Raw genomic sequence first — 143,543 nt, forward strand, 5'->3', positions numbered from 1 at the left:
GTATGCCTTAACCCAATTAGAAAACACATCAGTGCACACAAATACATACTTGAGATTCCTGCAAGGTGGTAATTGGATAAAATCAATTTGTATTACCTGAAGAGGTCAGTCAGTCGGAGGAATGTGGGATGGTTCAGTAGGGATCGTTTTCCCAATGTTTTTCCTCAAGCAGGTGAGACAGGACATTGCTCTCTTTTCCGCTTGAGAAGAAAAAGCCGGTGCACACCAGAATGCTCTCACCAATCTGCACATACCTTGCTTTCCCAAGTGAGTCAGACTGTGTGCTGCCTCAGCCAGGCTTGGGTAGTACGTCTTCGGAGCCACTAGCTTACCTTGTCCATCTCTCCAGAGTCCAGAAGACTCTTGCCCACATCCCTTAGAGCTCCAGACTGCCTTTTACTGGATGGAATACAAATTTTGCATCTCAATTAATTTCAGAATGTCAATCGTTTGAAACATCATTTGGTTAATTTGCACATTTCTTTTTAACCCTGCTGCCCATTTGGCAGCTTCATCTGCCCTGTTGTTGCCCAGTGACACCAGATCATCCTCACATGTATGGGCTTTACTCTTAATTACCGCCGCAATTGGATTGCTGTCAATAGTCCTTTTATATGTCTGGAGTGTGCAATTGGTGTGCCTGCTGCTGTCATACAATTTTTCAGACGCCATAGAGCCCCGAAATTGTGTACCACCCACGAAGGCGTACATAGGGTCAGTGTGGATAATATCAGATTTACCTTCCGCTAATTCACACGCTCTCCAGTTCCACCACTTGGGCCGAGTGTGGTGGACCTAAAGGTTCGGCCTCTATGACATCTTCGTCATTTACCACAGCATAACCTGTACATAATTCTCCAGTGTCAGTTTGTCTATGACAACTCCCATCCGTGTAAAATGTCACATCTACATTTTCTAAAGGTGTATCCCGTATGTCAGGTCTTGCAGTAAAGGTTTGATTCAGATATTCCATACAATCATGTGCATTAATATACCTGCAGAACTCACCTTTCGCCAGCGACTCACCTCTCTCCACTCTTTGTGCATCATGTTGCACATATGGTAAATACACTGCTGGATTTAACGTACTGCGCCGTTTGATGGTGATGTTTGCAGGTGCTATTAGGGCTAGTTCCCATTTTTTGAATCTAGCTGAGGAGACATGTCTGGTTTGGGCAGAGTTTAGCAAAGCAGATACAGCATGGGGAGTATAGACAATCATATCATGGCCTAATACCACATCCTCACTCTTACTGACCAATAGAGCAGTTGCTGATAAACTTCTTAAACACGTTAGGAGTGATCTTGCCACAGTGTCCAATTGTGCACTGTAGTATGCTACGGGCCTACTGGCATCACCATGTTTTTGTGTGAGGACACCTCCTGCACAACCATTAGCTTCCGTACAATACAAATCAAAAGGTTTTTCATAATCAGGTATTCCCAACGCAGGTGCTCTTATCAGACTATCCTTAAGGATAAGGAAAGCCTGCTCTGATTCCTCTGTGTGTATAACACGATCGGGCTTTGAGGAAGAGACTAAGGGTCTCATTCAGACCTGGTCGCAAGCGCCGAGCGCTCGCAACCGGGTTGATGTTAAGGCCCTGTGCACGTGCAGCAGCCGCACTGCGCGTGCACAAGCCCTGGAGCGAGAGAGACTCTCTTGCTCCAGAGCTCATTACAAAAAGGGCGGCTGTCGATGTTGATCGACAGCACGCCCCATTTTGTAGGTGGGGTGGGGGGGTGGCTACACAAATGGAGGCGTTCCTGACAGAATGCCTGCCATTTTCTGGGTGGCCACACTGACATCAGCAGTGATGTCAGTGGGGAGCTTCCTGCTCGATCAGAGCAGGAAGCTCCCTGGGACTTGCGGTTGCCGAGACCCAACCTTAGGGTCTCGTCGCAATCCCCGATGGTCGCAATGGTCTTGACCATCACTACCATCACCCTGGTCGGTCGCTAAAGCTGTCGGTGGTAACCCACAGCTTAGCTAGCGACCAGGAGGCAGCACTTAAGAAATCAAGCGGCCGCCCTCATTCAGAGAGAGCGATCGCTTCTTGCAACCAACTCTGAATGAAGGCCTAAGTCCAGTAATGGCAAGGCCAAAATAGAAAAACCTGGGATCCACATTCTGCAGTATCCACACATTCCCAAGAAGGTACGAATTTGCTGTTGGCTCTGCGGCAGTGTCATGGTCTGTATGGTTTGGATTCTGTCATTTGCTAGATGTCGTAACCCCTGGGTTAGGCAATGTCCCAAGTATTTAACCCTGGACTGGCATGGCTGTAGTTTGTCCTTCGCAACCTTGTGTCCTGTTTGCGAGAGATGAAGCAATAAAAGTTTAGTCCACATATTGTATTAGAACAGATCCATTGGCAGGTTGAAAAGATTGTAAATAGTCATGTAAGGACTGGGAGAAGATACTGGGGCTGTCTATGAAGCCCTGGGGCAATCGTGTCCATGTGTATTGTACACCCCTGTATGTAAAAGTGAATAGGTACTGACAGTCAGGATGAAGAGGTACAGAGAAGAAAGCAGAACAGAGGTCTATGACAGTGAAATGGGTTGCATTTGGTGGGATCTGCATAAGAATGAAAGCTGGATTTGGCACTACGGGAAATTGGCTCTCTACTACCTTCTTAACCCCTCTAAGGTCTTGTACCAGGCTGTAACCCCTCCCACCACTTTTCTTCACAGGGAAGATTGGACTGTTAGCTACACTTGCTGTATGGACTAAAATTCCCTGCTGTAATAACTGCTAAATTATGGGATAAACCCCTAAGTTTACCTCCTGTTTTAATGGGTACTGGGGAATTTTTGGAGCTTGCCTACCGCTTTTTAGATTCACCATTACGGGAGCTACATTTGCCATTAATCCAGTGTCCTGTCCATCTTTGGTCCAAAGTGAATCTGGTATTTGGGATACTATTTGATCTACCTGAGATGGATTTTTACCTGAACCGGTAGAGTGATACATTAACCTTTGGAGAGTGTCCAACATATCCCTCACCTCATGTGCAACTCTCCCTGAGATATCTAGAAATATACCATCAGGGGTACAATATATGACACATCCCATCTTACATAACAAATCCCAGTAGGTTAGTAGGAGCTGCTGCTGCCAGGAGAAAAGAATGCCTGGTATGTAATGGCCCAATAGTAACCTCTGTGGATTTGGTTAAAGGATAATGTTGCACTTTACCCGTTACACCCATTGCTGGTACTGTCTCACTGGTCACCTGTAAATTAGCTGGAGATTTTATCACTGACCTGGTCGCCCCTGTGTCTACAAGAAAATTATGTTTAGTACCAGCTACATCAACCATCATCACCGGTTCTTCCCTAGTACTTCCGCTTAACCTATCTGTAGACTAGAGGTATGACCTGACCCCTAGCTTTGACTCTCACACTCCAATACAGCATTTAAGGACACATTTGGAGCTGGTGACTGTTGGAAATTTCCTGCACTTTGTGTATGTCCCTTATGTGGATATCCAGGTACTCCCTGATTAGGGGGTCCTACCTTCTTCACCTTACAGTTCCTACTTACATGTCCCACTTGGTTGTAGTTAAATCACCTTCATGAGTGGGGTGGGTGAAAGGGTTGCTGTGTGGGTTGAGTGGTAGAGAAAGTTTGTGGGTGTGGATAGGGATTTTGAGGGTAATATGGTGGCTGTGGATAGTATGGGTTTTGTGGCTGTGTGTGATAAGTGGGGTAGGGCTGTGGTGGTGCAGGATTGGTGAGGGTATGTAGCGGTGCAAGTGCATGTGTGCCTGGTGGCTGTGATGTTACATTCATTCCTTCTAGAGCTTGAATGCTAACATCCATTAGCTTCTCGCTCTGAGTCTCTCTCTTCTTGAGGATGTTTTTATCATGTTCAATAGCAGACTCCCTAAGTGTGTCTACAGTAACTCCTCTCCAGCCAGGTAATAAGGTCTGGACTTGGGTTTTTAGATTGTCTATAAGACCATGCATAAGCACCATGATGACCATTTCCCTGTGATGGGTGCTATCTTTAATATCTTCTATCCCAGTGTACTGGGTGATAGCCTGCAGAGCTCGGGTACAGTAATCCTCTGCAGATTCACTCTCCTTTTGTTTTATGGTGAAAATTTTACTCCAGTTAACTACTACTGGAAAATATACACCCAATTGAGTTATTATTAGGGGTGAGCGGGTTCGGATTTCTGAAATCCGAACCCCCCCGAGCCCCCCCGATCCGAGTCCGATCCGAGTCAGGCTCGACTTTTCCCGCCTGACTCGGATCTGACATCGAGGCAAAACGTCATCATCCCGCCTTCCGAGTCTCGCGGGTTTTGGATCCTATATAAGGTACCCGCGTCGGCGCCATTTTCTCACTCGGCTGTGGACAGTGAAGAGGGAGGGTGGGAGTTAGTGCTGTGTAGTGTAGTGTAGTGTAGTGCTGCTGTTGTCCACTACTTCAAAGTCCATAGGGGCTGGCTGTGTTGTGCTGTGCTGCTGTTGTTAATAGGGGCTGTGTCCACTACTTCAAAGTCCATAGGGGCTGGCTGGACTGTGTTGTGCAGTCAGTTCTCCATAGGGGCTGTGTCCACTCCAAAGTCCTGTGCAGTGTCCCAGTCCTAAAGGGGTGCTGTAGTGTTGTCCAGGGGGTGCTCTGTCCATCAGGGGTGCTCCCCCCAAGTGCTAAAAAAATAATATATTTTCTGTGTTTGTGAATTGTGTGCGCAGTAGCCGCACGTGCATCAACAAAGTAGTGCCAAGCGTGCGCCTGTGTCATAAGTAAAGGGCCGGCTGGCTTGACCGTTAAGGGTGCTGTAACCCCCGAAAGTACACTCCAGTCCAAACCAAAAAAAAAATTATTTTCTGTGTTTGTGAATTGTGTGCGCAGTAGCCGCACGTGCATCAACAAAGTAGTGCCAAGCGTGCGCCTGTGTCATAAGTAAAGGGCCGGCTGGCTTGACCGTTAAGGGTGCTGTAACCCCCGAAAGTACACTCCAGTCCAAACCAAAAAAAAAATTATTTTCTGTGTTTGTGAATTGTGTGCGCAGTAGCCGCACGTGCATCAACAAAGTAGTGCCAAACGTGCGCCTGTGTCATAAGTAAAGGGCCGGCTGGCTTGACCGTTAAGGGTGCTGTAACCCCCGAAAGTACACTCCAGTCCAAACCAAAAAAAAAATTATTTTCTGTGTTTGTGAATTGTGTGCGCAGTAGCCGCACGTGCATCAACAAAGTAGTGCCAAACGTGCGCCTGTGTCATAAGTAAAGGGCCGGCTGGCTTGACCGTTAAGGGTGCTGTAACCCCCGAAAGTACACTCCAGTCCAAACCAAAAAAAAAATTATTTTCTGTGTTTGTGAATTGTGTGCGCAGTAGCCGCACGTGCATCAACAAAGTAGTGCCAAGCGTGCGCCTGTGTCATAAGTAAAGGGCCGGCTGGCTTGACCGTTAAGGGTGCTGTAACCCCCGAAAGTACACTCCAGTCCAAACCAAAAAAAAAATTATTTTCTGTGTTTGTGAATTGTGTGCGCAGTAGCCGCACGTGCATCAACAAAGTAGTGCCAAGCGTGCGCCTGTGTCATAAGTAAAGGGCCGGCTGGCTTGACCGTTAAGGGTGCTGTAACCCCCGAAAGTACACTCCAGTCCAAACCTAAAAAAAAATTATTTTCTGTGTTTGTGAATTGTGTGCGCAGTAGCCGCACGTGCATCAACAAAGTAGTGCCAAGCGTGCGCCTGTGTCATAAGTAAAGGGCCGGCTGGCTTGACCGTTAAAGGGTGCTGTAACCCCTGAAAGTACACTCCAGTCCAAACCAAAAAAAAATTATTTTCTGTGTTTGTGAATTGTGTGCGCAGTAGCCGCACGTGCATCAACAAAGTAGTGTCAAGCGTTCGCCTGTGTCATAAGTAAAGGGCCGGCTGGCTTGACCGTTAAGGGTGCTGTAACCCCCGAAAGTACACTCCAGTCCAAACCAAAAAAAAAATTATTTTCTGTGTTTGTGAATTGTGTGCGCAGTAGCCGCACGTGCATCAACAAAGTAGTGCCAAGCGTGCGCCTGTGTCATAAGTAAAGGGCCGGCTGGCTTGACCGTTAAGGGTGCTGTAACCCCCGAAAGTACACTCCAGTCCAAACCAAAAAAAAAATTATTTTCTGTGTTTGTGAATTGTGTGCGCAGTAGCCGCACGTGCATCAACAAAGTAGTGCCAAGCGTGCGCCTGTGTCATAAGTAAAGGGCCGGCTGGCTTGACCGTTAAGGGTGCTGTAACCCCCGAAAGTACACTCCAGTCCAAACCTAAAAAAAAATTATTTTCTGTGTTTGTGAATTGTGTGCGCAGTAGCCGCACGTGCATCAACAAAGTAGTGCCAAGCGTGCGCCTGTGTCATAAGTAAAGGGCCGGCTGGCTTGACCGTTAAAGGGTGCTGTAACCCCCGAAAGTACACTCCAGTCCAAACCAAAAAAAAATTATTTTCTGTGTTTGTGAATTGTGTGCGCAGTAGCCGCACGTGCATCAACAAAGTAGTGCCAAGCGTGCGCCTGTGTCATAAGTAAAGGGCCGGCTGGCTTGACCGTTAAAGGGTGCTGTAACCCCTGAAAGTACACTCCAGTCCAAACCAAAAAAAAATTATTTTCTGTGTTTGTGAATTGTGTGCGCAGTAGCCGCACGTGCATCAACAAAGTAGTGCCAAGCGTGCGCCTGTGTCATAAGTAAAGGGCCGGCTGGCTTGACCGTTAAGGGTGCTGTAACTCCCGAAAGTACACTCCAGTCCAAACCAAAAAAAAAATTATTTTCTGTGTTTGTGAATTGTGTGCGCAGTAGCCGCACGTGCATCAACAAAGTAGTGCCAAGCGTGCGCCTGTGTCATAAGTAAAGGGCCGGCTGGCTTGACCGTTAAGGGTGCTGTAACCCCCGAAAGTACACTCCAGTCCAAACCAAAAAAAAAATTATTTTCTGTGTTTGTGAATTGTGTGCGCAGTAGCCGCACGTGCATCAACAAAGTAGTGCCAAGCGTGCGCCTGTGTCATAAGTAAAGGGCCGGCTGGCTTGACCGTTAAGGATGCTGTAACCCCCGAAAGTACACTCCAGTCCAAACCTAAAAAAAAATTATTTTCTGTGTTTGTGAATTGTGTGCGCAGTAGCCGCACGTGCATCAACAAAGTAGTGCCAAGCGTGCGCCTGTGTCATAAGTAAAGGGCCGGCTGGCTTGACCGTTAAAGGGTGCTGTAACCCACAAAGTACACTCCAGTCCGAACCAAAAAAAAATTTATTTTCTGTGTTTAGCCGCACGTATATATCAAATCGATATAACATAAATGGAGGACCAAACTTTCTCCGATAAAAATAAAATAGAGAAAGATCAAGAACCACTTCCTCCTAGTGCTGAAGCTGCTGCCACTAGTCATGACATAGACGATAACATGCCATCAACGTCGTCTGCCAAGGCCGATGCCCAATGTCATAGTAGAGGGCACATACAATCCCAAATGGCAAAGTTCAGGAAAATGACCTTGAAAAAGACATTTAAATCAGCTGAAGAGAAACGTAAACTTGCCAATATGCCATTTACGACACGGAGTGGCAAGGAACGGCTAAGGTCGATCCCTAGTATGTTCATGACTAGTGGTTCAGCTTCACATGACGATGGAAGCACTCCTCCCACTAAAAAAATCAAAAGAGTTAAGCTGGCAAAAGCACAGCGAAGAACTGTGCTTTCTAAGAAGATATCACAAATCCCCAAAGAGAGTCCAAGTGTGGTGGTGGTTGCGATGCCTGACCTTCCCAGCACTGGACGGGAAGAGGTGGCTCTTTCCACCATTTGCACGCCCCCTGCAAGTGCTGAAAGGAGCACCCACAGTCCACTTGCTGATATGCAAATTGAAGATGTCACTGTTGAAGTACAACAGGATGAGGATACTGGTGTAGCTGGCGCTGAGGAGGAAGTTGGCGAGGAGGATTCTGATGGTGATGTGGTTTGTTTAAATCAGGCTCCGGGGGAGACAGTTGTTGTCCGTGGGATGAAAAAGCCCATCACGGTCATGCCTGGGCAGAAGACCAAACATTCCACCTCTTTGGTCTGGCAATATTTCTATCCAAATCCGGACAACAACTGTCTTGCCATATGTACCATATGTAAAGGTGAAATAAGTAGGGGTAGGGACGTCAACCACCTAGGAACATCCTCCCTTATACGGCACCTGCAGCGCGTTCATAAAAAGTTACTGTCAAGTTCAGAAACTTTGGCTCAGACCGTAAGCAGTCCAGGGACACCTAAATCCCGTTGTCCTGTTGTATCCAAGCGCCTGCAAACCACACCGTCAACTCCCTCCTCGTCAATTTCCTCCTTAGTCAGGATCGGAAGTAGTCCTGCAGGCCATATCACTGGCATGACTGACTCTCCTATCCGGGATTCCTCCGGAGGATCCTGCATTGCTACGCCTACTGCTGCCGCTGCTGCTGTTGCTGCTGCTGCTGGGAGTCATTCATCATCCCAGAGAGGAAGTAGGAACACCACTACTTTTACTAAACAATTGACCCTCCAACAGTCCTTAGCGAGGAGGATGAAGTACGACAGCAGTCATCCTGAAGCAAAACGTATAACTGAGGCCTTGACTGCTATGTTGGTGTTAGACGTGCGTCCGGTATCCGCCATTAGTGCAGTGGGATTTAGACAATTGATGGAGGTAGTGTGTCCCCGGTTCCAAATCCCGTCTAGATTCCACTTCACTAGGCAGGCGATACCGAGACTGTACAGAAACGTCAGAAAAAGTGTCCTCAGTGTCCTGAAAAATGCCGTTGTACACAATGTCCACTTAACCACGGACATGTGGACAAGTGGAACAGGGCAGACTAAGGACTATATGACTGTGACAGCCCACTGGGTAGATGTATCACCTTACGCAGCAACAGCAGCAGCGTCACCAGTAGCAGCATCTCAGAAACGCCAGCTCGTTACAAGGCAGGCTACGCTGTGTATCACCGGTTTCAGTAAGAGGCACACCGCCGACAACCTCTTAGAGAAACTGAGGGAAATCATCGCCCAGTGGCTTACCCCACTTAGACTCTCCTGGGGATTTGTGATATCTGACAACGCCACCAATATTGTGCGGGCATTACATCTGGGCAAATTCCAGCACGTCCCATGTTTTGCTCACACAATAAACTTGGTGGTGCAGAATTTTCTGAAAAGCGACAGGGGCGTGCAGGAGACGCTTTGGGTGGCCCGAAAAATTTCTGGCCACTTTCGCCATTCAGCGACTGCGTGCCGAAGACTGGAGCGCCAGCAAACACTCTTGAACCTGCCCCGCCATCACCTGAAGCAAGAGGTTGTGACGCGGTGGAACTCAACCCTCTATATGCTTCAGAGGATGGAGGAGCAGCAAAAGGCCATACAAGCCTATACATCCACCTATGACATAGGCAAAGGAGGGGGTATGCACCTGACTCAAGCGCAGTGGAGAATGATTTCCGTGTTGTGCAAGGTTCTTCAGCCCTTCGAACTTGCCACACGTGAAGTCAGTTCAGACACTGCCAGCTTGAGTCAGGTCATTCCCCTCATCAGGCTTTTGCAGAAGCAGCTGGAGAAAGTGAAGGAGGAGCTAAGACGGAGCGATTCCGCTCGGCATGTGGGACTTGTGGATGAAGCCCTTCATTCGCTTTGCCAGGATTCCAGGGTGGTCAATCTGTTGAAATCAGACCACTACATTTTGGCCACCGTGCTCGATCCTAGGCTTAAAGCCTATGTGGTGTCTCTCTTTCCGGCCGACACAAGCCTGCAGAGGTGCAAAGACCTGCTGGTGAACACACTGTCAGTTGAAGCGGAACGTGACACGTCAACGGCTCCTTCTTCATTTTCTCCCGCAACTGGGGCTGCCAGGAAAAAACTTAGGTATCCTAAGCAACCCGCTGGCGGTGATGCAGGGCAGGCAGGACCAAGTTTGGACATCTGGTCCGGACTGAAGGACCTGGCAACAATTTCTGACATGTCTACTGTCACTGCATATGATACTGTCACCATTGACAGAATGGTGGAGGATTACATCGGTGACAGCATCCAAGTAGGCATGTCAGACAGTCCATACCTGTACTGGCAGGAAAAAGAGGCAATTTGGAGGCCCCTGTACAAACTGGCTCTATTTTACCTGAGTTGCCCCCCCTCCAGTGTGTACTCCGAAAGAGTGTTTAGTGCAGCCGGGAACCTTGTCAGCGAAAGGCGTAGGAGGTTGCTTCCACAGAATGTGGAGAAGATGATGTTCATCAAAATGAATTATCAGCTCTTCCAGGGAGACCAGCCTCCAGAAGGTACAGAGGGACCTGTGGTGGTGGATTCAAGTGGGGACGAGTTAATACTTTGTGAGGATGAGGATGTACACACTGAAGAGGGTGAGGAATCAGTGGATGAGGAGGATGAGGATGACATCTTGCCTCCGTAGAGCCAGTTTGTGCAGGGACACATTAATTGCCAGCTTGTTTTGTGGGGGCCCAAACGAACCAATCATTTCAGCCACAGTTGTGTGGCAGACCCTGGCGCTGAAATGATTGATTTGTTAAAGTGTGCATGTCCTGTTTATACAACATAAGGGTGGGTGGGAGGGCCCAAGGACAATTCCATCTTGCACCTCTTTTTTTCTTTGCATTATGTACAGTTTGGGGCCTAGTTTTTCTAACTGCCATCCTGCCTGCCACTGCAGTGTCACTCCTAGATGGGTCACGTGTTTGTGCCGCCCACTCGTGTCGCTTAGCATAGTCATCCAGCTACCTCGGTGCAACCTTTTGGACATAAAAACACTATTGTGAGGTGTGAGGTGTTCAGAATAGACTGGAAATGAGTGGAAATTAAGGTTATTGAGGTTAATAATAGCATAGGAGCAGAAAAACCTACAAATTCTGTGATTTTAGCTGTTTTTATGCTTTTTTTCAAAAAAATACAGATCCAAAACACAAAACCCAGAACCCAAAACACGGAAGGGTGGTTTTGGCAAAACCAATCCAGATCCAAAACACGAAGAAAGATCCAGATCCAAAACCAAAACACAAAACACGAAAAGTGGCCGGTGCACACCCCTAGTTATTATGCAGGTAATGTTACCTTGGTTACCCTCGTCTGTTAAGGGACCATCTCCATCCAATATGCAATCCGTGATAAACTTTTTCACGTTGGTATTATGTGGAAGACACACCCTTAACACCACTCACCAATCTTTATTGGTTGGCTCATCAGCATTACCCAAATTTTTCAAAAATCTTTGGCATTTTGCTAATTCCTTCTTAGGGTAAGGGAAATCATTCATTATGGAATTTAGCTCAGCTCTTGTCCAAAGACAATGCATTGCTACTGTATATCCCTTGTGGGCACTACACCATTCGCATCCGCATTCCCATTTGGAACAGTTATTGTCCGGATGGGATGGATACCAGCCACACTGTTACTTTTGACCTTGTTACCTGGCTGGGGATTTAGCCTATTACTGCTACGTATAAAGTTAATAAATTCATCTGCGTGTGCAGTGGATGTTAACACTTCCTGTACTACCACTGATGAAGATGGGGCCACCACACATGCTTGTTGTGATTGAGCATCTAACATGTGTACAGCATGGGAAATGGCAGACATAACAACAGGTTCATCATCCGCATCATAAACATTTTCCTTGTGATTAGTCAAGAGAGGGTACAAGTAACCTGTTACATTTTAATGAGTTTTTACATCGACTGTACCTCCACCCCCATCCGCATAGGGCAGTGGTGGTGCACGTGAACCACTGGCAATTACTTACACAACGCTACCCTACTGTGCGTGCGTGTTATTTTTCCACGCGCGTGCACCGCAGTTTAGTGCTGTGTGCGCACTCCCCTGCATCGTGCACGCAACACTGGTTTGCGTCGCGTGCACACCCTTATGACACTTATCCCCCTCATGCTGCCACAATTTTAAACACTCGTTATACTTTATCTTTTTCATTTGAGAGTGCACCATACAGATACTATCTCGGACATTGTTCAATACTTCCTTATCAAAGCTGCCAATTCTGGGAAACTGTTTCACACTCTCCCTCGTCATTTTAAACCATACATCACAGTACCTAATTGCATACGCACGTACTCAGTATGCATAATATGCCGTGCTGACCCAAGCAGCACTTCCAACAGCAGCACATCATCTAACATCTCTACTGTTTGCTTGCCACCCATCTTTGGGAAAATAATGCTAAACTTTTCAATAGAGATTTAGACTGGTGAAAGAACGTCAAGGCTACTTTCACTTACCTGTGGACGATATTAACAGGATGCGCCCACACACCATTGGAAGAATAACCAGGCTGCTTCCACGCACCTAATCCCTTTTTGACTACCTTTCAACTGCTAGCATTTAGGCATTCCAATAACACCTACCCTTTTTGTGATTTCGTTCACCCTCTACTCAGTTCACAATTACAATTTGCAACAACTGTGCGGTTCAATTACAATGCCCAATAACCCTAACTGATCACTGAATGCTGCAATCACACTGAGAGCCGATACCTACAACAAAGACAACAACTACACCTGCTTATGTGTATAGACTGCGGTATCTACTACCGAGCCACTAGGCCAACACCAGGCACCTAGCACTTAAGGGTCCTACGATACCCTTAACTAGGGAACATGTTACCCCTACCAACAAATGTTCACTGTTACATACCCTTTTTCTGCGCAGAAAAATAAACGTTTTCCCAGATTATGGCAACACTGATCAAGATATTTACAACAATGCTATCTATCAATATCACAATGCAAACTCAACGGCTTTGTTTAAAACACGTGGCAGCAATATAGGAAATATGTATACACTATTGTGTGACTAGTCGCATACACAATAATGCGACTACTACACAAAACGTATTATTACCCTTACACTATTATGCGACTTCCCCTTTTAACATGAAATTCTATCAGCGAAGGAAAACAAACTTTTTACTCCCTTGTTCCTGGATTCTAATCAGCGCTCATTGAACTCACACAATAACGGGTAGCGGACTCTCAGCAACAAAGAGGTAGCAGGTATTTGAAGGCACAATGCGTTCTTTCCTGCTATGGCGCCTCCACCCTTTTGCTGAGAGATCGCTGACCAAATGTTACCACATGACCAGTAGCGTGATTTCACACTGCGAGCCCCCAACTATCGATTCCTACCTATCTATACACTCTAAAATTGTCGCTGTTTAGCGTTATGAGTTGCACAAGAAATAATTGCTTTCAGACTTTGATTGTGGTTCCAAAGCACAAAAAGTTATTATTCACCATAAAAACAGATAGTTACATGCTGTGATCTAAATACAATTAGCACAAAATAAATCATACAGTCACTAGGTACAGTCGTTACATACGCACGCGCTCTGGATCCAGATCCTGGCATCAAAGATGAAACCTCTGTCAACAGCAAAGCAAGAAGACTAGCATCTAGTTTCAGAGAGCCTGCATATATACTCTTACAGGGATAGGTAATACAATAGAACAGTTTGGCATGATTCCCTTCAGGGGCTGGCTGGCAACTTTTAGCCTGGGGGGCAAATGCATGCAGGCGGGCCTGGCAGAGGAGTAGCGTGTAGCCAGCGTGCTCGAAAGAACGTGCGTGCTACGGCGCCCCCCTCTCAAGTGTTCTAGGGAGGAGGCGGGTCCATATGGGATTAATGTAAGGTAAAAATCAAGATATGGGGCAGCCCCCTGTCGTAGTGCCCATATGCAGTGCTACCCTGTGCCACAGGAGGACACCCTTATGCAGGCCTCGAGTAGTGCCCCCAGTAGTGATCCCCCCTATGCAGTGCCCCTTGTGCCCCCAGTAGTAGGCCCCTTATATAGTGCCCCCAGTAGTGGTAACCCTTATGCAGTGCCCCTTAAATAGTGGCCCCAGTTGTAGTCTTCCCCCTATGCAGTACCCCCACTATTGCCCTTTATATAGAGCCCCCAGCAGTGGTCCCTCGATGCAGTGCCCCCAGTATTAGTCCCCTCCCCCCTATGTAGTGCCCCTAGTAGTAGTCCCCTCCCCCCTATGCAATGCCCCTAGTAGTAGTTCCCTCCCCTTGTAGTGCCCCTAGTAGTAGTCTTCCCCAGTATTAGTACCCCCCTCGTAGTGCCCCCAGTAGTAGTAGTCCTGCCCTTGTAGGGCCCCTAGTAGTATTCCCCCCCTGTAGTGCTCCCAGGAGTCCCCCCCTTGTAGTGCCCCCAGTAGTATTCCACCCCCTGTAGTGCTCCCAGTAGTCCCCCCCTTGTAGTGCCCCCAGTAATATTCCCCCCCCTGTAGTGCTCCCAGGAGTCCCCCCCTTGCAGTGCTCCCAGTAGTCCCCCCCTTGTAGTGCCCCCAGTAATATTCCCCCCCTGTAGTGCCCCCAGTAGTCCCCCCCTTGTAGTGCTCCCAGGAGTCCCCCCCTTGTAGTGCCCCCAGGAGTCCCCCCCTTGTAGTGCTCTGAGGAGTCCCCCCCTTGTAGTGCTCCCAGGAGTCCCCACCTTGTAGTGCTCCCAGTAGTCCCCCCCTTGTAGTGCCCCCAGGAGTCCCCCCCTTGTAGTGCTCCCAGGAGTCCCCCCCTTGTAGTGCTCCCAGGAGTCCCCCCCTTGTAGTGCTCCCAGTAGTCCGCCCCCCCCGCAGTAGAGACATTATAAAAAAAAAAAAAACATACACTTACCTGACACCCGCTCCTGCTCCTGGTCCCGCTGCCGACATCAGCTCCTCCGTCCACCGCTTTGCATTATGGGAGTGACGCGTCACTCCCATTTTACCCACTGCGGGAGCCGGAAGATGTCCGGCTCTGGCAGTGGGAGTAGCAGCCGATGATAGTCTGTCTGACTCTCATCAGCTGCTAAAGCAAACACACAGCTGCCTGCTCCACGGCTGTGTGTTTGTGCTGTGTAGTGCTGACCGAACTCCGTCCGGTCAGCGCTACACACGCGGTGCAGTCTGTGTCACAGTGACACAGTCTGCACCGCGGCCCGTGGCCCGCATGACGCTGCGGCCCGGGGGGCACATGGCAGCCTGCCCCCCGGCCCAGCCCGCCACTGATTCCATTGGTTCTTCTTCCTGGTTCTTCTGTTACAGTACAGTTCATAGGTCAATTCGTATGGTCACATTCCAGCCTCCAACAGCTCTTTGTGTCCATTTTCTTGATGCCTAACAAATTAGACTGGCTGCATTACAGGATACATTTCAATCCCTAACTCTCTATGAACCATAACTTGCAGACACGTTGTGATTTCTTCCCCAATGGAACCAGAAATCTGCAAAGACACAGTGGTTTAGAATGACACCAAACATAGTCTGCTTATCAGGCACTAAACCTTAGATATCAAATAACATGTATTTCAGAACATTACTGATAATGAATAAAACCTTAAATATTAACCTTAATGCTAGGGAACCTCTTTATGTAAGTATGTAGAGTGTAAGTATTGGGGTATTGGGAAAAGATGCTAGTTAGCGTTGTGCGACTACGTGTTTTGTGGAGTACACTGTGGTACGTGTTTTGCATAGTTGATCATATTATGTTTTAGTAACTGTCTGTCTTTATATTTAGTGGACTTTTAACATCTTTCTATTGTGTGGGAATCGCACGACGCTAAATAATAGCATCGCCGTATGTACTTATGTGTGAGATTCACTAAAATGGTGCTGGGCGGCCAGTCGCAAAATGGCGTTTTGTAGCCATTCGCAAAATGGCGTAGTGCAGATTTAATTTTAAACAGATTCTGTCTCAACCAATTATCCAGCTTCGACAGTGTGTATCTCTTTACAGCACTGGTAATAAGTAAGACCAATTGCATTTTAAATATTGTAGAACTTTTGTTTCTGTGAGCTGCATCTTTCTCTGTGTATTATCCACATTAACTTCTGGTAACAGGTTCCCTGCTTTCTCACTGTCAGCTGGTATATCAATAGGCCTATGTTGTAGTAAAACTGGGTTGTGAAGTAGACTGCAAACAACATTTATATAAGCCCTTTGCAGTGGCCTAAAGCAGCATAACAGCAGATTTGTCAATGTGATGGACCTGCTCTTCAAAAGGCCAATTGTCCATTATCACAGACCAAGTGCTAATATGTGCTAAACTGTGTGTGTATTCAGCAGATGTGCAATTAGCCAGGAGTAACAACCATATCTTAAATCACATGAAATGATGCACACAATACATATTACATTTAATAAACAAATGTATATTAAATTACAAAGCAATGATTGTTTTTAAATACCCAGTAGCCATCCCCATGGCATTCTCTACCTTGCTTAAACTTATTGAATAGAAATGACTGTCACAAGGGGTGTTGCCTGGAGTAGCTTGGTGTAGGCAGCATTTTACCAGCTCTCCCGCATATATCCTAATTATATCCTGGTCAGTTAACTATTCCTGCTTTATGGATGCTACCTGAGTGGGTTAATACCTCCTGCCTCCTTTGGTGCACCGTGATTGATTTCTGCTGTGGCACTTCACAGTGAGGCTCCCTGGAGTTTAAGTTGGCCTGTCCGTCCTGCATGTGGTCCGGTGCCTCTGTCCCTGCTCTCGGTCTCTGTTTCTGCTGATCGATCTAATACTTACCTGCTGGTCTCTCACTGGTTTCTGGATGCGATTCTGGAGCTCTGGGCCCTCCACTTCCGGCACTCTGCATGCTCTCTGCCTCTTGCTGCCTGTTTGTGATGTGCTGGATGTAGCTGCTGCCATTTGGATTTCTACCTGGACTGCCGATGCAAATCTGTGGTCTCCACAGGACTGCTGCTCCTGGACCAGCTCCTTCCCTTTCAGTGGGCATCTTGTAGTTGGCTGGGATATCATTCTCCTGTTGCCCATCATAGGATTCTCCTCCTGGCCTCGGCATACATAAGGGCTGGTGGCCATCTTTTCATCTGTCGAAGCTGGAAAATTGGCTGAGACAAGATCAGCTTAAAATTAGATCGTAACGATGCCATCTTGCGACTGGCCGCAAGACGCCATCTTGTAAATGAGTTCGCAAGACGCCATTTTGCGAATGGCCACCCAAGCGCCATTTTAGGTAAACTCACACTTAAGTACATATGGCGATATTACTATTAGCATCATGCGATTGCATCTTTCACCATTTCTCATACACATATTAATACGCACAATTGCGCTGTTAACTAGTCGCATATTAGCGAATGCATATGATCCTGTATGAAAATGCTGTTTATTAGCCTCATGCGCACGCATCTGCCCCACATTAACTAGCGTCTTTCTATCAAACCCCACATACTTATACATTACATATTTACATACAAGGTTCCATAAGCTTTAAAGTATAAGATTCAAGTTTGTTCATTTATTATAATTGCTGTGAAATAAAGGTTATTTAGTAGCTCAGGTTTAATACATGATAAATATGCCGTGCTTGGTATTATACTGATCTGCACCCTCTCCACAGCTTCCCGGTATCGTCGGTGTGAAGATCGCAACATGCATTCTTATATGACCAACTGTTAGGATGTGCATGAGGCAGGAAACCAGAGACATCCAGTTGTTAGAGGCTGGACTGTGTCTATTTGAATCAACCTGTTAAATGCTCTGCAACAGATGCATCCTCCTTGGGAACCAATGGCATCAGCGACAAGCCTCTCTATTGTGTTGTCTGTTTCTGTTAGAGTATAAACGTGTGTGTTGTGACCCCAGTCTGAGTCTTCTTGCTGAATGCTGATAGACGGGGGTTTCTTGCTGATGCCTACATCTGGTCCAGAAGCGCTGCGTATGTATAACTATACTTGGGTCTGTATAATTCTTTGCGCTAAATTGTACTTAGATCATAGCGTGTAACTGACTGTTCTTTTATACAGTCGTCCTTAGAGGTTTATAGGCAGGATATTAGAAGGTTTAGGCAGGATATTAGAAGGTATAGACAGGAGTGTACAGAGGTTCTAATTCAATATCCTTAGTTGGGGGCTCATAGTGAAGTCACGTACCTAATCACACGATACATACACGGATATCTATATCTCAGCAAAGGGTGGATAGTGGCCACAAGCAGTCTTACCTGCAACCATTCGATGCTGAGAGATCGCTACCCGTTTTCGTGTGAGCCAAGGAAGCTGACTAGAATCCAGGGACAAGAGAGGAAAAAGTTTGTTTTCCTTTGTTGATAGAACCTTATATTTAGAGGGGTTCCGCAGCATTGAGCACGCAGCTGAGTCGCAGTTGTGCACACAGTCAAGACGCACTTTTGTGTATGCAGCTAAAGGTTGTCATATGGTTGTGTGGTAGTCGCATTATTGTGTATGCGACTGGTCGTACAATAGCGTATACGTACTTCCAGTTGTGCTGCCACGTGTTTAAACAAAGCCGTTGAGGTTTACATTTTTCAATTGTTATCAATATCTAGGTTAACCTGTATTTTTCAGCGCAGGAAAAAAGTGTGTAACAGTGAGTTTTTGTTGGTAGGGGTAACTTGGGGTAGAGGGTGCGGAGGGTGCGCTCGCCCTATGGGTGTAATGCTGGAGTAATAGTGTGTTGTGGTCTTTTGTGTTCGATGTTGTTTGTGGAGTGATGGGGTGTAGGGAGGGAAGGGGGTCTAATGGACTGGAGGTGGTGGGTGAGGAAATGAAGACAGAGGCAGAAATGGGGGCCAAAGGGTTTATTGCAAAAAAACAGTACTAATCCTGTTTGGTCCCAGGCACCCAGGTGGGGTGAGCGATCCACCTGGGGGTGTGTGTGGGTGGAGACTGGGGAGGTGAGTGGACCCTTTTAGGGGGCTCCTTTCTGTGCAGTTCAATAGACCGGCACATTACCCCTGCTGGACCTTTGGTCAACAGTCTTAGGGTGTCTCGGGGGGAGGGGAGTGGTGGGTTGGCAGCGGGTCTGGCGGTTGTGGATGTACACCCTGGCGGCGTCCCGCGCAGGGGTATAAGTCTCGGAGTCACTTACCTACCGGTAGGATTTGTTGGTGAAAAAGGCTTGGGCTGCTGGTAGCTGGTGTTAGTTTCCTTTTGCAGATGCGGTGTTGGATGGCTGTTGCAGTGTCAGCGGTTGGAGGAAGCTCTGTGTGTGGTAGTGGCTTGCTGGTGCACTATGGGGCTTGGTGCACCGCGTTGCTGGCGTTCTGTTCCCGCTGCCTGGTGGGTGCCTGCTGGTGTGGATCGCTTAGGGATTGCTGCTGGACGAACAGCTGTGAGTGGAGCTGTTGGTTGCTCCCAGGGGGCGGTGCGTGGTCGCCTGGGTCTAGCAGGTGGAGTGGTGATCAAGAGGGGTTCGAAGGGCTTTGCTAGGTGTGATGCCCAGCGCGGCCCTGCGGGTGGTGGGTAGAGAGGGTTCAGGAAGCAGCAAGGCTCGACCGAGTTCTCAGCAGGAATGAAGAGCTCTGGTGTAAGCTGGCTGTGGTGTCAGAATGTAGGGGGTCTCCAACGCGTTTCGGCAGGGGCTCTGCCTTCTTCAAGGAGGTAAGAAGTGTGGCTATGCATGTGTGAGGTTTAAATGTGGAACTTCCGGGTTCTGTGTTTGTCAGGTGGTGGAGATGACCAATCAGGGCTAAGAGTGGGTGTGGCCCATGTATCTGATAGGTCGTGGGTGATTGTGCGAGGCTAAGCCTGTGGTTGGGTGATAACGTCACGTGGTTTGGGCAGCCAATGGTTTACTGTGCAGCTGTGGTTGTGTTAGCTGGAGCTCGTGTCTGGGTGCATATGTGGCTGCTATGGGGATTGTGACCGGCTGTGAATGGTCAGCGGCGGTCATGTGGTGTCGGCAGCCAATCGTGTGCTCTGCTGGTGTGGGTGTGTATGCTGGGGCTGGTGTGCTTTAATGCATTATGCAGCTGCTATGGGGATCGAGACCGGGTGCGGTTGGTTGGAGGTGGTCACGTGGTTCTGGCAGCCAATCTTGTGCTGTGTAGGGTTTCCGTATGTTTACATGGGTTAAGGTGACAGCTGGCTCTGGCGTGCGTTGGGCGGAGGAGGTATGCGGAGTGTTTTGTGCTGTGTGGAGGATTTAATGAGCGGGCAGGGGCATGTGGCGAGTAGGGTGGGGGTCAAGGGCACCGGGGTGTGTAAGGCAATTATTGTGGAGGTGGGGATGTGAAACAGCATTGTCGTGGTAGTTTAGTCCCGAGGTGCAGGCGGCCAAACGTGTGTGTGTGGGGGGGGGTGATTATGAGGGTGATGGTTGGTGGCTCAGGTGACCGCAGGGGTCCGGGGAGGTGTGGATGGGCATCTCTCCGGGGATGTTGGCTAGGTGATCGGGCAGGGGGAGATGGAATAAGACTGGTGCGTGTGGCATGTGTCAAGCTGGCAGTGCTGTAGTGGACATTCCTGTTATGTGTATAATGGTGTCTAGATGATGGCCGCGTGTAGTGGGAGGGTGGGAGTAGTGGTTAGTATCGCTAACCTGTATGATGTGTGGAATGCGAGGGTTGTGTAAGTATATATGTGGTGTGGCCAAGTGGTTAAATCGACTGACACGGAGAAGTGTGTGTCAACGTGTGGCGAGGAGGAGTAAGGTTGGTGTGTTGACTAATAGGTTCTTAGTGTGTGGAATGTGTTTGGTGCAGTAGTGTGTAAATGGTCTTGTTGTGGAGAGGGGGGAGGAAGGGGTGCCGTCTTGTGGTGGTGTGGTCACTATAGAGGCAGGAATGTGTGTGGGGGCTGGGATGAAATGTAGCGTGAGGGGGGTAGGGGGCAGGTGTGTGTTCATGTTACGGATCGGTGATGTGTGTCAGACAGGAGCCATAGCAGCATAGAGAAGCGGGTGGCGGGGTGTGTCTTAAATGTGTGTGGCAGTGGGGTGTAATGGGTGCTTAATGTGCTGGGCGATGAGGTGAGGGGGACGGGGGTGGCTCGGATGAGGTCGTGACTAGGTGTAGAAGTGCGAGGGCCGCTGTCTGTTGTGTCGGGGGGAGTCCGTTTGGGATGTGGGTGGGGGTGTTGGAATTGGTGGTGCGGGCGATATAAAGGGTATGGGGGTGGTAGTGATCAAGGTGTCAGGGTGTGTATGTGTTAATGCAGGGTTGGTTGGGGAAGGGGATGTCAAGGTAACGGTGATGCGGGGGGTGAATGGGGATCACTGATTCTGGGTGTCAGTATTTGAAGGTGAGTATGGCTTGATGGGGCGGTAGGGGGAGGTGGTAGATGATTTAGTGGAGGGGGGGTTTGGATGGTCAGAGGGTGGAAGGTCGGATTGTCTTGACATTTTAAGAGGTTGAGTACGCGGGGTTGTGTGGGGATCGGTGTTGTTAATGTGTCAAGTATATGGTGGCCGTGTTCATTTGGAGATGACTGATTTAATCTCGTTATCGATGTTTAGTCCTTTGGGTGCTAGTGTTTTGAGGGTGAAGATCCACCGGAGTTCTTCCTTGTTTAGGGTCTTGGTGTGGTCCCTCCCCTCCAGTTTTTCTTGATGTGTTTAATGCCTGTGAATCTGATGCCTGTCGTGTTGCTATGGTGGTGTTCTTGGAAGTGTATCGGTATGCTGTGGTTGTCTGTCTGTTTCGTGATGTTTCTGAGGTGTTCTTGGATCCTGGTTTTAAGTGGTCTGGTGGTTCTGCCGATGTATTGTTGGCTGCAGGGGCATTGTATAAGATATATGATGTTCGTGGTGTTGCATGTTATGTGTTCCTGTATTTTGTATGTTTCTCCTGTCTGTGTTGATGTGAATGATGTGGTGGGTCTGGTGCTGCGATATTTCAAGGTGGTACAGTTGGTGCACGTACCGCAGTGGAAAAAACCTTGTGTGGGTCTAGAGTTGTCCAGGGTAGTTTGTGAATGTTGCAGGGGTGGGATGTGATTGCGTACCAGTTGGTTCTGTATGTTGGGGGCTTTCCTGTAGATGACTTTTGGTTTGCTGGGTAAGATGTCGATGAGTTGTTCGTCTTGTAGTAGTAGGTGCCAATGTTTGTTCACGATGCGTTTTATGCTGTTTGCGTGTGTGTTGTATTGCATGATAAATGGGATGTTGTTCTGTATATCTTGTGGTTTTTGTTTGTAGTCAAGGAGTGGCTGTCTGTCTTCTTTACCTATTTGTATGAGGGTGCGTTCTAACTTGTCTGGTTTGTATGCTTTGTCCAAAAATTGTTTTTTGAGGGTGTTGGCTTGTTCCTTGTAGTCTGTGAGTCTTGTGCAGTTGCGTCTAATGTGTTTGAATTGTCCTGTGGGGATATTGTCAAGCCAGGTGGGGTGGTGACCACTGGTGGATAGGATGTAGCTGTTGACGTCCACTGGTTTTTGGTAGGTTCTGGTATGTATCTGTTGGGCTTCAATGAAGACTTCCAAGTCGAGGAAGTTGACTGATGTCTTGCTGTAGTGTGTCGTGAAATGGAGGTTTCTATCATTATCATTGATGTACTTGATGAAGTCAAGTAATGTGTTGAGGGGGCCTTTCCAGATGCAGAGGACGTCGTCGATGTACCTCGTCCATAGGACCAAGTTCGCATCCCAGCCATGGCCCGTCCATATGTGGGAGTCTTCCCAGCTACTCATGAACAGGTTTGCATAGCTGGGCGCGAACTTCGTCCCCATGGCGGTGCCCGTCCTCTGCAGGAAAAACTCCCCATTGAACCAGAAATAGTTATGTGAAAGGATGTAGTCAATGCCTTGTAGAATGAAGGATAATTGGTCTGGTTCCAGTGAATCATCGTGTTTGAGGTGTTCGTTGATGCTGTCGAGTCCTTGTGTGTGATTGATTACAGTGTAGAGTGATGTAACATCGCTGGTGACCAGCCAGTGGTCATCACCCCATGTTATGTTGTCGAGGATTTTGAGTACATGGGTGGTGTCCTGGAGGTGTGATCGTTGGCGTTTGACGTGTGGTTGCAGGAAATGGTCAATGTATTGTGAGAGGTTGCTTGATATGGAATTGATGCCGGATATGATTGGTCTGCCTGGTGGATTGGTGATGCTTTTGTGTATTTTCGGGAGATAGTAGAAAACTGGAATGATGGGGTTGGAGTTGTATATGAAGTTGTATTCGTGTTTGTTCAAGATACCTTTGTCTAGTCCGTTTTGGAGTATGTGTTTGAGTGTCATGTTAAAGTTATGTGTGGGATCTGTCCTAAGGGTCTCGTATGTGTTTGTGTCTTGTAGTATGCGTAGGGATTCTGTGATGTAATCGGTTTTGTTCAAGAGTACTATTCCCCCTCCCTTATCAGCTGGTTTAATTATGAGGTTGGTGTCAGTTTTGAGTTCTTTGAGTGCACTGCGTTCGCCTGCCGTGAGGTTAGGGTTGCGGTGTTTGATTCGGGTGTCAAGTTTGTTCATGTCTTCCGTTACCATGTGTTCGAAGGTGTTGATGAAATGTCCTTTAAGATGGCTGGGGAAGAATTTGGAAGGTGGTCTTAGTGTTGTGTGCTTTAATTTGTCAGGGTTGGTTTCTGAGGTGGTTTTGTTGGATAGGAAGTACTTTTTTAAGGTTAGTTTGCGGACAAATCTGTTGATGTCTAGGTAGGTTTCGAATTTGTTAAGGTGGTTGTTGGGTGCGAACTTGAGGCCTTTGTTGAGGAGAATGATGTCTTTTGGTGTGAGGATGCATGAGCTGAGGTTGAAGATGCCATTGTTGTCGGGTGTTCACATCAACACAGACAGGAGAAACATACAAAATACAGGAACACATAACATGCAACACCACGAACGTCATATATCTTATACAATGCCCCTGCAACCAACAATACATCAGCAGAACCACCAGACCACTTAAAACCAGGATCCAAGAACACCTCAGAAACATCACGAAACAGACAGACAACCACAGCATACTGATACACTTCCAAGAACACCACCATAGCAACACGACAGGCATCAGATTCACAGGCATTAAACACATCAAGAAAAACTGGAGGGGAGGGGACCACACCAAGACCCTAAACAAGGAAGAACTCCGGTGGATCTTCACCCTCAAAACACTAGCACCCAAAGGACTAAACATCGATAACGAGATTAAATCAGTCATCTCCAAATGAACACGGCCACCATATACTTGACACATTAACAACACCGATCCCCACGCAACCCCGCGTACTCAACCTCTTAAAATGTCAAGACAATCCGACCTTCCACCCTCTGACCATCCAAACCCCCCCTCCACTAAATCATCTACCACCTCCCCCTACCGCCCCCATCAAGCCATACTCACCTTCAAATGCTGACACCCAGAATCAGTGATCCCCATTCACCCCCCGCATCACCGTTACCTTGACATCCCCTTCCCCAACCAACCCTGCCCTAACACATACACACCCTGACACCTTGATCACTACCACCCCCATACCCTTTATATCGCCCGCACCACCAATTCCAACACCCCCACCCACATCCCAAACAGACTCCCCCCGACACAACAGACAGCGGCCCTCACACTTCTACACCTAGTCACGACCTCATCCAAGCCACCCCCGTCCCCCTCACCTCATCGCCCAGCACATTAAGCACCCATTACACCCCACTGCCACACACATTTAAGACACACCCCGCCACCCGCTTCTCTATGCTGCTATGGCTCCTGTCTGACACACATCACCGATCTGTAACATGAACTCACACCTTCCCCCTACCCCCCCTCACGCTACATTTCATCCCAGCCCCCACACACATTCCTGCCTCTATAGTGACCACACCACCCCAAGACGGCACCCCTCCCCCCCCCTCTCCACAACAAGACCATTTACACACTACTGCACCAAACACATTCCACACACTAAGAACCTATTAGTCAACACACCAACCTTACTCCTCCTCGCCACACGTTGACACACACTTCTCCGTGTCAGTCGATTTAACCACTTGGCCACACCACATATATACTTACACAACCCTGGCATTCCACACATCATACAGGTTAGCGATACTAACCACTACTCCCACCCTCCCACTACACGCGGCCATCATCTAGACACCATTATACACATAACAGGAATGTCCACTACAGCACTGCCAGCTTGACACATGCCACACGCACCAGTCTTATTCCATCTCCCCCTGCCCGATCACCTAGCCAACATCCCCGGAGAGATGCCCATCCACACCTCCCCGGACCCCTGCGGTCACCCGAGCCACCAACCATCACCCTCATAATCACCCCCCCCCACACACACACGTTTGGCCGCCTGCACCACGGGACTAAACTACCACGACAATGCTGTTTCACATCCCCACCTCCACAATAATTGCCTTACACACCCCGGTGCCCTTGACCCCCATCCTACTCGCCACATGCCCCTGCCCGCTCATTAAATCCTCCACACAGCACAAAACACTCCGCATACCTCCTCCGCCCAACGCACGCCAGAGCCAGCTGTCACCTTAACCCATGTAAACATACGGAAACCCTACACAGCACAAGATTGGCTGCCAGAACCACGTGACCACCTCTAACCAACCGCACCCGGTCTCGATCCCCATAGCAGCTGCATAATGCATTAAAGCACACCAGCCCCAGCATACACACCCACACCAGCAGAGCACACGATTGGCTGCCGACGCCACATGACTGCCGCTGACCATTCACAGCCGGTCACAATCCCCATAGCAGCCACATATGCACCCAGACACGAGCTCCAGCTAACACAACCACAGCTGCACAGTAAACCATTGGCTGCCCAAACCACGTGACGTTATCACCCAACCACAGGCTTAGCCTCGCACAATCACCCACGACCTATCAGATACATGGGCCACACCCACTCTTAGCCCTGATTGGTCATCTCCACCACCTGACAAACACAGAACCCGGAAGTTCCACATTTAAACCTCACACATGCATAGCCACACTTCTTACCTCCTTGAAGAAGGCAGAGCCCCTGCCGAAACGCGTTGGAGACCCCCTACATTCTGACACCACAGCCAGCTTACACCAGAGCTCTTCATTCCTGCGGAGAACTCGGTCGAGCCTTGCTGCTTCCAGAACCCTCTCTACCCACCACCCGCAGGGCCGCGCTGGGCATCACACCTAGCAAAGCCCTTCACACCCCTCTTGATCACCACTCCACCTGCTAGACCCAGGCGACCACGCACCGCCCCCTGGGAGCAACCAACACCAGCTCCACTCACAGCTGTTCGTCCAGCAGCAATTCCTAAGCGATCCACACCAGCAGGCACCCTCCAGGCAGCGGGAACAGAACGCCAGCAACACGGTGCACCAAGCCCCACAGTGCACCAGCAAGCCACTACCACACACAGAGCTTCCTCCAACCGCTGACACCGCAACAGCCATCCAACACCGCATCTGCAAAAGGAAACTAACACCAGCTACCAGCAGCCCAAGCCTTTTTCACCAACAAATCCTACCGGTAGGTAAGTGACTCCGAGATTTATACCCCTGCGCGGGACGCCACCAGGGTGTACATCCACAACCGCCAGACCCGCTGCCAACCCACCACTCCCCTCCCCCCGAGACATCCTAAGACTGTTGACCAAAGGTCCAGCAGGGGTAATGTGCCGGTCTATTGAACTGCATGGAAAGGAGCCCCCTAAAAGGGTCCACTCACCTCCCCAGTCTCCACCCACACACACACCCAAGTGGATCGCTCACCCCACCTGGGTGCCTGGGACCAAACAGGATTAGTACTGTTTTTTTCCAATAAACCCTTTGGCCCCCATTTCTGCCTCTGTCTTCATTTCCTCACCCACCACCTCCAGTCCATTAGACCCCCTTCCCTCCCTACACCCCATCACTCCACAAACAACATCGAACACAAAAGACCACAACACACTATTACTCCAGCATTACACCCATAGGACGAGCGCACCCTCCGCACCCTCTACCCCATTATATCGTTACACAGGACCCGGTACTCCTGCTTTTAGGAAGGTGCAGCACCCCGACACAAACAATACATCTCACATCCCATCTGCCCATACAGCAGAGCGCAGTTCTAACCCATCATTTGCAGGTAGGGGTAACTTGTTCCCTAAAGTTAGAGGTACCGTATGACCTTTGAGGGCTAAGTGCTAGCCGCTCAGTTAGCAGCTTACCTTTCTATACACAGTAGCAGGTGTACATGTTGTCTTTGTTGTAGAGAGGCGCGTGGAAGTTGCCGACTTAAACTTCCATAGGTGTGGAAGTTGCCTTCTTAAATCTTATCCGGGTGTGTGGAGTAGCCTTCTTCAAATCTTCACAGGTGTGTGGGCGCTGCCGTTTAAATCGTCCACAGGTAAGTGAAAGTATCTTGACTGTCTTTCACCAGTTTAAATCTTTATTGAAAAAATTTAGGAGTTGTCTCAAGATGGGAGCCACGCAAACAATAGAGATGTTAGACAATGATGTGCTGCTAATGGAAGCGCCGCTTGGATCGGCCCATCATATTATGCATACTAAGTACGGTACTTATGCAATAAGGTATTGTGATGTATGGTTTAAAATTACGATGAAGAGTGTTCGACTGTTTCCCAGAATTGGTAGTTTTGATAAAGATATATTGGATAATGTCCGGGATCACATCAGTCTGATGCGCTCCTGAGAAAAAAAGGTTAAATATTATGAGTGTTTAAAACTGTGGCAGGATGAAGGGGATGCGTGGCTTAAAAATGTGCAAGCGACGCAAACTAGCTTCGCGAGCACATTGCCAGAGAATACATCGGCAACGCTAAATTGCAATACGGTCGAGCCGCCAAATGGGGCGCACATGCAGCAATGTAGCGTTGTGGAAGGTATTGCCAGCAGTTCACGCACACCACCTCCACCTTATGTGGATGGGAGTGCAAGTACAGTTATCAAAAATACCCATAAAAATGTAAAAAGCAATTTGTACCCTCTCTTAAGCAACCATAAAGAAAATGTTCATGATGTGGATGATGAGCCTATTGTAATGTCTGCCATTTCCCATGCTGTACAGATGATAGATGCTGCACCACAACAATCACGAGTGGTGCCGCCATCTTCATCGGTAACAGCAAGGGAAGTGTTAACACCCTCTGCACCCATAGAGGAAGTTGTTAATACCATACGTAGCAGCAACAGATTAAACCCCCAGCCAGGTAATAAGGTCAAAGGTAGCAGCGCTGCCAGTCTGCATCCCATTCGGACAATCACTATTCCGAATGGAAATGCAGATGCGAATGGTGTAGTGCCCACGAGGGAAGTGGTAATGCATTGTCCTTGGAAAAGAGCAGAGCTAAATTCCATCATAAATGATTTCCTCGATCCCAAAATGGAACTAGCCAAATGTCAAAGAATTTTGAGGAATTTGGGTAGTTCTCATGAGCCAACTAATAAAGATTGGCGTGTGGTGTTAAGGGCCTGTCTACCACGCAATATCTACCACAGGGGAATGATAGTCACGGTACTCATGGACGGTCTTAAAGAGAACTTAAAGACCCGGGTTCAGACCTCACAACCTGGCTGGAGGTGAGTCACAATAGATACACTCCTAGAATCTGCCATATAACATGATAAAAACATCTCAAAGAAGAGAGAGACCCAGAGCGAAAAACTAATGGCTGTCAGTATCCAAGCTCTGGAAGGAATGACGGTAACATCACAGCCAACAGACACACCTGCATCTATACACACACTTACACCTGAACAGTTATATGCCCTCACTAATCCCACACAACAGCAAACACAGCTCTATTCCACTAACCCTACTCAACCACAGGTCCCATACTACTCACAAACTTCATACCCCCCACAATATCCTTATCCTCCATATCCCTACCCATATTCATCACCTTTTCCCCCTGCTCAAACCTCACAACAACCCGTGTCTTCATCCGATCCACGAACATGTTTTAATTGTAACCAGCCAGGACATTTAAGTAGAAACTGCAGAGCAAAAAGGAAAGGACCCCCAAATCAGGAAAAACCTGCATATCCCCATAAGGGATATGCACAGAGACCAGCAAATGTCCAACAGGCACCAGCGCAATAATAATGCTTTATTGGAGAATGGAAGCCAACGCTAGGGGTCAGGTCATACCTGTAGTCTAGAGATAGTCAGGTTAACGGGAAGTACTAGGGAAGAACCGGTCATGATGGTTGATGTAGCTGGTACTAAATATCTTTTTCTTGTAGATACAGGGGCGACCAGGACAGTGATAAAATCTCCCGTTAATTTACAGGTGACCAACAAGACAGTACCAACAATGGGTGTAACAGGTAAAGTGGAACGTTATCCTTTAAAAAAATCCACAGAGGTTACTATCGGGCCGCTGCATACCAGGCATTCTTTCCTTCTGGCTGCTGCAGCTCCTACTAACCTGCTGGGTAGAGATTTGTTATGTAAGATGGGATGTGTCATATATTGCACCCCTGATGGTGTATTTCTAGACATCCCAGAGAGAATTGCGCACGAGGTGCGGGATATGTTGGACACTCTCCAAAGGATAATGTATCACTCTACCAGTTTAAATGAAAATCCATCTCAGGTAGATCAAATGTTGTTCCAAATTCCAGATTCCCTTTGGACAGGACACTGGATTAATGGCCCCGTAATGGTAAATTTGAAAAGGCGGCAGGCAAGCTCCAAAAATTCCCCAGTACCCACTAAAACAGGATGTAGAATTAGGGTTTTTTTTTCAATAATTGAGCGATTATTGCAACAGGGAATTTTAGTTCGTACAGCTAGTGAAGCCAACAGTCCCATCTTTCCGGTGAAGAAGAGTGGTGGGAGGGGTTATAGGCTGGAAAAGGATCTTAGAGGTGTTAATAAGATAGTATAGAGCCAACTCCCCGTAGTGCCAAATCCACCTGTCATTCTTATGCAGATCCCACCAAATGCAACCCATTTCACTGTCATTGACCTCTGTTCTGCTTTCTTCTCTGTGCCTCTCCACCCTGACTGTCAGTATTTATTCGCATTCACATACAGAGGTATACAATATACATGGACACGATTGCCCCAAGGCTTCATAGACAGCCCCAGTATCTTCTCCCAGGCATTGCACGACTGTTTACAATCTTTACAACCTGCCAATGGATCTGTTCTAATTCAATATGTGGACGATTTATTGCTATGTTCTGATTCGTTTATGTCATGTTTGAATGATACTAAACTTTTGTTGCTTCATCTCTCGCATACAGGACACAAGATTGCTAAGGACAAACTACAGCCGTGCCAATCCAGAGTTAAATATTTGGGACACTGCCTAACTCAGGGGTTACGACATCCCACAAATGACAGAATACAGGCCATACAGAACATGACACTGCCGCAGAATCAACAGCAAATTCATACCTTCTTGGGAATGTGTGGATGCTTTTCTATTTTGGCCTTGCCTTTACAGGACTTAGTCTCTTCCTCAAAGCCCGATCGTGTCATACACACAGAGGAATCAGAGCAGGCTTTCCTTAATCTTAAGGATAGTCTGACAAAAGCTCCTGCATTGGGAATACCTGATTATGAAAAACCTTTTGATTTGTATTGTACGGAAGCCGATGGTTGTGCTGCAGGTGTCCTCACACAAAAACATGGTGATGCCAGTAGGCCCGTAGCATACTACAGTGCCCAATTGGACACTGTGGCAAGATCACTCCCCACCTGTTTGAGAAGTGTAGCAGCTTCTGCTCTATTGGTGAGTAAAAGTGAGGACGTAGTATTGGGTCATGATATGATTGTCTACACTCCCCACGCTGTATCTGCTCTGCTGAACTCTGCTCAAACCAGACACGTCTCCTCGGCCTGGTTTACCAAATGGGAACTAGCTCTAATTGCACCTGCAAACATCACTGTTAAATGTTGTAGTACGCTGAATCCAGCAACGTATTTACCATATGTATAACATGATGTACAAAGGGTGGAAAGGGATGAGTTGCTGGCGGGAGGTGAGTTCAGCGGACATAATGATGCACATAATTGTATGGAATATCTAAATCAGACCTTTACTGCTAGACCTGACATACGTGACACACCTTTAGAGAATGTAGATGTGTCTTTTTACACGGATGGGAGTTGTCATAGACAAACAGACACAGGTGAGTTATGTATAGGTTATGCTGTTGTAAATGACACAGACATCATAGAAGCTGAACTTCTTGGTCCTCCTCACTCAGCCCAGGTGGCAGAGTTAGTAGCACTAACAAGAGCGTGTGAATTGGCAGCAGGCAAGTCTGCTAACATTTATACTGACTCTAGGTATGCGTTCGGGGTGGTGCACGATTTCGGGGCTCTACGGCGCCTGAGAAATTTTTTGACAGTAGCAGGCACACCAGTTGCACATTCCCGACACATAAAACATCTTTTAGAAGCAATCCAACTGCCCAAAACGGTGGCAGTAATTAAGTGTAAAGCCCATACATGTGAGGATGATCCGGTGTCACAGGGCAACAACAGAGCCGATGAAGCTGCAAAATGGGCAGCAGGGTTAAAAATGTTTTCTCCAACTGAACAAATTATTTCTCTTCAAACAATTGACATGCTGAAATTAATTGAGTTGCAAAATTTGTGTTCAACTAAGGAAAAGTCCATCTGGAAATCCAAGGGATGTGGGCAAGAGTCCTCTGGGCTCTGGAGAGACGGACAAGGTAAGCCAGTAGCCCCCAAAGCTTATTACCCCAGCCTGGCTGAGGCAGCCCATGGTCTGACTCATCTGGGAAAGCAAGGTATGTGCAAATTGGTAAGAGCATACTGGTGTGCACCAGGTTTTTCTTCACAAGCAGAAAAGAGAGCAATGTCCTGTCTGACCTGCTTGAGGAAGAACATAGGGAAAGTGATCCCTACCGAACCGTCCCACATTCCACCGACTGATGGACCTTTCCAGGTAATACAAATTGATTTATTCCAATTACCACCCTGCAAGAATCTCAAGTATGTATTGGTGTGCACTGACGTATTTTCTAATTGGGTTGAGGCCTACCCAGCGGCCACTAATACTGCTGCATTTACTGCCAAGAAAATAGTTCAGGAATTTGTATGCAGATACGGTATCCCTAAAATCATCGAGAGTGACAGGGGTACTCATTTCACAGGTGATGTTTTTCAAAATATGTGTAAGCTGATGGGTATTAATAGCCGACTTCACACCCCCTACCGACAGCAAGTCAGTGCCAAGGTAGAGAGGATGAACGGGACTATTAAAAATAAGTTAAGTAAAATTGGAGACTGGACTAGGTTGGCCAGAGGCATTACCGTTGGTCCTGCATAGTATAAGGACCACTCCCAGACCCCCTCTAATTCTGTCTCCCTTTAAAATACTGTTCGATAGACAACCTCATTTGATTATAAGTCCACAGGAAGACTTGAAAGGTAACAATGAGGTAACTGTAAGGTATCTTATATCAATGAGTAAGCAGTTAAAACAGCTAACAGCAGAAACTGAAATTGTTGTCCAATGATATGCCTGAAACTAATGTCATGATGTTGAACCAGGAGAATATGTTATGATCAGAAATTTCTTGCGTTCAGGTTGTTTGACTGATCGGTGGGAAGGTCCGTACCAAGTCCTGCTGACAAGTACTACATCTTTGAAGGTGGCTGAGAGAGATACCTGGGTCCATTCCACTCACTGCAAAAAAGTAAATCAACCGGTGGAGAAACAAGTCGGAGACAAGGCTGATAGCGTGGACCTGTCGATCGCGAACTTGTTCTGGGAGGATTGAAAAGGTTATAGTGAGATACCTGAACTAAAAGAAATTTGCAGGTCTTGTTGTGGCAATGGATGGGCCTGCTGTGTTCATTTTCATATTCTCTTTTAGAGTGTTCACCATTCTGGTTGGTTCTGGGATATCCGATTTCTGGTATATCCGATTGAGGAGATGGGAGCTGATGGCAGTGCTGATGGAGTGGAGTCAGGAGGAGTGCAATGCCAATCAGGGGAGTGTCTGACCAATCGTTGTACTGTTATTGTTAAGAGAGCTATAATTCCGGATACTCATGGACGGTGCGGAGGTTTATCGTCTGAAGATTCCTGTATTTGTGAGCTTTGTGGGTACCTAGTTGATGAGAATTGTATGCAATGGTGCCAGCCTAAATATAACCCGTATTGGGGTGGGTATCCTTTAGAGGATTATCATAGCATTGTAGGCAAAGTGTTAAACCAAACTGATTGCTGGGTATGTTCACATGTGCCACAGGGACAGCATAATGTAGGGTTGGTGCCATTTCCGCTGAATATCACGGAAATTTTAGAATTACAAAAAGGGAAAACATTGGATGAAAGATTCCTCTCATCCGAACCACCTCATTTCAAACTCTATCAATTCCAAGTAGATAGATCACTTTTGTGTTTAAACATAACCAACCCCAATAAACCCGGGAGTTGGGAAGTGACGGGGAATAATCAGACGATGACCTTCTCACAGAGAGCTGATAATGGGTCCATAAACCATGATCTGTAATGCTCAATTAAATCTAGTGGGAAACATTTTAGGTACCGGTACACATTGAGTTCCACCAAGAAATTATTGGTAAGATACCAGATGGTTACTGTGCTAAAATAATACAACCAGAGACTTGCATGTACCAGATGGAAGACCCTGAGATAGGATTGTTTGAAAGGGAAATGTGTTTAATGATAATGATGCATACTATTCCTTATGTTCTCCCCGATAATGTGTATTTTATAAGTGGCTCTCCCCGAGTTCCGAAGGTTTGTGTTACCTGGGAAGAGTAGTCCCAGAAGTTATGACCCTCACACATGTTGAAATGCTCGGTATCCATAAAAACACACCATCACCATATCTTCACACGCAGTATGAACACAGAGGCAAACGAAATATGATACATGGTGATGTGCATAAAGCTACTCAGTTAATTAGTGAGACAACTGGCTTCCAAGTTTTAGTCGCACTGGATCCCACCAGGATCGCTCGGGGTACATAAAATTTTAGATATATTCAGGAACTTGCTAAATTGATAGATAATATCACCGAGATGTATGATGACACATTCAGGTATACAGGGAGAGAATTGCAAGCATACAAGAAAGAACTGGTGCAACACAGACTAGTGTTAAATTATTTAACTGCTGTTACTGGAGGGTATTGCGTAACATTGGCCACTCAATTTGGAGTAAAGTGTTGCACCTATGTCACCAATGATACCAGCGACCCCAAAGAGGTGATAGACCGGAAGATGGACGAAATTCTGCAGCTAAAATGGGAGTTTCGTAAGAACCATAATACTTCAGTGGCTGAAGTAGGGGAGAAGACAGAAGGATGGGTCTCATGGTTGAACCCAGTGAAATGGTTCTTAGGCCTAGGGGAATGGGTCCAGGAAGTGATCGCCATCATAGGCAAAATCTTGATCCTTATACTGATTGTCATCATAATAATTGGCCTATGTGTCTGGTGTGCTCCTATTGTGTTGAAGTGTGGAAAATGTAAAAATAGAGTAAAACAAAAGAACGAAATTATGATGGTGGTCAGTAATGGCAAAATAAATACTGAGGTAAATATAGAACTGCATTACAACCCTGAACTAGGGAATACCATCATTTAATGTATTATATTTAGACATGCATAGAATGTATTATTGAAATGTTATTTTTAAAACACCTCAGATAATGTAAAGTCTCAAATTCCCCTTCAAGACTGCCTTTATAGGACTGGTGTATCCCCACACCTTTCACATGATCTTCCAAGATCCGCAGTGTGCGTATAATAGTAGTTTTATGTCCCCACTCAGAGACACATCATTGATGGATTAAGAACCACCTTGTGCCATCCCAAAATAACATTAATATATAAATGTAAGCCTAAATTAATTTTTAAAATCAGATTGTGATAGCATGTTGTTCGCTATCAAAGGGTGGACTGTCGAAGATAGATAATTGGCTGAGACAAGTTCAGTTTAAAATTAGATCGTAACAACGCCATCTTGCGACTGGCCGCAAGACGCCATCTTGTAAATGAGATCGCAAGATGCCATTTTGCGAATGGCCGCCCAAGTGCCGTTTTAGGTAAACTCACACTTAAGTACATATGGTGATATTACTATTAGCATCATCTGATTGCATCTTTCACCATTTCTCATACACACATTAATACGCACAATTGCGCTGTTAACTAGTCGCATATTAACGAATGCATAAGATCCTGTATGAAAATGCTGTTTATTAGCCTCATGCGCACGCATCTTCCCCAAGTTAACTAGCATCTTTCTATCAAACCCCACATAATTATACATTACATATTTACATACAAGGTTCCATAAGCTTTAAAGTATAAGATTCAAGTTTGTTCATTTATTATAATTGCTGTGAAATAAATGTTATTTAGTAGCTCAGGTTTAATACATGATAAGTATGCCGTGCTTGGTATTATACTGATCTGCACCCTCTCCACAGCTTCCTGGTATCGTTGGTGTGAATATCACAACATGCATTCTCAACTTATGGACCGCAGAGACTTAAAGCACTGAAATGTACATTACATGACCAACTGTTAGGATGTGCATGAGGCAGGAAACCAGAGACAACCAGTTGTTAGAGGCTGGACTGTGTCTATTTGAATCAACCTGTTAAATGCTCTGCAACAGATGCATCCTCCTTGGGAACCAATGGCACCAGCGACAAGCCTCTCTATTGTGTTCTCTGTTTCTATGAGAGTATAAACGTGTGTGTTGTGACCCCAGTCTGAGTCTTCTTGCTGAATGCTGATAGACGGGGGTTTCTTGCTGATGCCTACATCTGGTCCAGAGTGCTGCGTATGTATAACTGTACATGGGTCTGTATAATTATTTGCGCTATATTGTACTTAGATCATAGCATGTAACTGACTGTACTTTTACTTGAAATATCACTTTGTGCTTTGGAACCACAGGTTCAAGGTCTGGAGTCTTTATTTACTATATGACTGTGTATGCAACATAACGTCATCCTTAGAGGTTTATAGGCAGGATATTAGAAGGTATAGGCAGGATATTAGAAGGTATAGGCAGGAGTGTATAGGTTCTAATTCAATATCCTTACATCTGTTGCAGCTGGCGGTGAGGTTTACAGAGTGCTAGAGATATCTGCCATTTTGAGCTCTCCTGTCTACGTCTCTTGGTGTCAAGCTCTGGTGGTGTGCTAGCCTCCGCCATCTTGTTGCTGAGGGTTTGCTTCAGCAGCATACATCCAGTTTTTTCCTGCCATACTGGAATTCTAGTTGTGAGAGATCTCTTCATAAATATGTCTATCTCTGTGCAACAAATCCTTTAGGCTGTCAGTGCCTCTACTCAAAGACTTCTTACAAAGTTTGAAAACATACAGGCGGATACCCTTCCTTCATGTTTTACCCCTGAGAGGTGCTGTGATGTGGATGAGCAAGTTACAATTTCTAAAGTTGCAGCCCTCACAGCTTCTATGACTGACTTTATCCCAAATGTATTCCTTCCAATGGATGTGATCAAACCTGAGTCTAGTTGCTATCCTATTTCTGGGTGTTCCGACGTTGCTGTTGTATCGTCCTTTATTTGTATTACTACTATTGAGATACCAGGGTTTACCATTTCAGTATGCCTCTTCTGTTCCCCTTCATGTGTGCTGGGATGGGACTATCACTTCAATTTCACATTTTCAAGGGATAGAGATGTGGCTGGACTAATACTAATATTTTCAAGCATGTTGTTATGTTTAGTTGCTGGGAATTTTGTATATCCTGTTGTTGAATGCTTTATTCAACTTTTTCTCCTTTGCTATATGGTTATATTTAGATATGTAATAAATTGCTATTTCTTTTATGGAATGTATTCCAATTTCAATTCTTGCGGGAGAGCTGGGGCTAGTCTGGACAACTTAGCGCCATTAGTATATTGCCCTTGTCATTTATATAGCTATTATCCTTTAATCAGGTTTGGGGGGGTATTTATTTATTTTTCTTTTAGGTTTATTAGAGTAGTTAGTAGTGGGTTGGGGTATAAGGGATTTAAGTATGCCTGAGTTGGGGTTAGGTTATACAGGGCGGGATGTTATGGGGTGGTTTGTTTTGGGTTAGGGGAGGAGGTTTGTATTTTAATTGCGATTCGATTTGATTTTCTGGTGGATATAGCTTTATTTGTTATTTTTAGTTGTTATATCCTGTTTTGTGATAATTTTTTGATGTGTATATAATGTACAGATATGTGACCAGTTCTCCATCTGATTATATTGTGCAGACCCAGATGGTGTCTATGGGTGTGCACTAGGATATCCATATTATTTTGGAATTGGTTGTATATTTTGTTATATACATGTATGTTTTACTTTTCTATTTTTTTTTTTCTATTTTCTATACTGGCTTTAAGTAATTTCTATGTCTGCCATGAACACTATGGGACATATACAATTGGGCGCGAGGTTTAGCGGGGAAAAATCCTCGTGCCCCTCGCGTCCAATTTAGGAATAACGCAGGTATGTGTGCTCCTGATACCCGCTGTATTCAATTTAAAAAAATTGTGGTCGCAGGGTTTTCAGCTCTGAAAACCCTGCGCTGCGTAAATTTTTTAAAAAAAATCTTCACCTACCTGGCAGTGGGTCTCCACGGCTCTTGGTGGCTTCCCCCCTCTCTTCTTACTGGAGAGGGGACTGCTGGGATTCCCGGAGGCTCCTGGGAGGCTCCAGCGGCTGGTGGGAGGGTCATGGGCTGCTGGGAGATGTAGTTTTTCCAGCGCCCATTCCGGGGTCCAAACGGACACTGGCTGTGGGGGTCACACACACACACATTCATACACACTTACAAACACCACACACACTGGCATACACACCCTGCTGCAGAAGAGCCGACTCCCGACGCTGGATGAAGAAGACAGCACTGCAGAAGTAAGTAATTAAGGACTAAGGCCCTCATTCAGAGCCGCTCGTTAGCGGCAGTACGCTCGTTCCGAGCGATGTTCGCACATCTGCGCATGCGTACGGTTTTTAGTACGCATGCGCGAACCAGTCAGTGCGGCCGAAAATCGTTTGTACGCTATATAGCGAGTGCCTGCTATTTTGAGTGACAGAATGAGGCGTATGTGGGTGGTAACAGGGGAAGGTGCTTGAAAACGGGGAGTGGAATTCGAACGCAGGCGTGCTTAAAGGTCAAAACGGGCGTTTTAAGGGTGTGCATAATTAATCCAGCAGCGTCATTGACCACGTCACTTGGTTTTTTTAAACTCAGAACTGCTCGCAAAATAGCGGTTGAAAAAACCAACCACAAGAATAGCGAGCAGTTCATACGCTGTACGATGTACTCAATTAATCTAATAAATAGCGGACATGACGTATGGTGCGAGCGGCCAGGGGGCGTTTTTATCAAATAAACGAGCGTATGTTTTACTCGCTCGTTCAGACTTAGAGGTGTGAACAGACTGCAATGTGCGAACGGATCATTTGAATAGCCACCCCTTGTTTTTGAACGAACGACCGCAAATAGCGAACGGCTCTGAATGAGGGCCTAATTAAGCAAATTGGAAACTTCCAATTGCTTAATTAGTCCTTAGGGGGGGTGCCGCCGGGAGTGCCAGAGTAAGTCCCACTGATTTTTACTAAAATTAAGGATTTTAGAAAAAATCACGCTTGCTCTGAATGTGCGAGAATGAAAACATCCCGACGCGCAAAAAAAAAAAAACACACACACACCTAATTGAATAGCAAAAAAGGAAAAACCTTGCAGGTACGAGTTTTTCGCTATTCTCGCACCCAATTGACTATGCCCCTATGTTGTACTCTTTATTTATGTTTGGGTGTAGTTTTAAAGTTTCAATAAAAATCACTAAATTTCCTGTCACAGGATTTAGAAATTGAACATGAACTAGGAATGTCTGCTACTACATGCTTGGTACATATTAAATATCACCTGCAGATTGAGAGAGTGATAATGATGCCAATTTATACACATCTTTGCTCTCTCTGGAGAAGTGTCGCAATTCTCAGACCGACAGTGGATGCTTGCTCGTACGTTGGGATTGACAGAGACCTAGTACAGAGGTGTGGAGTCTGCTGTGATGATGATTTTCACCAGGGACCCCCGCAGGAAGGTTTGGACTTAGCTGCACCCGACACACAGGTCTCTGTGCTCTGCCTAGGTTCCTTAGTACTGGTATACACAGAGGGTATGTTGGAAGGCGTACAAGATGAAGTCGGCAAGCCAAGTCAGAACCAGACGGACAGCGCAGTACCAAGGTCCAGAAAAAATCAGGTCACAGGGAATAGCCGAAGTCAAAACGGAATCGCCAATCGCAGTACCAGGGAGGAGACGGAGGTCACAAGAAAAGCCAAGATCAGGAACTGGTAGCAGGAGGCACAAGAACACAAGTATGCTGGAGTAGGTATGAGCCTATACTCTGGCACTGTTTAATGCTCGGAGACTTTAATATATAGGGAGTAGTTACAAAACTCGAACCAAACGTGGTCCCCTACTGACTCGCCAGAGCTGAGCAGTACGTGCGTCCCTATTGGATCCGTGGCTGCCTGTGCACTGATGCCGCTGAAGGAGGGAGCCGGGAGTGAGGACTTTCTGCCCGCAGGTCAGGTTCCCAGCACTGCTGGACCCGGTAAGTAACAGCCGGTGTCCGATGCACTGTGACACAGTGGCTAAGGACCGAACATATTTGCAATCAATAGAGCTCAAGATATGATATTATGGAGTCCTGAAATATTATAGAAAGTTAACATTAGCTTATGCCAAGGAAGCTGATATATTTATGTGAAACACTTTTTAGTTTACTTAACACTGTAAAACTTGATTAAAGGGCCCTGAAAAGTCACCATTGCCATGCCTAACACTTGGAGTACACTCAATGGAGGAATCCTGGGGCCATGAAGTTAAACGCACATAGTATTTTGCAATCATTTTTCAATACAGTTAAATGCCATCTAAGGATTTTCTTATAAATCAATTTCTGAGCAATCAAATAAAATGACAGTGATAGGATTGCATTAATGTAAAATGTAACTTTTTTGCTCTGGGAAGAATGTGTTGAAAGTTGGCCTTATAATAAGTTGGTCACCCTACCCACCTAGCTCCTTATAGAAGCATGCACTCTACACTGACAGCCATGTGTGCACACTGCCTGGCTCTCTAACAGGACTGAGCAACATTAACTCGAGACAGTTGGTTTAATGTGTGCCTGGCATACAGTACATGGACGTAGGCTTCATTTTGAAAGTAATTTTAACGACAAAAGGCTCTATTCAGAAATGTTAATCCTGCTCTGAATTACATCTCTCAGTGGTGTTGGGTATGGGAAACCATCAGTCCGGATGCCGGCTGTCAAAAGACCGACAGGGGCATCCCGATGCTCAGAATCCCGATAGGAGTTAGGTAAGTATGTTAACCCTTTCCCCTTCCCCCCCTAACTCTTCTTTCCGGCATCCTAACCCTCCCTACCTCGCACCGTAACACCCTCTTAGTACCTAATCCTAACCCCACCCCGGTTGTGCCTAACCCACCCTAGGGGATGCCTAACCCCAACTTCCCCCTTTCTGCAGCCTAACCCTAAACCTCGCCGTGGTGCCCCTCCCCCGCCATGGCTAACAGCTAAACCGGTCCCACTATACTTACTATCGGGATTCCGGCTTCGGCATCTCCACTGATGTCGTGATTCCAGCGCCAGTCTTCTGGTAGCGGTTCGGGATTCCGGCACCGGGATTTTGGTAGCTGGCAACCCGATGGTAGGTTTATTAACTACATCCCCCCTGTTCAATATATTTTCTAATTACAAAATGTAGCATGTTTACAATGTAACAATAGGTATACTGTAGTGAGTTTGTAGGAATAGGTTAACAGGACAATTTGCAACTTGCTTTACAGGAAATATAACAAGGATTTATTTGGGTTTGCGCTGATTACAGCTATAACAGTTTTTCTAGCTGAAAGAAATGAAAAGATTTTATTTTTAGTAAAAAGCATTAAGAGATTATAATATGACACATGTAATAATAATAAAGCAGTCACAATATCCCAGTAACAATGCAAAACTTCAGCGCAAAATCACAAAACAATACTGTATTACAATAACCAGGGCTGTAGAGAGTGGTCCTGGGCCCCGATACTGTAGAGGGGCGTGGGTGCATTGTGCTACACTGCCTTAAAATAAAAAGTATTAAGTTTAAGAAATAATACTTTTTGGGGTGGGTGGTGGGTCTGCTGATGCTGCAACAGCGCTGAAAGGGTAAAGGGGGCGGGGGGGACAGTGAAACCGGACCCCTCCAATAGCTACCAGTGTAAGTAATAATACCATAAAATGTAAAAATATCCTGTTAGTTATAGGACATAAATGAACAACGTTTTATGAGACAAATGTAACCGTTGTATCAGTGGAAAATAATTATGCTGTTGTTTTAAAGTAAATGAAGGCAGGCCTTTACCTACTACATAAGGGGAGGGTTTCCATCCCTTCCTGACATAGCCAACGTTTAGGGTTGATAAGGGTCCAGGGGTATGAGGAAACGTGAGGATACTGTCTCATACGACAATCTTTGGGCCCAATTCAAAGATGTATGATATCTGCTGAGATTTTGTACGTAACCGACTTTCAAAAATATGCTAATGACTCAGCCGCCGCCTTGTACAGAGACACCCACCTCCGGTATCTCGCAGCTGCCGCTTACGTACATAAACAAAAACATTGGAAACTTCGATCGCACCTTGAACCTCTGAGTAAGTCGATGCGGTCTCAGAATCAGCATCTCACCTAAGACACTGAGGCCTACCAGCTGTGTATGAATATGAATAAAGCACGCCCTGAACAGTAATGACACGCCTGCGTTTTTCTAACCACCCCCATTACCTCCCCCTAATGCTGATTACCTGTCACTCACTTTGCGAATCAATCCTCTCTGCAACTGCCATCGCTAATTCATCAACACGTGTGCGCAGTGTAGCTGTCACGCACTTAAAAAAATTGCTCCACTGCGACATTACAGCAACCTTGTAGTTGCTCAGAATGTCGCTGTGAACATGACCACTGAAATCACTGCAAATGCAGTCACTGACCGCAACATGCCCATGTCTGAATAACTACCCCCGTTACCACCCAGAAATGCCCATTCAAATACCACTTCTCTGCAAACATCTGCACTGCGTCTACCTCTGAATTAGGCCCCAAGTTGTTTATCTCTGTGCTGCTGCATAGGCATTTCTATCACCAGGGCCGGATTAAGGTCTGAGGGGGCCACTGAACAACAAACGGGTGGGGGCCCCTATCAATAAAAGTTGTATATATACACACTCACGCATATATATATATATATATATATATATATACTAGGGGTGAGCGGGTTCGGATTTCTGAAATCCGAACCCCCCCGAGCCCCCCCGATCCGAGTCCGATCCGAGTCAGGCTCGACTTTTCCCGCCTGACTCGGATCTGACATCGAGGCAAAACGTCATCATCCCGCCTTCCGAGTCTCGCGGGTTTTGGATCCTATATAAGGTACCCGCGTCGGCGCCATTTTCTCACTCGGCTGTGGACAGTGAAGAGGGAGGGTGGGAGTTAGTGCTGTGTAGTGTAGTGTAGTGTAGTGCTGCTGTTGTCCACTACTTCAAAGTCCATAGGGGCTGGCTGTGTTGTGCTGTGCTGCTGTTGTTAATAGGGGCTGTGTCCACTACTTCAAAGTCCATAGGGGCTGGCTGGACTGTGTTGTGCAGTCAGTTCTCCATAGGGGCTGTGTCCACTCCAAAGTCCTGTGCAGTGTCCCAGTCCTAAAGGGGTGCTGTAGTGTTGTCCAGGGGGTGCTCTGTCCATCAGGGGTGCTCCCCCCAAGTGCTAAAAAAATAATATATTTTCTGTGTTTGTGAATTGTGTGCGCAGTAGCCGCACGTGCATCAACAAAGTAGTGCCAAGCGTGCGCCTGTGTCATAAGTAAAGGGCCGGCTGGCTTGACCGTTAAGGGTGCTGTAACCCCCGAAAGTACACTCCAGTCCAAACCAAAAAAAAAATTATTTTCTGTGTTTGTGAATTGTGTGCGCAGTAGCCGCACGTGCATCAACAAAGTAGTGCCAAGCGTGCGCCTGTGTCATAAGTAAAGGGCCGGCTGGCTTGACCGTTAAGGGTGCTGTAACCCCCGAAAGTACACTCCAGTCCAAACCAAAAAAAAAATTATTTTCTGTGTTTGTGAATTGTGTGCGCAGTAGCCGCACGTGCATCAACAAAGTAGTGCCAAGCGTGCGCCTGTGTCATAAGTAAAGGGCCGGCTGGCTTGACCGTTAAGGGTGCTGTAACCCCCGAAAGTACACTCCAGTCCAAACCTAAAAAAAAATTATTTTCTGTGTTTGTGAATTGTGTGCGCAGTAGCCGCACGTGCATCAACAAAGTAGTGCCAAGCGTGCGCCTGTGTCATAAGTAAAGGGCCGGCTGGCTTGACCGTTAAAGGGTGCTGTAACCCCCGAAAGTACACTCCAGTCCAAACCAAAAAAAAATTATTTTCTGTGTTTGTGAATTGTGTGCGCAGTAGCCGCACGTGCATCAACAAAGTAGTGCCAAGCGTGCGCCTGTGTCATAAGTAAAGGGCCGGCTGGCTTGACCGTTAAGGGTGCTGTAACCCCCGAAAGTACACTCCAGTCCAAACCTAAAAAAAAATTATTTTCTGTGTTTGTGAATTGTGTGCGCAGTAGCCGCACGTGCATCAACAAAGTAGTGCCAAGAGTGCCCCTGTGTCATAAGTAAAGGGCCGGCTGGCTTGACCGTTAAAGGGTGCTGTAACCCCCGAAAGTACACTCCAGTCCAAACCAAAAAAAAATTATTTTCTGTGTTTGTGAATTGTGTGCGCAGTAGCCGCACGTGCATCAACAAAGTAGTGCCAAGCGTGCGCCTGTGTCATAAGTAAAGGGCCGGCTGGCTTGACCGTTAAAGGGTGCTGTAACCCCTGAAAGTACACTCCAGTCCAAACCAAAAAAAAATTATTTTCTGTGTTTGTGAATTGTGTGCGCAGTAGCCGCACGTGCATCAACAAAGTAGTGTCAAGCGTTCGCCTGTGTCATAAGTAAAGGGCCGGCTGGCTTGACCGTTAAGGGTGCTGTAACCCCCGAAAGTACACTCCAGTCCAAACCAAAAAAAAAATTATTTTCTGTGTTTGTGAATTGTGTGCGCAGTAGCCGCACGTGCATCAACAAAGTAGTGCCAAGCGTGCGCCTGTGTCATAAGTAAAGGGCCGGCTGGCTTGACCGTTAAGGGTGCTGTAACCCCCGAAAGTACACTCCAGTCCAAACCAAAAAAAAAATTATTTTCTGTGTTTGTGAATTGTGTGCGCAGTAGCCGCACGTGCATCAACAAAGTAGTGCCAAGCGTGCGCCTGTGTCATAAGTAAAGGGCCGGCTGGCTTGACCGTTAAAGGGTGCTGTAACCCCCGAAAGTACACTCCAGTCCAAACCAAAAAAAAATTATTTTCTGTGTTTGTGAATTGTGTGCGCAGTAGCCGCACGTGCATCAACAAAGTAGTGCCAAGCGTGCGCCTGTGTCATAAGTAAAGGGCCGGCTGGCTTGACCGTTAAGGGTGCTGTAACCCCCGAAAGTACACTCCAGTCCAAACCAAAAAAAAATTATTTTCTGTGTTTGTGAATTGTGTGCGCAGTAGCCGCACGTGCATCAACAAAGTAGTGCCAAGCGTGCGCCTGTGTCATAAGTAAAGGGCCGGCTGGCTTGACCGTTAAAGGGTGCTGTAACCCCCAAAGTACACTCCAGTCCAAACCAAAAAAAAATTATTTTCTGTGTTTGTGAATTGTGTGCGCAGTAGCCGCACGTGCATCAACAAAGTAGTGCCAAGAGTGCGTCTGTGTCATAAGTAAAGGGCCGGCTGGCTTGACCATTAAAGGGTGCTGTAACCCACAAAGTACACTCCAGTCCGAACCAAAAAAAAATTTATTTTCTGTGTTTAGCCGCACGTATATATCAAATCGATATAACATAAATGGAGGACCAAACTTTCTCCGATAAAAATAAAATAGAGAAAGATCAAGAACCACTTCCTCCTAGTGCTGAAGCTGCTGCCACTAGTCATGACATAGACGATAACATGCCATCAACGTCGTCTGCCAAGGCCGATGCCCAATGTCATAGTAGAGGGCACATACAATCCCAAATGGCAAAGTTCAGGAAAATGACCTTGAAAAAGACATTTAAATCAGCTGAAGAGAAACGTAAACTTGCCAATATGCCATTTACGACACGGAGTGGCAAGGAACGGCTAAGGTCGATCCCTAGTATGTTCATGACTAGTGGTTCAGCTTCACATGACGATGGAAGCACTCCTCCCACTAAAAAAATCAAAAGAGTTAAGCTGGCAAAAGCACAGCGAAGAACTGTGCTTTCTAAGAAGATATCACAAATCCCCAAAGAGAGTCCAAGTGTGGTGGTGGTTGCGATGCCTGACCTTCCCAGCACTGGACGGGAAGAGGTGGCTCTTTCCACCATTTGCACGCCCCCTGCAAGTGCTGAAAGGAGCACCCACAGTCCACTTGCTGATATGCAAATTGAAGATGTCACTGTTGAAGTACAACAGGATGAGGATACTGGTGTAGCTGGCGCTGAGGAGGAAGTTGGCGAGGAGGATTCTGATGGTGATGTGGTTTGTTTAAATCAGGCTCCGGGGGAGACAGTTGTTGTCCGTGGGATGAAAAAGCCCATCACGGTCATGCCTGGGCAGAAGACCAAACATTCCACCTCTTTGGTCTGGCAATATTTCTATCCAAATCCGGACAACAACTGTCTTGCCATATGTACCATATGTAAAGGTGAAATAAGTAGGGGTAGGGACGTCAACCACCTAGGAACATCCTCCCTTATACGGCACCTGCAGCGCGTTCATAAAAAGTTACTGTCAAGTTCAGAAACTTTGGCTCAGACCGTAAGCAGTCCAGGGACACCTAAATCCCGTTGTCCTGTTGTATCCAAGCGCCTGCAAACCACACCGTCAACTCCCTCCTCGTCAATTTCCTCCTTAGTCAGGATCGGAAGTAGTCCTGCAGGCCATATCACTGGCATGACTGACTCTCCTATCCGGGATTCCTCCGGAGGATCCTGCATTGCTACGCCTACTGCTGCCGCTGCTGCTGTTGCTGCTGCTGCTGGGAGTCGTTCATCATCCCAGAGAGGAAGTAGGAACACCACTACTTTTACTAAACAATTGACCCTCCAACAGTCCTTAGCGAGGAGGATGAAGTACGACAGCAGTCATCCTGAAGCAAAACGTATAACTGAGGCCTTGACTGCTATGTTGGTGTTAGACGTGCGTCCGGTATCCGCCATTAGTGCAGTGGGATTTAGACAATTGATGGAGGTAGTGTGTCCCCGGTTCCAAATCCCGTCTAGATTCCACTTCACTAGGCAGGCGATACCGAGACTGTACAGAAACGTCAGAAAAAGTGTCCTCAGTGTCCTGAAAAATGCCGTTGTACACAATGTCCACTTAACCACGGACATGTGGACAAGTGGAACAGGGCAGACTAAGGACTATATGACTGTGACAGCCCACTGGGTAGATGTATCACCTTACGCAGCAACAGCAGCAGCGTCACCAGTAGCAGCATCTCAGAAACGCCAGCTCGTTACAAGGCAGGCTACGCTGTGTATCACCGGTTTCAGTAAGAGGCACACCGCCGACAACCTCTTAGAGAAACTGAGGGAAATCATCGCCCAGTGGCTTACCCCACTTAGACTCTCCTGGGGATTTGTGATATCTGACAACGCCACCAATATTGTGCGGGCATTACATCTGGGCAAATTCCAGCACGTCCCATGTTTTGCTCACACAATAAACTTGGTGGTGCAGAATTTTCTGAAAAGCGACAGGGGCGTGCAGGAGACGCTTTGGGTGGCCCGAAAAATTTCTGGCCACTTTCGCCATTCAGCGACTGCGTGCCGAAGACTGGAGCGCCAGCAAACACTCTTGAACCTGCCCCGCCATCACCTGAAGCAAGAGGTTGTGACGCGGTGGAACTCAACCCTCTATATGCTTCAGAGGATGGAGGAGCAGCAAAAGGCCATACAAGCCTATACATCCACCTATGACATAGGCAAAGGAGGGGGTATGCACCTGACTCAAGCGCAGTGGAGAATGATTTCCGTGTTGTGCAAGGTTCTTCAGCCCTTCGAACTTGCCACACGTGAAGTCAGTTCAGACACTGCCAGCTTGAGTCAGGTCATTCCCCTCATCAGGCTTTTGCAGAAGCAGCTGGAGAAAGTGAAGGAGGAGCTAAGACGGAGCGATTCCGCTCGGCATGTGGGACTTGTGGATGAAGCCCTTCATTCGCTTTGCCAGGATTCCAGGGTGGTCAATCTGTTGAAATCAGACCACTACATTTTGGCCACCGTGCTCGATCCTAGGTTTAAAGCCTATGTGGTGTCTCTCTTTCCGGCCGACACAAGCCTGCAGAGGTGCAAAGACCTGCTGGTGAACACACTGTCAGCTGAAGCGGAACGTGACACGTCAACGGCTCCTTCTTCATTTTCTCCCGCAACTGGGGCTGCCAGGAAAAAACTTAGGTATCCTAAGCAACCCGCTGGCGGTGATGCAGGGCAGGCAGGACCAAGTTTGGACATCTGGTCCGGACTGAAGGACCTGGCAACAATTTCTGACATGTCTACTGTCACTGCATATGATACTGTCACCATTGACAGAATGGTGGAGGATTACATCGGTGACAGCATCCAAGTAGGCATGTCAGACAGTCCATACCTGTACTGGCAGGAAAAAGAGGCAATTTGGAGGCCCCTGTACAAACTGGCTCTATTTTACCTGAGTTGCCCCCCCTCCAGTGTGTACTCCGAAAGAGTGTTTAGTGCAGCCGGGAACCTTGTCAGCGAAAGGCGTAGGAGGTTGCTTCCACAGAATGTGGAGAAGATGATGTTCATCAAAATGAATTATCAGCTCTTCCAGGGAGACCAGCCTCCAGAAGGTACAGAGGGACCTGTGGTGGTGGATTCAAGTGGGGACGAGTTAATACTTTGTGAGGATGAGGATGTACACACTGAAGAGGGTGAGGAATCGGTGGATGAGGAGGATGAGGATGACATCTTGCCTCCGTAGAGCCAGTTTGTGCAGGGACACATTAATTGCCAGCTTGTTTTGTGGGGGCCCAAACGAACCAATCATTTCAGCCACAGTTGTGTGGCAGACCCTGGCGCTGAAATGATTGATTTGTTAAAGTGTGCATGTCCTGTTTATACAACATAAGGGTGGGTGGGAGGGCCCAAGGACAATTCCATCTTGCACCTCTTTTTTTCTTTGCATTATGTACAGTTTGGGGCCTAGTTTTTCTAACTGCCATCCTGCCTGCCACTGCAGTGTCACTCCTAGATGGGTCACGTGTTTGTGCCGCCCACTCGTGTCGCTTAGCATAGTCATCCAGCTACCTCGGTGCAACCTTTTGGACATAAAAACACTATTGTGAGGTGTGAGGTGTTCAGAATAGACTGGAAATGAGTGGAAATTAAGGTTATTGAGGTTAATAATAGCATAGGAGCAGAAAAACCTACAAATTCTGTGATTTTAGCTGTTTTTATGCTTTTTTTCAAAAAAATACAGATCCAAAACACAAAACCCAGAACCCAAAACACGGAAGGGTGGTTTTGGCAAAACCAATCCAGATCCAAAACACGAAGAAAGATCCAGATCCAAAACCAAAACACAAAACACGAAAAGTGGCCGGTGCACACCCCTTATACACACACACACACACACACACACACACACACACACACATCGGGCTACCTGCCTGATGTCCAATGCCCCCTGTAGTTGTGCTACTTCTCCAATTCCCCCTGTAGTTGTGCTACTTCTCCAAAGCCCCCAGTTGTGCCTCTTCTTCAATGCCCCTGTATTTGTGCCCCTTCTTCATTGCCCTCTGTAGTGGTGCCCCTTCTTCAATGCCCCCAGTAGTTGTGCCTCTTCTCCAATGCCCCCTGTAGTTGTGCCCACAGTACTAGCTCCCCTCCCGCCCACACCCCTGTGAAGAAACTTACCTGTCTTCGCTCCACACCATCAGGGCTCCCGATTCTTGACATCGCTGCTGCTACCGCTGCCTGCTAGATCTAACTGGATCCAGTTAGAGGCGCACAGGCTCCTCTAATCGTGGGTGACGTTATGATGTTACCCGCGCACTGCATCACTGGGAACGTTGGGCTCTGAAGCGATCAGAGGATTCAGAGGCCAGCGTTCCCAGTTGCTTCAATTAAGTTGGCCGCGATCTACCGGCAGGAGCTCCGCGAGCTTCCAGTAGATCGCGATCAAACTTTTCACCGTAGCTGATCTGGGAGATGTGGCCGGGGCTCGGAGATAGTGTGTGTGGGGACCTCCTATGTGTGGGGGCCTTGGGACGACCACCCCTGTCGCCCCGGCTATAATCCGGCCCTGGCTAACTAGTGTGAGATCTACCTGTGTTTTGCAGCAGAATGTCACACATGTCCAGTGGTGTCACAAGAGGGTGCGGGCTTCACCACCGGGACCCACCCGGAGAGGCCGCAAGGCCACACACCGCTTTTCCATGCACTACTCTACTGACCGCACCGGGTGTCACCCAGTGGAGAGATGTCACTGCACTTGGCAGGCTATTAACCTCTGTTAAACAATAAGAAAAGTTACAGTGACACAACAGCACATACTGTATTTCATGTAATAGCATTTATTAGAGCAACAATGCAGTATAAATGTTGACTTTTGTGCAAAATGATACTTATACCCTTCTCAAATTGCTTTTAAACAAAAATATAAAATTATGCACAATTTTGATGAACTACAGTTAGACTTGTCTTCCTTCTTTTTTCCTTTACAGAAGTGGTTCTCAAACTTGGTCCCCAGGACCCCAAATAGGTCACGTTTTCCAGGTCACCCAGCAGGTGCACAGGCGTGCTCATAACTAACACATTTTAAAAGATCCACATGTGGAGCTAATTATTTCACTTGTGATTCAGTGAGGAGAGATGGAAAACATGACCTGTTTGGGGTCCTGAGGGCCTAATTCAGACCTGTAAGCTATATGCGTGCGCTCGCAAGCGACCCAATGTACTGCGTACGCGCACGCTTCGTTCTGCACGTGTGCGAACTACTCACTGCGATCGCATACTGCTCGCTTGCCCAGCAAAGGCAGCCCAGGGTAATGAGTGACAGGAGAGGCCGTTTGTAGGTGGTAACAGGGACAGGACACTAATAACGGGGGGTTGGAGATGCGAACGCAGGCATGCCCGAGTGTTTCAACGCCGTTTTAGAGGCGTGCATAATTAACAGGCAGCGTCATAGTACACGGCACTTGCCATTTTTTTACACTGATTTCCTCACAATGCTTGCGGTAGGGTAAAGCTACCTCAAGCACTGTGTTCACATCTGATGGTGCTCGATGTACCAATGTTTTAATACACTTCCTGGAGATGACGTGTTGCTGGTGGGCGACTCCGATTGGGCATATGCATACACAAAGTGGCTTCACGCTAAGACATGGTGGGCGTATTTATGCCTTGGCGAGCGATCGCTTCCCGTGCCGTTACTTTGAAAAATTTGCATACGCATCTAGCGAAGGTACGCAGATAGCGTCCGGGTCTGAATCAGGCCCTGAGTTTGAGAATCTGTGCTTTATAGAGATGCTTGACTTGTTACTGATTCCACATTCAATCTATTTTGGCTACGGCGAGCGCATAAAACTTGCTTACAGTTGAAATTGGGTTTTACTGCCACAGCCAAGTTCGTGATTCGATGTTTGAGTTCTAATTTTTATTTCAAATGTTGACTTCACGGTTCTCAGTTGAAACAAAATACCTTAAAATAAACTATAATGCTGGGCATACCTTGCCAGATAAAATGCCTGTCAGACCGACAGACATTTTATCTGGTAGCCTGTCACCCTGCAGATATCGCGGACATACACTGTGAGATGTTTCACAGTGTATTGGCCCCGATATCTGCGATCTGCCCTTCGGGAAAGAGACATTTCCCCATTCCTTCCATGAGAAGGAACAGGGGAAATGTCTGTCTGTCGATCGCGGATGGGCATACACTGCCCAATGCGGCTGACATTTTTACTTGCAGAAATCGAATCGGACAGGCGTTCTGGCATGCCCGACCTATCGATATTTAACCCTTGGTTGGCCACACACACTACTATTATCGGGGCAATCCGCGGATATCAGGCGGATGATCTGCCTGATAATTGTAGAGTGTATGCCCAGCATAAGATGCTGTTGTTCAAGATGAACAAGCAAAATGGCTACATTTGATAAATATACTATGTATAAAATGTAAGCATTTAAGCTTAAACAAGCTTGAACATCAATCAATTCACATGAACATGGTCCAACTTGTTCGCATTGCTCAAAGTTAACTCAAATTCTTCAGTACAGAAATTGTGAATTTTCAAATGTCAAAGCAGTGAGCCTGGTCAAGGACCACTTTGAAATAAATGCAAGCATCTGTCATAATTAATTTGCTCATTTTTGTTTTATTTAAGAATTATTAACATAATATTTATAAAAACATCCCTGATTTTTATTGATCTCCGTATAAAGCCAAATATTTTATTAATTCCTGCATGTAAGGAAAACTTTTTATAACTAGATGTAATATCTGTTGGGGGGGTTATTGGTTTTACCAGATAGGAATGTTCACTCCCATGAAATTCAAATTTTTAAAGTCACATTGGAGATCAATCTAGAGCCCAGCAGTAATTTTTCAAGTGAAAAGTGTTTTGTCTGGCTACACAGAAAGCACAGGAGCCATAATATACTCTGGCTTCATCATTGCCAACTGTGATTTACCGGCAGACTTTCCTAAGCCGGGTACACACTATACAATATATTGGCCGATCTTGTGATCCACGATGGATCGCAACAACCCCCATATCGTGGGTCTTTTTCTGAGATGGATGCAGTGTTGAGCAAAAAGTTCAGGAATCCATTACTGAACACGCGCGAACCCAAGTGTACTATGTCGTTTGCAATTGTGTACAGCATCATTAACACTTGAGAAGGGGTTTGTGATCACTGGGTTTATTAGGGTAGAGACTAAGAGGTGACCTAAAGTGATTGCAAAAAGGGTCCTTCTCTTGGGTATGTTATTATTGGAGTGTCATGAGTGTGTCTGGAAACGCTGCTGTATTCCCATTCGCAAATCCAATGCTTCAGAGGCCATGACTAGTTGTATTAGAGGAGAGTAGCTAGAGTAGACCCTAGGCTACCACAAATGGCAAGGGTGGGACCGGTATTGCACCGATGTTGGAGTGTTTACAATCTCAATCGCAAGTGCACAGACCACACAGTCTGAAAGTGGGTGTCTCACCTTTTGTTTGCTCCGTCACACAGTCAAGCTGAAAAGGGAAGGCTGAGATTACCATTTGCATATTCCGGCATCCGCTGCTGCTAGAGCGGCTGTGAGCATCGCTGCATTACGACCCATCTCTGAATCAGGTCCAGTGTGTACACCCAAATCCACCCAAGTCATCGTTTGATGAATTGCATGGTCGCATCTTCCCATCTCATGTGCTGCACATAACATGGGATGATACCATGTATGACGTGGTATTGTTACATTAAGCATTTAACAATATATTTGGGCTGTATGGCAGATCATGCAGTACACAATATGATATGATGTGATCTATCATTACATTGCATCGAGGTGTCGCTGAGGTGTGAACCCATCTTTAGTTCTAACTAGGGATGTGCAGGCTCGGATAGGTTCGAGTTTGCACGTGGAGTTCGGATTTTTCCCTCCAAAAAAACGGAACTCAGAACGAGGCAAAACGTCATCTTACATGGACGAACATCATCATTCCTGGTCTTTTGTCCAGGAATGATGATGTTCGTCCATGTAAGATGACGTTTTGCCTCGTTCTGAGTTCCGTTTTTTTGGAGGGAAAAATCCGAACTCCACGTGCAAACTCGAACCTATCCGAGCCTGCACATCCCTAGTTCTAACTGAACAGCCAATACTGGGCTGAGCACACACAGGCCCTGATTCAGAGCCGGACGGTATTTGCGCTCGCTCGTTCAGAAAAAGGGGCCGGATATTTAAATAGAGCACTCTATGTCTGAGCGAGCGAACGAAATATGCGCTCGAAACGCCCCCTGGCCGTTCGCATCATACGTCATCTCCGCTATTTATTAGAGTAATCGAGTACATCGAAAGGCATCTGAACTGCTCGCAGCGCTTGTGGTAGGATTTTCCTACCGCAATCATGCGAACAGTTCAGGCAACCAAGTGACGTGGTCGATGACGCTGCTTTGTTAATTATGCACACCCTTAAAACGCCCGTTTTGACCGTTTGGCACGCCTGCGTTCGGATCTTCAGTCCCCGTTTTCAAGCACCTTCCCCTGTTACCACCCACAAATGCCTCATCCTGTCACTCAAATTAGCAGGCACTCGCAAATTTTGCTAACACACGATTTCCGACCGCAATGACTGGTTGGCACATGCGCATTACAACCCATACGCATGCGCAGATGTACGAACATCGCTCGGAGCAAGCGAGCGGCTGCTTACGAGCGGCTCTGAATCAGGCCCACAGGTTTTTGTCCACTGCTTTTCAAACATCTTTTGAAACACTTAGCGGTTTGCAAACCGTCACACATTGGAAGCCGTTGTCACATCCAAACTGCAGGATTTGCTATCCAGCGGTTTAGAGGCTGAAAACTTAAACTGCATGCGATGTGTGATGGCTTGCAAACCCCTAAACCAAATGTTGTGCCGGACAAACCAGATAGTAAATCAGATGAGAAACCCATGAGTCCTGCTGCATGCTTGTGCTTTTTTTAACAATAATTTAATAGGTAATTTTTGGTAATTTAATTTAAATATTATTATTAGATTTTATTTCAGATCTGATAGGCAAAATAGCTCAAACAGCATAAGATTTTCAAAAGAGAAATAGGGCACCCAAAAGGAGCTTACCGTTTTCTGCTCTGATATTTGACCCCCATCATCTAATGCCATCTGGGAATTAGCCACTGTAGCTCATAAACTGCAGTTTTACTGGGGAGCAGTCACATGGATCCCACTCCGGCAGCCTGGAGTGTGCCCAGTACAAACACCTTGTTCACCACCGTGATTAGAAAGTGGTGAATGAGCTTTCAATATGTGAATGTCATCACTTGGACATTATCGGACGCACTATTGGTGCGTACACACTGGGCGATTAAAGTGGACGACTGAACGATAACGATATCGTTATCGTTCAGTCGTCCACTTTATCGTCCATTTTTAACACAAAAAAGATGAACGATGACGACGACGCGCGTTCCCGCGGGTCGTTCGTCATCCTCGTTCATCGGGCTGACATGCAGGCCAACCTGACGACCTCGTCAGGTTGCTGCATGTCAGGGAATGGGTGAGAGAGCCCGGCGCTGAACGATATCGCTAATGATATCGTTCAGCGGCTGTGCTCAATGTCATGAACGACATTGAGCACAGCCTGCCGGGGACACACTAGACGATATCGCTCAGGGAGCATATCGTCTAGTGTGTATGCACCTTATGACTTTTAATGATAAATTGGCACATTAATTAATCTGATATCACTGTAAGCAGTGGTGACAACTGATTTTGATTAATGCGGGAAAACTACAGACCTTAATAAATTGACCCCTTAATCACATTATTTTCTGGATGTGCATAATTCATGATATTCACAAAGTATACAATCACATGGGCAGACAGGTCACCTCTTGCTACCTTTAAATGTCAAACATAAATTGCACCTTTATGCTGAGACAGCCAAGAAGCATGTACATGCATATCTAATTGCATTTAATGACTGCAGAAACTGTGTATTATATGTTAGTTTGAGGCGTATGTATAAGTGGTGCAGTTATTGTTATTACACCTCTTTAATTATGTACCTTAGAAATGTGGACGCCGTTTTGTCCTGCTCATCTGAAGTCTAATGCAAATTAACATCACTGTGTTTTTATACAAAGCACCCATGGTACATCGGGCAGTACCACAAACAGAAATAATTGAGTAAAATGTTTTAAACTGGTAGGGCAAAATTTACTAAGCGGCGGGTTTTAAACCCTGGCAGTTTGGCGGCGGTTTTGCTATCCGCAGATTTACTAAGGCCAAAACCACTGTAAAACCGCCATCAAAACAAATTTTAGAATAGAAGGGAACAGGGCTGTCATTTAGAACCCGCCGTCAAACCGCCACTAAATCGCCGGGTTTAGAACCAGCCGCTTAGTAAATTTTGCCCAGGTAGTGTTATATAAAACACTACTGCAATAAATTGGTAGGATTACCATGGATGCCGAACCCTGTAATTGTCATCGTATAAATCAAATATTGTGCCAAATGTAATAGGGTGAGAGTTTAGAAAATGTGACAGTTTAGAAGTAAACTCTCACACTATTACATTGGTGGAGTTGTATCTTCAAAATGGGAAAACATCTGGATGAGAGTTTAAATCGTGAGTTTTTATAGTCTAAAAACATGCGAGTTTGTATGTTCTCAAACTCTATTACATAGGCAGAGTTTAAAAAGTGTCAGAGTCTACTCTCACATTCAGTGGCGGTTCTAGGGGCGGGCTAACAGGGCCGTCGCCCGGAGCGCTAGCCCCTAGAGGGCGCCACTGAGTCCACAGGAGAGAAAAAAAAAATCCCCCCCCAAATAAAAAACAGCGTCGATCCCTCCCCCGCTAGCCGCCGCAGGGTGGTTCCATTTGCCGGGCGCCCGCTGATATTTATCAGCGGGCACCCGGCTCCCTCCCTGCAGTGGCAGCCACTCCTGAGCTCCGGCTTCCGGCTCCAACAGAGAGCACTATGGGAGGGATGTCATGATATCTCTCCCATAGATCCGAGGAGCCGGAGCTCTCTCTTGAGCTCCGGCTCCTGCAGAGAGCATTATGGGAGGGATGTCATGATGTCTCTCCCATAGATCCGTAGTGGAGCAATGGTCGGACCGGACGGCAGCGGACGCAGGAGCGGGGTTTAAGGTAAGTGTTGTGTTGGGTTTTTTTTTTTCAGAAGCACCAGCACTGGGGGCATGGCCATAGGGGGGATTACTATTGGGGGCATGGCTATAAGGGGGCATTACTACTGGAGGCAAGACTATAGGGGAAATTAAAACAGAGGACACTACTAATGGGGGCATTAATATAGGGGGCATTACTACTGGAGGCACTACTAAAGGGGGCATTACTAATGGGGGCACTACTATAATGGGCATTACTACTGGTTCCATTACTATAGTGGACATTACTACTGAAGGCACTACTATAGGGGGCACTACTAATGTGGGCATTACAACTGTGGGTACTACTATAGAGAGCATTACTACTGTGGGCACTACTATTGGGGACATTACCAATGGGGGCACTACTACTGGGGGCATTAACACTGCGGGCACTGCATGGGGGGCACCACTACCTGGGCCATTGTGTAAGGGGCACCACTGCTTTGGGCATTGTATTAGGGGCACTACTACTGTGGGCATTGTGTATAATGGGCACTAATTTGGGCATTGTGTAAAAGGGGCACTACTGTGTGTCATAACATGAATAAAGGACTACTGTGTGGCGTAATTTGAATTGGGGATATTGTATTATAAAGGGAATTACTGTGTGTGGCACAATGTATTATACAGGGCATTACTGTGTGCAGCATAATGTGTTATACAGGCTATTACTGCATGTGGCATAATGTGTTATACAGGCCATTACTATGTGTGGCATAATGTGTTATAAAGGGCATTACTGCATGTGGCATAATGTGTTATAAAGGGCATTACTGCATGTGGCATAATGTGTTATAAAGGGCATTACTGTGTGTGGCATAATGTGTTATAAAGTGCATTACTGTGTGTGACATAATGTGTTATACAGGGCATTACTGCATGTGGCATAATGTGTTATAAAGGGCATTACTGTGTAAGACATACTGTGTAAGGCGCATTACTGCACATGGCAATTATTCGCCACGAAGGGAGAGCTTGGGGGAAGCCCAGCACCTTCGTAAGTGCTGGGCATGCCCCACAGTGTGATGAATTGGGGGTGTTCCGCAAGGACACACCCCCTTTCCGGAAGCGCGCGCATAGGAACGCCATCTAAATCAAGTTATTTCTTTTTTTTTTGTGAGGGGGGGAGACGCAACTGGAAACTTTCACCCTGAGCTCCACAATGTCTATCTAGAACCAACCCTGCTCACATTATCTAAACTCTCACCCTATTACATTTGGCCCATTGTGTTAATGTTAATGACATCAGCTGACTTATTTCAAGTAATAGTAGTGTAAGTGTTGCTATGAAAATACAATGTGGGCTTTAAAAGTGATGCCAGTGCTCGAGATTTCCATTCTCTGATGTCACTCCGATGTGGCGTTTGTGCGAACACAACAGTTAGATTGTCTCAGGGATTGCATGACTCTTCTGAGTGACCGCCTCTTCTCTTTAGTTGACTGCTCCATTTCACCTGACAGTTCAGAAGACTGCAAATGCTGTTCTATCTGGATCTCTAAATGCTTCTGAATGGCTAAACCAAGAACCTCAGGATCAACTGCAGCTCCATATACCTCCCATGTCATTCCTTCATGATCCCACCTTACCTCACGTACAGGTGACTGGGGAGGTTGGAGGGCAAATGCTAATGCAATCTCAGGAGACAAGTAAGAGTGGCCTGCTGTCTGTGGATAAGGAGTGGTAGAGATTGCTTTGTTTTCCATGATAATTATAGTTTGTACTTCTGCATCTTTGCAGTTGAGTGGGATTTTACGTTCCTCTGATAAATAGTTCATAGATGTCATGGTCCAAGTGTCTTTCATCTTTACACCTGAATCTGTGCTTTTCAAGTTATCTGGTAAAGTTTCCATGGTTTTAAGTAGTAGATCGGTGTTACCCTGTACTGAAGCATTTTTTGACAAATAATGTCCAACTGAGTCAGGTGGCTGTGGAAAGGCCAGTCGGCCACACTTTATAAGCCTCTTAGCATCCAGTCCAGATTCACTAACGGATGACACTAGTTGTGGAAAAACAAAGTTATCAGAAGGTGCCAGGTGGGAGCAGAGTGGTGACTGAGTGTGCCCTGACACTGGGTTACCAAGAGAGTGCACCAGTGTAGACGAGAACTGCACAGATGGTATCGGTAAGGAATGGCAGTATGCCGCAATGGTGTCATCCACGGTCATCATGGGATCACAGCCCTTACAGCAATGCATGGAACAGCTATTGTGGATAGCCGATGCTGGTGGGAAGAGATTAGTATTTGAGACATTATCACAAGATATAACGCCTGGTACGCTATACATGTGTCCATTATATGGGAAACCATTCCCAGAGTTCCTTGGTCCCAATAGTCCATGTTGGTATGTTCCTGGCACTGCATACACAGTGATGTTGTGCTGAATTGTACTGCTATCCAAATGACCCATTGGAATACTCAGCTCTCTGACTGAAGATGTAATATCGGCTAAGTTGTTTTGAACATTTGATGGAGAGTGACCTATTGCAGAGTCCTGTGTCACATTACTCAAAGAAGAAGCCCCGTCACTGCCAGACTCTGGAAGAATACTATTGATACTACTGGAAGAAGACAAATTTGAATAAATGCCACTGTTTCTGTTATGTCCAGTGACTGAGTTCCTACTACCACAGAAGTAATCCGAATAACTCTTCTGTACTATTACAGGTGTGTCCAGTTTCTCCAAAGTTTCAACTTTACACACTGATGTTTCAGAGTGACCTAGAAATGAAATGTTTCCAGATATATTGCACCTGACAAAGTTGCTTGGCACCTCTTGCTCTGCTGCTCTGGCTAGGGATGAATCAGAAGATCGATAGTGATTCCTGTGCTGAATCCTGTCTTGTACGTAATTCACAGAAAGATGACTGCAGTCTGATTTCTCTCGACATAAATCTGAAGCTGCATCCTGTGTTGGAGACCACTCCGAGCTATGTGAATGCTGAACTCTGTTCTCATTACACTTGGGCACACAGTGAATGCTATTAAGGCTTTTATGTGTTTCTGGTTTCCTCTGTACACTTCCAGGACGACTGCAGGGCAGCGTGGAGGAGCTTCTTGACAGGAAATGGCAGCCAGAGTTAGTCTTTTCATGGCAAATTAAATGTAATGCTCCTTGGCAGGAAGTCACAGACAGGTTATGGCTGCCGCTTGCCATGATGAAATACAGTTACTAAGCACCTGCACAAAAAAAAAAAATAATAATAATAAATGTATGTAAATGCAGAATTTACATTCAGGTTCTTACAATGAAAATCTTTAAAAAATAAACTTATATTAATGTATAAGATGTTATTTTGATAGAAGTCATCAAAGGATAAAAATGGAGCCAAGTAGTAAAAATAGTCTATGGAATAACCTACAAGTATTTGCAGTATTTACGCAAACTTTTGTAATTAAATGAAAGTGTAAGAAAAGATTACTGAAATCAGAACTGAAGTTAAATATAAAAAAGATTAAAGAGATGTTATACTGCAGTCCCTTCCGACACAAGTAATTCAGTATAGTTTACTAAACATATAAAGTTTTTATTACAATAATTACAATACAAATCTTTAATTGAATTGATGATAAATTCTGCCTCAATGAAAACTTCCTTTCTACTATGCCCAAAAATTAGCCAGAACGTGCTTACATTTGTGTGTCAGAAATAATGAAATAAATAATGAAACTAGATAATGGCATTGGATCCCATCATAGTTATATATTATGTTGCAAATTAATAGGAAAACTGACCGCAGCGGCCATTTTTCAGGCGTTTTTACAGTGCGGACACCGGCGCCGACGTGGGACTCCGGAGAGGTAAGTATAATATGGGTGCAAGGAGTGCGGTGCGGGCCCCCCTAGGGTCCCGTGTGCACCGCACACCCTGCACCTATTATAAATATGCCACTGTGTAGTGGGGTGTCTCGCACCACCCCTGTGTCCATAGGCCCCTATTAAAGTCACTTTGCACCCCCCTCCCTGGTTTTTCACCCTCCTCCTCCCCCATCACTAGTGTAATTTTTTATTATTAATTTAGCCCCCTCCCCTCCAGATTTTATCTATCCTTAACCTTAACACTGCCAGAACCAACCCTCCCCCTCTGTCCCCTCATGCAGAGAGCTAGCTACCCCAGCGACTGCTTGCCTCTGCAGCCGCCGAGTATAAACAGGGGGAAGGCAGCGCTGACTTACCTGACGTCTAAGCTCTTTGGAGCCGCTGAGGTATATATGGGGGAGATCAGTGACAAATTTGATTTTAGAGTGAGTGTGGCCAGTCCATAATTAGCACTTATCCAGCTTTAATATGCGTCATACAAAGTGTTTTGTGTGTCATAATTCCAGCATATACAGGACCAGAGATCACAGCAAGACATTAAATGCGGCAGTAGGTCATCCTGCCTGAGCTGAATGTTTTTATTTTAGATGTGGGCACCATTCCAGGGCATCTGAGAAAGTCCTGGAGTCTGGGGGAGCAGCAGAAGAACCTAGCACTGCCCTGGACTTATATGTATATATTGGGCTCTGAAGCAAGGCATCCTTAACAGTGCATGTTTTCCAAATCCCCTAATTGGTGCACAGGTTATTTATTACTGGCTGATGCGTGTTAAAAGATCCACAGGTGGTGCTATTTATTTAATTTATGATACTGAAAAGAACATGCAGCGCTAGTAAAATTCCATTATATTACTATTTCTATTGTGGTCATGGTGTGGGTTGGGGAGAGGGGTTTCCAGGCAGATGGAAACCCCCCCTGCGTTTGCCTATGGGAGATGGGGGAAGCTTCCCCGGCAGCTGCTCTTCTTTGCAGCCGCCGGGAGGGGAGTGCCCTGGGCTGCCCGATCACTGCTTCCACAGTGATCGGGACACACTGAGGGCAGAGCAGCAGGTGCAGAGGGGCCTGGAGGTCCCTCTGAGATTGGCTGCTGCAGGAAGATCATCTTCCCACAGCTTCACAGTGGGCGTTTCTGACTGGTCACATCAGATGGTTAATTAATATATGTTGATATTTCTTATTATTTCCTTTAAAAACAACAATCCCATTCAGGGGCGTTTCTAGAGATGAGGGGGCCCATGTGCAGTGTCCGAGACGGGTCACCTCCTCTCTGTCTGGCGGCCGGTTGCACACTCAGCAGTGCGCGGCCAGTGCCGCACTTATAGACTCTGGGCACTAGAGTTGCCCAGAGTCTATAGCGCATACACAGGTCACCACGGCGGCCATTTTCCCTGTACTGCGCATGCGCAAAATGCACCGTTTTTACAGGCGCAGACACCGGAGCCGACGTGGGACTCCGGAGACGTAAGTTATATGGCTGCAGAGTGTGCGGTGCGGGCCCCCCCTGAACCCAGGGGCCCGTGTGCCCCGCACTCCCTGCACCCATTATAAATATGCACATTGCTCCTCACAGAAAAAAAACAACATTGGCTGGCCACACAGAAAAAATAAAAACCACATTGCTCCCCACAAAAAAACAAATCGCATTCGCACTCACATAAAAGTTACATTTAAAATTGTTTGCCCTTACCTGTCCCTTATTGGCTGGGGGTGCACACAGTGCAGACTTGTGAGCAGCATGCAGATGGGCTGGCGGGCAGTTGGGCAGGCAGTTTTTTGGCTACACGGTGTGCGTGACCTATGATGTCATGCCGCTACATCTACATAGGTCACGACCTGGACGGCCTGAGCCTCCCATAAGAGCTCAGTGGCAGCGCTTCCCGGGTCTGCAGTACAGTAAAGGCAGATCTGACTGGCGGCTCTGACCTCTGACAGGTACACAGTGCACATATAATGGATGTACCAATAGCGCAGGGCCATAACTAGGGTGGTGCGACCAGTGCCACGGCACAGGGCACCACAGGGCAGGGGGCGCTGTTTGGGTCTGTCAATTTTCCTGTTTATTATCATTCTCACTTGTAGCTTCATCTTCTTTTATCCCCAGCATCTCCTGGCCTCCCCTATCTCTTCCCTGCCCCTTCCCTATGAGGCCATGGCCCTTTTTCGGGTGCACTACCTTATGTCCCTATTTAAAAAAGGGGGGGTCGCCAATGCTCTTTATGGCACAGAAAAGGAATACCCAAGTAGGAATAAACAGGCACTGGAATGAGCTGTTTTAATCTAGCAGCTACTATAATATGGGATCGACACTCCCTATACCATAGAAAAAACACCAACACAGATAGTAGCGCTAATGATAAAATTATATAAATGAATGATAAAAATCAATTTGGTACCAATAAAATGAACAATAATTTAATAATTAAAAATGCATGGTATTCACCATATTCACTGGGATATATAGTAAACATATACAATAATAACATACGATCTCACCCACAACCTCAAGTAAGAGTGTCCTAATGGCTACGGACTAGCACATTTTTTTGTCCCAATTGAGCTCCCTGAAGCCAAGCCATCAGCCATAAAGGAGATACATTATATCCGATATTAGTCTGTTGCCCATGGATACTGCAACATTGAGGACCCAGTGATTTGAATATATCAAGGGACATCCCTCTAGCGGACACCAGGAGGACTATGCTGCAGTAATTATCCATATTCTTCATTTGGCAAATCTCATGAGAATCTACCAACTAGTCCGTAACCATTAGGACACTCTTACTTGAGGTTGTGGGTGAGATCGTATGTTATTATTGTATATGTTTACTATATTTCCCAGTGAATATGGTGAATACCATGCATTTTTAATTATTAAATTATTTTTCATTTTATTGGTACCGAATTGATTTTTATCATTCATTTATATAATTTTATCATTAGGGCTACTATCTGTGTTGGTGTTCTTTCTGGCACAGGGCACCAAAAATTCTAGTGACGGCTCTGCAGGAGCGTATCTGGTGTGTGGACAAACGGGAGCACACGCCTGTGTTTGTACAGTACATACAGCAGTGGCAGTGGAGAATGCACACACTGGCACATGTATATACAGTGGTATAGTGGTGGTGGTGCAGTGGAAATAGCAGGGTCATTGGCCTTTGTAATGCCGACACTCACACACTCAGCTATGGAGACTCTCAGAGGCACGTCCTTTTACTATAGAAGACGGAGATGAAGACGTGCGGTATTGCTGCGTATGCACAGTGATGCACAAAGTCTGAGGTCGTGCCTCCAGCAGTCCAGGGTACTAGCAACGGACAAAGGGCCTGATTCAGGCTCTGCTGCGGACCTCCTTCTAAGTGCAGGACTGCTGGGTGATCCTCGTTCTCCCACTGCCACGCTCCCTCTGGGAGGACTGTAAGGCAGTGTACGGGCAGCTCCGATCGTGGGGGGTGGCCTGCAATTGGTGCAGAGACGGAGACAAGGCTGTCTCCGTCTCTGAAAAAAAAATTTGGTCCGTCAGGGGCGGTTTTTGGGTACTCAGAAACCCCGCCTGCGTGCGCTACTGCTCTTCCTCTCATAAATCTGTTTTATCAAAGCAATAAATGTATGTACCTATCCTGTAGGTCATGTGCTTTATGAACAAGAGTAGAAAATTTTATTTCATAGGCAGATTAATATGAAGAGCTGCAGGCACCAGTGGCAAATGCAGGATTTCTAGAGGGGGGTTTCCAAATGCTTGTTTTTAGAGCGAGTGTGGCCAGTCCATGAAGATGGCAGAATTAGCACTTATCCAGCTTAAGGGGTCTATTTACTAAGCAGTGTTAGGAGATAGAGTGAAAAGTGATAAGGAAGTGATAAAGTGCCAGCCAATCAGCTCCCAACTGTAATTTTTCAAACACAGCCTTTGAGATGGCAGTTGGGAGCTGATTGGCTGGCACCTTATCACTTTTCACTCTGTCTCTTATCACTTATTACCCTTAACATGTTACATACAAAGTATAATGTGTTGCATAATTCCAGCATATACAGGACCAGCGATCACAGTAAGCCATTAGATGTGGCAGTAGGTCCATCCTGTCTGAGCAGAATGTTTTTCTTCAGATGTGGGCATCATTCCAGAGCACTGGAGAAAGTTTGGGAGTCTGGGGGAGTGGCAGAAGAACCTAGCACTGCCCTGGACATATATATGTACATATTGGTCTCCTTATGTACTGGATAGTGTATTATTATACAGTATTGATAATTATTGATGGTCTATAGCAGTGCACACCTAACAGTGCATGTTTTCTACATGTCCTAATTGGTGCATCATTTCATTTGTGATACTGAGAAGAACATGCAGCGCTAGTAACATCTATTATATTTTTATTTCTATTATGGTCATGGTGTGTGCTGGGGAGGGGGGTTTCCAGGCAGACGGAAACCCCCCTGTGTTTGCCTATGGCAGGCACAACCACTATTTGACATTAAAAATAATAAATAAAATAAAGGCTGTGTATTATTGAGATTAATAATGTATATGAAATAAATGGAGTGTTTATAATTAACTAAACATGTCCTCCACAAGGACGGAAATAGCGGCAGTGCACCAGTGCAGTGCATCGGGACCTGCTGCAATGAAAGGGCCCATAGCTGGCAGCATTATTAACAGGTCAGACAGGTACTAATAATGAGTCAGACAGTACACTGGCGGCCATGGTGACACTGGCCCTAACAAAGAGAGAGGATGAGGCAATTAGGACAGAGGAGAGAGGGTGCCCTTCCCCTCATGTCACCCACGTCTCCTTCTCTCTGAGGCGGGCCACTGGCTGTTGCCGTCAGCCCTCACAGTCGCTTGTGCCCAGCTGCCGCTCTCCTTCCCGGGCTGATGTACCTACTTTATAGAAGAATGCAACCACTGATGGTCACAACTGTGTGGCATACTGTGTATAAGGGGCACTTCTATGGAGTGGCATAATGTGTAAAAGGGTTACTGTGTGGTATGATGTGTATATGGGGCACTACTACTGTGTGGCATAATATGCATAATGGGCACTACTACAATGGGCCTGATTCATTACCGATTGCAACTGTGATTACGCACACAAACGGACGATTGTTGTGTTCTGTAAATGCATTCCAATGCACGACCGTGAACTAGCTATTGCGATCAGAGGCTATGCGGACCCATCACAGAGTGATTGACAGGAAGTGCCGTTTGTGGGTGGTGACGGGGGGGTTGTCGGGGAAATGCAGGCGTGCCAGTGCATTTGCACACCATTTAGGGGGCGTGCATAAATTATCCACTGCAACGGCATACACAGTGTGACGTCTCATAGCGTGTGTGGCTGTTATCAATTTCTGAGTAAGGTCAGGGCTTGTGCAACTGTGCATGATGCTGCGATGGTACTCGATTGTTTCGCTATTCTGTTAAGTATTACGGATGTGGGCGTCCTTATGTAGTGCTGAGTTTGCATTGTGATCTCAATGTTTTGGCTTGCTATCGCAGTTGAACTGCATACATATGCAATATTGCAATCTATAGTGAATCAGGCCCAATGTGTATAAGGGGCACTACTACTGTGTGGCATAATGTGTATAAGGGGCACTACTACTATATGACAATGTGTATAAGGGGCACTACTACTGTGTGGCATAATGTGTATAAGGGGCACTACTACTATATGACAATGTGTATAAGGGGCTCTACTACTGTGTGACAGTGTGTATAAGGGGCACTACTACTGTGTGGCATAATGTGTATAAGGGGCATTGTGGCATAATGTATATAAGGGACACTACTACTGTGTGGCATAATGTGTATAAGGGACACTACTATGTGGTCTAATGTGAATAGGGTGGACTACTATGTGGCGTAATGTGAATTGGGGGCATTATATTACAGTACATATAATGTAACATTAACTACATGTCCAAAATGTTGCCCTTCAAAATTAAAATGTGCGCTCCTCATTGCTCCGAAGAAAATCCTACAATGAATGTTATTATGTAATTATATACTTATATACAGTATATAAAATCTTTTGAGTGCGTTGCGAGGGGGTTCTAAAGCATATTATTGTACCTGGGCCCACCACTCACTAGTTCTGCCACTGGTCCTCCATGCACCCACTCACTCCCCTGCATCTGGTTGTCAATATAGGTGGGATTCTCTAGCAATCTCTGCGGAGACAAAGTGATATATTTGCACACTTGTTATGTTTGAGCATTACTGCAGTCACTGCCTCAGCACTGACCCTACACTGACTACAATGGCCATGACGGAACTCCTGTGCATGCCTAGTGGCAGCAGTTCCTTTCATGGCCTTTGTAAACCTCGGAGCAGTGTGCAGACTTGAGAGGCGAAACACATTATGTAAAAACTAGAAGAATGTGAGGAGAGGGAACAGGAGTACAGGCATGTGCAAGTGAGTGGATGGAAAGAATAAAAATGTAGTTTAAAGAACATTCTAACAGTTTGTAATAAAATGTGAATAGCATACTGTATTGAAGAAAACAATGTAAACCAATATTACTTCTAAGTACACCTTCACTCATAACAATAAAGCTTTATGTTTTATTTTTCTTTTATTGCTCAGATATTGCTTATTTTGTTGACTTGCTAAGTAATTCTAATCCTTTGCAACATTATATAGAACATAGGAGCTGATTCAGAGCCGCTCGCTAGATGCGATCGCTCGCACAATGTGTATGCAAATTGCGTAGGCAGTGCGATCGCACAGCAATGCATTAGCATGCCCAGTATTTCTTAGAGAGTGATTACATAGTGGACCTCATTCAAACTCGGTCGCAAGCGATGTTTCGGTCCTGCGCACGTGCAGCAGCCGCACTGCGCGTGCGCAAGCTCCGAGTGAGAGAGACACTCTCTCGCTCTGAAGCTCACTACAAAAGGGCCAGCTGTCGATGCGGGGGGCGGTGGCTACACAAACGGAGGCGTTCCTCATGGAACGCTTGCCGTTTTGTGGGCGGCCGCACTGACAGTGATGTCAGTGGGGAGTTTCCTGCTCGATCACAGCAGGAAGTTCCCTGGGGCTTGCGGTTGCAGAGATCGAACTTTAGGGTCTCGTCGCAAACCCCGATGGTCTTGACCATCGCGACCTTCACCCTGGTCGGTCGCTGAGCTGTGGGTGGTAACCCACAGCTTAGCTAGCAACCAGGAGGCCGCACTAAAAAAAAAGAAGCGGCTGCCCTCATTCAGAGAGAGCGATCGCTTCTAGCGACCGCCTCTGAATGAGGGCCAGTCACCCACCAGCCTGTCTTAAGACGCCCACTTGTGCACGTCATGTCCAGGAAGTGTACGCAACCATCAGTACATCGGGTAACATGGGATGCGATCACAGCGCTTGATGTTGACCATTCCCTGCCGCAAGCACTTCAGTGTAAAAACAGGCCAGGTGACGTGTACTATGATGCTGTCTTTTAATTATGCACACCTCTAAAACGCCGTTGAGACACCCAGGTACGCCAGCGTTTGCACCTCCACTCCTCTGTTTTTAATGGCCAGCCCCTGTTACCACCTACAAATGGCTTCTCCTGTCACTCACTCTGCTGGGCTGTCTATGCGCAGCGAGCGAATGCATTGTGAACTTTCGCTAAGGTATGCGCAAGCGCACAATGCATGCACAATGCATACCATCGGCAGCAGTGAGCTCCATAGTTATTCACCAACAGCATTACATGCGTCTAACAAATGATGAAAGTGGAATAGTGCGAGCGGGATCCTGCTTCAGATTATTTTGTAGAATGTCCTTCTATACTGCCTTGAAAGGCAATTCAAGGCAGTATAGAAGGACATTCTGCAAAATAAAAAAATCAATTGTGTATATCTGTCAACAGCATTTTTCCTTAAGTATTGCCAGACTAACCAAACCACATCACACATCAATATCAACTGACCATTGTCGTCTTGCACCTAATCTTATATATAAAATTCATTGGTCTGTTTGTTTGTCCGGTTCTGCATTCCGACACCCCTGCACCAATTTGGAGGAAACCAATGCGAGGTGGTCGATTTGGATCCTGGCCAGGATATAGGGGGGTAAGGGTCCCGATCAGACCTCCCATTGGTGTACACTGGACAGAACTTTGACCCGGGATGCTGGGCAGAACTTTGACCTGGGAAGCCTATTCAGCACCTTCCACTGGATGGATTTGGACGACATTACATAATAAAAACTTAAAAACTTGAAGATTTAAACCTGGGTACTTCAGCTAGTCCAGCTTGCTTGGCTTGCTTGACCAGCCCGATCAGTGGAAACTGGGAGCAGTAAGATCTTCGGGTGAGAAGCATATTCCCCGTACCAATTGATTACAACACCGCTATACCCAGTAGGGGCTGTTAGTCATTAATACATGGACTATAAGGGGAGGTCGGAGTGGCACCGCTGTAACAGTTTAACCTGCCATTATATAAAGGATTTCCATTTGCACTTATTTCCAATAGTTGGTTTATGCAAGGTGGAATTCAGTGTTATATGAAAAATTGCAAGAAGCTCATAAAAGGACCTTAATACATTTCATCTTAAGGATATCTCCATATCGGGACTACCCATTTTTGTAGGCGGATTCATTTTTCATATTCACTTATCTGGTGTTATATTACTGAATATGCATACTTAGTATGTTTTTTTTAAATAGTTTTTTTGTGTACTATGTGTTTTTTAATGCAATTTATATATATTGTATATAATTAAAAGTCAAACCTATTGCACTCTTTGTTGCTTGAAACTATTTTTGGTATATTGGATTTAGAGTACTACAGAGGTACTCAGTAGGAGCAGCAAGTAATTGAATTGACTACCTTAAAGTTAATCATTGTTGCATATTTTTATATGTTTTTTAGTGCCTGAATTTAATTTTTGGTTTATTTGTCATTTTTAAATTTTAATTTACATCAATGGAATTTTCAGTATGTGCACTACATGTAGAACCCCTTTTAAAATGGATGGCCAATTTCAGAGGGCCAGCATAAATAAATAAATAAATAAAAGGGCAGGATGCACCCATAAATCTTCTGTTAGACTTAATGCTAGAAAGCTTGTACAACTACGACAGTGTGCCTAGCTCCAAACACTACCTGTCCTGGGCTGTGGGGTTCATATACAGTCAGGTGCATAAATATTGGGACATTGACAGAATTTTCATATTTTGGCCTCTATTCACCACCACAATGGCTTTGAAATGAAACAGACAAGATGTGCTTTAACTGCAGACTTTCAGATTTAATTTGAGGGTAATTACATCCAAATCAGGTGAACTGTGTAGGAATTACAACAGTTTCTATATGTGCCTCCCACTTTTTAAGGGGAAAAAAGTAATGGGACAAACTAAACAATCCTAAATCTAACTTTCACTTTTTAATACTTTGTTGCAAATCCTTTGCAGGCAATTACAGCCTGAAGTCTGGAACGCATAGACATCACCAGATGCTGGGTTTCATCCCTGGTGATGCTCTGCCAGACCTCTACTGCAAATGTATTCAGTTCCTGCTTGTTCTTGGGGCATTTTCCCTTCAGTTTTGTCTTCATCAAGTGAAATGCATGCTCAATCGGATTCAGGTCAGGAGATTGACTTGGCCATTGCATAACATTCCACTTTTTAGCCTTAAAAAACTCTTTGGTTGCTTTTGCAGTATGCTTCAGGTCATTGTCCATCTGCACTGTGAAGCACCGTCCAATGAGTTCTGAAGCATTTGACTGAATATGAGCATGTAATAATGCCCGAAACACTTCAGAATTAATTCTGCTGCTTTGGTCAGCAGTCACATCATCAATAAATACAAGGGAACCAGTTCCATTGGCAGCCATACATGCCCACGCCATGACACTACCACCACCATGCTTCACTGATGAGGTGGTATATTTTGGATCATGAGCAGTTCCTTTCCTTCTCCATACTCTTCTCTTCCCATCACTCTGGTACAAGTTGATCTTTGTCTCATCTGTCCATAGGATGTTGTTCCAGAACTGTAATGGCTTTTTTAGATGTTGTTTGGCAAACTCTAATCTGGTCTTCCTGTTTTTGTGGCTCACCAATGGTTTACATCTTGAGGTGAACCCTCTATATTCACTCTTGTGAAGTCTTCTCTTGACTGTTGACTTTGACACCTATACACCTACCTCCTGGAGAGTGTTCTTGATTTGGCCAACTGTTGTGAAGGGGTTTTTCTTCACCAGGGAAATAATTCTTCTGTCATCCACCACAGTTGTTTTCCGTGGTCTTCCGGGTCTTTTGGTGTTGCTGAGCTCTCCGATGCGTTCTTTCTTTTTAAGAATGTTCCAAACAGTTGATTTGGCCACACCTAATGTTTTTGCTATCTCTCTGATGGGTTTGTTTTGATTTTTCATCCTAATGATGTCTAGCTTCACTGATAGTGACAGCTCTTTGGATCTCATATTGAGAGTCGACAGCAACTGATTCCAAATGCAAATGTCACACCTAGAATCAACTCCAGACCTTTTACCTGCTTAATTGATAATGAAATAACGAGGGACTAGCCCACACTTGTCCATGAAATAGCTTTTGAGTTTATAGTCCCATTACTTTTGGCCCCTTAAAAAGTGGGAGGCACATATAGAAATCGTTGTAATTCCTACACCGTTCACCTGATTTGGATGTAATTACCCTCAAATTAAATCTGAAAGTCTGCAGTTAAAGCACATCTTGTTTGTTTCATTTCAAAGCCATTGTGGTGGTGAATAGAGGCCAAAATATGAAAATTCTGTCAATGTCCCAATATTTATGCACCTGACTGTAACAAGTAAGATTGGGATCCACAAATGCAGAGTTCCAACAAATTTCCCCAGCACTGTACTTTCAATGATATTACTCAGATTCTTGAAACCCTGTTCCAGAAGAGTTTACTATTGAATTCTCTAACACAGGCATACACAAGAGTCAAGTCAGAAGCCAGTTACCTTACCAGTATGTGTTTAGGATATTGGAGGAAACTGGGTCATCTGTAGCAAATTAAGTGTAAAATATACAGATGTAAGTAGCTGCCGCTATGTTCCCTGTGAAGTCTAACGATAGACCCAGAATGCAGCCAGGAACAGCAGGAGCTTTCAACAAGGCCTCTCAAAAGGATAAATTGTATTGTGAAGTGGTTCCGGCGCTTCCTGTGATCTAATTAAAATCTTTTCTTTTTGGTATTTTTCTCCAAAAAATGTCTGAAAAATAAAAAGAAAATATATAGTGTAAAACCGTAACAATGTTTTAGAAATCGTGAAAGGTTGATATAAACTCACCCTTCAGAAGTAAGTTGTAGATGTTGGACACAATTTTCGCCGTGGTCCTGCGGTGGTTGCAGAATGCAACGTTGGCCTTTAAGGTGAGGTCTTCAATTCATCCCACACATAGTGTTGTAAATGGGGAAATGAATACAGCAAGCCTCCACGGTACGGATCAATTTACCCAATCCAAGATTTTACACAATATGCAGTGTACTCACCTTAAATGGGATATATTATACACCTTGGACATTCCTTTTCTCATCCCGATGTCCGTTGGTATATTACTATGGGTCCTTATACCCAGTCCAAAAATAATTGTGGATATAGACTAATTCTCTTAGAAAACAGTAATTTATTTTTTAATCTGTATATGATAAAAAGGTCTTAGCGGGGGATTCTAATAATCAATGATGTATTTGATCCGGGGGGTGAAATACTATCATTTGCCAATATTAGAAATAACTTTGATGTCTCAAATAGATGTTTCTATATGAATCTCCAATTACGACATTATATTTCTAGCTTACCTAAAGCTTATTTAACCTCAGATAGATCTGACCCACTGGTTTCACTTTTAGCACTGATAAAGTCCCGTCCCTACCATACCAAACTGTTAAATGATATGTTGAATAAGAATGGCTCAGACGAAGCCTGGAACTCTTTATATATTAGCTGGTCTAGGGACATTCCGTTTTTTCCGGAACCTAGCAAATTTCTCTTACATTTTGATTCTACAATGAAGTACTTACTTATGGCAATGCTCCAGGAAGTACACTATGAAGTACTGAATAGAGCATATATTTCACATCATCAGAGGAAATATATGGTCCCTAATGAGACAGGCCAATGCCTAAAATGTCACCATGACTCAGCTTCCTCCTATCATAATTTTTGGGAGTGTGGGAAGATTCGCCGATTCTGGAATAAGATAATGGTTTTTATTAATAATATTTTTTCCTTACACTTACGCCCAGATCCTTTAGCGATCCTATGTCTTATTTACACTAATTGGGCCCGAACCAAAGATCTATTAATCCATTACTTTCTATTATTTTAACCACTGCCAAAAAAGTCATTTTAATACAATGGACCAGTAAGACCCCACCCTTTATCTCTGCGGTTCAACATTTATTACTTAAAAATCTATATTTTGACAGAAGGGCTTCATTTCCAGATGTCGAGAAGGGAGTTGTGAGATTTTATAAGAGATGGGGTCCATACATCGAACATCTGCAACCACAGTCTCAAACCCAAATATTACAGGTGTTTGAAAATACGAGCTGGTATTTACTGAGACAGTTGATTTAGATATTAAGGGTATAATTCTATTACTTTCTCCATAAGCTAACAATACACATACTATAATTGTATCTATGATGATATGAGGATATGGCTGACGGATACAGAGAGTTAGGAGCCTGATTGCATTCACAATAAAGAAGTCGTGAGGTTCAAATAACAACTTCTTCTTGTGAGTTTCCCCTCCCACCCTACCTATCGTGTTTTCCTACTTGTATCCTGCATACCTCCATTATTAATATTTGTAACTATTGGATTATTATAAAAATAAAGTATGATGGAGATTTTATTTGATCTATCTTTTCTCTGTAGAGCAGTGGCTCTTTTTCTTTTTTCTTTTCCTACTACATGAATGGGAAAAAGTCAGAGCAGGTTTTTGAGTACAGATCTTCATATGTTTTTAAATCAATATTAAATCCCATTGTATGTTATTGCTGTAAGTGCCTTTATTGCTGTTTAAGGAAATGGTTGTCTGGCCATATTTTGTACAATTTCTATATTATCCATCTATGGCAAGTTATTATTGCAAAGTTTATTTGTAATTAATACAAAATGTCCAATCTTTGTATGTGATTATTACAAAATTTCAATAAAAAGATTTAACAAAAAAAGGTCTTAGCAGTATGTAGTTAATTTCACCAGACCTCAAAAAACACATAACAATTTCTGTTTAAATGAAAATTTTAAATATATAAAAATGCAAAACTCTAAAAATAAATAAATAAAGCAAAGATAATTCCAAATATTAAAAGCAGAAAAGGGTATGAGTGGAGGATTCTAATAATGAATACCTAGCTATACAGATTAAGAAATAAATTACTGTTTTATAAAGAAATTAGTCTATATCCACAATTATTTTTGGACTGGGTATAAGGACCCATAATAATATACCGACGGACATCGGGATGAGAAAATGAATGTGCAAGGCGTATAATATATCCCATTCAAGATGAGAACACTGCATATTGTGTGAAATCTTGGAATGGGTAAATTGATCTGTACCATTTAGGCTTGTTGTATTTATTTCCCCATTTACAACACTACGTGTGGGAGGAATTGAAGACCTCACCTTAAAGGCCAACATTGCATTCTGCAACCACTGCAGGACCACGATGAAAATTGGGTCCAACGTCTACAACTTACTTCTAAAGGGTGAGTTTATATCAGCCTTTCACGATTTATAAAACATTGTTACAGTTATAGACTATATATTTTCTTTTTCATATATTTTTTGGAGAAAAATACCAAAAAGAAAAGATTTTCATTAGATCACAGGAACTGCCAGAACCACTTCACAATACAATTAAGTGTAAAATATGCAAACTCCATACAGATAGCAAACTGGTTAGAATCAAACTTAAAGTCCCAGTGCTCTGAGGCATCCAGTGGCGGAACTAGTGAGCGGTGTGCCCTGGTGCAACAATATGCTTAAGAAGTTTTTGTGTGTGCTGTAGAGGCTCACTCGCAAAGTGGTTGTGGTCTTGTGCAGAATAGGGTGTGGCCTCACAGCACACAGGGTATCAGTAGCTTCATGTAATGCAGAGTGTCACAGTATTGGCCATATAATATAGCGAGCATTGCTGTGACGACTATATAATACAGAGAACATCGCCGTCACTACCATTTAATACAATAACTATTGACCGCCAAATAATGCAGAGAACATTGAAGTGAATACCATATAATGCAGAGAGTGTCATGGTAATCACCATGTAACACACAGACCATCAGTGCCCGCCATATAATGCAGAAAGCATTGCAGTGACCGCCAGATAATGCAGAGACCACTAGTGACCCATGTATAAGCTATACACCTCTCACACACATGCACATAAAACTAATACACCCTTCCCACACACACTACATGAATACACCACACCCACCACAGACAGAATTAAAACACACCAATGCCTCCCCCCCAAAAAAAACAAATACACTCCTACCCATTGCATAAATATACCACCCCCTAGATAACACTAAAACATTTTCACACTTCCACTGGCACTTACCTGTCCAGAAGGAGGATCTGTGTGGTTCCTGTTAAGCTCCAAGGTACAGCAAAGGAGAGACAGGGAGAGGAAGGGACAGGAACTCAGGGTTAGGGGGCGGGGTCTTGGGCAGGGATAGGAGGGTGTAGAGAAATTGACAGAGGAGAGGAGGGGTCAGGGACTCAGGGTTAGGGGTTGGGGTCTCAGGGATAGGAGGGTGAAGTACGTTAGACAGAGGGGAGGAGGGGTGGGGATTCCAGTGAAGGAGCAGAGGGAGATGGAGTATGCAGACAAATAGTCACTTTAGTCTAGAGGGACCGGTAGAGGATACAAAGGGGGGCCCCCTCCTCTCCTCTGGCCACCCCGCCTCCTCCTTCGTTATGGACCACGGCTGACCACAGCATACTGTAATGAGTCAGTTTGACTCATTATAAGTACTGTACTGCTCTCTGATAACACCGCCAGGTGCGGGCCCCTTGATTGCCGTGGGCCCCACTGCAAAGCATTGTCTGCACCGCTGGTAGTTTTGCCCATATAGGCATCAATGTTGTCCACTGTCTCACCTTGAGCAGAAGATGGCTCCTATAATGGATACTCAATACTGGCATTTAATAATAATCTGTCCACATTGCTGTCTAATACTGTATGTTTGTGCTAGGAAACATTAGCAAATAAAAAATTAAGATTACTCCAAGGACGTGTTTGTAGGGGACGCAAGTTACACATTGGCCGAAGGGATCCCTCTTCACAACTATGACCTCCTTCCCTTAGGGGAAGGAGCAGGGCTATGGGAACTAACACCATACCTACACAATGAATAGCCCCATTACTCCAATGTGTGTTATAGACATGGAAATTAAGATTTCTACATCTATAATTGAATGATGAATACACCCCTAAATGTGTCACTGGTATAAAAGAGCAAATGTGCTTACACAACAGCATTATCTGCATTAGGTTCAGTGGAAGGAACAAAATAGGTAGCCATCTCCTTTAGGAGACCTACAGTAGTAAACCAGAATGCAGTTCCAAAGATACAAGTGAATGTGTTAAAATATACAAGTCTTGCTGTCTTTGGGGATGGTAAAAGGGATAATGAGAATGTACATGTTGATGGTATTGGCACTGAAGCTGTCCCTGAGGAAATTGTGAAGTGCAAATTGTAAGTTCTCAACCATCACTTAGGGCTCAATCCAATTAGGTGCGAGTTTCCTCACGGCGCAAGTAAGTGTTGCTCTATGCCGCACTTACAGTAGCTATGGACTTGCAGATTTTGTTCACAGCCCCATAGGACTAAGTACAAAAATGTGTGAGTCCAGGGTGAGACCGGGCTGCAAGGGGGTTGAATTGTTGTGCAGTTGCCAGTGTTTCTATGCTATTGTAATGACAACTCGCCAACCTTCACGGCTAATTGGATTGGCCCCTTAATGTTTATAATGATTCCATGACAAAATTCCAAACCAGCCACTGCTATGGCCACCAACCATCACTGCTGGAAGCATTTGATAGAGTACAGCAGAATGCATCCTGGAGCACTCACCCTAACCACGCACTTAACAAATATTTTTTGCAGATTCAGTGTCATTGTGGGAATTTATTGCTTGTGCAGGACTGGGATTGCATTAATTATAAACTAAACCTGTACACGCTTTATATTGTGACACTGCAAAAAAAACTAAAATAATGACTATTAGACACCCTTTATGGTTTTCCTGCTGCCTATTGCTTTTAAAGAAATTGCAGATGGCTGATAAGTGAGTGGGAGAAAACAGAGCTGGCATCTAGAAAATCATAGGCAGAATTTTTTTACACACATTATTGGGCCAAAATTCATGCAACCTGCTGTTATCTGAATTTCTGCAGTTCATGCCACTCTAAAGCTGGCCACACATCTACAGATTATCTGTCCAACCAGCCAACTTGTTGATTGGTTGGAATGAAAATCTGGTAAGGAATGCAATCAGTAATTTGCTCCCAAACGCTGGAAAATGGACCAAAACTACTGTTTGAACAAATAGTTTTGATCAAACATTTAACAAACTTGTCTGACGACCATTTTCATGTGTTTTCTGGAATTTAGGGAGCAAATTGCTGATCATCAGTTACTCCCATACGTTACCAGATTTTCATTCCAACCAATCAACAAGTTGGCTGGTTGGATGTAAGTTGGTCTAGTGTGTGGCCAGCTTTAGAGAGTGTGTGTAACATGCCTGTGCTGTGTGCTCCTGATATTTATTCAGAACTCTGTTTAATAAGAGGAGCTCCAAAAGATAGCTAACTTTCTGTGAATCAATTAGAGTAAGAAAGGACTTATATTTTCACATCACCAATGATATCTAGTACACGCAAGACTGAGCAACAGCACTAAACCAATTCGCAGGGCAATGGAAAGTCGCTCTGTCCCATTGCCATGTCCTTCTTGCTAGCCAACTGAGAAGAGTTATCTAAAAATACTAACACCTAAAAATTATAAATTTCCAGAATTCATCATTTCTAGGTATTTTGTGATTAATTGGAAACTTAGGGCCTGATTCAGACCCACTCGCAAGCGGCTGTCCACTCGCAAGTGGGTCGATGGTGTGCACTGCGCATGCGCACGACGGAGGGAGCTCCGTCGTGCGCATGCGCGAGACACGACGAGCGAAGGACTTTCCTTCGCTCGTTGTGTCTGATCAAAGGGGGCGTGCTGTCGATGTTGATTGACAGCACGCCCCCTTTGGTGGGCGTGCCGGGAGCGTGCCTGCCAGACGGAGGCGTTCCCAAGGGAACGCCTACCGTCAGAAGCCGGCCCCACTGACATCACTAGTGCAGGGTTGCCTACCTTTAACTTTCTCTTCCCGGGAGAAGCCCGGGTAAGAGATGCAGCAGGGGGCCGACGGGGGCGGAGCTTGACGATTCGCGTCATTAAGCCCCGCCCCCTTGCTGTAAAATTGTCGCGATTGGGCACAATTTACATAGGGGGCGGGGCCAAATACTGTGATTCATGCGGAATCACAGATTAAGCCCCGCCCCCTTCACGGAGACCCGCGATTGCCGCGGGTATTCTCCTAATTCTGCCCACTTCACTAGGAAGTGGGCAGAATGCGGGAGAAATGCCTACCCTCCTTGGGTGCGGGGGGTTACCCGAAAAATCGGGAGCCTCCCGCGAAAACCGGGAGGGTAGGCATGTATGCATTAGTGATGTCAGTGGGAGTGATTTTGGCTCTGATAGAGCCAAAATCGCTCCTGGCCTTGCGGTTGAGAAACTCAACCGCAGGCTTCTGCTCGCACTGGCGATGGTCGCGATGGTCAAGACCATCGCGACCATCATCCTGCACGCTCGTATAGGCTGTGGGTGGTGACTCACAGCTATACGAGCGTCCAGGAGGACGCTCCATATTTATGGAGGTGGGCCCTGATTCAGAGCGAGCGCTCTGGTCAGAGCGTCCGGCTCTGAATCAGGGCCTTAATGCAGAAAGCTATAGATCTAAAGATTAATATAACTTTAAAGTCTCATTAACAGTGGTATAGTTTTGTTTTTGGTCTAGTAATAAGCACTTGACACCTTCTTATATAATTGTAAGGAGACCATGATAATAAATTTGTACTTCATAAATACCAGTAAAGAAGCTTCATATGCTACAGAAAACCTAATTTCTACAAATTCTGTAGTGGTTATCAGGGAGATGATACAGCGATCCATCCAACAAGGCAAAATGTATAAAGCCAAGTTTATAATAATAAACCATATTTCCGAACCTTCATGATACACCAAGTAAAGCTAAAATAAAGTTTTTCTATCAAAATCTGAGTCATTAAGTACATTCTATATTTTGTTTGCATTCATTGAGTTATCAAAACCGTTACTGGTCAAGCCATTTTTATAGGAATTATCCACTTTGGGACTTTTGGATCTTCTCCCTTAGGACCCTTACCACCATCCAACAATGCTAATAGTTGCTATGTAGCTGGCAAGCCTGGACTTATGAAAGGTCACAGTGACCCAGGGGGTGCCAGGCCATGTATTTATGTTATACCAATGAGAGGTAAAACTTATGGTGAGGAAAAATAAAGTGACCTAGGGTTACTATAAATGTAAATCGAGGCATTGCTGCTGGGTGGGAAATTCAAATTTACTAGGCACATATGCAACACAGACAAATTACAGAGGTGCCACAGACACTGCACAACCCAGTCCTAGGTATACTCGATGTGCGGTTAGGTTCTCCAGAAATCCTAATCCATCCAAAAATTTCGGAAATCCGGACAGATCTGTGTCGTGGTTCTGGTCTCCTGAGGAGATCCGAACAGATCCAAGTCGCAGTACTGATCTTCCTACGGCTCAGAAGTTGGATTTTAAATCCTAATTTCAGGTTTTCAAATGGAAAAATTACCAGATTTTTGCTGTTTTTAAATACTTTTTATAAATTTTTGTAAAAAAAAAAAAAAAGAAGAAAAACCATCCAGATCCAAAACCAAAACACTTAAGAGCATGGTTGCCAACTTTCTGGCTGCCCCTTCCGGGAGGGAGCAGCCAGATCGACAGGGCAGGAGGACGTGCCCGGGCACATGGGGGTGTGGCCATTTGTGGGTGGTGTGGGGCGGGACCATGTGATTGCGTAATTTTGGCCCTGCCCCCATTCCACAATGCCAATATTACAGGCATTGTGAAGCAGGGGGTGGGGCAAAAATTGCACGATTCATAGTGAATTGCGACACCGCACCCCCCCCCCCTGCTGCGGGGGTTTCACAGGTAGTTGCAGGGGTGTCAGCGGCTGCCAGGAGGCCTGCCTGCCTTTCCGGCCGGGAGCGGCACCCAATTTTTGGGAGGCTCCCGGCTGAGTTGGGAGGGTGGGCAAGTTTGCTTAAGAGTGGTTTTACAAAACCAAAATTACAAAGATGAATCCAGATCCAAATACAAAACACAGGGGTCAGTGTACATCTCTACTTGTATTCATATGAGCAGTTTGACTGGAGATGGACAGGCAGCTTAGTACAATTTCCGATGTAGGTTCCATAGAAGAGCTACATTGGAAGGAGGCATTGTAACTTGGGGTGGGTGGTTTTTTTTAATCAAAAGTGGTTACCTATAGTGTAGACTAAGATCCACATGGAGATATTTAATACAATTTAGTTAGGCTTTTGATTTATGAGATTAGGCTGCTTAAAGAGGCCACACAGAACTTTATTACTCACTGGCACAACAATATAGGATTGAAAATAACAGCCTTGTAGTAATATCAGATCTTGTAAGAAATATATATTAAAAAAAAAACTAATCCTCAAATCACTATATAATAATAATGCAATCTACTTATATAATACAAAGTTACATTTACAGAGCAAAAAAGGCTTACACTAAACACTGGGTTAGAAATGATTTCCTTTATAATCTTTAAAATGAAAAATGAAACAATTCTATCAATGTTATACTGCCAAATGTTCTGCATCTGATGAAATGATCAAACCTCGCAAGGGAGGGGATGAATGTGTGCCTTATAAAATTAATTTCCATGACTTCTGCATTATATTGTCTCACACCTGTAACTTTTGTTATTCTATGTTCCAATTTACTGCTGTGTGACATGTTATTCTCTTGTTGACATGTAAAACTCTAAATAAAGAATATACAGCAAAAAACTACTGTGACACAGTCGGGATAGGGGTCCCTCTCCTTTCCTGGGGTAGATGACTCCCTCTTTACACACACAGCAGCCGTAGAAATGGGATACAAGTCAGGGGTTCTCGTACAAACTGGTCGGTGCCAGTCTTTATTGTGCCAAATGAATATAAACATAAACAAAACATAAACATAAGTCCTAAACCGGCTGGGCACTAGCTACACAGCAGATTCCCTCTCTATAATAATGGTAAGGCCTACTGCCCTCACTATCAACAAAACACGTGCACAGTACCTACAAGGATTATCACCAAGTGTCTCTGGCTAGTCTGCCTGCTCTCCCAGGTGTGAGACACTCAGCCACAAACAAACCATGCTTATATTAGCCATTTCCAGCTGTAAGCCCTAATGAGCCTGCTATCAGGCTGAAAGGCCCAAAACCTGGAGTGGCCTGTGAATGGAGCCCTCCCTCTCCTCACATCCACACCCCCAGGACCAAAACCGGCATTTCCAAAAGCTGATACTCTGGTCTGCTTACAAAACAGACTTCTTCTGGGGGTTTTTAGTACACATAGATCAAAAACCTAGGACAAATGTACCTGCCATTGACCACTATACCAGTGCTTCTATCACATATCCCCCCCCTTTGTTTCGACCTGTGGGGCGGAACAACCGCAGCCCCCAAACAATGGACACGTGACAAAGCATCTGCATTGGCCAGCTGGCTTCCCGGGCTGTGTTCGACCATAAATTTAAAGGTTTGTAATGCCAAGAACCATCTCGTTATTCTTGCATTACTGTCCTTGTTTTCTGACATCCACTTTAGAGGGCCATGGTCAGTGATCAATCTGAACTTTCTTCCCACCAAGTAGTACCTGAGAGTCTCTAACGCCTACTTTATGGCCAATGCTTCTTTCTGGACCGTACCATAGTTCCTTTCAAGTATATTTAATTTCCAGCTTAAGAAGAAAATCGGGTGTTCTTCACCCTCTTTGCTTTGGGACAGGACCGCTCCGATGCCTACATCTGATGCATTGGTGTAGGGGTCATCAGAACTGGTTGGGTACATAACACTATATTTAACTCCTAGAAAGCCTTCTCTGCTTCAGGACCCCATTCCACCATGACTTTCTGTTTGCCTTTGGTAAGGTCCGTCAGTGGGACTGCAATGGTGGCAAAATTGGGTATAAGCCTCCTATAATACCCAGTGATCCCTAAGAAGGCTCTCACCTGCTTTTTATTCAGGGGTCGTGGCCAGTTTTGGATTGCCTCAATCTTATTGAGCTGTGGCTTTATCAAACCTCTGCCAATAGTGCACCCAAGATATTTTACTTCTTTCATCCCCAGACAACACTTTTTTGGGTTGGTTGTCAAACCTGCCTTATAGATGGAGTCCAACACAGCTTGTACTCTGGGTAAGTGAGACTGCCAATCAGGACTATGAATGACCACATCATCCAGATAAGCAGCAGCATACTGTTTATGGAGCCTTAGAATCCTATCTATTATTCTTTGAAAGGTAGCAGGTGCCCCAAATAGCCCAAAGGGCAACATTTTATATTGAAACAACCCCTCTGGTGCAGAAAAAGCTGTCTTTTCTTTGGCGTTCTCAGTTACGACACTTGCCAATACCCTTTGGTTAAATCAAGAGTAGTTAAATATCTGGCTGTCCCCAGCCTTTCAATTAGTTCGTCCACCCTAGGCATAGGGTAGGCATCAAACTTTGACACACTGTTCAATTTCCAGAAGTCATTGCAGAATCGCACACTCCCGTCGGGTTTTGGAATGAGCACAATGGGATTTGACCACTCACTATGTGATTCTTCAATTACACCCAACTCTACCATTTTTTTTAATTTCCTTCGACACTGATTCTCTTTGGGCTTCTGGTAACCTATAGGGCTTTAGGTTAACCTTAACCCCTGGGTCAGTGATTATGTCAGGTTTGATGACCGTGGTTTTCCCTGGTAGGTCAGAAAACAGCACCCTATTTCTGATCAGAAATTCCTTAACTTCCTGCTGTTGAGTAGCTGACAGGGTTTTTGCCACTGTCACTTCGGGTACCACGGGCCCTGGGTTTACTGGAGGGGCTCGGATGGCTGACAGTTCTGCTCTATCCTTCCAGGGTTTTATAAGATTTACATAGTATATCTGTTCTGGCTTTCTTTTCCCCGGCTGGAAAAAACTTTATAATTGACCTGCCCCACTTTTTCTAAGATTTCAAAGGGTCCTTGCCATTTAGCCAAAAGTTTACTTTCTACTGTGGGAACCAACACCAACACTCTGTCCCCAGGAGCAAAGTTGTGTAAGTGAGCATTGCGGTTGTATACCCTCTGCTGTGCCTGTTCCAAGTGCTCTCTTACTATTGGTACCACAGCAGCAATTCTTTCTTGCATTTGAGAAACATGCTCAATAACTGTTTTATACGGACTGGATTGCCCCTCCCATGTCTCTTTCGCAAGTAACCCCCTTGGATGTCTCCCGTACAATAAATCAAAAGGGGAAAACCCTGTGGAGGATTTGGAAACCTCTCTTATGGCCAACAGCAAATAAGGTAACAAGTAATCCCAATCTCTACCATCTTTGTCCACTACTTTCCTTAGCATGTGTTTTAAAGTTTTATTAAACCTGTCCACTAACCCATCGGTCTGGGGATGGTACACAGAGGTTCTTAATTGGTCAATTTTAAACAGGCGGCATAACTCCTTCATGATTTTTGACATAAATGGGGTACCTTGGTCAGTCAGGATCTCCTTAGGTATTCCCAACCTGCTAAAGATATGGACTAATTCTCTAGCAATGGTCTTGGTTGACGTATTGCGTAACGGTATCGCTTCTGGGTACCTGGTAGAGTAATCCATTATCACCAGAATATTTTGATGGCCCTGGGCAGATTTCATTAAAGGCCCAACCAAATCCATAGTTATTCTTTCAAACAGAACCTCAATAATGGGTAACGGTACCAGGGGACTTTTGAAATGTGGCCTTGGAGCATGATACTGACATTCAGGGTAGGATGCACAATAGTCAAATACCTCTTTATGGACCCCAGGCCAAAAAACCCTCTGCACAATTCGCTCAGTAGTTTTCTCTACCCCTAGGTGGCCTGCCGTTATATGACCATGGGCCAGATCTAACACTGTTCTTCTGTATGCTTTGGGAACTATTAATTGTTTCACAATATCTTCCTCCTTCTTAGTCACCTGGTACAACAAATCCTGACATACTGTCATGTGAGGATATGACATAGAACCTGATAGTCCTTTGGGTTTACCATTAATCACCTTGACATTCTCCCTGGCTTTTACCAGAGTAGGGTCATTCAACTGCTCCACGGCAAAGACCTCTCTCCTGACCTCAAGATCAGGCAGGTGGGCCATGAGCTCAATAACCCTCCCCACCTCAGTGGGAGGCACACCACTTGGCGAGCCACCATCACGCTCCGCATTCTCTAGTTCGCCAATCATACTAGAAAAAAAGGAACATCTCTGACTCTGCTACTAAGTCAGTAACCCTTTCAAACGAGTCAGGGTGATTTACATTTGTGCAAAATCGGCTTTCCCACAACTTCCAGAAGTGAGCAAAGTCCCTCCCCAATATTGCATCATACATTAAGCCCTGTGCCAAACCCACAGAGACTATCGCGGAACCACATGGTGTTTCTATGTTCACTTCTGCAGTAACATAATACCGAGTATCCCCATGTATGTAGGTCACACCAACAGTTTTCCCCTTACGCTTCAAGGGGTTCACCAGTTCAGCTTTCATAAGTGTAACCAGGCTACCAGAATCTAACAGAGCCTCTACTTGGTTGCCTTCTACAGTGAGTATACATGTGCTTATCTGTCTAATCCTCCCGGTCAGCAGTGCAGGCTGGTTGTGCAAAGAAAGACATCCTGTGGTCGACATGAGCAATATCACATTGCATAGGTTCAGAGGTAAGCAAACAATTAGCCACAATATGGCTGAAACCACCACATCGGAAACATTGAATTACATTAATACCTAGTCATTTACGGGGTAGGAACCTTCCTGGCCTGGCTAGCCTGCCTCCAGGTTCCACACCCCCACTCTTGAATACATTCCACCGCCCATCACCCTTCTCCCCTGGACCAGTCTTACCAGTGTCAATGGGAGTTCTCCTCAGCCGCCATGTACCTCTCCACCAGTTCGACTAGCTGGTCTGCGGACTTAGGGTCTGCATGGCTCACCCACTTGCGCAGAGACGCAGGTAGCAATCGCAGATACCGGTCCATCACGACTCTCTCCACAATCTGTGGTCCTGTCAGCGTCTCGGGCTGCATCCATTTCGTGGTTAGATGGACGAGGTTATGCATCTGTGAGAGTGGAGGTTTTTCCATTTGGAACTCCCAGCGGTGGACTCGTTGGGCCCGAACAACGAGGTGACTCCCAAGCGGGTTAGGATCTCCTGTTTTAACTTTGCATAGTCCTTGGCATCATCCAGGCATAAATCATAGTAGGCCTTTTGTGGTTCTCCAGACAGGAAGGGTGCCACTAGACTTGCCCACTGCTCTTTAGACCACTTCTCTCTTTTGGCGGTTTTTTCAAAGACCGTAAGGTACGCCTCCACATCATCACACTGGGTCATTTTTTGCAGAAAGTGGCTGGCCCGTATGGTGTGAGTGTTAGTTAGAAGAGCAGGGGAAGCATCTCCAGACCGGACTACAAGCTGTTGTACCACCTCTTTTATGGCCTGGCTGTTTCCCGCTATGGCCTGGTGGGTTTCCTCGATGGTGACTTGTTGTTGCCTCTGGGCTGCCTCCAAGGCCAATAGTTGCAAATTGGTGGATTCCTGCTGAGCCCTGGTAGCTTCCTGCTGAGCCCTGGTAGCTTCTTGCTGAGGTGTCGTAGCTTGGAACAAGGCTTTAACAATGTCCTCCATTTGTCCTGGGGTGTAGGTTGTAAGCAGAATCTGGCTTCCCTAAGCATCTGCGGACGCCACCTCTATGGACTTCAAAGGACACAACTTTATACCCACACTGACGAATTGGTGTCTGTCCCTTTAATTTTTAAACCAAAATTTTTCCTTCCTGCAATTTCAGTTTGTACTTGCCCGCATTCTCAATCAAATGTGACACAGTCGGGATAGGGGTCCCTCTCCTCTCCTGGGGTAAATGGACTCCCTCTTTATACACACAGCAGCCGTAGAAACAGGATACAAGTCAGGGGTTCTCGTACAAACTGGTCGGTGCCAGTCTTTATTGTGCCAAATGAATATAAACATAAACAAAACATAAACATAAGTCCTAAACCGGCTGGGCACTAGCTACACAGCAGATTCCCTCTCTATTATAATGGTCGGGCCTATTGCCCTCACCATCAACAAAACATGTGCACAGTACTTACAAGGATTATCACCAAGTGTCTCTGAACAGGCTAGTCTGCCTGCTCTCCCAGGTGTGAGACACTCAGCCACAAACAAACCATGCTTATATTAGCCATTTCCAGCTGCAAGCCCTAATGAGCCTGTTATCAGGCTGAAAGGCCCAAAACCTGGAGTGGCCTGTGGATGGAGCCCTCCCTCTCCTCACATCCACACCCCCAGGACGCAAACCTAACAGGCTTTTCCAAAAGCCGATACTCTGGTCTGCTTACAAAACAGACTTCTCCTGGGGATTTTAGAACACATAGGCTAAAAACCTAGGACAAATGTACATGCCATTGACCACTTTACCAGTACTTCTATCACACTACTTTCCAGGTTGCTTTTTTCTGCACAGTAACAATTTTTCCAAAAAATCATAAAAACAGCTGAAATCACATAATGTGGGCCTGTTTTGTTTCTACGGTATTATTAACCTCAATAACATTCATTTCCAGTCAGTTTTGACCACCTCCCAATATTGATTTCATCCAGTTTTGGCCGAAAAGTTCCACCGAGCTAGCTGGCTGATTAAGCTAAGTGACAGCAGTGGGCATTACAAACATGTAGCAGTTCAGCTTCCAACATGGCACATCCAGAAAACAGAGTGGCACTGCAGTGGCAGACAGTATGGCAGTTTAAAAAACTACTAAAACACACTAAGGGTACAGCCTGTGGTGTCACAGTACTTGTGTTATGGATACACACTAAGGGTACGGCCAGAGGCATCACAATACTTGTGTTAGGGATACACACTGGGGTACAGCCTGCAGTGTCACAGTACTTGTATGGATTGGATACACTGGGGTACAGCCTGCAACATCACAGTACTTGTTTGGAAACACTGTGGTGTGGCCTACAGCATCATAGTCAGGAGCGCTTTAAGAGAGGTATGCAATCGGGAAGCCGCCTGCCTAAATACCGGCAGCCGGCTTCCCGACTGTCATATCCCGGCAAGGGTGAAATGCCGGGCGTCTAGATGTAGACGCCCGGCATTTACCAGACGCCGGGAGACTACAATCGGGATGCCGGGCGCCGTGGGCAGACAGCCGTGGGGGGGAGGGTTAGGTTTAGGGCTCCTGGGGGGGACTTAGGGTTAGGCACCCCCCCCGGGAGGGTTAGGGTTAGGCTAGGGGGAGGGAGGGTTAGGGTTAGGCACCCCGGGGGGGACTTAGGGTTAGGCACCCCCCCGGGGGACTTAGGTTTAGGCAGCGGGGAAGGGGGTGGTTAGGGTTAGGCACTTAGAGGGGGGATTAGGGTTAGGCACTTGGGGGGGAGGGTTAGAGTTAGGCACCCCTAAGGAGGGTTTAGGGTTAGGGGGGTTAGGTTAGGTTAGACAATACTTACCTATCCACGATCGGGATTTCCAGCGCTGTCGGCCTTCCTCTGCCCGGAACTGTGCTGATGTCAGGCTGCCGCTGCTGGGAATCGACCCGCCCGCGTGCAGCCTCCTTTTGGGCCCCCTCCTCTGTCAACGCAGTAGATTCTGGCTTAATGCCAGAATCTACTGCACATGATTGGGTCTCCGGAAAGATGGCGCCTGTACCTTTTTCCCAGGGACATCTTTTCTGTGCTGCACGAGTCACAGGGAAAATGTCCACCGCAGGGCCGGTGCTAAAGAACAGCATACCTGTGTTTACGGAAAGGTAAGTATAACTAAATATGGGTGCAGGGTGTGCGGTGTGGGGCCCCCTGTCTCGTTTTGGGAACCGAGTCTGGCAGGAAAACTCGAGCCAGACTCGGATCCCCCTCTGATCACGTATGTTCGTGTGGGTCCGGTTCTCAGAGAACTGGACCCGCTCATCTCTAGTAACAATCAACAGTAACAAATCACACAGTTGTTTCTTTCTAAAAAGAAAGAAAAAAAAAGAATAAGACAAAAACAATGCAATTTCAAAATAAATGGTCTATACAAAAACCTTATACCAACTTATTTAGTAAACCTTATTATTAAAGGTGTTACAGTTGTCACTATAATTTGGAAATGTCTAAGCCTTGTGCTTTTACAAAAGTTTATTTATAACCAGGGCCGCCATCAGGGGGGGACTGCTGGGTTTGGAGTCCCGGGCCCGGCCAGAGAGAGGGGCCCGCCCAAGGATGGACTTATAAGCGATGCAACAAGGAACCCATCGCATACCGCATCATGCATGAAGATCCGCAGCACTGGGCAGCCGTGTAGTCTCAGCCGGACATAACTTACTGAAACCCCAGACACTGACTCCCAAATCCTCTCTCTGATCTGACAGCGCCGCTGTTCAGAGGAAGGCTTGTCACTGCTCCGCCTGTCAGAGGCAGGGGGAGGAGCCTCTCTTGCCCGTGGACTCAGGAGCCATTTTGACTGAGAGCTTACAGTGTCACCTTGCACTCCCCTATGCATATTCTGTTCTGCTAGTACCCTCGTGTGTCACTGCATGCACTGCCCGGCATCTGTTTTCCCTCCTCATAATACCTGTCCTCCTAATGACTCACTCCCTGTGTCTCCCTGCACTGCCCGGCAGCTGTCTCCCCTCCACCTTATAGTCCCTGTCCACATAGTGCCTTTCTCCCCCCTGTGTTCCTGCACTGCCCAACAGCTGTCTTTCTCCTCCTCATAGTCCATATATACATAGTGCCTCCTCCCAGTGGCAGAACTCCTGGAGACAATGGAGTCATTTGCCGCTGGGCTCCACTCCTTAAGAGGGCACCTGGGTCCATTGTCCTCCGGGCCATTACAGGCACTACTATGGAGATGGAGCACTGCTGATCGGCGCTCCACCTCCAGCGGCGTCAATATGGGGAGTGTGGTCGCACCCCCTATTTGCCGGGCACCCGCTGAGTGTGTTACCAGCAGGCACCCGGCTCCTTCTTTCCCCCCCCGGCAGTAGCCAGAGGAACGTCATGACGTCACTCCCATAGATACGAGGAGCGTGCGCCGGGGATGGAAGGCAGCAGCACTGGAGCGTGGTTTCAGGTAAGTATTGTTTTGGAGTTTATTGTATGTGTGTGCGCTCGCGGGGGGGCTCACTACAGGGGGCATTACTGGGGGCTCACTACAGGGGGCTTACTACAGGGGGCACTGTTGGGGGCTCACTACAGGGGGCATTACTGGGAGCACAATAGGGGGCATTATGGGGGCTTACTACAGGGGGCATTATGGGGGGCTTTCTACTGGGGGCTTACTACAGAAGGCATTACGGGGCTTACTACAGGGGGCATTACTGGGGGCTTACTACAGGGGGCATTACGGGGGGCTTACTACTGGAGGCACTACAGGGGACTTTCTACTGGGGCACTGCAAAGGGGGACCACTACTGGAGTTACTGCATATGGGGACCATTACTGGGGGGCACTACATAGGCAGCACTGCATAGGGGGACCTCTACAGAGGGCACTGCACAGGGGGACCTCTACTGGGGGAACTGCATAGGGGGGCGGCAGCTGGGGCTGGCATAGGTGCTGGGGGGGTGGTACATTTTAATTTGGGGGGGCACCAACATTTATCTTGCCTCCGGGCACCTGGGATGGTTACGCCACTGCCCCCTCCACCCTGTGTGTCCCTGCACTACCTCTCAACTCAGACTCCACTTTGAGACTGGATGCGTTAGCTGCCAGGCCACTTGGAGGACACCTGGATGCCACAGTTATTTAAAGTTTTGTTTTGTTTTTTTTCATGTGAGGCCTTTTTCTTTTATTCTGGTGGGGACCATTGTGTTTATTTTTTCATCAGTGCCAATGTGTGTTTAGTTATTATTTTTTTTTATTATGTGAAGCCTATTTGGTTTTATGTTTTAAGTACTGTGAGGGCTAATGTGTTTTCTGTCAGGGGCCATTGTGTGTTTGTTAAATTTTTTTTTTCATGTGATTTATTTTTATTCTTTGGGGCCCAATGTGGTTTTTTTCTGTGTGTGGGGGTCACTGAAAGGCAGAGGGGAATGTGTGTGTGTGTGTGTGTGTGTGTGTGTAGGGCTATCACTGTGAGAGAGAGGCATGTGGAGGGGATCGCTGAAAGAGGGGAATGATAAGGGGATCACTGAGAGAAATGTGGGGGGGATTGCGGCTGCCTGGTACAATAAAGTTGTTTTTTTCTTATTGAGACAAGGCGCACGTGACATCACACACGCTGCATCACCGACAGAAGAACCAGTCGTAGAGGAGCAGCCAGAAGACACAGGAGAAGGTAAGTGTCTGTGAGCTGTAAGGGTCTGGATGCAGGGGCTGGCTGGAAAGATAGAAGGGGTGCTTGCTGATGAGACACTGTGGGGTTGGAGTTGCCGAAACACGGAGAGGGGGACCCTGCTTATTTTGTCAGTCCCGGAACCCCACAATTTCTGATGGCAGCCCTGATTATAACATAACATATTCTAAATCACCATAGAGGTTTTATAGCGTTAAGAATTTCGAAAGGATTTATCCCATCAATAGTACATACATACCAATATGGTAAGTTTCATTTAGGTGGTGATTCTCTTTATTAACAATTACATTGAAAAAGTGCTTGTGTAGATAAGACATAATAGCATTAGTATTTTATGGGTTTGTGTTATTAAACTAGTGTAGACATATTACTTATGCACCTGTGTTAGTGACCCAGGACATCTGCTATAATAGCAGGTGCCTTAATCGATATCCATCTCCTCTAGTCTACTGTCACAACGGTGAATTGCTTACTGCTTAGGCCACATTGGTTGGTAGGAGTACTGACTGCTTCTCCAGGGAGGCATAGGGGTACATTTACTATCTGCTGGTTTTTCAAAGCTGCTGATGATCATCAGCTTTGACATATGGATTTAAAACAGAAACAGTAATAAATGTTAACTCAGGCTGGTTTAACATTTATTACTGTTTCCGTTTTAAATCCTAATTCAAAGTCGCCATAGCCTTTAGGTAGCCGGGTTCTTTATTAGTCTCCCAACCTTCCGAGGTTTTATTAGCAGTAGGTTTTCAAAGCGTTTGGTGTAATGGACATCGTTACATTATTAGGTTTTACAAAAGGAAGGAAATTCATGGGTTCTATGTGCACCAATAGGTGCTTTATAAAATGCTATTTTATACAGTACTTTTAGTGTACTGTGTTAGAGATGGCTATCAGAGGGTTAACCATCAACAGGAAACCATCAATGGTTTCACTCATTGATGGATATCCCTGCTTGTCCATGTCCCCTGTGTTGGAGAACCATTTCCGTCTTCGATGGCAAAACCATCAATGGTTGTTAACCATTAAAGGTCAATGACATCCCTAAACTGTGCATCTAGCCAGAACCTCAAGTGTAGCTGGACCTAAACAAGCACTGTCATCTGAATTTTGATTCAGAGAAAACATGCAAAAAATGACAATGCACAACAGCACATCTAGGGCCCCAGTGAGATCAATGGGGATTGCTTGACACCGGTCTCTTTATGTTAAGATGTCCTCTGAAGGCTAAGTTGATGGGTATGTAAGGGAGTTTTTGGGAGGTCTGATGACATGTGTGGGCAGTGTAGTGGGCATGTGGGAGACTGATGGCATGTAAGGGGCATGTGGGGGATGTCAGATGGCATTTAAGAGGCAAGTGGGCAGATCTGATAGGCCTGTGGGGAACCCATTGTTGTCTGGTGTGCATGTATATGTAAAAGGACAATTAATAAGAATTATAATTCTCAAAGAGCGCAACTGTTTAGCATAAAATATAACAATTGATTAAAAAACAAAGCAAAAAAACAAATACATAAATATACTGGTACAAGTACAATATGCAAGAAACGGTTTAAATATTTTGATGCAATAATGCAATTGCTATGACAATATTCTCACATAAAGTTCAGATGTATCTGTAAGTGATAGTACTTGATATGAAGTATATAAAGATTGCCTAAGATACTGTTAGCAATAGGATCTGGAACTATAATGAAATTGACAGAGTTCTTGGTATTTTCGCTGGCAAAAAATATTGATGTAAATGTCGACAGTCATAAGAAACTAAGGCCCCCCATTTAGTAACGAGTTTTATCAAAACGAGTGACACATTTCACTGTGTATGATAAATGGTGCTCCAGCCAATCAGCTCCCAACTGTCAACTGTTAGAAAAATGACAGTTGGAAGCTGATTGGCTGGAGCACCATTTATCATACATAGTGACATTTATCACTCGTTTTTGTGATAAAACTCGTTAGTAAATGGGGGCCTAACATAGCTGCTGCTATAAGCTGGCCGCTGACTGAGACACTGCTAAAGGCTGGTGGCTCAGATGCCTGAGAGAGCTGCTGGTCTATATAATGCTAAGAGCAGTTAAATAGTTACATTTAAGGGGAATAAAAAAACCTTTGTTCCCCCCCCCCCATAATCCACCACTAGTCCTTGACCTCTCAGCTTGGGCTGGTATTGGAAAATTGGGGGGGGGGAATTACTATTTTCCAAAAACCAGCATCGGGCTTAACCTGCCGGGGGGGGCTTATACTAAAGCATGAAGTATGCAGGGAAAGAAAGATAGGTGCTCTACATTTTTGGGGCACTCAAACCTGCCTAATTAAAACATAACTTTTATTCGGGATGGGTACGGAATGCCGATGTCAGCAACAGGGTTAGGATACAGACACGGGAGCTCCATGACACAGGAAAGGAGAGAGAGAGCTAGACTGGAGAGGAAGGGGCAGATAATCTAATTTAGGGGACGGGGTCTTGGCCACAGATAGGAGGGTGACTGTAGAAGAGTAGAACAAGGAGAGGAGGAAACAGGGACTCTGATGAAGGTGCGGAGCTTGGGGGTATGTATGTCAAAGAATAGAATCACTCTAGTCTAGAGTGACAAGTAGAGGATACAAAGGGGAGGGGCCCCTCTCCTCTGGCCAGACCACCTTCTTTTACTTCCTTACAGCCCACCGCAGCATACTGTAATGAGTCAGTTTGTTCTCTGGTAATGGCGTCAGCTATGGGCCCCTTCATTGCCTCAGGCCGTGGTGCAGTGCACCAGTTGCACTGCTGGTAGTCCTGCCTGTGAGCCTGCTGGCACCTGTAGTCCGTCTGTAAAGAAAATATTAAAATAAAGACAGAACACTGACACACATGTTGCAATACTTTATTTTTAAAAAAAAAAAACAGTCCCACATCCCAAATCCACCAATTTAACACTTACAAAATCCGTGGATGGACTTTTCTTTGTTCCATGTAGTCAACCAAGGGTCTTGGCAAAATAAGAAGCTGAACGAAACCCAAAAGACAGGCTGCTCACACAGTCACCATTAAAGATACTTGTCAACTCTCCCTGAATGTCAGGGAGACTCCCTGAAATAGAAGCAGTCTCCCTGATTGCACCTTACCCACATTATGAAGCTGTTATATAAAAGAAAACCCAGAGATATATACACTTAATAAAGTAAGGGAGGGGTCTGAAGCCTAAAATGTATTTAGGCCATACTTGCCTACTTTTGAAAATTAGTTTCAGGGAGATTATAGTCAGTGGTAATATGTGCCATCGAGGGGGTGTGCCATGCTCCGCCCAAAGGGCGTGTCTAGCTTTACCCATGGGCATATATATTGCTACTCAGGGGGGCGGGGTGGCAGCAATAATGGAAGAACAGGATTGGATACTGCAGAATGCAGGTCCTGGGGGCTGTGGGTAAGAGTCACTGCTGTCCAGTTGCTGTGTGTGGGCTGGTGTCTCACTGCTGTTGCAGCGGTGCAGGATGTGTATAGTCTTCTCACCTCCATATTATAATAACAATACCACATATAGTGTGTGCTGGGAGCTGTTTTATTACCCCTCATATATCACCATAGCCCCCTCTCCTCTATATAACCTATTTCAGTGTGTGCTGGGAGCTGGGTTCTCTCCCTTCATATATCACTATATAGTCCACCTATATTGTAAATAATAAAAATAATACCCCATGTCAGTGTGTTCTGGGAGTTGATGATTAATACAGACTCCCTCACTATACCATCCCAGGCCAGTGAGCAGTCTCCACAGTGTGTCACTCACCAGTTTCTCATGACTCCAGATCTCACTGCTACGACAATTATTGCATGGCTGCCATAGATCCCGCTGCATTGTGAACAGGAGCCATCACAGAGGAAAGGTAACCGCAACGCGGCCATACAGGCTGCGCTGCCGCAGCACGGCACTGCTGGCCACTGGCCCATCTATCACTTGTGTTCACACATACAGCCAGACGCACTGGGACTGGGCTCCGGGGAAGGCACTGTAACAGTGCATATGTGTGCTAGTGTGATACCCCTAAGTTTGGGATCTCTTTAGTTACTTATTTGGGCCCCTTGCCTCACCAAATAGTACACAGATTAAGGATGGAAATATATATATCTGGCAGAGATATACCAACATAATGAGGGGTTTATGCAGTTCCACTCCTCATAGCCCCTGGGTTTTTTTTTATTTCAGTGTAAATGCAGCCCTACAGGACCTTATAGACAGGCTGTGCTGAACACAGACTGACCCCTGCTCTCCCTGGTGCCTACAGGGCATGTGCAGCTCAGGGGAGAGTTTGTCCTTGGCCAGCAACCCATCTATCTTGGGAAAGACTGCCCCCACCCATTGGTAGCCTGTGTGGTAACCCCTGGGGCAGTCTGTCACCAAAGCCCCTGGTCCACTCAGGAGAGCCAGACTGGACTCTGTATGCGGGCCAAAGTGTGAACTGCAGTATAAGAAGCTGTACTGGATGGAGCTGGGGTGTAAATGCTGGACTTGCCACCCCAGGGAGATGAGCTTAACACCGGAGTGAGATGAGCTTAACACCATAGGGACACTAACCTGCCCCACTGTGGACCATGGGGAGACGGACCTCGCCAGAAGACACTGCGTGCTGCCGCCGGAGTTCCCCTCCTGTGTCATCAGGAGCTGGGACACTGACACCTTCTCCACGGTGTCTCATCTGCCAGCCAGCCTGCCGGAAACCAGAAGAGGAGCCCTGTCTAGTGGACCCTGCTTGATCTGATCTGCAGTCGCCGGGAAATGCTGGGAGAGCAGATGGACCCAGAGGAAGACCCCATCGGCTGCCTAGAGGAATGCCTGAAGACCAGACTTCCACTAAGGATCCTACTGCCAGGACCGGAGGGAAGAGCCACAGTGGCAAAGGACTTCACGTTGTTGCTGATCAGAGGAACGCCGGGAAAGAGGAAGACCCCACCGAGGAGACCGGAGGGACAGCCTGAAAGCCGCAGGCAGAAGAAGGGCCAGCCCCTGAAGAGGACCACTGGGAGGAGGATGCTTTGGGGGCCTCCATGCGTGGGGGGAAAACAGACCACAACTGCCGCTGGTGTGACTGATGTCGCCGTCAGAAGCACAGTCCAAACATCGATGCTAGACAGCCACTGCTACCATTAACCCCGCCCCGCGGTGGCCGGCTTTTCACATCACGCGTCCCCGCCTTCTCCAGCCTTGCGCATGCGCAGTCTGTATTTTAGGGAGGGGGTGTCAGGAAAACTGGAAGTAGCGCTAAGGTTTGCGGGGCAGCGGGAGCCTGAGATAGAAAGCGGGAGGCTCCCGTTAAAAGCGGGAGGGTAGGCATGTATGATTTAGGCCATTTGGGGCAAATTGGCAGAATTACTCTGCTAATAAGTAGATATGTTACAAACTTTAGAATGTTCTTTATATTCACCAGAAGGCTTCAGACAAATGAATAAAATAATAATTCCACTTTCAAACTAGTGATTTCCATTAAATATATTAAGCTCCAACACAGATATATGTGCTTTAGATTAGAAAGCGTAATATTATTTCATTTTGGAGCTCTGGGTAACTGACACTTATGTCATGCTCTCCCACCTTACTCCATTTTGTGTTATCTTCTCTGAAAGGGTTATCACCATGCATGATCAGACTAGCTGATGTAACCAAGCTACAGTACATGTACTCTGGTCATGATGTTACTGGGAAGGGACAGATAGTTGATAGTGTTCATATTGCATTTATGTTTGCAATTGGCTGTGAGTTCTAGAAAAACAAAGATGAAAAGGTGCCCAGATTATGCAGTGCTTTCCAGAAGTTGATTATAAAGTGGATTACGCTACATGTACAATATAGAAACAATAGCAAGAACTCTCTGACAAAGGCTTACAGTAAAAAAAAACAGAGGAAGTGAATAATTGCTTAAAATGAGCATAGAGCCAGATACTTTTCCTGTTGCTCTAGCTTTACCAGTGTGAATTTACCAACTTCCCCTTTGGTGAATAAAGAGGTTACAAGCCGATTGCTAACTGAGAGGCTCATTTATCAATGAGTTTTATCATACACAATCATATGCAATGAGTTTTAAAACTCATTGCATTTGATAAAGGTGTTCTTTCTTTCTGTTTGAAAAACGGCAGTTGGGAGCTGATTGTCTTGAGCATCATTTATCATATGCAACAAGTCTTAAAACTTGTTGCGTATGATAAAATTTTTGATAAATGGCCTCCAGATAGCTGCATCTGGAGTTAACAGGTAGGGCCACACTTGCCTATTTTAATTTCTCCTCCCGGGGAGAAGCAGGTGGGTGGCGATTGGGGCCGGGGCCTGATGGGTTACGTCATTAAGCCCTGTCCACTCACGGCAAATTGCAGCGAATAGCGTATATTTAAATAGGGGCGGGGCCAAATAATGTGTTTCTTATAGAATCACATTTTAAGCCCCGCCCCCTGCTCAGGGACCCCCAATCTCCATGAAAATTCTCCCATTTGACCACTTCACTAGGAAGTGGTCAGGAATGCGGAAGAAGTGCCTACTCTCCAGGTGGTGCTGGGGGTTACTCAAAATATAGTCTCCTGCGACATCCGGGAAATTAGGCATGTATGGGTAGGACATTATGGGCCAGAATCAATTAGCCATGAGCTGTTGGAACCTTGTTTATTTTGCTGGTGAAGCAAAAGAAAGCACAGTTTTATGAACAGTAATAAACTGAAAGAAATGCATGCAGTAGCACACCATACATGGTTCTAGTAGAATTTAACAGCTGAGTCGGCCCCAAGTATTTTTTTTGATTTCAACATGTATATGTGATCTTTTCATTACATTAATAAAGATCAAAAGTACTGCGTTAAGATTTCCCCCTCATACATTTGACTTACAGATTGTATGATTGAGATAAAAGGTGAAAGGAAAAAGTAGTTTCCCTGATTTTGGTCTCCCTGAAGAAGTTATCAACAATGAAATGCATTAGGTTGTCTTCTTTCTATCTGGAACATTGGTTTAACTTATCCTGGAATGAAGACTGATACTGGGAACTCACGTCCGGGATCATATGCATGGGGTCTGGTGAACCATACTTTGTCAGACAAACTGTTTTGAGATGTTTTTATAGTACACGTTATTGTCTATTTTATGGTTAAATAAATATTTCAAAAACATACCACGCTATCATTACTATTGGTTGTGTTGGGTGTATCTGGTGTGAGGGTATATTGCTGGCTAGCACATACCATTGAGAAATCTGGAATCTCCACAGTGGAACCAAGAAAACCCAGATAAGGTTTTTACCTAGTCTTTTAAGTATTATTATTATTATTATTATTGTTGTTATTATTATTATATCTATGTTATTATATTGTGTTACATGATCACTTCCCTGTTTTTTTCTTCTTATATATTTATGCTTGGGTTGGATCATCCAAGAGGAGCTGCTATCAAAGTTTCTGAAATTATTGTACATAATATATGGTAGTGTCAAGTACAAGCATGCTAAGTTGAAGCTGTAACACTGCCTTGTTAATGCTGAAACTCTAGTGCTGCTGTGACTACTTAAATAGATAGAGGGTCTATTTCAGAGGTGTACAGCCATGGCCAAAAGTTTTGAGAATGACTCAAGTATTGGTTTTCACAAAGTTTGCTGCTTCAGTGTTTTTAGACCTTTTTGCCAGATGTTACTATGGTGTACTGAAATAAAATTACAAGCATTTCTTAAGTGTCAAAGGCTTTTAATGACAATTACATTAAGTTAATGTAAAGAGTCAATATTTGCAGTGTTGACCCTTCTTTTTCAAGACCTCTGCAATTCGCCCTGACATGCTGTCAATCAACTTCTGGGCCACATACTGACTAATGGCCGCCCATTCTTGCCTAATCAATGCTTGGAGTTTGTTAGGGTTTTTGTTTGTCCACCCGCCTCTAAAGGATTGACCACAAGTTCTCAATGGGATTAAGGTCTGGGGAGTTTCCTGGCCATGGAACCAAAATTTCAATGTTTTGTTCCTCGGGCGACTTAGTTATCACTTTTGCCTTATGGCAAGGTGCTCCATCATGCTGGAAAAGGCATTTTTTGTTACCAATCTGTTCTTGGATGGTTGGGAGAAGTTGCTCTTGGAGGATGTTTTGGTACCATTCTTTATTCATGGCTGTGTTCTTAGGCAAAATTGTGAGTGAGCCCACTCCTTTGGCTGAGAAACAACCCCACATATGAATGGTCTCAGGATACTTTCCTGTTGGCATGACACAGGACTGATGGTAGCGCTCACCTTTTCTTCTCCGGACAAGCGTTTTTCCAGATACCCCAAACAATCTGAAAGGGGATTCATCAGAGAAAATAACTTTACCCCAGTACTCAGCAGTCCAATCCCTGTAACTTTTGGAGAATATCAGTCTGTCCCTGATATTTTTCCTGTAAAGAAGTGGCTTCTTTGCTGCCCTACTTCGCCCAGTGTCATACTGCGCATGCGCCTAAGTTGCACCATGCATGCATCCTCATATGCAGTAATACAGATTGGTACATCCTTAGATGCCACCATTTGTCACACCATCAAAACTTTGGCAGGTGCAATTTCTTGGACCTTTTATGGCCTCCTATGTGAGCGGTGGAGCGTCTGTGTACGGAAACATTTTCACCGACACACTTGCAACACTCCCATAACACGCCCCTGAGACGATGCTAAAAGTGGGCATCTCAGTCCTTGCACATTCATATGCATGGATTATATTGTTTTATGGTATTGCACCATAGTGCATTTATATGGTTATTATTGGATATTATACTCCCGGTGACCAACGTTTTTTGGAAGATTGGAAAGCGTTATCAGATAAGCCTACTGTTTTTTCCTTTATTAAATGTACGTAGTAAATTGGCACTTTATTTAAGGGTTCAAGGCTGTACATACTACACCAGTGATTTTCAACCTTTTTCAACTCGAGGCACACTATGCAAGATTTTAAAATTGTCAAGGCACACCTTCTGACGATACGGCGTGCGCGACCTATGAAAGAACATACATATTGGCTCCCACACTCATTGTCCCCCACAGGAATAAAACACTCTACAGTGACCTCCACAGAATAAACAAAAACCATCACATTGCTCCCCACAGAAAAAAAAACTATGCCACATTGGTCCCACTAAAAAAAAAAAACCTTGGCTGGCCTCCATAGAAAAAAAAAAAACACATTGGTCCCACTAAAAAAACAAATCTCGGCTGGCCCCCACAGAGAAAAATCATGCACGCCTGAGCCTCCCAGAAGAGCTCAGCAGCAGCCCCGGCCGCAGTACTGTATAATGTGCCCGGCGGCTCTGACCGCATCGGCAGCACACAGTTTACAACCGTGTGCCGCGGCACAGCTGTTGAAAACCTCTGTACTACAATATGAGCGCTCTCCTCTCCTATTTTTAGGAATTGTTCAGCTTTGATATGTAGCGGGAACAAGTCGTCATTGGGGTGGCTGCTATTGAATGATAGTGGATAGTTTGGATATCTATATATAGGTGGACACAGTTCAATGGGCAGACACACTTAAGAAAATGACATGCACATCCAAGAGAACTGCATTCACTGTGATGCAAACGAAAAATACACTGTTATTTAGTAATACTTACCCCTATGGCGAGGTCCCGCAAAATCCATGGCGAGGTCCTCCACTGGGCAGCTGGCAGTGACAGGGCTCCAGTGTTATGTGGGGGACCCGGCAGTACCTGCAAGGCTTTGCTGAAGCCTAAAAGATGGTGAGAGCGATGCTGTACAAACAGCGATAATCTAAGATTACCACTGTTTACTAAATACAGAAAGGTGGCATAACACCTTTAGTGAGCGCTAAAGGGGTTATTTTTCGTTAGTAAATGGGGCCCTTGGTCTCTTAGGGTATCCAGATATCCATATTCGTTCATACTTGGTAGCCTAGGTTCATGAACAAAAGCTTTATCACGGCTTCAAGCTTCATCCATTCTCCTATTAAAGAAGCTGACCCTAAGGGGCATATTCAATTAGCTACGCGGTAGTCCCGGCGACTAATTGCCGTGCCGGTCTTATTCAATTGCTGGGGATTCCTCGCGTGGCAGTCCCCACAGTCAGGCTTTACCTCACAGCTCCTGGAGGTGTGAGATAAAATCCTCATTAATACAATCAAATCGGCCTCACACGCCGGGGAAAAAAACACGCGCGGGGAAAAAACACATTGATTCCGCAGAATCAATGTATTTACGCATGTAAGCTCCGATGTTATGGTGCGGGGAAAAGGCTATTCAATTGAATATTTTTCCCAGTGTCGCTGGGATTTAGGATGGCAATTAGTCGCTTGGACAACCCTGCGGCTAATTGAATATGCTCCTAAGGATCCCAATCTTACTTTACAAAACCCCAGTGATGTGACATGGTAGTTTTAGCTATAAAGGGATGCATATGATCAGCAACAATACTCAGATAGGCCATGGCATTTAAACAATGCTCAATTAGTATTAACCACTTGACTGGCATGGTTGTAATTTTTTTACCACACCAGCCAGTTCTTTATCTGCTCTGATCGCAAAATTTTGAACAGTCAGATAATCATATAAACATGAATATGGCTGCAGAAAACTCTCCCCGGGTTTGCTGTGCTGCCGATCACCGCTGATCAGTCAGCAAAGCAGGACCCCCCGACACCCGTCTAGTGTACCTGATGCCCGAAACTGGTCTCAAATTGAACGATGTTCCGATGGTGGTCCCGATGTTTGAAAAAAACATTTTTTTTATTTTTTATAGCAGTGATGGGGCCACAATGAAGCAACAGTGCCAACACGCCCCCTGTACCACCCACTTTCCTGGCCACCACACCCTCTTTCTGCAGACTTGACTGCCCCCTCCTGGAAGAGGGGGCAGTAAAATAGGTAAGTATGGTCTCTAGTACACTTTGAGCAGTTATTCGGTGTGTCTGCGATGCAAATAATATGCCAAATTTTAAGAAAAAGCTGGTATGCTACAATGCTCGGAGTGGCTCAGTCACACCGGACATCTTTACACTTGTAATTGTTTTTGGTGTGATACTGCCTTTTTTTATAATATTATTTCACAGAATTATACATTAAACTCCTTTCATGTTTATAGTTTGTCACATATTATGCACACAAATTTAAATTTAATAAGACAGGTTTTTCTATTACTGACAGTGTACTCCTAGTTTGCATATTATTATTTAAAAAAAAAAAAAAAGTATTGCACTATGATGCTCGATTATCCCCTTTGTTATTTAAACATGTCCATTATTAATTGGTTAAACTACAGAGTGTTTTTTTATTGAAAAAAAAATAGCAAATGTTATTCATGTTTTGACATATCTTGATAGTTCTACCTGTTTAAAATCAAAGTTTTTCTTGGCTGAATATTATGGTCTTTGAGAAATGAACAAGGGGGATCCTACAACTTATTAGAGGAAATTATATGAGGTTTCTTATTATTTATTTTATTACCAGTTATTAAATAGCACACACATATTCTGCAGTGCTTGACAGAGAATATTTTGTCCATTCACAACAGTCCCTGGCCCAGTGAAGCTTACAATTTATGTTCCCTACCACATGCAAGAACACGGGTTATTTTTTGTTGGGACCAACCAAAATATTTTTGGAGTGTGGGAGGGAACCTGAGCACACAGAGGAAACCCATGCAGGCATGGGAAGATATAAATACTCCACACTTTTAGGGCTGTGGTGGGAATCAAACCCATTACACCATCCGTTCATATACCCCAATATAAAATGTATCAATGTACAAGGCAACAACATTCATAAATCCAAAAACTGCTAACCATAAAATGAATCACAGCATTAATTTATCTAAATTGAAGACTGCATGCACAGACAGTTTTTACCCTAACGTCGATGTGCATTTACCCTAGAATGCAGTAAAAATATCACCTAGCAGTGTGAGTTCAATCCAAGGACTATTATTACCTATTTTAAGTCTTCACAGGGTTTCAAAGAACCTTAAAAACTTGTTGCTGAAGGTGTTATTATTCACTAATGTTTCTCTTTGCTTCTGAAACTAGCCTACACATAATAGTATAGTGCAAAATTATTGTTTCAAAAGTATGTTATAAATTGTTACATAGATTACTGTAATGTTGCTAAATATTTTTTTATGTATTTTATGTTTATATTTTATATAGGATTATCAATCTCTTTTTGTGTGCTGTTATACATTTATTTTATATAATTCAGGAGATTTTGTTTTCGGTTTTGTTTAATGGGTTTAATATCTCATCAATGTGTCACATCTGGGGTAACTACACAGGTACAGTATGTAAATTCAAAAAGCTATTAGAACTGCAAATGCTAGCTGACATCATTACCATTATTAACATTTATTTATATATCAGCATATTCCATGACACTTTACAATGATGAATTTTGCTTTGGAGCCTATTCATATGTTGCGAGGTACTACATAATAACCCCACAGACAGTTTTTTTTTCTGTGAACAAATTCTGAAATTATGGTAATGAAAGCATTGCTCCTTTTTGCTCACAGCCCAATGGATAGTCATGATTGATCAGGTTGGTTTACTATGTGGTTGCATTATTAAGAGAATATGAATGAGAACAAGCTTCTAAGCTCTTATGCTGTAACTTATATAATATACATAGAGCAGTTTGTAATTATTATTATATGCTTCCAGCTATAAAGAAGTCATTGCAGATTATGATGCAGATTTCCATGAATATTCTATGGTTGTTTCAGATGACAGAACAATACTGTTCCCCGGACAGAGGAGATGGTATTACAGTGAGCCAGAAGAACTATATAAACTGATAGTAAAGGCTGAGTCGGGGGAAAGCTGCACAAAGCGATCAGGTGATTGTCAGCTTAGCCAGTTGTAAGAAGGTCAGAAACAGCTGAGGGAAAGCACCAGCTCAGGGGAGGCAGAAAGTCTTTTTAAGCCAGAAGGATATATACGATTTGCTCAGCTGCTCATGTGAATGTAACCAAAACCGGTCTACTTTTATTAATATAATTTAAAGCCTGTTTCCTCTGGTTGTAGGGTTGATCCATAAATGTGTCACTCTGTGCTTGTCTAAATGAAAATGTATGTATTTTTATTTATTTTAAAATTTTTGTAACGGTATATAATAGAATGTCACAGGTGATATCAACTGAAAGCCTAATTTATATAGAGAGATTTTATTAGTTTAAGAGCCACGGGCTATAAATAATATCAGTACAAATAATAGAAGTTTTAGGGATAGATTTACTAAAGTGAGAGTTTTTAGAAGTGGGTTTTAGAAGAGATGTTGCCCATAGTAACCAATCAGATTCTAGCTATTATCTTCTGGAACACAGATTCTCAAACTCGGTCCTCAGGACCCCAAACAGTGCATGTTTTCCATGTCTCCTCACAGAATCACAAGTGAAATAATTATCTCCACCTGTGGAGCTTTTAAAATGTGTCAGTGAGTAATGAGTACACCTGTGCACCTGCTGGGTGACCTGCAAAATGTGACATGTGTGGGGTCCTGAGGACCGAGTTTGAGAACCACTGTTCTAGAATGTGCTAGTTAAATGTTAAATAGAATCTTATTGGTTGCTATGGGCAACATCTCTTCTAAAACTCACTTCTAAAAACTCTCACTTTAGTAAATTTACCCCTTAGGCTCTAATAGTATTCTTGCTGAAAGACAACAGTAACATAGCTGATGTGTGCTGGATCCAATTCAGCATATATTCTTACTTTGTTGCTTTACATTTACTGTGAGACTAAAGCTGGCCATACACGCTACAATTATCGGGGCAATCTGCCCGATATCCGCGGATTGCCTCGATAATTGTAGCGTGTGTGCGGGCGACCGAGGGTTAAATATCGCTCTGTTCAGCATGCCCGTCCGATGCGATATTTATGAGTTAAAATGTTGGCCGCATCGGGCTGTGTATGCCCTGCCGCGGCCGGCAGACAGACATTTCCTGTGTTCCTTCCCATGAAAGGAACAGGGAAATGTCTCCTCCCCCGGGGGCGGAGCGCAGATGTCGGGATAATACACTGTGAGATATCTCACAGTGTAGCCGCGGACATCTGCGGCTGGCAACCGGCCAGATAAAATGTCTGTCGGTCTGACAGGAATTTTATCTGCACGTGTATGTCCAGCTTTAGGGGGACAATTATCAAAGCTCGGAGAAATATAAGAGAGATAAAGTACCAACCAATCAGCTTCTGTCATGTTACAGGCTGCGTTAAAAAAATGAAAGTTAGAAGATGATTGGTTGGTACTTTATCTCTCACCAAGCTCTTATAAATCTCCTCCTTATTCTCTTTAGCAGTGCTGTCCAAGATCTTCCATGAAGAGGGCTGCACTGCATACGTGCCATAACTATGTGCATACGGTTGTCAGGGAAGCTGTAGAGTGCATATGTGCCCAGTGAGCCAAAGCTGAGTAGTCTTGCCCTGCACGACAATGTCCATCACACCTATGGGATCAATTAGGATTGGGTGCATTTGCTCCCCAAAGAGGGATGCCAGAAATAATGCATGTACGAGCACATGTTCAGTCATGGGACATTTAAGATAAGGCCATCTGTAATACACAGACATGGCAGTGTTATTAGTAAATGCTAAAGTGGCATTACCCTACTTATACACAATTTAATAATAAAATTAAATGTAATATGCATTTTCAATATAAAATTGAATTACCAACAAACACATTTACAAAAGTAAATTAAATACAAAAAACTGTTTTTCCCTTTAAGAATCAAAGAGGGAATCCTCTGCCCTGCAATAGTCCAAATGGAAATGTTTATTAAACAAGGCTAATAGCCATGACACCATATATTATAGTCATCAGGCTTATGATTAAAGTACTATCTGCTACAGGGGTCAAATTTTAATCACCCAATCGGAACCGGCTAAATAAAGCTGCGAATAACACTCCCAACAAAATGAAAAAATGATTTGCATCTGGCCTGTGAATATGTTTTTTCACCTTCAGTGGAAATAAATCAGCTTTTCTCTAACACGTCACATTTATTAGATACATATAAATAGCATTAGTGGTAATAGTTTCATCTGAAAAAAAGTAAGATAAGTGAAATTTATGATTAATCTCTATATAATTGAAATATTCCCATTGTATTCATTTATAAAAAATACTAATAAAACTACAGAAATGCTTAAAACTGCAAAAACTAAACTTCAGAAACTCTTACCAATCCAAACCATAATGTAATTGTTAATAAAAGATAAAATGTGCCCATTTTGCTTTAGGGAAATAGGATTTAGACACTTTCTGTTTGTACAATGTCTCATTGGTCTCTCTACAATGGAACCAGCGGTAGTACCCCATCATTGCAGGGTCCCAGCGTCCTTGGTAGCGATTCACTGGTACATTCACGAGGGAACAGGCAGTCCTACTCCATGAGGCACAGGTTTTAGCGCTAAAGACACTTTGGGATATTTGATAGTATGCTTAGTTCTACTGGAATGGCCAGCAATACTAGTTAGACAAAAAATTCAGTACAATGGTCCTTGGGATCATGTGAATGGTATCATACGGCAAATGTCTATCAATCATTCTGTCAGATTAGGTTATGCAAGAAATATGGGGTGCCTAGAATTTATCTTGGACACTAAGAGCATAGTCAAAATACATTTTAGAAGCCCGCTTTTTTTAAGGCACTAGTACAGGCCTGGCCAACCTGTGGCTCTGCAGCTGTTGTGAAACTACAAGTTCCAGCATGCCCTGCAACAGTTTTAGCATACCCTAATAGCAAAACTGTAGCAAGGCATGGTGGGACTTGTAGTTTCACAACAGCTGGAGAGCCACAGGTTGGCCAGGCCTGAACTAACAGCCTTTCTTTTACTTTTTGATGTGATACGTAACAACAGTTATCAGGATGGTATACACGCTCACGAATTTTAGCGGCTGCCATTACTTTGTATGTACATACAAACAGCACAAAACGTGGACCCATGAAGATACAAAATAACGAACACAAGAAAAGAAAACCACTGATTTCAAATGGAGAATTTAAAACAAAGGTAAAATCGCCATTTGCGCTGATCACTACCAGTGGTGTGAGGGCCACATATCTCCTTATGGTGATCAGACACAGACAGCAGCTCCATCATGAAGCAGCCAACTGTGAGAACACCCAACACCCCCCGTTTACTGATGGTCATAATACAGTCCGGGGAGCTTCCTGCTTACTACATCCCCCTCTGCATGCCAGTTGGGAGTTGGGACAGTCGCCAGCAAGCAATATGGCAGCCAGCGCTAAGAGGAGGGTTCTGCCCGAGGAGCAACACATGGAGGAGAATGAGTAAGATGAGGAGGGGGATTCTGGTGACAGAGGATGAGGAGTCTGGGCAGTAAAGTGAGCTTAAGTGAACAGAGATAAAGTGCCAGCCAATCAGTTCCTAACTGCCATGTCACAGGCTGTGTTTGCAAAATGACAGTTAGGAGCTGATTGGCTGGCACTTTATCTCTCTCCACTTTAGCTCCATCAATGGCTTAGTAAATAGATTCCTTAACCTCCAACATTCTCGGAATGTTTGGGGCTTCTGAAGCTGCTACAAATAAGTTGTAAATTAAATGGCCTATATCTATTTTTATGGAATAATGGCATAACTAGTGTAGTGTAATCCTGTTATGTACAGCAGCGGTTTAAACAGAAGACAACTTACCTGTTTGACTTGTGTACTGTACATGATAATATAAACCATAAAGCACATTAAATAACAGAGGAATATTTGAATGTCCTAGAAAATTAACAGCAACCTGAAAAAGTTACTGCTGAATGCAGCATGCCCTGTCGTCGGTATCGGTAAGTGTGTACACACATACCGAAGTCGGCACCCCCGCCGGGTCCCGATGCTGATGATATCGCTGCATACACACATCGTCTAGTGTGTATGTGGCTTTGCTCAACATCCCCTAATAAAAGGTAGTTTAAGTAGAAAACTGAGCTAATGTATCACTTAAATATCTCTCAATTCTGGGCATATTGACTAAGTACTGAAGATGGCAAAACTAGGATTTAGATGTAAATCAGTATTACATATATATTGGCAATGATCATGGTTACTAAACTTTTCTATTATTTACTGGAAATGTGAAGTTAGAAATGTAGAAAGTATATAAAAGAGGAGAAGATCTGTTTCCAAGTCTCATTCTGTGAAGGGGTTAAATCGCTCAATAATAATATTTACTTGCGACCCAGTTAGCTTCATACACGTGGTCTAAACATACAGCTTTCCACAATCACCCATATCACACTGGGTTCATTTGTACACGTACATACAGTAACCCTAATATGCAAATCCAATCACAGTATCATTAATGCACTAAACTCTGAGTGACCACACCAGTCAATATTCCAAAATATTCAAGCAATACCCTTCCTACACATGCACAGTACTGCATATAGATTACAGTATATACAGAAGGATTGTAAGATACTTTTTGGCTTTGTTTACATCATTGTGTATTTTATGTTACAAAATAGTATTCAGTAATTGCAATTGTGTCACAGCAAGGTGTGCACATAAGATAATTAGGAGTCCTGCTGTACCACATCTTACATTGCATATGTGGACTTTAATATGATAAATAGATTGTACAGTAGAATATGAAGAGACTGCAGCTACAACTGTGCAGAAAAGATCAGTAAAACAGACTGAAATAAATGATCCATCTGTTCTGTTCTTGAGAGAAGAAATAAACAGGACACAGTGCAGAGTTAATGTCAAACACTGATTTTGGAGTACCAAAAGGGTTTATCAGCTGGGACAGTACACATTTAAGACTGATTAACCCCTATGTGCTTAAAATGATTGTTTTCCTTACCTCCAAGTTTTAGTGATGAGACAATAGAGTACGAAAGAAGGTGATTTCCCTTTGAAGCAGAAATCTTCTGTGTGACAGCTGGAGCAATGTTCCTGAGGGTGTTGTGATGAACAAATAGCAGACGGGGGAGTGAGTCTCAGGCTGAGCGCTCCCACAGGTGGCCACTGTGCCTCCTCTCCCACCCTCTCCTCTCTGTACTGCAGGGAACAAGATAGTATAACAGGAGGGGGGAGAGCAGCTTAGTCTCATCTGATTACAGGGAGGAGCATAGAATACAGAGTGAACAAGAGCAAGGTGCAGGTCAGGGAAACAAAAAGGAAATTGGATGTTTTCAAGAAATGTCAAAGGTGGAGATGTATCAATCAACTTCTAGCTGTAATTTACTAATATGTCTAAAGAAAAAAATCAGATCTAAATATGACAATTCGAATTCAAGTTAATATACAAAATAACCCAGCATAAAAAAACAATCTTGTGATTTTACTAATATACAGTACACGTATAGCAGAATGTCCTCCTCCATGCAGGACATCATAATCTAAAAATTCCAGATATCTTCTGCACCACTGTACATCCTACATTTAGTAGTCAGGTGGCTGCTATGCGCTGCTCTTTCTGGATTGCAGTAACCAATGTGTGTGTAAGCCAGATAAAGGTGGCCAGTATGAAACAAATGTCCAATTATAAATATAATGGTAGGTAGAACAATATAGGCCTGATTCTAATGGTGCATACACTCACATGTACAGTAGCAATCTGCCAGCGATACAATATCACTGGCAGATCGTTATGAACCGTCCCTGGTATGCTGGATGTTCAATATCGATCATCCAGCACACCAACTACTTACCGGCAGCTATAGCTATTACCTATAGTAACTTGCTCGATATCGAGCAAGTTGACCGGCATGCATGGCCGATGGCCGATATTGCTATCATCCATACGTGGCCGCGCATCGCTGGTCGAAGGTAAGTTGGTAGGGACCATTTAAAAGAACGATTTGAAAGATAACGGTAACGATATCGTTATCGTTCAAATCGTCCTTTTAAATCTCTACGTGTGTACGCACCATAATTCACTGGAGAGTCCGAATGTGGCCAAATCTAATGATTTTATAGCCAATTGCTTGTGCGTCGTCGCCTGGGTGTGTAGTCAGTATAACTTGCTATTCATCTAGAGTGGATGCCACATTCAGATGGATCCCCTGCACCTAGCATGGCATAGGTGTAAGTGCAAATGATAATGGTGATTGAGTGTTCTACACTTGAATGTACTCATAATTAGTCTATTTATTTTTTCATATAGTAAACATTCATCATGCCATCCTATATACATGGTCCATTTGGCATTTGTGAAAACTGTCATTAGTATTTTTTATTTTTTTACATATATTGAAATAGTTATCAAGAGTTTTCTAATTAAAGAAAGGGCTGTGGGCCTGATTCAGAGCCGCTCGTAAGCGGCCGCTCGTTCGCTCCGAGCGATGTTTGCCCAACTGCGCATGCATACGGATCGTAGTACGCATGCGTGAACCAGTCAGTGCGCCGAAAATCGTTTGTTCGCTAAATAGCGAATGCCTGCTATTTTGAGTGACAGAATGAGGCGTATGTGGGTGGTAACAGGGGAAGGTGCTTGAAAACGGGGAGTGGAGATCCGAACACAGGCGTGCTTAAAGGTCAAAACGGGCATTTTAAGGGTGTGCATAATTAATACAGCAGCATCATTGACCACGTCACTGGGTTATTTTATAGCCAGAACTGCTCGCAAGATTGTGGTAGCAAAAACCAACCACAAGAATAGCGAGCAGTTCATACGCTGGTCGATGTACTCGATTAATCTAATGAATAGCGGACATGACGTAGGATGCGAGCGGCCAGGGGGCGTATTTTTTCAAAAAACGACCACAAGTTTTGTTCGCTCGTTCAGACATAGAGGCGTGAACAGACCGCAAAGAGCGAACGGTTCATTTGAATAGCCACCCCTATTTTCTGGACGAACGACCGCAAATAGCGTCCGGCTCTGAATCAGGCCCTGTGCTGAGCTTCTGGTGTACCCAGCATAGGCATATGTACATGTGCAGGCAGGATCAGACTGAAATCAGGGCCTAATTCAGACCCGCTTGCGAGCGCTCAGCTCTATGTTGCCCAAGCGCGCATGTGCACGAGGGAGCCGGGTCCGTCGTGAGCATGCGCGAGTCCCGAATAACGACGGTCAAGCCGTCGTTATGGGTCTCGCACCAAAGGGGCATGCTGTCGATGGTGAGTGATAGCACGCCCCCTTTGGTGGGCGTGCCGGTGGCGTGGCTGCCCAGACGGAGGCGTTCCCATCACTAGTGATGTCAGTGGGAGTGCTTTTGGCTCTGATAGAGCCAAAAGCACTCCAGGGCTTGCGGCAGCGAGACCCTACCGCAAGGGTCTCATCGAAAGGTCTTGACCATCGCGACCATCATTTTGGCCGCTCGCTATAGCTGTGGGTGGTCACCCACAGCTATGCAAGCGACCGGGAGGCCGCTCCAAAAAGGAGCAGGGATGGCCCTGATTCAGAGCGAGCGCTCTGTCAGAGCGTCCGGCTCTGAATCAGGACCTCAGTCAGAGATGCTACTAAGGAAATACTGGACAGGTAAACAACTTCTTCTGCCTTAGCTGGTCCTGTGAAGACTTCAGATCTAGTTACACATTCCTACTTAGGGCAGTTATCTCCAGCCTCCTGCTTCAGAATATCTTGGTTAACATCTCAATTTCCAAAGCCATTATTTTATCCTCATTTTTATTACACTGTGCTAAATACAGTAATGCTAATCTTACTATATTGAACAACTTACTAAACACTTTTATTGGAAGGAGAGCTGGATGTCTGTGTATCTGCAATAGAATCCTGTAGAGCAGTGTTTCTCAAACTCAGGGCCTGATTCAGACCTTGTCGCAAGGCTGGGTTCGCATGCAGTTTGTCGATGTTTGCATTTTGCGCATGCATCGCAGTGCACGTGCTCGAACCAACCGGTGCGATCAGGAATCGACCACAGCGAGCACACAGAGGCTTCATACAGTGATTGACAGGAACTGACTGTTTGAGGGTGGTGTTGGGGGGTGGCCAGAGAAACCAGGCGTGCCTGGGCGTCTAAACGCCGTTTCAGGGGCGTGCATAATTAGGCCCCAGCGATGACATACGCATCCTAACGTCTAGTTACACACACAAACATTAGCAATGTCTGCAGTAGAGTCAGGTCAACCACAACTTGTGCGTGTGGGTTCGATGGTTCTCAATGTTACCGATGTTTTCGCAGTCTTGCGAGAACTTAGGTGAAGGGAAATAAGCGGCATTATGTAGTGTTTGCTGTCTACGTATTGTGTTGCGGTTACATTGCGTATGCGGTCATTAGCATGTTTTCACCTTGACATGCTGCGTGCGAACGCAGCCCTGCAACCGGGTCTGAATCAGGCCCTCAGTCCTCAAGGAATAGTGGTGTTTTCAATTTATCCTCAGAAATAATTAATACCACCTGTAGCTCTATCGTGTTAGTGAATTAACATAACTGTGCTCCAGCTAGATGATCTGGAAAACTTGCACTGTTACTTTTCCACAAGGAACGGGTTTGCGAAACACTGCTCTATAAATGAATCAATATTATTTATTTATATAGCACACACATATTCTGCAGTGGTGTACAGAGTATGTTTGGCCCCAGTGGAGCTTACACTCTCTAGTCCATACTACATGTACACACACTTGGGTTATTTTTTGTTAGAAGCCATTTAACTTACCAGTATGTTTTTGGATTGTTGTGAGTACCCGTAGCACCCGGAGGAAACCCACACAAGAACAGGGAGGACATACACATTCCACACATTTATGGCCTTGGTGGAAATGGAGCCCAAAACATGAGTGCTGTGAGCCAGTAATGATAACCACTTCACCTTATGTGCTGCCCAACTGCTAATAATGCTCTTAAAATGTTAACTCCTCCGGAATTCCTACAACCTTTTATCATAGCTCTATGAGTAAATGACAAATTTAAGGCTCATTTCATAGCCAATGCTACTGAGTCTCCTGACACAACTAGGGATGGGTCTACCATCAATGTACTACATAGATGGTGCCATCAGTGGTTTACATCAATGACAGGAAACCATTGATGGCCATCAGTGCAGCAGCATTGAAAGAGTGGGAGACTGTACCCAGTAGACAAATCAGGGATAGGGTATGATGGAGGCACAACTAGGCTCTGTGCCCTATACACTGGGGGGAAAACATTGTCTTGCTCTCTGCCATCAATTGTGTAGAACCCTCGGATCTCCATCATCAATGGCAAAATCATCGACCACCGGTCGCAAACCACCAATGCCATCCCTAGGCACAATTAATGCTAACAACACTTTCTAGACCCATTATCCATTTGCTGGCATCTGTGTCTTCATTGTCTATCACTAACAAATAACAAATCATACATAATAACCCATGAGGTTGACAAAGAAGGTTCAACTACTTACAGAGGGTGGAGTAAGTTATTTTTGTGAGCGCTTAAGCTGGGTACACATTAGACGATATATTGGATGATTTGCAAATTTGTTATGAATCTGAACGACAAATCTACCACATCGTCCAGTGTGTACACACTATTGCATGCTCCCACGCGTCATTCGCACACCAGATTCGAAGAACGACACCATGCTTCTGGATGCGGCGGGGGAACGACATATCGGGCAGTCGTGCACGAGATCGTGCAGTGTGTACGGACCGCCCGACATATCGTCCAGTCGCATCTACCGTAGCTGGATATACACATTGTCTAGTGCATACCCAGCTTTACAGAGGTAAATGTAATAGCCTGCAGGATGCAGGCATCAGTGAGTTCCCAGTGAGTCTGCCCAATATTTTAATGGGCAATCATTTAACAGGCAAAAGCAGGTTGAATTAGCCTTTTAAATGATTGCCCCTTTAAAACAGCATAATTGTCAGGAACTTTCTGATGCCTGCTTGCAGTCTATTACATTAACCCCACAGTCTCCAAATATAATGTAGTCCATCCCCTGTTGGCCAGTGTATATTATAGACAATTTGCTGGTCTCCAGTAGATAAGGCACAGCTAATTTCTTAGCAGCAGTGCTTTATAAGATGACAACACCTGGATGGTTATGCATTCATTCTGATTGCAGATCTATTTCCTCTCTCCTACTGAAATTCAGCAGACAGTCAGAGTTCATTGCAGAAAAGGAAGCAGAAATGATAGGACAGATTAATGTTCTGCACTTGTCTCCACTGACAGAGTTCAGTCAGGGAAATGGAACAGTGCTGACAATCATGGTAAACAGATCCTGATGTTGGTGAGGAATCGGTATGATTCACCGCCGGACCCATGCCCAACGGTTGGACTCCCGACAGCGGCATCCCGGCAGAGGAGGAAATCCCGATCGTCAAAGGTAAGTAATGTATATACTAACCTATTTCTACCCCCTAACCCTAACCCCCCATCCCTGCCACCTAAACCTAAGTCCCCCGGGGGGGTGCCTAACCCTAAGTCCCCCCCGGGGGTGCCTAACGCTATTCCCCCCTTCCCCAGTCTAAACCTAACCTCCCGGGTGGTGCCTAACCCTAAGTCCCCCTCGGGAACCCTAAACCTAACTCTCCCCCCCCACAGCTATAGGCGCCCGGCGTCCCTTTGATCGGGATACCGGGCGTCAGGGTCCCGGCGTATGTCTAATTACAGGCATCGGCATATCGATGCCTGTCTTTAGACCCTTGTCGGGATATGACAGTTGGGAAGCCGGCTGTTTGGATTGGGTCCGCCGGCTTCCCGACTGCATACCGTTGGTGATACATGTCCTTGTTGCATAGAGACTCTTTATGCACAGTGTAAGACCATGGGGGGCAACTACAACACCTATGTCTTAGGAAACATAGGGGCTCATGAAGAGTAGGACATTCTGTTTACTTACATAAACTATGCATTTCCTTACCGAGAATGCACACCCAGTAAATATACTCATTCATCTGTATGCAGATATTGGAACGTCTTATGATGGTAGAAATGGCTCCCTATGTATACGCTTGGATTGCTGCTAGTCATCGTCAGCAGTGCACATTTGTTCCAGTCCTACACTAGGTTTAAAGACAACACCTCCATACAGGCCCATTTATGCTCACATCTAGGTCTGCATCACCCACATTGGCGTCATCACGATTTCACAGAACTTTGCCAGTCTAAAGTATAGATGCAATTGAAATGTGTATGACTTGCATCGGCTGTACACGTGTACGCACTGTGAAAACATGCCAACACGCACACATTTACCTCAGCAGCATACACCATATGCTTCTATATTCATGCTACCATAAAATTGTTTGCAACTCTCTCTAAGGGGCATAGTTATACATACATGATAATTACGTCCCGACTAGCAGTTTGATAATGATAATGCATTTATTACAACTGGGGTGTGGGACAGAGCTTCCAAAAGGCTCTATCCTGGTGAAGGGATGGTAGCAAAGTGATAACTACCGATATCACTTTGCTTCAGGGTTCAAAGCCTACGCAGGGGCTGACGGAGAGGGTTCCAGGGGATAGGATAGACTACTATGGGCTTGTCACGCTTGTGTTTGTTTGTGGAACAGGTGTCAGGAAAAAGTCTGAATACATAGTTGGAAGTGTGTAGGTAAAGCTGGCAGGCCTGAGGAGACCTCCTGGCATGGTAACAGGTGCCTCCTTGACCGGGAATCAAACCCAGGTCTCGGCAGAGAGATGCCGGATCATACCCACTAGACCACCAGGGACTTCGGTGTTGGTGACAGGATGATGTATGTAGCAGTGAAGAGTAGCGGTATATTAACCAGGCTGATAACTGGGTTATTTCTTGATGAAACAAATAGCACTCTTCTTACTTGGTAACTATAATCCAGGACGCGTGAGTGGTAGAACTTGGCAGACATGTTAACCAGGCTCAAACTGTGTAGTTGCTGTAGTCCAGGATTTGGGAGAACACTGACTATGGATAGGACCGGATACAGACCGAACATTGGAATGGATGGTAGCTGTAGTTAATGAGGAACGGAACCAGGGAAGCAGGAATATAGTGGTATTACCTGTGCAGTCAGAGGTAAGCTTTGCACATGTATGGAGCTGAATCAGCAAACAAGAGCAGGCTGGATCGTGGTCGTCATCGGGACAGCAGTACTCCGGGTCTTCAGAAACAATGAAGCCTGTGTCCCTTGGGAACGATAATGGATGCATGTACCATGTTCAGAGAGCGAGTCGGCAGGCGACAGAAGTGTAAGTGACCCAGCAGCAGGGTTAACAAACCCAGGCTGTGACAGAGCTAACACCATCTGAAGATGACATTAGATGCCGGGGTCAAACTCTAGCATCTAGAGCTTAGTAAATATGACTGTTTATCAGTCCCAATGGAAACCTATGGGAGCTGCTATTGCATCAGAAATGGGAGGACTGCAGCAAGTATTTTCAAATAAACAAATATTGGAAATGTAGATTTATCAGCACAGTTAGAAAAGCATTTTCCATTATCAGCTGTGTTTTTATTTTCTGATTTCTAACATCTCAAACAATACTTCTGACTTTCCAAACACCTGTATTACACCCCTAAAATTACGTGACAATAGTCCCATAGAGAAGGAGTTTTACTCTCTCCTGTGTACAGACAATAGGATCATAAATCTAACAGACTACAGGAGGAGTCATATCAAGGAGAGAATTGACTTACTGTTTTTTTATTATTATATGAAAAGTGATGTGTCTGGGAACTAATCCACATCGCTATCATATCATATTCCACTGCCACTTTCACTTTAAGATCCCTGCTAACTTTAATTCAATTCACTCCAGTTGAATATATTTGGTGGAGCTTGTACTCTATTGTTATTTACTAAAGTGAATTTATATATTGTACTTGGATGTTTGTTGATTTCAGGGCTATTGTCTACAGCTGCAACCTTTAAGTGCCTTTGGAGTACCCAAAGTTTTATACCGTTCTGTTCTCCTGAAACGTCCTGGGATGTTTGTTCTTTGGTAGAAAAATACACACTTCATAATATTATATGCCAGAGTTTCCCAAACTCTGACAATACAGTCCAGGTTTTAAGGATATCCATTCTTGAGCACAGGTGACTTAATCAGTAGTACATCAGTCAATTTGATTTAACCATCTGGACTCAAGTATGGATATCCTTAAAACCAGGACTGTAATTGCGGAGTTTGTGAAGTTTTGTTATATAGTGTTCACCAGGGCCGTAACAGGACATTTCTGTCATGACGTCATGTGGAGGGAATGGGGTTGGCAGCCCCGGTAATTACAGCTCTGATCGGGGCATTCTCATGATGCTTCAGGGGGCTTTAGGAGCTGCAGTGTGCCTGTCTGAAGTGTACAGAGGATGCTCCCGCGGCACTGTAGCAGTGATTCTTGCTGTAGGGTGTTGTTCCATGTATGTGCAAAATAGAAAACTACACTTTTTAAACAAAATCTAAAAAACTTTTACAGAACTTTTCAAATATCTGTATATATAATATATATATATATATATATATATATATATATATATATATATATATATGTGTGTGTGTCAGGAAAAATGCTGCTCCTCTCCTCTATGGGGAGAATTCAAGTGTGTTGTGTGCTGATGGCCACTAGATGGCGCCCGACGGAGCAATTCAATTGTTGCCCATTTGGGCACGCATGAATAGGTCTATTAGGTGGACAGCACGATACACAGGACAAAACTATACAAAGGAGGCTTTACTAGACAAGGGACAGCACTATACAGAGGACAGGTTTATATTAGGTGGACAGCACCATACAGGGGAGAGCACGATACAGGGAGGCAACACAAAACAAGGGATAGCACTATACAGAGGACAGGTCTATTAGGTGGACAACACCATACAGGGGCAGCACTATACAGGGGACAGCGCAATTTAATTGCTGCTCCATTGGGACACGCGCAGCTGCCGGCCCTGACATTTCTATTCACAGCCCCCCCCCCAGCTGCCGAGCAGAAATAACTGAACAGTGACCCCTTTCAGTGCTTAAACAGGACTTTTCGCGGACACGTCAATGTTCCATCATTTTGATGGGCTGCTAACTAGTAACAAATAAAACTCTAGAAAGATATAACTTTATCAACCTAAGAAATGCTATAAAGTTTAACTATATATAAATTATAAACCTATAATCTAAACATTAATATAATATAACATTAAATAAATATAAATATTAAAACCTAAACTATAACTACAGTAGAAACAAATCAGGCATCACAGGTTCTGTTACTGGGGGTCAAATTGGTACCACTGAACCACAGCATGCTCCTGCTAGCCGGAATGAATGTTCGGGGGAACAGGGGTAGGGATATGGGGGTAGCAAACCTGCTGCGGCTGGACTGGGGAAAAAAACAAAAAAACATGTTTAAAGTGGGAGCTGGGTACATATGTGATATCCCATTAAAATAGGTCTGTTCTGGAAGAGGGCATAAAGGCCAGTTCCATTTTGAATAAAGTTTATTTAATAAAAGCATAACTGCAGTTTGAGGAGTGACAGTTGGAGCCGTTGTGAGGGAAGAGGGTATGACGCCACTGAACAGAGATAAGCAGCAGAGAAAGACATTAGGCAGGTGGCAGTTACACAGCGGTTGGAGAGCAACATAAGTAAAACAGAGTCAAATTAAGAACTGTATGGTGTAAAATTGTGATCCTACTGACACCTTCGCCAATAGGGAGCACAGCGAGTGTCAGAGACAAGAGAGTTGTAAAACGCTATACCTATACTGATTTGCCTACATCTGAGGGGACACTACCGCAGCAAAGTCCAATGGACTGGGTGAAATAAATCTTTTAAATAAATATTTAGAAATTTGTTCCAATACACAAGACATTATACTATAGATACTATACCTATACAGCGGATTCCACTGTAAGCAGTTCCAGTTTGTTGGATACAACCATATTTAATACAAGTGCTGCAATATTTGGTTCATTACTAAAAGGCGATTTACATCAGATTCCCACAACTTAACAAGATAATTGGGCCCCAATGTGCACATAAAGACCCCCTTTAGTATCCATGGCCACAGCAAAGTTATCTTGGACTTTAGAAATTTGTCTGCATCGATTGATTATATTGTTTTTTTAGTAACGTAGTAATTAGCTAAAATATTGTTATATATTTGCTATATGTGTGATGACCATAACATGTATATAGTAGGTGTGTGCACCGGCCACCTTTCGTGTTTGGTGTTTTTCTAAACTGGATCTTTCTTCGTGTTTTGGATTTGGATTGATTATGCCAAACCCACCCTTCCGGGTTTTGGTTTTGGATCTGTATTTTTTTTTTTTAAATAAGCATAAAAATCACAGAATTTGGGTTCTTTTTTGTTCCTACGCTATTATTAACCTCAATAACATTAATTTCCAGTCTATTCTGAACACCTCACACCTCATAATATTGTTTTTAGGCCAAAAGGTTGCACCGAGGTAGCTGGATGACTATGCTAAGCAGCACAAGTGGGCAGCACAAACACATCTAGGAGTGGAAATAAAAAGTATGGTGGTCACTCACATCAGCTTAATGATATTGCACAGGTGCTTGTAAAGGGCGGGGTTTACACTGAACCACAGAAAAAAGGGACATTCCCTCCAGCACGCTGCAGCAATATCAACAAAAATACTTGAATCCTACATGATAATAGAAATTCAGAGGTATTAGTTACATACATTTGCAAATATATGAATAAGCGCCGGGCCATCGTCAAGGCTCCTTTATACCGGCGTCCCTAACATTAAGGGGTTTACTTCTGAGGCGCAGGGTACCCCAAAAGATTCCAGACAAGGACCATCCCCAGGGCATCATACGAAAAAGGGAAAAAAAAGTGATAGTGAAGTGTAAAGTATAGATGTGTAAAGATAATACTCCGGGGGCACCATGCCCAAATGCTCACCCCAAAATAATTATTGCTACCTAATAGTAGCACCCACTCTGGGTCATATAATGACAAACTAATGTACTGCATAATAACAGCACATGTATAAGCCGAGAGCTGACTCACCTAGCAGGTACCCCAGAAACCTCCAAATGGCACTATACGGACCAGAACATTCTCCCAATGCTGGCTCCCTTCATGCCTCTCAGAACTGCAAATAAAAAGTATGGTGGTCACTCACATCAGCTTAATGATATTACATAGGTGTTTGTTACGTAAAATAGAACCAGTGTGTACAGGGGCCTCCAAATTGCCTACTTGGATGCTGTCACCGATGTAATCCTCTACCATTCTGTCAATGGTGACAGCATCATATGCAGTGACAGTTGACATGTCAGAAATTGTTGGCAGGTCCTTCAGTCCGGACCAGATGTCCAAACTTGGTCCTGTCTGCCCTGCATCACCGCCAGCGGGTTGGTTAGGATATCTAAGTTGCTTCCTGGCAGCCCCAGTTGTGGGAGAAAATTAAGAAGGAGCTGTTGCCGTGTCACGTTCCACTTCAGCTGACAGTGTTTTCACCAGCAGGTCTTTGCACCTGTGCAGGCTTGTGTCCGCCAGAAAGAAAGACACCAGGTAGGCTTTAAACCTAGGATCGAGCACGGTGGCCAAAATGTAGTGGTCTGATTTCAACAGATTGACCACCCTCGAATCCTAGCAAAGCGAATGAAGGGCTTCATCCACAAGTCCCACATACCGAGCGGAATTGCTCCATCTTAGCTCCTCCTTCACTTACTCCAGCTGCTTCTGCAAAAGCCTGATGAGGGGAATGACCTGACTCAAGCTGGCAGTGACTGAACTGACTTCACATGTGGCAAGTTCGAAGGGCTGGAGAACCTTGCACAACACGGAAATCATTCTCAACTGTGCTTGAGTCAGGTGCATACCCCCTCCTTTGCCTATGTCATGGATGTATAGGCTTGAATGGCCTTTTGCTGCTCCTCCATCCTCTGAAGTATATAGAGGGTTGAGTTCCACCGCGTTACAATCTCTTGCTTCAGGTGATAGCTGGGCAGGTTCAAGAGTGTTTGCTGGTTTTCCAGCCTTCGGCACGCAGTCGCTGAATGGCGAAAGTGGCCCAAAATTTTTCGGCCCACCCAAAGCATCTTCTGCCCGGCCCTGTTGTTTTTAAAAAAATTCTGCACTACCAAATTTATTGTGTGAGCAAAACATGGGTCATGCTGGATTTTGACTAGATGTAATGCCCGCACAATATTGGTGGCATTGTCAGATATCACAAATCCCCAGGAGAGTCTAAGTGGGGAAAGCCATTGGGCGATGATTTCCCTCAGTTACTCTAAGAGGTTGTCGACAGTGTGCCTCTTACTTAAACTGGTGATACACAGCGTAGCCTGCCTTGGAACGAGCTGGCATTTCTGAGATGCTGCTACTGGTGACGCTGCTGTTGTTACTGCATAAGGTGACACATCTACTCAGTGGGCTGTCACAGCCATATAGTCCTTAGTCTGCCCTGTTCCACTTGTCCACATGTCCGTGGTTAAGTGGACATTGGGTACAACCGCATTTTTTAGGACACTGAGGACATTTTTTTCTGATGTCTCTGTACATTCTTGGTATCGCCTGCCTAGTGAAGAGGAATCTAGATGGGATTTGGTCCTGGGGACACACTACACATATAAATATATATATTTAAAAACGTCATATATTCAGTGATGACAGACTTGTCTTGTAGACATGTCTGCGACAAATAATCAAGAATACAAAAAGATACTGGGAGTGTTTATTTCAAATATATGCACAGTATGTCTGTGGCAATTGAAATATAACCCAGACACTGATATGCACAATTGAAGTGTCCTAAATGTAGATTAATAAACAATTGCCAGACTTGTAGCTATTGTTAACAAATATCCAATGCTGATATATTTAAGTTGTATTAGGGGAGCCTTTTGTTAAAATTATTAGATTGTTTGCCAAGGCTTGCTCCATCCATGAACTGGAAAAAACACCATTGTCTGTCATTCTTTTAGTCCAGACAGAAGTAAAATAAATAATGACCAGTTTGAGGATATACAGTCAGGTGCATAAATACTGGGACATTGACAGAATTTTCTGAAATGAAACAAACAAGATGTGCTTTAACTGCAGACTTTCAGATTTAATTTGAGGGTAATTACATCCAAATCAGGTGAACGGTGTAGGAATTACAACGGTTTCTATATGTGCCTCCCACTTTTTAAGAGGCCAAAAGTAAAGGGACAAACTAAACAATCCTAAATCTAACTTTCACTTTTTAATACTTTGTTGCAAAGCCTTTGCAGGCAATTACAGCCTGAAGTCTGGAATGCATAGACATCACCAGACGCTGGGTTTCATCCCTGGTGATGCTCTGCCAGGCCTCTACTGCAAATGTCTTCAGTTCCTGCTTGTTCTTGTGACATTTTCCCTTCAGTTTTGTCTTCATCAAGTGAAATGCATGCTCAATCAGATTCAGGTCAGGGGATTGACTTGGCCATTGCATAACATTCCACTTTTTAGCCTTAAAAAACTCTTTGGTTGCTTTTGCAGTATGCTTCAGATCATTGTCCCTCTGCACTGTGAAGCGCCGTCCAATGAGTTCTGAAGCATTTGACTGAATATGAGCATATAATATTGCCCGAAACACTTCAGAATTCATTCTGCTGCTTTTGTCAGCAGTCACATCATCAATAAATACAAGGGAACCAGTTCCATTGGCAGCCATACATGCCCACGCCATGACACTACCACCACCATGCTTCACTGATGAGGTGGTATGTTTTGGATCATGAGCAGTTCCTTTCCTTCTCCATACTTTCCTCTTCCCATCTCTCTGGCACAAGTTGATATTTGTCTCATCTGTCCATAGGATGTTGTTCCAGAACTGTAATGGCTTTTTTAGATGTTGTTTGGCAAACTCTAATCTTGTCTTCCTGTTTTTGTGGCTCACCAATGGTTTACATCTTGTGGTGAACCCTCTATATTCACTCTTGTGAAGTCTTCTCTTGATTGTTGACTTTGACACATATACACCTACCTCCTGGAGAGTGTTCTTGATTTGGCCAACTGTTGTGAAGGGGTTTTTCTTCACCAGGGAAATAATTCTTCTGTCATCCACCATAGTTGTTTTCCGTGGTCTTCCGGGTCTTTTGGTGTTGCTGAGCTCTCCGGTGCATTCCTTCTTTTTAAGAATGTTCCAAACAGTTGATTTGGCCACACCTAATGTTTTTGCTATCTCTCTGGTGGGTTTGTTTTGATTTTTCAGCCTAATGATGGCGTGCTTCACTGATAGTGACAGCTCTTTGGATCTCATATTGAGAGTGTCGACAGTGTATATGTATATATATATATATATATATATATATATATAGTAAAAGTTACAGCGACTGGCGTCACTAATAATAAAAGTGCACAGTGCAATAAATATTTAAAATATAAACAATTTAATCAAAATTCATGAGGACATACTAACATAAATGTACAAAATAGAACGCACAAAATAGTACATGTGACCTAGTTTTTTTTAAAAATGTCAAGCTAATAGCTACAAGGTAAAAGAGCAAAGATGATAATAATATTTGCTGAATTAAAAATGCATATCAATAATTCTCAACACCATAGTGTTTGAAGAAAGTGCAGATGGACAATAGTATATATTGCACAGGCCCAATAATATATACTAAAAGCAATTAGGAATAAGGTTCTAAAAACAGCAGTGAGTTAAAAAAGTGCTTATCTTAATAGCTCAAAGGCAAGAGTGCAGCTTCTCCAACGCGTTTCATCCAATGGGACTTTTTCAAAGGATGATAGCTAGCAAGCATGAGTCCATATTTATACCAAACTTAAACAGAACTAATTAGTCACCCTCATTTCAATTAGTGACCTCATATCCGGTCTGACGGAGGGATTTAACAAAAGTAAATTCCAAAACACTCCTATGTATGAAATACATTATTTATAATAAGAACGAAATTCCAGTAATGTCCAAATATTTCTAAAAATATGTATAACTAAGCATGAAACTTAGCAGTACTTCCGCCCAAGAGATTATGAGTATCCGCCCTTAACATCAACATCCGCCCTCTTCCGGGTCCAGACGGAGACCAATGGCAATAGGATCGACATCCACTAAACACCTGCGACTTCTGCCCTCACTTCCACGTGGCGTCCGTCCTCCCTCACTTCCAATCAGCGTCCAGGAATATTATCACGGGTATCCAGCTTGCGTCCGGTCCACATGACTTCCACCCTGACTCAACTTTAACACTTTGGGCTAAGTTACCCTTTCTCAAAATGGCGCTTCTACTTTCCCAAAAACTACTGTTTTCTTGCTTCCGTAGACTTATGGCTGTGCCTATTTCTGGAACATGATAGGAGAAGGAAGCGATGTTGATGACGTCGTCTATGGGCGGATGCTTGCCGAGATGATGGATACTTGAGTCAGGGCGGAAGTCATGTGGACCGGACGGGAGCTGGATACCCGTAATAATATTCCTGGACGCTGATTGGAAGGACGGACGCCATGTGGAGCCAGAAGTGAGGACGGAAGTCGCAGGTGTTTAGTGGATGTCGATCCTATTGCCATTGGTCTCCGTCTGGACCCGGAAGAGGGCGGATGTTGATGTTAAGGGCGGAAACTCATAATCTCTTGGTCGGAAGTACTGCTAAGTTTCACGCTTAGTTGTACATATTTTTAAAAATATTTGGACATTACTGGAATTCCATTCTTATTATAAATAATGTATTTCATACATAGGAGTGTTTTGGAATTTTCTTTTGTTAAATCCCTCCGTCAGACCGGATATGAGGTCACTAATTGAAATGAGGGTGACTAATTAGTTCTGTTTAAGTTTGGTATAAATATGGACTCATGCTTGCTAGCTATCATCCCTTGAAAAAGTCCCATTGGATGAAACGCGTTGGTGAAGCTGCACTCTTGCCTTTGAGCTATTAAGATAAGCACTTTTTTAACTCACTGCTGTTTTTAGAACCTTATTCCTAATTGCTTTTAGTATATATTATTGGGCCTGTGCAATATATACTATTGTCCATCTGCACTTTCATTGATATGCATTTTTAATTCAGCAAATATTATATATTATCATCTTTGCTCTTTTACCTTGTAGCTATTAGCTTGACATTTTTTAAAAAAACTAGGTCACATGTACTATTTTGTGCGTTCTATTTTGTACATTTATGTTAGTATGTCCTCATGAATTTTGATTAAATTGTTTATATTTTACATATTTATTGCACTGTGCACTTTTATTATTAGTGCCGCCAGTCGCTGTATCTTTTACTATTTCCACATTTTTGTTTGGGATTTGCCCCAATCCTTCTCATTGTTATTCAGCTGACACCTTTGGGTAGTGCGTCCTGCTTTATATACCTTTCACTTTAAGTTTTTCACTACAGTGTAACACTTTTTGTATATATATTTGCCGTTGTTGTTTGGCGCCATAGCCATACATTCGTTCCACATATATATATATATATTTATATATATTATATATATATATATACACTTAAACGATCACATGGGTATCCACAATGCGTGCACACATAGATATACAGTTGCAATTCTAAATAGAAACACACAGCGCACCTTTTTCCGCTGCATGAAGATATACAACACATACTTACATATAATCATAAATATACACACACTCATAAAAGGTTCCTGGCACATTATGGTTTATATTAATGTTATTAATTATGATATAAAATGCATGTATTTAATAATTATGGTATGCAACATGATAAACATGGCATGTTTGGTACTAAACTGACACACTGTTTATTTCCAGATATCTGAACCTATCAGCGAGGGAGTCACATCTTGCGTTCGATGGTTATGGATTATAGGAAATTATTGGTTAGAATGTGTACACTGTAATGTAGTGTCTCTATCTAATTTAAATCAATTAAAGAACGACAATGTAATCTGGAGAATTGGGACATAACCCTAGTGAACTGCCCTATGAACTACAGCATACTACATAGACCAAGAGCAAGAACCAATGGAATTATGTTTGTCTGTCTATATTGTTGGTATAATGATCTGTTAGGGTATATAGCCTGTGTCCCGGTTCCAGTTAGTAGCCATTCTCTGGGATGACCCCAGACCTCTGGATTGATGACTGTAACTGGGACCGGTGCGTTTGCGTATGTATCGACTATACCTTGTGATTGTATAATTTGTTTGCGCTAATTGTATTTAGATCACAGCGTGTAACTATCTGCTTTTTGGTGAATAATATCATTTTGTGCTTTGGAACCACAATCAAAGTCTGGAGAGCAATTATTTCATATGCGTACGCAGCGCTAAACTGTGACTTTATGATATAGAGATTAATTGTAACGCTATTTAGCGACATTTAGAGTATATAGATAGGTAGGAATCGATAAATGGGAGCTCATAGTGAAATCACGCTACCATTCACACGGTAACACACAGTTATCAATCTCTCAGCAAAAGGGTGGAGGTGCCATACGCAGGAAAGAATGCATTGTGGCTTTTAATACCTGCTATCACTTTGTTGCTGAGAGACTGCTAGGTGTTATTGTGCGAGTTCAAGGAGCGCTGATTATAATCCAGGGACAAGGGAGAAAAAGTTTGTTTTCCTTCATTGATAAAAGTTCATGTTAAAAGGAGGAAGTCGCACAATAACGTAAGGGTAATAATACGTTTTGTGTAGCGGTCGCATTATTGTGTATGCGACTAGTCGCACAATAGCGTATACGTATTTCCTGTATTGCTGCCGCGTGTTTAAACAAAGCCGTTGAGATTGCATTGTGATATTGATAGCGTGATAACATTGTTGTAAGTACCTTAGTCGGTGCTGCCATAGTCTGGAAAAATGTGTATTTTTCTGCGCAGGAAAAAGGTGTGTAACAGTGAACGTTTGTTGGTAGGGGTAACATGTTCCCTAGCTAGGGGTATCGTAGGACCCTTAGGGGCTAGGCGCCTGGTGTCAGCCTAGTGGCTCGGTAGTAGATACCGAAGTCTATACACACAGCAGGTGTAGTTGTTGTTTTGTTGTAGGTATCGGCTCTCAGTGTGATTGCAGCATCCAGTGATCAGTTAGGGCTATTGGGCATTGTGATTGAACCACACGGTTGTGGCATTTTGTATTGTGAACTGAGTAGTGGTGGACAAAATCACTGAAAAGGGTAGGTGTTATTGGAATGCTTAAATTCTAGCAGTGCAAAGTACTCGAAAAGGGCTTAGGTGTGTGGTCGCATCCTGTTAATATTGTCCACAGGTAAGTGGAAGTAGCCTTGACATTCTTCCACCGATTTAAATCTCTATTGAAATGTTTAGTGTTATTTTCCCAAGATGGGAGCCAAGCAAACAGTAGAGATATTAGATGATGTGCTTCTTTTGGAAGCGCCGATCGGGTCGGCACGGCATATTATGCATACTAGGTAAGGTGCTTATGCAACTAGGTACTGTGATGTATGGTTTAAAATGACGAGGAACAGTGTGAAACAGTTTCCCAGAATTGGCAGCTTTGATAAGGGGGTATTAAACAATATCCGAGATAGCATCTGCATGGTGCACTCTCGAAAGAACAGGATGAAGTATGACGATTGTTTAAAGTTATGGCAGCACGAGGGGGATACGTGGCTTAAGGGTATGCATGCGACGCAAACCAGCGTGTTTTAACCTGTAACCTCTCTTTAGTAATCACAAGGAAAATGTTTATGATGTGGATGATGAACCTGTTGTTATGTCTGCCATTTCCCATGCCGTACAATGAGCACAGGAGGTGGCCCCATCCTCATCAGTGGTAGTACAGGAAGGGTTAACATCCGCCGTACCTGTAACGGAAGTTGTTAATCCTGTACGTAGCAGTAAAAGACTGAATCTCCAGCCAGGTAACAAATCCAAAGGTAGCAGTGCGGCCGGTCTCCATCCCGTCCGGACAATAACTGTTCCCAATGGGAATCCGGATGCGAATGGTGTGGCGCCCACAAGAGATGTAGTAATGCATTGTCCTTGGACAAGAGCGGAACTAAATTCCATAATGACCGACTTCCCTGACCCTAAGAAGGAATTAGCAAAATGCCAAAGATTTGTGAAAAATTTGGGTAATGCTCACGAGCCAACCAATAAAGATTGGCGAGTGGTGTTAAGGGTGTGTGTTCCGCACAATACCGAAGTGAAAAAAGTTTATCACGGATTGCATATTGGAGAGAGATGCTTCCTTAATAGATGAGGATAACCAAGGTAACATTACCCGCATAATAACTCAATTGGGTGTATATTTTCCGGTAGTAACTGGAGTAAAATTTTCACCATAAAACAAAAAGAGAGTGAATCTGCAGAAGATTACTGTACCCGAGCTCTGCAGACTATCACCCAGTACACTGGGATAGAAGATATTAAAGATAGCACTCACCATAGGGAAATGGTCATCACGGTACTTATGGATGGTCTTAAAGACAATCTGAAGACCCGAGTCCAGACATCTCTACCTGGCTGGAGGGGAGTTACTGTAGACACACTCAGGAAGTCTGCTATTGAGCACTATAAAAACATCCTCAAGAAGAGAGAGACCCAGAGCGAGAAGCTAATGGCTGTTAGTATTCAAGCTCTAGAAGGAATGAATATACCATCACAGCCACCAGACACACATGCACCTGCACAACTACATGCCCTCACCAATCCTACACCACCACAAGCACAGCCTTATCCTACTTATAACACTCAACCACAAAGCCCATTCTACCCTAAGCCACCATATTACCCTCAAAATTCATACTCACACTCACAATCTTTCTCTACCGCCCAACCTACACAACAACCTTTTCCCCCACCTCACTCACGAAGGTGTTTTAACTGCAACCAGGTGGGACATGTAAGTAGGAACTGTAAGGTGAAGAGGGTAGGACCCCCTAACCAGGGAGTACCTAGATATCCATATAAGGGATATATGCAGAATATAGGGAATTCTCCACAGTCATCTGCTCCAATTATGGCCCTAACTGCTGTATTGGAGAGTGAGAGTCAACGATAGGGGTCAGGTCATACCTGTAGTCTACAGTCAGTCAGGTTAACTGGGGATGTTAGAGAAGAACCTGTAATGTTAATTGATGTAGCTGGTACTAAACATAATTTTCTTGTAGACACAGGGGCGACCAGATCAGTGATAAAATCTCCAGCTAATTTACAGGTGACCAGCGAAACAGTACCAGCAATGGGTGTAATGGGTAAAGTGCAACATTATCCTTTAACCAAATCCACAGAGGTTACTATCGGGCCATTGCATACCAGGCATTCTTTTCTCCTGGCAGCAGCAGCCCCTACCAACCTACTGGGAAGGGATTTGTTATGTAAGATGGGATGTATCATATATTGTACCCCTGATGGTATATTTCTAGATATCCCAGAGAGGGCTGCGCACGAGGTGAGGGATATATTGGACAATCTCCAAAGGTTAATGTATCACTGTACTGGTTCAGGTAAAAATTCATCTCAGGTAGATCAAATGTTATCCCAAATACCAGGTTCACTTTGGACCAAAGATGGACAGGACAATGGATTGATGGCAAACGTAACTCCCGTAATGGTAAATCAAAAAAGCGGTAGCAAGCTCCAAAAATTTCTCAGTACCCGTTAAAACAGGAGGTAGAGTTAGGGGTTTATCCCATAATTGAGCGGTTATTACAACAGGGAATTTTAGTCCGTACAGCAAGTGTAGTCATCAGTCCCATCTTTCCTGTGAAAAAGAGTGGTGGGAGGGGTTATAGGTTGGTACAAGACCTTAGAGGGGTTAATAAGGTAGTAGAGAGCCAATTCCCCGTAGTGCTGAATCCAGCTGTCATTTTCATGCAGATCCCACCAAATGCAACCCATTTCACTGTCATTGACCTCTGTTCTGCTTTCTTCTCTGTACCTCTTCATGCTGACTGTCAGTACCTATTCGCTTTTACATATAGGGGTGTACAATACACATGGACACGATTACCCCAGGGCTTCATAGACAGCCCCAGTATCTTCTCCCAGGCCTTACATGACTGTTTACAATCTTTTCAACCTGCCATTGGATATGTTCTAATACAATTTGTGGCCGATTTATTGTTATGTTATGATTCGTGTATGTCATGTTTAAATGATACTACACTTTTATTGCTTCATCTCTCGCAAACAGGACACAAGGTTGCAAAGGACAAACTACAGCCATGCAAGTCCAGGGTTAAATACTTGGGACATTGCCTAACCCAGGGGTTACGACATCTGACAAATGACAGAATCCAAGCCATACAGACCATGACACTGCCGCAGAACCAACAGCAAATTCGTACCTTCTTGGGAATGTGTGGATACTGCAGAATGCGGATCCCAGGTTTTTCTATTTTGGCCTTGCCATTATAAAACTTAGGCCCTCATTCAAAGGCAGACGCAAGAAGCGATCGCTCTATCTGAATGAGGGCCCGCTTGATTTTTTAAGTGCGGCCTCCTGGTCGCTAGCTAAGCTGTGGGTTACCACCCACAACTTTAGCAACCGACCAGGTTGATGGTCACGATGGTCAAGACCATCGTGACCATCGGGACTTGCGATGAGACCCTAAGGTTGGGTTTCGGCAACCGCAAGCCCCAGGGAGTTTCCTGCTCTGATCCAGCAGGAAGCTCCCCACTGACATCACTGCTGATGTCAATGTGGTCACCCACAAAATGGCAAGCGTTCCTTAAGGAACTCCTCCATTTGTGAAACCACCCCCCCGCCACGCCTACAAAATGGGCCGAGCTGTCGATCAGTATCGACAGCCGGTCCTTTTGTAGTGAGATCCGGAGCGATAGAATTTCTTTCTTGCTCCGGGGCTTGTGCACGCGCAGTGCGGCCACTGTGTGTGTGCAAGGCCTAAACATCAACCCGGTTGCGAGCACTCAGCACTTGCAACCGGGTCTGAATGAGGGCCTTAGGGCCTGATTCAGACCCACTCACGAGCGGCTGTCCGCTCGCAAGTGGGTCGATGTTATGGACTGAGCATGCGCACGACGGAGGGAGCTCCGTCGTGCGCATGCGCCAGACGCGACGAGCGAAGGAAAGTCCTTCGCTCGTTGTGTCCGATCAAAGGGGGCGTGCTGTCAATGTTGATTGACAGCACGCCCCCTTTGGTGGGTGTGCCGGGGGCGTGCCTCCCTGACGGGGGCGTTCCCACGGGAACGCCTCCCGTCAAAAGCCGGCCCACTGACATTACTAGTGATGTCAGTGGGAGTGATTTTGGCTCTGATAGAGCCAAAATCACTCCGGAGCTTGCGGTTGAAAACCTCAACCGCAGGCTCCGGCTCGCAATTTCAATGGTCGCGATGGTCATGACCATCGCGGCCATCACAATGCACGCTCGTATAGCCTGTGGGTGGTGACCCACAGCTATACGAGCGTCCAGGAGGACGCTCCATTTTCATGGAGCCCGGCCCTCATTCAGAGCGTGCGGCTCTGAATGAGGGCCCTAGTCTCTTCCTCAAAGCCCAGTCATACACACAGAGGAAACAGAGCAGGCTTTCCTTAATTTTAAGGATAGTCTGACAATAGCACCTGCATTGGGAATACCTGATTATGAAAAACCTTTTGATTTGTACTGTACGGAAGCTAATGGTTGTGCAGCAGGTGTCCTCACACAAAAACATGGTGATGCCAGTAGGCCCGTAGCATACTACAGTGCACAATTGGACACTGTGGCAAGATCACTCCCAACGTGTTTAAGAAGTGTAGCAGCAACTGCTCTCTTGGTCAGTAAGAATGAGGATGTAGTATTAGGCCATGATAAGATTGTTTATACTCCCCATGCTGTATCTGCTTTGCTGAATTCTACCCAAACCAGACATGTCTCCTCAGCTAGGTTCACAAAATGGGAACTATCCCTAATAGCACCTGCTAACATCACCATCAAACGGTGCAGTATGTTAAATCCAGCAATATATTTACCATATGTGCAACAGGATGCACAAAGGGTGGAGAGAGGTGAGTGTCATTGGCGGAAGGTGAGTTCTGCAGGTATATTGATACACATGATTGTATGGAATATCTCAATCAGACCTTTACTGCAAGACCTGACATACAGGATACACCTTTAGAAAATGTAGATGTGACATTTTACATGGATAGGAGTTGTCATAGACAAACTGACACTGGAGAGTTATGTACAGGTTATGCTGTGGTAAATGACGAAGACATCATAGAGGCCAAACCTCTTGTCCACCTCACTCGGTCCAAATGGGGAGCTGGTGGCACTAAAAAGAGCTTGTGAATTAGCAGAAGGTAAATCTGCTAATATCTACACTTACTCTAGGTACGCCTTCGGGGTAGTACATGATTTTGGTGCTTTATGGCGTCTGAGAAATTTTATGACAGCACCAGGCACACCAGTCGCACATTCCAGACATATAAAAGGACTACTGACAGTGATCCAATTGCTTAAGGCAGTGGTGGTAATTAAGTGCAATGCCCATACATGTGAGGATGAACCGGTGTCACTGGGCAACAACAGGGCAGATGAAGCTGCCAAATGGGCAGCAGGGTTAAAAGTGAATGTGCCAATTAACCAAATGACGTTTCAAACGATTGATATGCAGAAATTAATTGAGATGCAAAATTTGTGTTCCATTCAGGAAAAGGCAGTCTGGAGGTCTAAGGGATGTGGGCAGGAGTCCTCTGGACTCTGGAGAGATGGACAAGGTAAGCCAGTGGCCCCCAAGGCGTACTACCCAAGCCTGGCTGAGGCAGCACACGGTCTGACTCACTTGGGAAAGCAAGGTATGTGCAAATTGGGGAGAGCATACTGGTGTGCACCGTGTTTTTCTTCTCAAGCGGAAAAGAGAGCAATGTCCTGTTTGACCTGCTTGAGGAAAAACATTGGGAAAACAATCCCTACTGAACCATCCCACATTCCTGTGGCCGACGGACCTTTTCAGGTAATACAAATTGATTTCATCCAATTACCACCCTGCAGGAATCTCAAGTATGTATTAGTGTGCACTGATGTGTTTATCTAATTGGGTTAAGGCATACCCAGGTGCCACTAACACTGCTGCGTTTACTGCTAAGAAAATTGTTCAGGAGTTTGTATGCAGAAACGGTATCCCTAGAATTTTTGAAAGTGATAGGGGTACTCATTTCACAGGTGATGTCTTCCAAAACATGTGTAAGCTGATGGGTATTAATAGTAGATGCCACACCCCTTAATGACCGCAAGCCAGTGCCAAGGTGGAGAGGCTCAACGGTACTATTAAAAATAAATTAAGTAAGTTCATGGCAGAAACTGGACTGGGGTGGCCAGAAACACTACCACGTGTCCTCCACAGCATCAGGACAACTCCTAGAGCCCCTCTCAATCTGTCCCCCTTTGAAATACTGGGCCTGATTCAGAGCCGGACGCTCTGACCAGAGTGCTCACTCTGAATCAGGGCCGGCCTGTGGGTGACCACCCACAGCTTATGCAAGTGGCCAAAAAGATGGTCGCGATGGTCAAGACCATCGCGACCATCTGGCTTGCAACGAGACCCTGTGGTAGATCCCGCTGCCGCAAGCCCTGGAGTGCTTTTGGCTCTATCAGGGCCAGAAACACTCCCACTGACATCACTAGTGATGTCAGTGGGGCCGGACCCAGACGGTAGGCGTTCCCATGGGAACGGCTCCGTCTGGGCAGCCACACCCCCAGCACGCCCACCAAAGGGGGTGTGCTGTCACTCACCATCGACAGCACGCCCCCTTTGGTGTGAGACCCCGAGCGACGGCTTCCCCGTCGCTCGCCGGGTCTCGCACATACGCACGACGGAGGCGCCTCCGCCGTGCGCATGCTCATTTGGGTAACATTGACCCGCTTGCGAGCGTACAGCACTCGCAAGTGGGTCTGAATGAGACCCACTGTTTGGTAGACAACCTCATTCGATTATAAGTCCGCAGGAAGATTTGAAAAGTAACAACGAGGTAACTGTAAGGTATCTTATAACAATGAGTAAACAGTCAAAACATCAACAGCAGAAACTGAAATTGTTGTCACATGATATGCCTGAAACAAACTGTCATGATGTTAAACCTGGAGAATTTGTTATGATCAGAAATTTCTTGCGTTCAGGTTTTTTGACAGATCGGTGGGAAGGTCCATATCAGGTGTTGCTGACAAGAACGACTTCCTTAAAAGTGGTGGAGAGAGATACCTGGGTCTATTCTACTCACTGTAAGAAGGTCAACCAACCGGTGGAGAGACAAGGCGGAATCGAGGCAGATAACGTAGACCTGTCAATTGCGAGCCTGTTCCGGTAGGGTTAAAGGTTACAGTGAGATACCTGAGCTAAAGAAATTTGTAGATCATTGTTATCAGCAATGGATTGGTCTGCTGTGGTTATCTTTGTGTTTTCTCCCAGATTTCTCATTATCTTGGGTTGTTTTGGGATCTCTGGTTTCTGTGATGGAGGACAGAGGAGGGAGAGGGGAGCTGATGGTGATATCAATGGAATAGAGTTGGGAGAAGGAGTGCTAAACCGGTCGGGGGAGTATCTGACCAAACCCAGTACAGTAATTGTTAAGAGATCTGCTATTCTGGACACTCGGAGTACAGTACATGTACAAGACTTGTATATGTATTTGTCGTAATTTTACACTGATATAAAATTTAATTTTACAAAGATGATTCCTGCAGGTTCGGGTACCAATTGAAAACACCAGACCGTATAGAGGTACACCAGACTCTATAGAGGTGCACCAGCATGAAATATCTCAAGCACTGGGAAAGGTAAGCGTGTGCCCATATTAAAACACATTTTAAAACACATACTCCATGCTTCACTGAATTTATATTTCTTCCGGTATCCTGATGGCAGGTCTACAATAAAAAGATTGAGAGTCAATAGGTCGACACTAGAAAGTCAACACCAGAAGGTCGACAGGGTCATCAGGTTGACAGGTGCTTGGTCGACTGTGACTTAGGTCGACAGGGTTAAAAGGTTCACTGGGTTAAAAGGTCGACATTCAAATGGTCAACATAAAAAGGTTGACACATTGTGTTTTAATGATTTTTAGGTTTAGGCTTTAGGCCTAGATTAAGGTTAGGCTAAAATAACAAAAACATAATGTGTCAACATTTTTTGTGTCAACCATTTGAATGTTGACCAATTACTGGTCATTCAAATGACCCTGTCAACCCATTGTCTGTCGTCCTTCTGGTGTCGACCTATTGACTGTCAACCATTTTATTGTAGGCCTATAAATCCACACTCTCCTTTCACAATTAGACATCATGGTCATCTCATATTACAGTATTGAGGGAGAAATTAATTTGTTCAACACCAAAAAGATTGAAATGGAAAGCATGAAGGATATTCTTTTCCATTTACAGGATTGTTGTGTAAAGATTAATGTAATTAAATAAAAAATAAGAAATTTGGAGTACACACTGCACAACATGAAATATTTATTCATGAACATCAGAAATGATACACCGAGGGAACTAAAAATGTAGATTTGTGTATTAGCAATTTACCAAGCTCAGTCCATAGGCCTGTTCTCTATTTATATATTTGTATTCTTCCAAAATCGTTGTTCTACCTTTTTTTTAAATTAATAGGTCACATGCCTATTGTATATTTTTATATTCGTATTCTCTTCAAGGGATTCTTCAAAATTATAAAATCAATAGTTTATAGGTCACATATCTATTGTATAGCTTTGTATTCATATTCTCTTCAAGGGATTTAAAAAAAAGGTAAAATCAATATTTTATAGGTCACATACCTATTGTATATCTTTATATTCATATTCTCTTCAATAGATTCTTCAAAATTGTAGAATCAATATTTTATAGGTCAAGGGCCATATTCTATATCTATAGATTCATATTCTCTTCACAGGGTTTTTAATAGTTGTTCAAAAATGCTTTAAATGATCTTGGGCCTATTCTAGACCTTTTATTATTGATATTGTAGTAGCCTCATATCACTTGGGCCTAGTTTCCATCTTTGGATTATTAATCTTTTAAGAGGTTCTTATTGTAATGTTATCAAACCCATGATTTATGAGCTTGTAAAAACTTCTTGTTATGGTCTTGGTTATTTTTTTAAAACAAAAGAGCCATATATGGTACTATTTTTACTGTACATATAAGTGGAACATACTATATATAAAAAATATTAAAAAAAAGTCATAAAAAATGGAAAGAAAAATAGTAATATTTCTCTTTACAAAATAATGTTTTCTCTGTTATTTATGATACAACATTTTACATTCAAAGTGAAGAATATGACATCAGTACTAGGGCACGGGTGTCTGCACTCACATAGGGAGTGGTGTATGGACACTGTCACAGGGCATCTTAATGGGGGATGCTAGAGGTGCGTAGTGAAGCTCATGACTGAAATGCTTGGGCACTGGGGATTGTACTCACTTACATTCCATTGCATTGCGACTCAGACGCATTTTCGACAAAAAAAAGATGCCCGGCACTAGCAGGGTGTCACAGGACCAGGTGCGTCAAGAGGGACTGTTTAACGCAACTGCAGCAAAGATGAGTGAGGACAGATCTGTAGACTGCATAGTATTATCACTCCGATCAAACAAACGAATACCGACCACATGCCACACTTCATGTGGTATGGAACTATACATGCCAGCATGTCCTGCCAAGCCACAGTACATATTGCTGTGAAAGGCATGTTAATTTAAACTAAAAATGCCCACAAGCAAGATGTGTGTACGATAGACTGTCGGCCTCCATTGGGCAGAGGTCCATACACACTGCATATTCGAACAATACCAAAACGTCAGGAATCTTGTATTTTCAGTCGGTATTCACTATTCATGTAGGAGAGCACATGGTACGGAAGATGCCTGAATGTGTAGGAATATAACCAATGTCATCATCAAACCAAAAAGGTTCAACCAGACTCATGCCCCCTGTGTCACCTCCAGCCCTCTGTATCCCCTCCAGCCTCCTGTCCATTGTGTCTGTCCAGCCTCCTGTCTTTACGACCTCCTACCCCCTATCTTTCCAGCTTCTTGTCCCATGCCCCATCACTCCAGCCACCTGTACTGTACCATCACTCCAGCCTCCTATCTTTACAGCCTCCTGCCCCCAGTCTTTCCAGATTTCTGCCCCATCACTCCAGTTTCCTGCCCCATCATTCCAGCCTCCTGTCTTTCCAGTCTCTTGCCTTGTCACTCCAGCCTCCTGTCTCTCAGCCTAAATCCTCTCCCTTGTCTCTGATCCTCTCCCTCATCCTGTATCTCTGTCTCCCCCTCACCCTGTGTCTCTCAGCCTCTTCCTTACCCAATGTCTCTCAGCTACCCCTCATCCTGTGTCAATGAGCTGCACCCTTACCCTGTATTTCTCAACCACCCCCTCACTCTGCCTCTCAGTCACCCCCAAGCCCTGTGTCTCTCAGCTGCCCCTTCACCCTGTGTCTCTGTCGCCCCCTGGCCCTGTGTCTCTCAACAATCTTCTCTGTGTCATTCAGCCTCCCCCTTTGTGTCTCTCAGCCACCCCCTCACTCTGTCTCTCAGCTGCCCCCTCACTTTGTCTTTCAGCCGCCACCTCACTCTGTCTCCCAACCTTCCCCTCTATGTTAATTAGCCTCCCCCTGTGTCTCTCAGTCTTCCCCTCTGTGTCAATCAGCATCATTCCCCCCTGTGTGTTTCAGACAGGCTTCATCATCTTCTGTCTCCCAAGCCCATGTCTTCATCTCCAGCCCACACAAATCCTACACGTGTCTCCACAGCCCGGCCCCCACTTGCCTCCTGCTGCATGACAAGGATGCTGTTTGCTGCTCTGTCTTCACAGGTGGTGCTGCTCCTCTTCAGTGTCCAGTCATGCAACGTCATGATGTCACACTGCTGCATCTACAAAAAAAATAATTATTGTGCTGCTCACCGGTGGCTATCCCAGCTCTACCTCTCTCTGTACAGTTTATCATGTTTTCATATCAGACATGATAATGGGTCAAACCGTAATGCCCCGTACAGCCATACTTTCACCACTGATTGACAAGCATCCCATGCACTGGTCCCATCTGCAACCACTAGGACTGCTAAGATACGCTGTACCACCACTGCTTAAGTGCCCAATCACCCTCCTTGGTGAGTACAGAGTCTAATGGTTCATCCTACACGAGGTGTACCACAATTCCCAGCAACCCTTTACTTGCTCCAGGCTGATACTGTGTATACTACTGTGCTGTTGACCCCTACATCTCCCACAGGGGGTTCCATACAAAAGGTTGACAATGAAAAGGTCAATAATGATTTGGTTGACACCAGAAGGTCAACAAGGGAGATGGTCGACGTGACAAAAGGTCAACAGTACAGAAGGTAGACAGGTACAAAAGGTCATCAGGTTCAAATGGTCGATACATAAATGGTCAACACTTTTTTAAATGTATTTATATTTAATGTTTAGGGTTAGGCACTTAAACAAGGGTTAGTGTTAAGCATTAGGAGGGACAGTTAAGGTTAGACACCAAGGGGGGGGGGATTAGGATTTGAGTGAAGATTAGGGTTAGAAAAAAAAAAAAAACAGTTGTCAACCATTTCTGTGTCTACCACTTCTATGTTGACCCTTTGAACTGTCAACCTTTTGTACCTGTCAACCTTCTGTACTGTCTAATTTTTGTCATGTCAACCTTTTTCCTTATCAACCTTTTTATTGTCTACCTTTTGTATTACAAACCTCCCACTGATACCTTGTACCTGCTGTTCTACCAGTAAATCCTCTTCCTGGTTAAGAAACACTGTTTGGCCAAAGCTTTATATGCATTCCGCTGGTGACTATCACAATAGGAAAGACATATCAACACCAATATCTGTTGATTCTGCCTTAAAATTGTATAGAGTGAACAAAGCTTTACAGTCTCTCGTGCAACATATTTATGTTACAGTACATATTGTATTTGTTTATGCTGCAGTTCCTGATTCAAATCCAAATTTTGGGAATCATACAGTACAGGGAATTTCTTCTCATTTGCAGATTCCCTCTTCACTGAACTTTGATGGAGATCAAAAATCTTGTAGGGGTTTACTTATTGACTGCTCCATTCAATTTGTATTATACTAATCAATTCTTCCTCTGAGAATGCAAAGTTTGTGTAAATCATTTTTTTGCTCACTGGACATGCTCTGGGATGGTCTTCCCCACTCTGAGAGAAAGAGATGATCCGCTGATATACAATTGTACCTGTTTTGTTGAATCTTTTAAGAAACTCTTTGATGAACTGGGACATGTGTCATCTGCTGTGTCAAGTATTCTATGTCAAAGAACCCAATCTGTGCATCATTATGCAGTTCAGTTTAGAACTCTGATCTATGTTGAAATAAAGAGACTCTTATAGATGCCTTTTGGCAGAGACTTTCTGAGTGTATTAAAGATGACTTTGCTGCTGTACCAGTCAATTGCCTTCTAGGCTTGATAACATTTATCTTTATGTAAAGGTTGATATCAGGTACCATGTATATGCCCAGGCAACTGGGCAAACCCGACTTTCTAATATTTGCTAGTCCTCGCTTCCCTCAATCAACAGAAAAATTTAGGAGTATATGAAAAATAAATTGTGTTTATATTGTGGTCAACCGGGTCATCTTCTTGCAACTTGTAACAGAAGAACCTAACTGGTACTGTGGGCCATGTTGGGTGTTAAGGTGCCTACACACTAGGGGATATTTTACATGCAGGGCTGGAATTACCGCTATGCAACCTAGGCACCCGCCTAGGGCCCGGCGGGTCTCAGGGGCTTCATGGGGAAGGGCCAGGGAAGAGCTAGGAGAGGCCAGGAGATTCTGGGGATGAAATAAGAGGAAGCTACAAGCAAGAATGATAATAAACAGAAATGTGACTGGCCCAAACAGCGTCCCCTGACCAGTGGTGCCCTGTGCGATGGCACCGGCCGCACTACCCTAGCTACGGCCCTGTGTTGAACTATGCATTTTAAGCAGTTCATTATGTATTGGAAGATTTGCTCTAAGTCTCCTTCCCATCAACATTTGTGCTGGAGAGAATCCATTCTGCAGAGGTGTACTGCGGTAGATTAAGAGACTTTTGAAGAAATCTTCTTTACCTTCCTGCGCTTTTTTCATGAGACTCTTTACAGTTTTTACTGAACTTTCCACCAATCCATTTGACCGTGGATAGTGGGGACTTGACGTAGTATGGACAAATTCCCAATCATCAGCAAATTGTTTAAAATCAGCACAGGAAAACTGAGGACCATTGTCAGTGAACACCTCCATAGGAACACCATGCCTTGCAAAGATTGACTTCATGCAATTCATTACATCTTTACTAGTAGTTGTATGTAGTGTCTTCACTAATCAGTCACGACAATGTATGTCTTCCCATTACAATCAAACAAATCTGCGCCTACCTTCTGGTATGGTCTCTCTGGCACTGCATGAGGACTCAGCGGCTCGACTTGTTGCTTTGGTCTATACATAAGACATAACTCACATGTAGCTGGTGTCTGTGCTATGTCTTGGTTCATTCTTGGCCAATACATCATTTCACGTGCCCTCCGCTTACATTTTTCTTCTCCTAAGTGGCCTTCATGTATCTTGCACAGCATAGTTTTTCTTAGTCATGCAGGTATATTGCATTTGTAAATGACTAAGTAAGGTCACTGCGGTACATCCAATAATCATGAATTGACAGCGGACAAGGATTTTTTTCTGCTGGCCATCCTTTCAGAATGATGTCTTTTACCACTTTCATTGTGTCATCTGCCTCTGTTTCTTTTCTAATCTGTTCTCGTCTTGCAAGAGACACTGGTAGAGAAGCTACAATCAAATCCACATATGCTTCTATCTCTTTGTCCATCAGACTTCTTGAACCTGCACTTTTGTCCACAGCACGAGAAAGTGTGTCAGCAATGTACATGTATTTACCGGGACAGTACAGCAATTGTACATCATATTTCTGTAGTCTTATAAGCATTCGTTGAATTCTCATGAGACAGTCATGCAACGATTTAGTCATGATAGCTACCAATGGCTTGTGGTCAGTTTCTACTGTATACGCTGGACCAAACACAAATTGATGAAATCTCTCACATGCATAAGTGATTGCTAGAAGTTCTTTTCCTATCTGAGCATACCTTGTGTCAGCACTTGTCAACGTTCTAGATGCATACATTATAGGTTGCCATGTTCTTGCAACAATACAGATCCTAGGCCAAATTGAGAAACATCTGCTGAAATTCTTATTGTTTTTGCAGGATCAAAGAATCTTAGTACCGGACGGTTGCTCTGTAATGGTCTGTTTCAGTTTTTGCCAACTTTCTTCTTGTTCATGTGACCACATCCACTCATTATCTTTGTCCAATAACCATCCAAGCGGAGCTGATTGGTCTGAAAGTTGAGAAATAAATTTTCCAAAGTAAGTACTCATTCCTAGGAATCTTCTGACAGCATCTTTGTTGTTAGGATGTTCAGGGGCGGATTGGGCCGCCGGGATGCCGGGCTGGTTCCCGCTGGGCCGGTCCCTACTATGGCTGGGCACCCTCCTACCCACCCACTGCCATGATCGGAGCTCAGCTCCGATCGGGCAGCTTTACAGTAGTCTAGCTTCTGCCAATTAACAGAAGCTTACTAATTGAAAATAAAATGGCCGACGGGGGAGCTGCTGAGCATGCCCGGCAGCAGCTCCTCCCATAAGCCTTTGCGGAGCTTGTCAGTCACAGCTGACAGCTCCGCCTCCAGCCCCTCCGCGCAGCCTGGCCTCACTCTGTGCATGCTGCAACAAGCAGTGACGCCATCAGAGAGCAAAGACATAAGCAGTGGTCAGCCAGAGGAGCAGCAGGTGATGCCGGGGGCTGGACACAGGGACAAGCAGTGGACAGAGCATCACCAGGTAAGTGTTGGCTGCGGGGGGGAGATGGGTGGGCAGGGGGAGCTGACAACTTGGGGGGTTGAGCTAAAGATGCAGGGCTGGGGGGTGAGCTAAAGATGCAGGGCTGGGGGGGTTGGTGCTGACACGGACTGGGGAATAATGCTGAGACACACAGGGACTCTGGGAATGAGGATAAGATACACAAGGGCTGGGGGTGGGGAAATGAGGCTGAGAGACAAACTGGTGCTGGAGAATAAGGCTGAGAGAGACACTGAGGCTTGGGGAATGAGGCTGACACACACTGGGGCTGGGTGAATGGGGCCAAGAGATACACACTGGGGAATGGGGCTGAGAGATACACTGGGACTGTGGAAAAGGGACAGAGAGACACACTTGGACTGGGGAAATGGTTAGATCTATAATACAGTGCTCCAAGGGACCTGTGACGTCACACACACGTGACCCGTCATCAAAGGGGGTGGGGCCAGGATGATAATGGGGGGCCAAAAGTGTCCCCTCACTGCGCTCTCCATGTTTTGGGCACGGTGGCTTGCTGCGCTCGCCACCAAAATGTATTCCTCCTCTATGCCCATGTGGATGGTAGCACAGGAGCATTCTGGCCCTCCTTCAGCGGTCACGTGACTGCAACATCACAGAGGTCCTTTCTCACACACTGGGGCTGGAGGAATGGGACTGAGAGACACACTGGGGCTTGGGGAATAGGACTGAGAGGCACACTGGGGCTGGGGGAATAGGACGAGACCTGAGGTTGGGTCTCAGCAACCGCAAGCCCCAGGGTGCTTCCTGCTCTGATCGAGCAGGAAGCTCCCCACTGACATCACTGCTGATGTGTGTGGCCACCCACAAAATGGCAGGCGTTCCTTAAGGAATGCCTCCATTTGTGAAACCACCCCCCCGCCACGCCTACAAAACGGGGCGAGCTGTCAATCATCATCGACAGCCGCCCCTTTTGTAGTGAGCTCCGGAGCAAGAGAATTTCTCTCTTGCTTCGGGGCTTTCACATACGCAGTGCAGCCGCAGCACGTGCACAGGGCCTAAACATCGACCCGCTTGTGAGTGCTCAGTGCTTGCGAGCGGGTCTGAATGAGGTCCTTAGTCCTAAGATTGGTTGCACATCTCTATCCACAATCAGTAGAGAGGTTTTAAACTTTTGTCCTCTGTATTTCAGTGTCACTAGGCATTTACCTTTTACAGGAATTTTCTCACCAATATAGCCTGCAACTTTCACATTGGCTGGATGAATTTTAGGTTTTAATCTAAAAAGGGAATGACAATCTCGTTCACTGTTAAAGGAACAATCCATTCCTTCTTATCTGCACTGCACAGTTCAATGGAATCCACAAAAAACTCTTCAGTCTCAGCTTGTGTAACAGTGTGCACTGTGTTTGCTTCACTTTTGGTTTTACAGCATTTGGAAAAGTGATTCATTCTACCACATTTCATGCAGGTTTTTCCATAAGCTGGGCACATATTAGGATTGTGATTATTTCCACATCTATTACACATTTCTCTGTTAGTCTGTGACTTAAACTGCTTCATTTTAGAGAATGGTGTTCTGTTTGGCTTTGTTTTCTTCACAACATATACAGCACCATCAGTTACCTTGTGTAGGGTTTTAGCTTGAAGCTTTGTCATTTCTGCAGATCTACACATATTCACTGCCTTATCTAGTGTTAAATCTTGCTCTCTCAGCAATCTCTCTCTGAGGCCCTGATTCAGAGCCGGACGCTCTGACAGAGCGCTCGCTCTGAATCAGGGCCGTCCCTGCTCCTTTTTGGTACGGCCTCCTGGCCGCTCGCATAGCTGTGGGTGACCACCCACAGCTATAGCAAGCGGCCAAAATGATGGTCGCGATGGTCAAGACCATCGCGACCATCGGGCTTGCGATGAGACCCTGCGGTAGGGTCTCGCTGCCACAAGCCCAGGAGTGCTTTTGGCTCTATCAGAGCCAAAAGCACTCCCACTGACATCACTAGTGATGTCAGTGGGGCCGGACCCAGACGGTAGGCGTTCCCATGGGAACGCCTCCATCTGGGCAGCCACGCCCCTGGCACACCCACCAAAGGAGGTGTGCTGTCAATCACCATCAACAGCACGCCCCCTTTGGTGCGAGACCCTTAACGACAGCTTGGCCGTCGTTATTCGGGTCTCGCGCATGCGCGCGACGGAGGTGATTCCGTTGTGCATGCGCACTTGGGCGCCATCGACCCGCTTGCGAGCGCTCAGCGCTCGTGAGCGGGTCTGAATCAGGCCCTCAGTCCATTATAAGGTATTCCACATACAATACGATCTCTAATCAGTGAATCCTTTAAATCACCAAACTCACAGGTTTTGCTGAGTAATTGCAGCTCTGTAACATACTGATCAAATTTATTTCCATTCTTCTGATTACAAGTGAAAAACTTTTATCTTTCATATGTCACATTTTTTCTTGGTACAAAGTAGTCTTCAAACTTTTGCATTATAGAGTTTAAAACCATATTCTGCCCTTCAGCAAACTGAAAACTATTATAAATGTCCAGCACATCTTCTCCTATCACATGGAGGAAAATGGATGCCTTGGTGTTATCTTCCTCATTATCTGCTTCACATGCAGTAAGGTAAATATTAAACCTTTGTTTAAATCTTTTCCAGTTGTCAGACAAGTTACCAGACATTTGCATGCCTGTTGGAGGAGACAGCTTATCCATTGCTACTCACAGTTTGATGTTACAAGAGTTTTCACACACTGAGTATCACAGCTTTGCAGACTTTTGCAGGATCATCTCACACTCTAAGCACTAGCAGAGTCCATTTTACACTTATTCTGACACCATGTTTTGTTTGCATGCTTGTATATGCATTCATATGGACACTGATGCATGGGTTTCAACTGCTATGCTCTTTATTCAGCCATTTGCAAACTATAGACATACTGTACACCAGACTACACCCACTTCCCAGCATTCCCCATGGTCCTAGGGACCGTCACTGAATGTTCAGGCTTTCACATACAAGTTAGGTAGTGTCTACAAACATTAGGCATATCTAATGCAATAACATCACAATTTATCTTGTAGATGTAGTAGTGTTTTACAGAGGCTCCATTTGGGGCTCAGGCCAGTAATATCACTAATACTGGCACTGAGCTCCGTTACTGAGCCTCTGCAAAACCTCTCCCATGACGTGGCTCCACCCCATGCTCCCGCACTGCCTGGCAGCTCTGCATAGTGCGGACAAGCCCAGGCTGAGCCAGCCCAGCCCCAGCACACATTTAAGTGAGGAGCGGAGGGAGACACCTCTCCCTGCCAGTAAGATGACATTGCTGCTACCTTCATGCAGGAGGTGTACTGTAGGTGGAGCCACCAGCGCTGAATGCTGATGAGGAGTTGGAGGAGGGCACAGTGATGCCTTCTGCACAGCATCACCTTTAGCCCCGCCCTGTGGGGGCTAATGTGGTTTTTTTTTTCCTGTTGGTGGTTTGTTTGTTTTCTATGGGAGCCAATGTATTTTATTATTTACTTTGTGTTTTATTATCTACTTGTTGGGGCTAATGTGTTTTTAAATTTTTTTCTTGTGCATTGTTTTTAATCTGCACGTGTCACCCTTAACAGACTCCGCCCCCATTAGGGCTGCTACTATAAATCTCCTGGGCTGGTTTTCCATCCCAATCCGCCCCTGTGTCAGTGTGCCATCTGCGCACAGGGCTACCATCAGGGGGGACTGGCAGGCCTCAAATACCGAGCCCGGAGACAGGGGATAGAGGGGGGCCCGGGTACAGCGGTGCTGCACTGGCAGCCACATAGAATGCAGGCTGCATGTCATTTATGGTGCCGGCCACGAGCC

The 143,543-nt window shown here is 44.9% G+C and overlaps 1 protein-coding gene across 1 annotated transcript; it reads right to left on the bottom strand.

The window, feature by feature from the left end:
- Positions 1 to 56,782: 56,782 nt before the first annotated feature.
- Positions 56,783 to 107,024, bottom strand: GPRIN2 (G protein regulated inducer of neurite outgrowth 2). The gene is made up of 2 exons (XM_088463070.1): positions 106,929 to 107,024; positions 56,783 to 58,834 (listed from the first exon to the last, which is right to left on the bottom strand). Exon 2 carries the CDS (start codon positions 58,809 to 58,811, stop codon positions 57,003 to 57,005), a length of 1,809 nt encoding a protein of 602 aa, XP_088319196.1. The 5' UTR covers positions 58,812 to 58,834; positions 106,929 to 107,024; the 3' UTR covers positions 56,783 to 57,002.
- Between the last annotated feature and the right edge of the window lie 36,519 nt (positions 107,025 to 143,543).

Source organism: Taudactylus pleione, unplaced genomic scaffold (assembly GCF_031769625.1).
Source record: "Taudactylus pleione unplaced genomic scaffold, aTauple2 ptg001314l, whole genome shotgun sequence".
In the NCBI taxonomy this organism is placed as follows: domain Eukaryota; kingdom Metazoa; phylum Chordata; class Amphibia; order Anura; family Myobatrachidae; genus Taudactylus; species Taudactylus pleione.

Coding starts and splice junctions, on each gene's coding strand:
- GPRIN2 (XM_088463070.1), bottom strand. CDS start 58,811: ATGGCAAGCGGCAGCCATAACCTGTCTGTGACTTCCTGCCAAGGAGCA.